The 143,208-nt window shown below is 42.8% G+C and overlaps 4 protein-coding genes across 5 annotated transcripts; 2 read left to right on the forward strand and 2 right to left on the reverse strand.

Annotated features, from left to right (window-relative positions):
- Positions 1 to 445: 445 nt before the first annotated feature.
- LOC131201175 (pulmonary surfactant-associated protein A-like) lies at positions 446 to 12,780 on the forward strand. The gene is made up of 4 exons (XM_058188860.1): positions 446 to 665; positions 3,347 to 3,466; positions 6,638 to 6,715; positions 11,303 to 12,780. The coding sequence occupies exons 1-4, from the start codon at positions 491 to 493 to the stop codon at positions 11,677 to 11,679; spliced, it is 750 nt and encodes a 249-aa protein (XP_058044843.1). The 5' UTR covers positions 446 to 490; the 3' UTR covers positions 11,680 to 12,780.
- A 9,761-nt stretch (positions 12,781 to 22,541) lies between these two features.
- On the forward strand, positions 22,542 to 52,419 carry LOC131201176 (pulmonary surfactant-associated protein A-like). 2 transcript variants are annotated; one of them, XM_058188861.1, is made up of 6 exons: positions 22,542 to 22,625; positions 25,452 to 25,547; positions 27,148 to 27,237; positions 35,894 to 35,983; positions 49,358 to 49,435; positions 51,964 to 52,419. In XM_058188861.1, exons 2-6 carry the CDS (start codon positions 25,466 to 25,468, stop codon positions 52,338 to 52,340), a joined length of 717 nt encoding a protein of 238 aa, XP_058044844.1. In that variant the 5' UTR covers positions 22,542 to 22,625; positions 25,452 to 25,465; the 3' UTR covers positions 52,341 to 52,419. The 2 variants fall into 2 exon arrangements, with proteins under 2 accessions (XP_058044844.1, XP_058044845.1); XM_058188862.1 differs by lacking the exon at positions 22,542 to 22,625 and adding an exon at positions 24,368 to 24,388.
- A 25,567-nt stretch (positions 52,420 to 77,986) lies between these two features.
- Positions 77,987 to 108,310, reverse strand: MAT1A (methionine adenosyltransferase 1A). The gene is made up of 9 exons (XM_058188852.1): positions 107,763 to 108,310; positions 96,786 to 96,863; positions 94,658 to 94,780; positions 92,964 to 93,076; positions 90,755 to 90,898; positions 87,590 to 87,808; positions 84,107 to 84,289; positions 82,623 to 82,756; positions 77,987 to 80,994 (listed from the first exon to the last, which is right to left on the reverse strand). The coding sequence occupies exons 1-9, from the start codon at positions 107,857 to 107,859 to the stop codon at positions 80,892 to 80,894; spliced, it is 1,194 nt and encodes a 397-aa protein (XP_058044835.1). The 5' UTR covers positions 107,860 to 108,310; the 3' UTR covers positions 77,987 to 80,891.
- A 19,222-nt stretch (positions 108,311 to 127,532) lies between these two features.
- Positions 127,533 to 134,546, reverse strand: LOC131201180 (DPY30 domain-containing protein 1-like). The gene is made up of 5 exons (XM_058188866.1): positions 134,400 to 134,546; positions 133,296 to 133,418; positions 129,081 to 129,176; positions 128,175 to 128,291; positions 127,533 to 127,701 (listed from the first exon to the last, which is right to left on the reverse strand). Exons 1-5 carry the CDS (start codon positions 134,544 to 134,546, stop codon positions 127,660 to 127,662), a joined length of 525 nt encoding a protein of 174 aa, XP_058044849.1. The 3' UTR covers positions 127,533 to 127,659.
- Positions 134,547 to 143,208: the final 8,662 nt, after the last annotated feature.

Below are 143,208 nucleotides of genomic sequence, written 5' to 3' on the forward strand. Positions count from 1 at the left end.
CACTTCCAGGAATCAACTAACGTTGAGTACCAAGGTGCCCCTATATAGTGGAGAATAATCCACTTGGAGAAGAAATTTGATCTGCACTTTCACAATATGTTATTTTATCCCCATCATGGGGTTTTCACCCTATTTCAGGTATTTGACAAGTAAACCAACTTCACCCACGCCTCGCCTCTATTGTATTTTACGAGCACATACCACGTGTCCACTTAAGTTTGCTGTTTCCCAATCGTAAATACTACTATAAATCGGATGCTTTCAAAACTGTTCCTTCATTATGACTGGGGCAAAGAATGGTAAGTTGACCTGGGAAATCATAGAGGTTTCAATTAGCACGTAGCTGCCAGTTTTAAGGGCTAACCTTGTTCTTTTTGGTTTGGGAGGTAACCTGTTACATTTTGCATGGCAATATTTATTTTACTTTGTTCTGCTGAATTCTGCGGTGTGTTTTCCCTCCCTATTTTTCTTTGTCTCCAGCTAAGCAGACATGACGTCACTGACGTTGCTTTCTGTGACATCAGTCCTGGCTATTTTTTCCCTACCGTGTCACGGGCAGGAGGGCAAATGTTCAGGGGCTCCAGGAATCCCAGGGACCCCAGGAGCTAATGGGCTACCTGGAAGAGATGGACGGGATGGCATGAAAGGGGATCAAGGACCACCAGGTACGGTATATCTGCTCTGCTCTTAAGAATAGAGAACAGGTCTGCAACTGATTCACATTACTCAAATTGTGGAGAACAGCAGCGGAGGGTGCTAGTGAAGCTTCCTTGAGTGATGTGGTTGGCTCAGTTGGCTATGACTGTAGAAATCTTGAGTGCCATCATTTTGCTAAAAATGGCAGTAAAATCAGGGTATGCGCAATGGGATTCTCTCTACAGTCTGAGCATGGATGAATACATTATGGCAAGTAAAGGAGAGATGTTTCTCTCTGGTGGAATCCCACAACTGCGCATATTTATATTATGAAGTAATAAAGAAAGAAGGTATCCTGTGTGAGCAGAGGGTTGGACTAGATGAGGGGTCTCCAACCTTGGTCCCTTTAAGACTTGCGGACTTCAACTCCCAGAGTCCCTCAGCCAGCAAAGCAGGGATCTCCAACCTTGGTCCCTTTAAGACTTGTGGACGTCAACTCCAAAGCTGGCTGAGGAACTCTGGGAGTTATTTATTTATTTTATTTTATTTTATTTTATTAGATTTTTATACCGCCCTTCTCCCGAAGGACTCAGGGCGGTGTACAGCCAAATAATAAAACCCCACAATATACACATTAAAACAGAAACTTAAAACCAAGCATATTACATAAATGGCCAAAATTTAAAACTATCAATTTAAAACCCTAAAATTCATAAATAACCCCAATTAAAATTTAATAAAACTTTTAAGCCAGTCCTGCTTGAATAAATAAATGCGTTTTCAGCTCACGGCGAAAGGTTCGAAGATCAGGCAGTTGGCGTAAACCAGGGGGAAGTTCGTTCCAAAGAGTAGGAGCTCCCACAGAGAAGGCCCTACCCCTGGGGGCCGCCAGCCGACATTGTTTGGCAGACGGCACCCTGAGAAGACCCTCTCTGTGTCAGTGTACGGGTCGGTGGGAGGCATAAGGTAACAGCAGGCTGTCCCGTAAGTACCCGGGCCCTAAGCCATGGAGCGCTTTAAAGGTGGTAACCAAAACCTTAAAGCGCACCCGAAAGACCACAGGAAGCCAGTGCAAGCTGCGCAGGAGTGGTGTTACATGGGAGCAACGTGTGGCTCCCACTATTACCCGCGCAGCTGCATTCTGAACTAGCTGAAGCCTCCGGGTGCACTTCAAGGGCAGCCCCATGTAGAGAGCATTGCAATAATCCAAACGAGAAGTGACAAGAGCATGAGTGACCGTGCATAAGGCATCCCGGTCAAGGAAGGGGCGCAACTGGCGGACCAAGCGTACTTGGTGAAAGGCCCTCCTGGAGACGGCCACCAAATGATCTTCAAATGACAGCCGCCCATCCAGGAGGACACCCAAGTTGCGCACCCTTTCCATTGGGGCCAATAACTCGCCCCCAACAGTCAGCTGCGGTTGCAGCTGACTGTACCGGGGTGCCAGCATCCACAGCCACTCCGTCTTGGAGGGATTGAGCTTGAGTCTGTTTCTCCCCATCCAGACCCATACGGCTTCCAGGCACCGGGACAGCACTTCGACAGCTTCGTTGGGGTGGCCCGGGGTGGAAAAGTACAGCTGCATGTCATCAGCGTACAGATGGTAACTCACCCCAAAGCCACTGATGACCTCACCCAGCGGCTTCATATAGATGTTGAACAGGAGAGGCGAGAGAATCGACCCCTGAGGCACCCCACAAGTAAGGTGCCTCGCGGTCGATCTCTGCCCCCCTGTCAACACCGTCTGCGACCGGTCGGAGAGATAGATAAACGGTGCCTCCCACTCCCAAACTCTCCAACCGGTGCAGCAAGATACCATGGTCGATGGTATCAAAAGCCACTGAGAGATCTAATAGGACCAGGGCAGAGGAACAACCCCTATCCCTGGTCCTCCAGAGGTTATCCACCAACGCGACCAAAGCTGTCTCCGTACTATGTCCGGGCCGGAAGCCGGACTGGAACGGGTCTAGATAGACAGCTTCATCCAGGTACTGGGGAAGTCCACAAGTCTTAAAGGGACCAAGGTTGGAGACCCTTGGACTAGATGGTCTCCAAGGTCCCTTCCAACTCTTTTACTGTTATATCTAGAATATCTGAACCAATCCTTCCAAGATCATTCTCTCTCTCTCTCTCTCTCTCTCCCCCCCCCATCGATAAGATAGATAGATAGATAGATAGATAGATAGATAGATAGATAGATAGATAGATGGATGGATGGATGGATGGATGGATGGATGGATGGATGGATGGATGGATGGATGGATAGATAGATAGATAGATAGATAGATAGATAGATAGAAAGAAAGAGAGATAGATGATAGATGGATGGATGGATGGATGGATGGATAGATAGATAGATAGATAGATAGATAGATAGATAGATAGATGATAGGTGATAGATAGAGGATAGATAGATAGATAGATAGATAGATAGGATAGATATAGATAGATAAGATAGATAGATAGCTGGCTGGCTGGCTGGCTGGCTGATAGATACAGAGAGAGGTAGGGGAGAGTCTCCATTCAGTTCTGAAGTGTTTGTTTCTTGAAAGTGATTCCCAGACTTGAATTTATTCTTTATTTTAATTGCTGTCAAATCATCTTCTTTATTTAGTTAAAATAATGTCTTACTTTGTTTCTTTACAATAATAAAAAAAATGAATGCGCTCTACTTTCAGCTTGCAATTCCTTGGTTCTTGTTTCTTCCCAGGCCCCATGGGACCCCCCAATGGTTTGCCAGGTGCTCCTGGCCGAGATGGGCTTCCAGGACCAAGAGGGCTGAAAGGTGAAAGAGGAGAGAAAGGAGACCATGGACCCCCTGGGCCAGAAGGTAGTCGGAGAATTATTGCTTTGGTTGTTATTTCAAGGCCCCACCAATCAATTGATCCCCCCCCCCCACTAATATTATGCCACCAATATCATATTACCTGGGAGTATATCATTATGGGAACCTTGGTGTTCCCTGAACTTGGCTGTTTGCTTGCAAACATTTACAATGTAATCAGATAATGAAACTTTTGCAAGCTGAAGTAAGCACAGAGAGCACTGAGGACCTCACAGTTGTCCCCCCCTCCTCCTCTTCCTCCTCCTCTTCCTCCTCTCCTTCCTCCAGTCCAAAACCCACCTATTGCCAGATAACTGATGATGTTATCTAGGTGGGTAATGAAATCTGCAAGAAATCAACCAAGCTCAGACCATATCAAGGTCTCCACAGTTTTTTTTTAAAATTTGCATTTATATCCCACCCTTCTCCGAAGACTCAGGGCGGCTTACACTATGTCAAGCAATAGTCTTCATCCATTTGTATATTTATATACAAAGTCAACTTATTGCCCCCCCAACAATCTGGGTCCTCATTTTACCTACCTTATAAAGGATGGAACGCTGAGTCAACTTTGGGCCTGGTGGGACTTGAACCTGTAGTAATTGCAAGCAGCTGCTGTTAATAACAGACTGCATTAGCCTGTTGAGCCACCAGAGGCCCTGTTGAACTGTTGTAGTTCAACCGTGGGTTTCAAATTTTTTTACTACTGGTTCTGTGGGCGTGGCCTGGTGGGCGTGGCCTGGATCGGTAGGCGTGGCTTAGTGGGTGTGGCAGGGTAAGGATACTGTAAAAATCCATTCCCTCCCCACTCCAGGGGAAGATTACTGCAACATCCTCATTTCCTCCCGATCAGCTGGGACTTGGGAGGCAGAGAATAGAACTACTCAAAACTTCCACTACCGGTTCTTCAGAACTGGTCGGAACCTGCTGAAACCCACCTCTGAACTACAGTGATTCTCTTCTATTGAGTGTGTTACTAAAGCTGTACTTTGATGCTGCGGTTTTGAATAAGTGAAAAACAATTTAGAAAAGTGATTGGGACTTCATGCAGGCACAGCATCTCTTTGATGCTCACTAAAGCAGCCCAGCTTTTGAGAAGGGAAAAAAGAGGAGATGGCTGCTTTAAGGAGACCACTGGTAAAAATTGTTCCGATGGTCATAGTTGCGGCAACGCATTTTCAAGCTGATGCAGAAATTTGAGGGAAAGTCAAATGCTTTAATGGGTAGGAGAAGAGGGCTAAGCTTTTGCAGGGATAAAAGCTTTCTTAATAAGAATACCCAAGTCTCAAAATGATTTTTCAGTAATTGAGAAATGCAGGGCCAAAGAAAAACACCCTCAACTCAAGCAGGCACAGAACTGAAGATAAAGGGAATTCTGCACTACAACTATGCTTCCTATGTTGACCTGATATTTCTCCTAAAACTCTGAATTCTGTTTGTTGAAAAAACTAGTTCCCTAAAAAAAAACGTTAGGTAGTGGAAAACACCTTGTGTGAAACTAAGCCTATATAATAATTAAGCATCCAATGCTAACCATGAATGTGACCTCTCAAGTCAGGATCAACTCTTGATGGCATGAAAAACGTATCTATTGTATGTAGTTTTCTGTGACAATTTGCTGCTGCCTTCTTCGAATATGTGTGTTTTAGTTTTGCTTTCTTCCCCAGGAAAGTTATCAGGTAGCTCCTATCCAAGAATTAACCAGGTCTGACTCAGCTTCTCAGCTCAAATAAGGCACCTCCTGGGCTACTAAAAATATAATAGAGTTGGAAGGGACTTGTTCTGTCCTCCCTCGCCTCCGTCCGAATGATGGCTTAATTAGCCGGCACTATCAGCTCTGGCAGCAGAATAGCCAGCATCTGCCAAGAGCCTTCGTTATCTTCCATGACGCTGGTGAGTCACCCAGAAACAAACTTCAGCTCTTAATCAGTGGATTTGCCTGTTACAAAGAGACACAGAGGCTCTAGCTGCCTTTTATATCCTGTGAGGTGTGGCTCCATGACTCAGCACTTCCTAGGCCTGCCCCACCCCTGCTTCTGTTGTTCCCTCCTCCTCCTACGAAACCTAGGGTCCAGCCAGGCCTGATTGCCATCAGCTGGGTCTGCAGGCGTGGCCTGGGGGGGGGAAGAGTCAGGGGACGGAGGCCTCGTTATCTCTTCCACCTGGCCTGTTTCTGGCTCCTGGAGCTGAGCCAGGGAAGCCGGTGCTCCCGAGTAAGTCCTGACAGCCCTTCCCCCTCACTGTCCAAGTCACTTTCTGGCAGGAGGGCCGGCTCGGGGGGCACAGACACAACAGGACTCTTGTCCAACCTCCTGCTCAAGCAGGAGACCCTATGCTATTTGGGACTATTCTGGCTAGTCTACTTAAAAACCTCCAGTAATGGAGCACTCACAACTTCTGCAGGCAAGTCGTTCCACTGATTAATTGTCCTCACTGGCAGGAAATTTCTCCTTAGTTCTAGGTTGCTTCTCTACACGATAAGCTCAGAGGTGGGTTTCAGCAGGTTCTGATCAGTTCTGGAAAACCGGTAGCAGAAATTTTGAGTAGTTCGGAGAACCGGTAAATACCACCTCTGACTGGCCCTGCCCCCATCTATTCTCTGCTTCCCAAGTTCCAGCTGATCGGGAGGAAAAGGGGATTTTGCAGTATCCTTCCCCTGCAGTGGGGAGGGAATGGAGATTTTACAGTATCCTTCCCTGCCACGCCCACCAAGCCATGCCACGCCCACAAACCACGCCCACAAACCACGCCCACAGAGCCGGTAGTAAAAAAAATTGAATCCCGCCACTAGATAAGCTTCCATTCATTTCTTCATATCCTGCCTTCAGGGACTTTGGAGAGTAGGTCGACTCCCTCTTCTTTGTGACAGTCCCTCTCATGTTGGAAGACTGCTGTCATGTCACTCCTATTCCTTCATTAAACTTGACATAGCCAGTTCCTGCAACGGTTTGCCATATATTTTAGCCTCCAGCCCTTTAATCATCTTTGTTGCTCTTTTTCTAGAGTCTCAACATCTTTTTTGTAGTCTGGTGATCATAACCGGATGTAGTATTCCATGCGGAATACTTATCAGGCCAGAAGGAAATTCAGTATTCTCCAGAGACAAAATTCAGAGCAAAGAAATGGGCTTGCTCTGCTCCTCGAAGCTAAAGGGATTGCTTTTCTATTTATTTCCAGGCCGCGCAGCTTTTCTCGATCCAGACGTGCAGAAAGTGCTTAGAAGTCTGGGAGACAGGATCCTAAGACTTGAAGGAGGTAGGCTGCCTTCTTTTCCTATTCCTAGAATTCCAGGGACCTAAACTGTAAAACAAACACCTGCTCCCAGGAGTAGCTTTCATGAGAGGCAAAACATATTTTTTGAAAAGGGATGGTGAGATAGGCTTCATTTCCTCTAAAATCTTGCATTGATTTGGTCTCTCCATTGCTTTTTAAGAAGGAACCTTTGCACGTACATTTTCAAACGTAAAAGTAAGAGTAATATGGCTTAAATTGGGATTTTAATGTTTAAATTTATTAATTTTAAACGGGGTTTTTTAATATGGGAAATTTTAATCATTGGGCTAATTTAAAATAAGTTTTTTAAATCGTATTTTAAATTTGTATATTGTATTGTCGGTTTTATTATGCCTGTACACCGCCCTGAGTCCTTCGGGAGAAGGGCGGTATAAAAATCAAATAAAATAAAATAAAAATAAAATAAAATAAAAATATTCATTTTCCTATTTGGAAATCAGAGGTGTAACCATTTTCAGAAAATGTTGGATAACCATCTGACTGAGATGGTGTAGGGTTTCCTGCCTGGGCAGGGGGTTGGACTAGAAGGCCTCCAAGGTCCCTTCCAACTCTGATGTTATGTTATGTTATGTTATGTTAAATAATTAAAGTTCTAGCATATTCAAAAATATTTGAATAAATGTTTCGCGATTGAGTGCCCTGGGAAGCTTTTTGATTGGACTGTCCTGTTTTTTGTTTTAATCCATGTTCATTTTGATAATTTTGATAAACTTCCAAAACACCAGTATGGTGGCCTAGAGGTGGAGCTCTCCCCTCACAATCAGGAAGCTATGAGCTCAATCCTAGGTAGCGGCAGATATTTTTCTCTCTGGGCGCAAGGAGAAAATATCTGCTGCGAACTCCGCATAGGTGTCAGGAAGGGGATTTGGCCAGTAAATACTCAGCTCCATTCAGTCACTTCAACTCCATCCTAATGCAAGGGATTACAGCATCATTAAAAGAAAAAAAAAGTAAACTTCCAAAAATCAGTTGGGCATGTAAAACTCTCCTGTAAATGATACGTACATGTAACTGTCAACAATTGTTGTGGGAAAGCATATTTAGGAGGAACTGGGGGAGGGGGAATAAGGATGCTATCCAAAATGTTTGGAGGTTTTGATGTTCCACTGCTTTTCCAATCTAACTGGAAGTGTTCCAGAAGTCTTAGTTCTACAGCAGGTGGTCAATTGTGAGATTCAATCAATCGGTATAGCAATAGTAAGGTAAAGGTTCCCCTCGCACATATGCCCCTCGTTGCCGACTCTAGGGTGCGATGTTCATCTCCGTTTCAAAGCCGAAGAGCCAGCGCTGTCCGAAGACGTCTCCGTGGTCATGTGGCCGGCATGACTCAATGCCAAAGACGCACAGAACGCTGTTACCTTCCCACCAAAGGTGGTCCCTATTTTTTCTACTTGCATTTTTACATGCTTTTGAAACTGCCAGGTTGGCAGAAGCTGGGACAAGTAACGGGAGCTCACCCCGTTACACGGCAGCACTAGGGATTCGAACCGCCGAGCTGCCGACCTTTCGATCGACAAGCTCAACATCCTAGCCCTTAGACTTATATATCACTTTAAACTGCCTTTACACTGCCTTAAGCTGTTTATAGAGTCATACTATTGCCCCCAACAATCTGGGTCCTCATTTTACCCAGAAGGATGGAAGGCTGAGTTAACCTTGAGCCTGGTGAGATTTGAATTGTCAAATTGCAGGCAGCCGGTAGTCAGCAGAAGTAGCCTGCAGTACTGCACTCTAACCACTTTACCACTATGGTATAGAGCCGGAAGGGACCTTTGAGGTCTTCTAGTCCAACCCCCAGTCAAGCAGGAGCCTATACCTGTGGTGGCAAACCTATGGCACGCAGCGCCCATGCATGCACACCGTTGCCCCAGCCCAGCGCCATCGCGTTTCTCACCATCGTTTGCAGGGAAACAAGTTTGTTTGGGACTAAAAAAAAAAAATCACTCAATCAATTCCAACTTCTCACAAAAGAAAAAGATCTCGCCAAGTTAGAATTGATTGAGTGAACTTTTTCACTCGCACGGTTCACAATGGGGGAGATGGGGTCCCCTCCTCCTGAAGCGATTATGATGCAGAGCCAGAATGCGACCCTGCGTCATCTCGGCTCGTTCTGGCCTCCCAGATGTCACTTGCTTTTCCTGCAGAGCTGCCTGTGTCCGGATGCCCCAACTCCCCGCCAGCCAGCTGAGCTTCGGTGCACTGCTCCTGGCTCATCAGCCTACGGATGTCAGATTCCCACCACCCAGCACCAGTTCAGGGGTTTCTTCCCCTGCAGGGAGGAGGGGGGGAGAGGGGGGGAAAGGGAGGGAAAAGACAGAGAAAAAGAAAGAGAGAGGGAGGGAGGGAGGGAAAAAGAGAGAGTGAGGGGGGAAAGAGAGAGGGGAAAGAGAGAGAGAGAAAGAGAGAGAGAGAAAGAGGAGGGAATAGAGAGAGACATAGAGAGAGAGAGAGAAAGAGAGAGAGAGGAAGAGGGGGGAATAGAGAGAGACATAGAGAGAGAGAGAAAGAGAGAGGAGGAGGAAAGAGAGGGAGGAAGAGAGAGAGAGAGAGGGAGGAAAGAGAGAGGAGGAAAGAGAGAGAGAGAAAGAGAGAGAGAGAAAGAGGAGGGAATAGAGAGAGACATAGAGAGAGAGAGAGAAAGAGAGAGAGAGGAAGAGGGGGGAATAGAGAGAGACATAGAGAGAGAGAAAAAAGAGAGCGGGAGGGAGGGAAAGAGAGAGGGGAGGAAAGAGAGAGAGAAAGAGAGAGAAAACCAGAGAGAGAGGAGGGAAAAGAGAGAGAGGGAGGGAAGGAGAAACGATATTACAAAAGTTTTTCTTTTTTTATTGTTGCTAAACTTAACATTTCAAACGCAGAAAATAAATTAAGGGGCACAATTGTCACGTTTTTCTTAGAACAATTAGCTGAACTCTGCCTTGTTTATCATTATTTTAGGTAGTAAAACTTCAGTATAAATGGCCATCTTGGCATTTTGCAATAAATAAGTGGGGTTTTGGGTTGCAGTCTGGGTGTTCAGTCTTTAAAACAGGGGTCTCCAACCTTGGTCCCTTTAAGACTTGTGGACTTCAACTCCCAGAGTTCCTCAGCCAGCAAAGCTCTGGGAGTTGAAGTCCACAAGTCTTAAAGGGACCAAGGTTGGAGCCCCCTGCTTTGCTGGCTGAGGGACTCTGGGAGTTGAAGTCCACAAGCCTTAAAGGGACCAAGGTTGGAGCCCCCTGCTTTGCTGGCTGAGGGAGTCTGGGAGTTGAAGTCCACAAGTCTTAAAGGGACCAAGGTTGGAGACCCCTGCTTTGCTGGCTGAGGGACTCTGGAAGTTGAAGTCCACAAGTCTTAAAGGGACCAAGGTTGGAGACTCCTGCTTTGCTGGCTGAGGGACTCTGGGAATTGAAGTCCACAAGTCTTAAAGGGACCAAGGTTGGAGACCCCTGCTTTGCTGGCTGAGGGACTCTAGGAGTTGAAGTCCACAAGTCTTAAAGGGACCAAGGTTGGAGACCCCTGCTTTGCTGGCTGAGGGACTCTGGGAATTGAAGTCCACAAGTCTTAAAGGGACCAAGGTTGGAGACCCCTGCTTTGCTGGCTGAGGGACTCTGGGAGTTGAAGTCCACAAGTCTTAAAGGGACCAAGGTTGGAGACCCCTGCTTTGCTGGCTGAGGGACTCTGGGAATTGAAGTCCACAAGTCTTAAAGGGACCAAGGTTGGAGACCCCTGCTTTGCTGGCTGAGGGACTCTGGGAATTGAAGTCCACAAGTCTTAAAGGGACCAAGGTTGGAGACCCCTGCTTTAAAAGGTTTGCCATCACTGCCCTCGATCATTTCAGACAAGTGGCTGTCCGATCTCTTCTTAAAAACCTTCAGTGATGGATCACCCTCAATTTCTGGAGGCAAACTCTTCCACTGGTCAATTGTTCACACTGCTAGGAAGTTTCTCCTTAGTTCCAGGTTGCTTCTCTCCTTGATTAGTTTCCATCCATCGTTTCTTCTCCTTCCCCCTGGTGCTTTGAAAAATACGTTAACTCTCTCCTCTTCATGACAGAATACTGCTGTCATTTCCCCCTTGATCCTTCTTTTCTCCAGTCTAGACAAACACAAATCCTGAAACTGTTTTTGATATGTTTTTGTCTCCAGGTCTTTAATCATCTTAGTTGCTCTTCTTGGCACTTTTTCCAAAGGGCAAACAGAAAGTTCAAACACCTCCCACATGGATGGATAAGTTGGGGGCTGGAACTCCGAGACTGACTCCGAAACATTTCAGTCTGAATTTTCATTTAGAGAGATATTTTTAGATTACTATGGAAATGGGACACATTTATAGAGGGACATCGGAGACAGTAGCAGGGATCGGACCTGGATTAATTCAAATGTATTTAGTTGCAAATGTTGCAAATGCAACTGTTGCAAAAACAAATAATAATAATAATAATTTAATTTTTATACCGCCCTTCTCCCGAAGGACTCAGGGCGGTTCACAGCCAAGTAAAATATTTTGCACTTAGGAATTGCCGGATGGTAGGACAAGATATATAATTGTGCTTTTTCTTCTCTTTCGCAGTTCTAGCCTTGAGGGGACTGATAAAGAAGGTGGAGGACAAAATATTTACTACTAATGGGAAGACAGTTGGCTTTGACGCAATAATCCAAGCATGTCAACTTTCAGGGGGTTCCATTGCAAAACCCATGAATAAAAAAGAGAACGATGCTATTTTGCAAATTGTGAAAGAACAAAACCAATATACCTACTTGGGAATTAAGGAGAGTTCCGTTCCAGGAGCCTTCGAGTATTTCGATGAAACTCCTGTGAATTATACCAACTGGCGTCGAAATGAACCAAACGGAAAAGGGTCAGAAAATTGCGTTGAGATGCAAACTGATGGAAATTGGAATGACAAAAAATGCAACCAGTATCGTCTCATTATCTGTGAATTTTAAAATTTCCCATTTTAACATCTAAACCAAAGGAATTGTTGTGGCTTCTGGGAGCTGTAGTCCTCTAAATGTATTTGTTGTAAAGTCTTCATCAGCCTCCAGTCTTCTACAATTCCCAATATTCTGAAGCATGAGAGTTAAATCAGTTAACAAATGTGAGGATAGGGTTTTAATGATAATGTGGTGGGTACAATCAAGCATTTCCAATTTCTGGATAATTAAAAGAAATTAAAATATTGATTTACAGATGATTAGGGTTTGATTGTTCTTTTGGGTTAGAAATAATTTATCTCAAGCATATCCATCCAAACATCAGAGCAGTTTTTATAAGTGCATATTCAGATATTGTCAAAATTATATGTGCCTTTCCAAATTCTCCAGGAATATTCTTGCGTCTTTCAAAAACTAATGTATATCTGGACAGGAATGTCATAATTCTATCTATCTATCTATCTATCTATCTATCTATCTATCTATCTATCTATCTATCTATCTATCTATCTATCTATCCTGTTTCCCCGAAAATAAGACATCCCCTGATAATAAGCCCAATTGGGCTTTTGAGCCCGTGCACTAAAATAAGCCTCCCCCCGAAAATAAGCCCTCCCCAAAAATATTTAAACAAAAAGCTGGAAATCAGGTAAGATGGCAAGAGGAGCCCCATCTTGCTCCATGTGCCCCAAAATAATAATACCTCCCCAAAAATAAGGCCTAGCGCTTATTTCAGGGTTCAAAAAAATAGAAGACAGGGTCTTATTTTCGGGAAAACATGGTATCTATCTATCATCTATCTATCATTCTCTCTCTCTCTCTGTCTACCTACCTATCTGTCTATCTGTCTGTCTGTCTCTAATCTATGTCTGTCTGTCTATCTATCTATCTATCTATCTATCTATCTATCTATCTATCTATCTATCTATCTATCTATCTATCATCTATCATCTATCTATTCAATTTGAAAACAATACTGAGACCATTGAAGAAGTTAGCCAAGAGGAAAGAATATCACGGGTCGATTTTACAATGGATGATATTAGAAAGAACAAATTATTTTATCATTTAACTTAAGCTGGATAATCAGCTCCAATAAAAGTATTCCAAATGTTTCTGACTACTACTGATTTTCTCGAAGACTCCTTCCTCCAGTTATTCAGCTTGCTTGCTCAGAATAGTGGGTGCCTCATCCCACTTGGGCATCTGTTATGTTTCCATTAATCCAATTAATAAGTAGCCCTTTGGGAGGCCTATGGACATTGGCTTCTTCATTAGCAATGAGATTTGTTTAGAAGACTCTCAGAACCAAATATTAATAGAATGAACATGGATCTAATGACAGTTGAAAAAGCTCTTCGCAAACTAAAACCATCCCTATTTATTGGACCTGATGGACTATGTGCATACTTCTTTAAAAAGCCCTGTTAAAGACCTTGGAGTTTTCATATCAAATGATCTAAGTGCCAAAGCCCACTGCAACTACATCGCAAAAAAAAAACACTTTAAGAGTTGTAAACCTAATCTTGCGTAGCTTCTTTTCCAAAAACACCACTCTACTAACCAGAGCATACAAAACATTTACTAGACCAATTCTTGAATACAGCTTGACTGTCTGGAACCCATACCACATTTCTGACATCAATACAATTGAATGTTTCCAGAAATATTTTACAAGAGTTCTCCACGCCTCTGAATACAACAAAATACCTTATGCACCAGACTTGAAATCCTGGGTTTAGAAAATTTAGAATTACGCCGTCTTCGACATGACCTGAGTTTAATGTCCTTCCTGTCAAAGTCTACTTCAGCTTCAATTGCAACAATATACAAGCACACAACAGATTTAAGCTTAATGTTAACCGCTCCAATCTTGATTGCAGAAAATATGACTTCAGTAACAGAGTTGTTAATGCCTGGAATACACTACCTGACTCTGTGGTCTCTTCCCAAAATCCCCAAATCTTCAACCAAAAACTCTCTACTATTGACCTCACCCCATTCCTAAGAGGTCTGTAAGGGGCGTGCATAAGAGCACAAGAGTGCCTACCATTCCTGTCCTAATGTTTCCTTTCGTTATATCCAATTAATTTAGTTATTACATACTCATACTTATATATATACTTATATATCGTATAGTTATTTCATGCTTATGCTTATATATATTGTGTGACAAAATAAATAAATAAAATAAATAGATGAGAGGGAAATTAGCAGACAGTACCCTGTGTTTATATAGCACTTCTGATTCTGATAAATGCGACCATCCTAGACCAAGTCAAGTCCAAAAACACCAGGGGGTTTCTAGAAGCACTCAGACAAATCAGCCATCAATAGACACATAGACATCAACAACAGCTATAGACGATGCAAAACAGACTATGACACAACCCAAAAGTATAGTGACCAGACGTCCCGCTTTTGGCGGGACAGTCCCGCTTTTTAATAATTTGTCCCGCGTCAATTGCCAAAAGTCCTGATTTTTCTTTTTTTGTTTCACTCCCATTCTGAAAATGGGAGGCGGCAACGCAAGAGGAGGAGGCAGAGAAGGGGGAGTGGCAGAGAAGGGGGCACGAGAGGGAGGAGAGACGCCACTTGACTTCACCCGAGAGGAAGAGAAGAGCCGAGAGGAGAGCCGAGCCTGCCTGGAAGAGTGGAGAAGCAGCAGCCGCTCCTCCTCCTTCAGGCAGATGGCAAGACTCAACATGCATGCGCAGCCCCCACCTCCCCCCTGGTCAATGGTGTCCGGCTTTGCCATCACTGAAATCTGGTCACTTTACCCAAAAGGGAACAAAAAGACCCCAGCATCTCTCCATCAGCAATCAGCACCCAGCTCAGCATAGATCAGGGGTCTGCAAACTTGGCTCTTTTAAGACTGGTGAACTTCAACTCCCAGAGTCCCTCAGCTGGCTGAGGAACTCTGGGAGCTGAAGTCCACAAGTCTTAAAAGAGCCAAGTTTGCAGACCCCTGGCATAGATTGACTCCAAGGTTATCAGACCAACAATCAAGTAAACAAAACCCAAGCAAGGAACTGCCAAAGAGCCAACAGCAAACAGCCCAACCAAAGAATCTCTTCCCCCACTAACACTGACAGTAGAATGTAAACTGACAGCGAACAGCATTCCTTACTGGCACTGATGATGTTACCTAGTTGGGTAATGAAACATCTGCAAGAAAACAAACAAGCTCAGAGCACCAAAGATACACCCCCTCCCCACATGCTTCTGGTCACATTCATTCATTTCTTAGGACACACCATAGTTCTAACAATTTCAGTATTTTGAAAGGAGAGCAGTTAACATTGGTTGCCTTCAAAAAGATGAATTCGTTTGATCCAGGTTAGAATCTGAGTGGAAAAACACCTGGAAACCCAGTTTATACTGGGAAGTTAAAAAAGAGAAAGAGACCATTTGGGGCAGTAGTTAAGATACTGGAGTAGAAATCAGAGTTCTAGTTTTCCCTTAGCCATGAAGTCAGCCAGGAGTGAAATCCAATAAGTTCTGACAGGTTCTGGAGAACCGGTAGCGGAAATTTTGACTAGTTCAGAGAAGCGGCAGCTTGGTGCATGTGGCTTGGTGGGCGTGGCAGGGGAAGGATACTGCAAAATCTCCATTCCCACCCCACTCTGGGGCCAGCCAGAGGTGGTATTTGCCGGTTCTCCAAACTACTCAAAATTTCCACTATCATTTCTCCAGAACCTGTCAGAACCTGCTGGATTTCACTCCTGCTCTGGCTGGCCCCAGAGTTGGGTGGGAATGGAGATTTTGCAGTATCCTTCCCCTGCCACACCTACAGAACCGGTAGTAAAAAAAATTGGATTTCACCTGAAGTCAGCTGGGTGATTTTGGGCCAGTCACTTCCTCTCATTTCAAGCCATTTCAAGGTTGATGATAGGAGATGAAAACATTAGGTATCGCCACCTAGAGTTGTATACCTAAAGGTGGAATATGTTGTACATTTGATAAAACAAAATGCTCACAATCATCAAGCCTTAGTCACCTCCTTAGCTTGACTACTGCAATATGCTCTACATGGGGCTGCCCTTGAAAAGTCTACAGAAGCTTCAAAATGGAGTGGCTCACATGACTTTGCTCAGGCCTAGGTATGCATATGTGTGTCACTTCTCCTCCTGTATTGGCTGCCAAGTTGCTTGCAGGTTCAATTCAAGGTGCTGGCTATCACCTTTAAAGTCCTATCTGGCTTGGGATCAGATTATAGGAAGGACTATCTTTTCCCACTCACATCTACCCAACCTACGAAGCAGAGAGGCAAGGAATGCTGTAGAACTCCTCTCCTAAGGAAATCCATCTGATGGCACCCAGAAGAAGCGTCTTCTCCATGGTGGCTCCCTCCCTCTGGAACATCATCCATCCAGATATATGTTTTCCACACACACACCCCACTTTGACACTCTTTGCAGGCCACCGAGGAATCTGGTTTTGCCAACTCTCCTACGGAACCCAGACTGACATAGATCCCATCAAGCCCATCAACAGATCATGCCAGACTAATCTTATTCTTTGACAAAGTGACAAAATTAGTGAACCAGAGGAATGCTTTCAATATAATTTACTTGGACTTCAGTAAAGCATTTGATAAAGAAGACCATAACCTACTACTAGATAAAGTAGAAAAATGTGGGTTAGACAGCACCACCACCAGATGGATTTGTAACTGGCTGACCAACTGCACTCAACGTGTAGTCCTCAATGGAACTACATCCACATGGAGGGAAGTATGCAGTGGAGTACCCCAAGGCTCTGTTTTAGGCCCACTACTCTTCAACATCTTCATCAATGACTTGGACAAGGGGATAGATGGGGAACCCATTAAATTTGCAGATGACACCATGCTGGCAGGAATAGCCAACACTCCAGAAGATAGGCTCAAGATACAGAAGGATCTTGACAGACTTGAACATTGAGCGCTATCTAGCAAAATGAAATTCAACAGTGAAAAAAGTAAGGTTCTACATTTAGGCCAAAACAACAAAATGCACAGGTACCGGATATGTGGCACCTTGCTCAATAGTAGTAACTGTGAGAGGGATCTCGGAGTCCTAGTGGATAACCATTTAGATATGAGCCAGCCATGTGCAGCAGCTGCCAAAAAAGCCAACACAGTTCTGGGCTGCATAAACAGAGGGATAGAATCAAGATCACGTGAAGTGTTAATACCACTTTATAATGCCTTGGTAAGGCCACACTTGGAATATTGCATTCAGTTTTGGTCACCACGATGTAAAAAGGATGTTGAAACTCTAGAAAGAGTGCAGAGAAGAGCAACAAAGATGATTAGGGGACTGGAGGCTAAAACATATGAAGAACGGTTGCAGGAACTCGGTATGCCTAGTTTAATGAAAAGAAGGACTAGGGGAGACATGATATCAGTGTTCCAATATCTCAGGGGTTGCCACAAAGAAGAAGGAGTCAAACTATTCTCCAAAGCACCTGAGGGTAGAACAAGAAGCAATGGGTGGAAACTAATCAAGGAAAGAAGCAACTTAGAACTAAGGAGAAATTTCCTGACAGTTAGAACAATCAATAAGTGGAACAACTTGCCTGCAGAAGTTGTAAATGCTCCAACACTGGAAATTTTTAAGAAAATGTTGGATAGCCATTTGTCTGAAATGGTGTAGGATTTCCTGCCTGGGCAGGGGGTTGGACTAGAAGACCTCCAAGGTCCCTTCCAATTCTGATATTATTATTATTATTATTATTAAGTGATTGATTTACTGCTTTTTGTCATCAAGGGTTGGGGGGTTATTGCTTTTTATTGTTTTTTATATGAGATTTTTTTAAATCTTTGTAAGCCACCCAGAGTCACTGAGGGTGAGTTGAGTGGCCATATACATTTCCTTTTTTAAAAAATCCAAACATTCTGGAAAAAGGCAATGAAAAACTATTTCAGTATTGCTGTCAGAAAAACTAGATCAATCTGACCAGATATTGAGGTCAACCTTAGTTCATCTCCTAGAGTTGAGATGCTACTAACTTGAATTCAATCACCAACAGTTGAGTTCAACTGGAAGGAAGATTTTACTTATGCTAAATAGTCTAAAATTCTGATAACCCTTTGTATGGAATGGATTTGGTGCAATTTAAACATTATCGGTCTTATCTCTTAATGGTAACTAGAACAGAAGAAAAGAAGAAAAAGTCCTTTTCAAACCAGGATCAAGAATGACTGAAAATGAGTCCCACAAAAAGAATATGAATAAATATATTTTTAAAAAATATATTTCTGATGACCCCTTCAATAGACCTTGATTAGTACACAAACAGGATAGGGACACACTCCTAAATACACAGCCTGAACACCTTACTGATTTCAGCAAAACTAACACTGTGTAAAGTTAATTACTGGTTGCTCCTGTAATATTTAAACAGTCACCCAATATTTGTTGAGAGAAATCATTTCCAGGGCAATGAGCATCAAGGAGGCGAAAGCATTTGAAGAGAGTTTGGGGAGCTGTCTAGCTATTGCGTTGCGTGAAAGAAAGAGATTATAAAATGTTATTTGTAAAAGGTTTAATTCCACTTCATGGAGTCCAAGCTTTTGTTTACAAAGCTGTTTGAAGGCGAAAAGGTCTAAGAGCAGGGAATTCACTTCTAATAAGTGGTTTTCCACTGACTGAAGTCCTTTAACTGATTGGACTTCAAATAGGATTCCAATGTTTCAACTCTTGTTTCAACTCTATGTTTCAACTATGTTAGAAGCCAAGTTGGGGCCACTTTGGGTGATGCTGGTGTAAATATCTTCTTTTTTAATAAGTGACAATGGAAAAAAAAATCCCAGAAATCTTTCAAGAATGTCTATGATTTCTCTGATCTTATCTAGCCATAGTTGCAACAGGCTTCCATTTCTTCTCCTGCCTTCATCCATGCCACAAAAGGCTTTTTCTTCTTCTTCTTCTTCTTCTTCTTCTTCTTCTTCTTCTTCTTCTTCTTCTTCTTCTTCTTCTTCTTCTTCTTCTTCATCATCATCTGCTCACATACAGAGACCAATTTTGTCTCTCCAAGATGGACATTTCACATTGTGCTCCTAGCTTCTGTGAAGGCTCCCTTGGGCATTCACAGCTGTCTTGCTTCAGCCGAAGAAGCTGCTGCGCCTAGGATCTCAGAAATTAGGATGGTGTGACATAAAGAGATTCCTGCAGAACCATACCCGGTCCATTTATCACATCCATGCGGACTTCCATTATCACCCATTTGCTGAATTATACCTGGGAATCATTTGTTTACCTATGACTTAATGTTACGGTCGCCATATTTACAGACCCCTCATATCCAGGACATAAACTGTTTCAACTCCTACCCTCAAAACAACACTATAAAGCACTGCACACCAGAACAACTAGACACAAGAACAGTTTTTTCCTGAAGGCCCTAACTCTGCTAAACAAATAATTCCCTCGACACTGTCAGACTATTTACTGAATCTGCACTAATATTAATCGTTTCATACTTCCCATCACCAATCTCTTTCCACTTACGACTGTATGACTGTAACTTTGTTGCTGGTAATCCTTATGATTTATATTGATATTGATTGTTCTTGATTGCTTATTTGTACCCTATGCTTATCATTAAGTGTTGTATCATTAAGTGTTAAATTGTACCCTATGACCATCATTTGTGTTGTTAATGTTGTACCTCGATGAAGGTATCTTTTCTTTTATGTACACTGAGAGCATCTGCACCAAGACAAATTCCTTGTGTGTCCAATCACACTTGGCCAATACAAAATTCTATTCTATTCTATTCTATTCTATTCTATTCTATTCTATTCTATTCTATTCTATTCTATTCTATTTCTTTTATGTACACTGAGAGCATATGCACCAAGACAAATTCCTTGTGTGTCCAATCACAATTGGCCAATAAAAATTCTATTCTATTCTATTGATATCTGGACTGCCAAAATGCAAGTCATCTAAAGATGGCAGCAATTTCCAATAACATATTTAGTGTACCATCATATACAATTAATCGGACCTGCCCAGTCACCACCCCCTTCCTTTAACTCTCTTCCCTTCTCTGTTATTGGATATGAATGTTAAAATAAAACTTTTTTTAAAAAAAAGAAAAAAAAAAGAAAATAAGATGGCAGCAATAAGATTAAGGATTCCAATTCTCTGCTGACATCTGGTGATCATCCAGTTTTTTTGTTTACAAAGCTGTTTGTAAACATGAGATACAATAGAAGCTAGAATGGCAATAAAGTCCATCTTACTGATTGGAATTAGAATATAATAGAGCTGGAAGGGACATTGAGTGGGGGGGTGTCTTCTAGTCCAGGGGTCTCCAACCTTGGCAACTTTAAGACTTGTGGACTTCAACTCCCAGAATTCCTCAGCCAGCTTTGCTGGAATTCTGGGAGTTGAAGTCCACAAGTCTTAAAGTTGCCAAGGTTGGAGACCCCTGTTCTAGTCCAACCCCCTGCTCTTCTTAAAAACCTCCAGTGGTGGAGCACACACAACGTCTGGAGGCAAGCTGTTCCACTGATTAATTGTCTTCACTGTTAGGAAGTTTCTCTTAATCCCAGGTTGCTTCTCTCCTTGGTTAGTTTCCATCCATTGCTTCTTGTCCTGCCTTCAGGTGCTTTGGAGAATAATTTAACCCCTTCTTTGTGGCAGCCCCTCAAATACTGGAACACTGGAACACTGCTATCAGATCCCCCTTAGTCCTTCTTTTCTCTAGACTAGTCAAGGCCAAATCCTACAACTGTTCTTCATATGTTTTAGTCTCCAGGCCTTTGATCATCTTAATTGCTTTTCTCTGCACTTTTGTCGTGTCCCACTCCTCCGCTGACGGCCGGGTCAGGGAAATCCGAATCAGGCGTGCCTCTGCAGCTCTACCAAAGTCCTAGCAAAGTTCTCAAGGCAGGCAGAAGAGACCAGAAAGTGACTTCAGCAAGATAAGGTAGACTTTGCCTGACTCAGAGAATGCCAGAAAGCAGATCCTTTATATAGGCCATGGGGTGTGGCTCCATGACTCAGCACTTATCCCGGCCTGCCCCTCCCTTCCTTCTGTTGACGCCACTTATCAATTCTCCTGAAGCGAGGGTCACTCCAGTCTGCAGCTGTTGGTAATTGACCTTCCTCAGGCTCACATGCTGTGGGGGAGGGGGAGGGGTCTAGTTGCTCCGTTTGCCTGGGCATGGAGCCAGGGCTGGGGGCTGGAGGCACTTCTTCTTCCTCAGCCTGTCTGGGCCTGGAGCCAGGGCTGGGGCCGGGAGGTATGCTAGGACATTCCTCAGCGTTCGGAAGCAGATAAGAAGGCCCCGGCTGCGGGGAAAGCGGACGAGGCACAACAACTTTGTGCAAAGTCTCAACGAGGAGAGGAGAAGGGAGGAGGAGGTGAGGAGAGAGGGGAGGGGGAGCAGAGAGGTGCAGAGAGGGGAGGGGGAAGGGGTGGAGAGAGGAGGGGAGAAGAGAAGAAAAGAAAAGAGAAAAGACAAAACTGAGGTTCTTTTCTTGTAAACCCCTATATTCAACCTTTAACTTCAGTTTTCATAGATCAGGAATTCTCATGAACATATTTGATATTAGGTTTGAGTTCACCTAATATTAAAGTGTGTTTTATTCCCAAAGGAAGTAATTCTCATCATCATGACAATACCCTATACCTTAAAAATTTGCTCCACTTCATTTAAGCAAAGTGATCTGATTTTGCTGACCTTTGCAAAATAATGTTATTTTTCAGGACATAAATTTATCTCCTAGGATAAAAGAGGTTTAAAACTATGTACTTGAAAAAAAGGAACCCTTTGGATAAAAAGCAATTTTGGTAAGGAAACCTGATGAGAAGTACCTATTCAAATGTAATTATGTGGAGCTTTTTCTTTAATAAACATGATTTTAGTATACAAATGGCATTGGATTTATACATGAAAATTGTCACTGAAAGAAATAGTTAATTTCTTCTAAATGGATGTTTATGAACAACTGCATTATGAATGTTATGTGATATTTCTTAAGTGGATTTCAAAAGAGGTTTCTGGTCCAGAAATTGATTGATCAGAGTTTACTTCTGAAGTCCATATCAGTTGTTACAATTTTCAGTAAAAATCAGAGGCGTGGAATAGATTCTGAGAACGTTAAGAAGTACGTTCAACAGGACTATAAACCCAGCAAAGAGAAGCTGAATATGTTATCTATGTTTAGTTAACCGAGAGGAGATATAATAGCATTTTTTATTACTTGCCTAATGACCGGTAGCCTACTTTCTATTCCAGAAAAAGGAATTGTGATTTTAAAACTGGAGTCTAACTAAGCAACTGTTTGGTGTGCTTTGTTTTGATACCCAGAGCAAAAGTTGTTATTTGTCACCTAAAAGGACCCTTCCAACTGTTGGATTCTAGGATTGCATAACTAATTTTGTGTAGTAATTCTTTCTTTTTGTGGCTTGTTTTTTTAAGTCTTCAATATGGAACAGGACATCCTCCTCAGGGTATATGTTCTAGGTCAACCATGTCAGATTTCTAATCGTGTTTTTGTTCCATCTGTCTTTGTACCTACTGTTACTTTGTGGACAGATAATCTACACAAAGAATGTGCGTTTTATTGTCAGATTTCTAGAGAAGAGTTTGTAGCTCTGTGTTTGGTTAGGCACCAAAAACTACGAGGCATATATCCTTATGAATGAATTAGATCGTCCCATGGAAACTTTATATGTGCAAACAATTTCCAACAGAAAGATTTTTATTCTCTCTATTGTATTGTCTAAGAACATGGATTTTTTAAAAAAATATACTGTGTATATCTTATTTCTGAAAGACAATCGGTATTGACAGGTGACTATTCTAGCTTTGCTAAATCTTTTTCCGTAACGGAACAGCTATGTAAATAAAACTGAAGGGACAGGTAGAGAATGAAGACAAGACAATTGTATACACATACACTATAAATTGAAAATTTTCACTGTTCCTCATTATTTTGTCCTGAAGTGAAAGGGTAAGTTGAAATCCTTCATTCAAAGCTACAACCGCTATCTAGTTTGTTGTGAAAGGGTCCTAATAGTTTAGCAGAACTATTTATACCTATACCTGTAGCATTCCATGGTATGTTTTAGAATTCCATAAAGATGCATGCCAATTTTAAAATTAACACATCGCGCAATGTAGTAATAATAGTAATTTTTAGCCTGTCATGCTGACTTAATTGGAACTGAAATTGAAAAGGGGGAGAAGGGCAATTTTAAAGTAATTTAACTACATAATTTTGGAATAAAGAAGGGTCGCACTGGGTGGTCATTTAGATATTTTCATCTTTTTAATTTATCAGTTTAAAGCAAATGCTGTTGATAATGTCGTAACTACCAGTAGAATAAAGAGATGCAAATAAAATGCCTAGTTTAAAGAGGGAGGAAGTATCAAATATTTTCTAAACAAAAGTCAAAATTATTTCCAAGGGTCTCCTTCACTGCTGCAGACCACAATTATTAAATTTTTGTCTATTGTTAAGTAAAATAGAACACAACGTGCAAGTTCTCAACCAAGAAGACATTTTTATGTTTGCTGGGATGGCCACACTGACTGCTTTCGTTAGAGATAATCTAAGTTTAATGATGATTGTCACCCCTTATAAATAATTTTTGCGGAAAACAGAAAAGAAAAATGAAGTCATGATATACATTCTTGAGGATTAGACTAAAAGTAATAGACCATAGGAAAAGCAAAATCTTTGTAGTAACCACAGAGTAAGAGATTAGCTGATATTTTTACTTATAGCTTCTATCAAAGAAAATTGGAAATTACTTCTTTATAATCCTTTTGTTTCTGTTCTTCAATTTTTTCCATTTTTGGTTTTGCTCTTTTCTTTTTCCCTGGTTTTCCCCCTCATTTCCCATTCCAATGACTAGTTCTGATTAGTTTTTATTCTGTATTCCCAATTCTAACAAAGTTTTTTTTTTTAAAAATGTTCACATATTGCTTGAATCAGCAGAAAGGACTAATGGTTTTGACCTGTTCCAATTATGGTAGGACACAAGTTCGAACTGGTGGAATTTAAGATATGAAAATAAGTTGAGTGGCTAATTTTGATATCCTAAAATGGACCAGATATGGCTACTGCTTGGATGCCTAGAAAAGTTTAATTATTATTATTTTTTTTAAAAAAGGCAAAGAGAATCCATTTCCACGATTTTGCCAAGAGACTAGATGAATGTGTTTTTGAAATCACTAGGAGTTGAGTTTCACCTGAAGAAGATCTGATCTTTTATTTTTATTTATTTTATTTTATTTTATTTATTTGTCAAACACAACAATGGCCCAGATATGGCTTGAGCCATATCTATAAGCATGAAACAACCATATGAATTAGATAGAACCAAAGAGAACATTAGGACAGGAACGGTAGGCACGCTGGTGCTCTTATGCACACCCCTTACAGACCTCTTAGGAATGGGGTGAGGTCAACAGTAGATAGTCTTTGGTTAAAGCTTTGGGGATTTTGGGAAGAGACCACAGAGTCAGGTAGTGCATTCCAGGCATTAACAACTCTGTTACTGAAGTCATATTTTCTACAATCAAGATTGGAGCAGTTTACATTAAGCTTAAATCTATTGTGTGCTCGTGTATTGTTGTGATTGAAGCTGAAGTAGTCTTCAACAGGAAGGACATTGCAATAGATGATTCTATGAGTTAAACTCAGGTCATGTCAAAGGAGGCGGAGTTCTAAATTTTCTAAACCCAGGATTTCAAGTCTGGTGGCATAAGGTATTTTGTTGTGATCAGAGGAGTGAAGAACTCTTCTTGTAAAATATTTCTGGACACGTTCAATTGTATTGATGTCTGAAATGAGGTATGGGTTCCAGACAGGCGAGCTGTATTCAAGAATTGGTCTAGCAAATATTTTATATGCTCTGGTTAGTAGTGTAGTGTTTCTGGAGAAGAAGTTACGCAAGATTAGGTTTACAACTTTTAAGGCCTTTTTTGCGATGTAGTTGCAGTGGGCTTTGGCACGTAGGTCATTTGATATGAAAACTCCAAAGTCTTTGATGGAGTGAGGGTCATCTACAAGGTCATGTCCATCCAGCTTGTATTTAGTGTTCTGATTCTTTTTTCCAATGTGTAAGACAGAGCATTTGTTGGTTGAGATTTAGAGTTGCCAAATTTTTGACCATTCCGACACAAAGTCAAGGTCTTTTTGAAGGGTTCAAGGTCTTGTGATACAACTTTTTGAGACATGGAGATGCTCCATAATGCAATGCTATGGATCTTCACCAGTCAAAATCAAGACTGTTTAGATGTTAATATGCACTTAATGCTTTCCATAAATACTCTTTACAGCAGGGGTCTCCAACCTTGGCAACTTTAAGACTTGTGGACTTCAACTCCCAGAATCCCTCAGCCAGCAAAGCTGGCTGAGGAATTCTGGGAGTTGAAGTCCACAAGTCTTAAAGTTGCCAAGGTTGGAGACCCCTGCTTTACAGCATCAAATTGTTCCCAGAAGTACAAGTAGCTGTTTCATCATAAAAGTGGAAAACTGAGGTATGGATTATGAAGGAAACCTTATTTGATGCATGGAGGGTGGAATGCTGCAACTCTGGCTGATATTTTTAAAAATTGCCTCCTTAGCCTATGTTTTACCTTTTACCTTTCACCACTCACCACACCGATATTATTGATAACCATGTCATTCCCTAATTTAAAAAACCTGCTCATTATGTGTAAATCCCTTCAACCTTTTTTTCCAATTTGTTGTGAGCCATTTTAGAAATAAAAGGTTATTTTGATGCAAGGTGAAAATATTTGTTGAAAACATTTTTTTTTCATTTAGTTGATTGAAAAAGGATGCTGTCCTCACAGCTGGTTCAGATCCTTGCTATAACAGCTGCTTTGCTGGTAGAAGCTCATGCAGAGATAAATTGTCCAGGTAAACTTGGAACTAACAAAAACTTCAACAGTAATGATTAAGTGATCAAAAATACAGTTGTAAATAATCAGAGATTATCCTGTTGCTAATGAACAGAAGGACATTCTGTGTGGTTTCTCATGTCTGGATTTTACTGATGAATTCTTCAGGGGAAATCTATAATCATAGATTCGAGTTTTAAAATGGGAAGATTATTATTATTATTACTATTAGCCAACACTCCAGAAGATAGGCTCAAGATGCAGAAAGATCTTGACAGACTAGAACATTGGGCGCTATCTAACAAAATGAAATTCAACAGTGAAAAAAGTAAGATTCTACATTTAGGCCAAAAAAACAAAATGCACAGGTACCGGATATGTGGTACCTTGCTCAATAGTAGTAATTGTGAGAGGGATCTCAGAGTCCTAGTGGACAACCATTTAGATATGAACCAGCCGTGTGCAGCAGCTGCCAAAAAAGCCAACACAGTTCTGGGCTGCATAAACAGAGGGATAGAATCAAGATCACATGAAGTGTTAATACCACTTTATAAGGCCTTGGTAAGGCCACACTTGGAATATTGCATTCAATTTTGGTTGCCACGATGTAAAAAAGATGCTGAGACTCTAAAAAGAGTGCAGAGAAGAGCAACAATGATGATTAGGGGACTGGAGGCTAAAACATATGAAGAACGGTTGCAGGAACTGGGTATGTCTAGTTTAATGAAAAGAAGGACTAGGGGAGACATGATAGCAGTGTTCCAATATCTCAGGGGTTGCCACAAAGAAGAGGGAGTCAAACTATTCTCCAAAGCACCTGAGGGTAGAACAAGAAGCAATGGGTGGAAACTGATCAAGGAGAGAAGCAACTTAGAACTAAGGAGAAATTTCCTGACAGTTAGAACAATTAATCAGTGGAACAACTTGCCTGCAGAAGTTGTGAATGCTCCAACACTGGAAATTTTTAAGAAAATGTTGGATAGCCATTTGTCTGAAATGGTGTAGGGTTTCCTGCCTGGGCAGGGGGTTGGACTAGAAGACCTCCAAGGTCCCTTCCAACTCTGATATTATTATTATTATTATTATTATTATTATTATTATTATTATTATTATTATTATTATTATTATTATTATTATTATTATTTCTTGATTTATCAAATATTTGCTGGCCAGAGTTGTTTCATTACTTGTTGGGCAGCAAATAGGCAGACAGACAGAAAGGGTTTCCCATTTTTAAACTGCAATAAGAGAAGTGCAATTTTTTTAAAAAATAAAATGCAATGGGGACAGTAGACTGGCATGAACTTTTATAGGTTTTTCCACGGAATATTACAGAAAATTTAAGCATTTGAAAGAAAAGAAAGAAAGAAAAGAAGGAAGGAAGGAAGGAAGGAAAGGGAAAGGGAAAGGGAAGGGAAGGGAAGGGAAGGGAAGGGAAGGAAAAGAAAGGAGCATCATATATATATATTGTCTACCCCAATTTGAGAGTTTGGGTTATTGAAGTTCAGGATATATTTATGTTTCTACAACAGAACAATGAAACGCCAATGCTCTTTTATATCTGAAATTTCAAATTGGTGCCCAAGGATGTTAAAAAGTATATATTTTCCTTTGAACAGAACCCCAAGGACCTCATGGAAGAACTGGACTTCCTGGCCCTCAAGGAGCAAAAGGCAGTCCCGGCATTCAAGGACCTCCTGGTCCATCAGGTGATGGAGTATCTTCCTTTTGGCTTTTCTTGGGCTCCCAGACCTGAGCAGATATGCTTGTCCCAACCTCTAGCTTTGCCCAATTCAAAATTCCAAGCAAAACACGCGAGAATCCTCCTCTTCCCTTTTAAAATATCTCTTTGATTACGATCAGTGGTGGGATTCAGCCAGTTCGCACCTATTCGGGAGAACCGGTTATTAACTTTCTAAGCAGTTTTGAGAACCAGCTGTTGGAAGAAATCTTATTTTGTTTTTTCCTACTTTACAGGGCTAATCCTGTAAGGAAGGAAACATTCTGGTGGTGTTTCTAGCCTAATCTTTATTGTCCTGCTTACAGAAAGTGCCTCTCTGCTTAACCCTTAGTACATTGTAACAGCTAAGGGGAAGCGCCCATCGACGTGAGTGACGTTGAATTGGCCACGCCCACACAGTCACATGACCACCGAGCCACGCCTACCCAGCTGGTCATTAGGGCAGAGAACCAGTTGTTAAATTATTTGAAACCCACCACTGATTACGATATTGCCTGATGACATGTTCTGAACAACCTCAAACGACTGCACGCTATTTTGCAAGACTGCTTCATCTTTATGAGATCACGCCCTCTGAAGGGATTTCGAAGTGCCCCTATTTTTGTAAACTGGTTTCTTCCAGACAATAATTAGTGCCCTCATTCACACAATCATCTTCTAGGTATTTTATTCAATGAAAAGGAGACCAAACTGTCTTTGTGTTTTGTTGTGCTGTCTAGACCAGGGGTCTGCAAACTTGGCTCTTTTAAGACTTGTGGACTTCAACTCCCAGAGCAAAGCTGGCTGAGGAACTCTGGGAGTTGAAGTCCACAAGTCTTAAAAGAGCCAAGTTTGCAGACCCCTGGCCTAGACAACTGGGCATTCATTTATCAATTTATTCAATTCATTTGCTGCCCATCTCATTGTCTGGGCAGCTTTCAATCTGATAAAATGATATTGTAAAAGATTAAAATAGTAAGACAACGAATGCATAAAAAATTAACAGAGAAATAGCTAAGATAGAGGGACGGGTACACAATAGGGATGGAAACTTCCAATCCAGTAATCATCTCCAGGATAACAGAGCTGTATCTACCTCCCTTCCCAGGGCCAATTGCTAGAGCCAGATATTAAGGCCTTTATGGAAGGTCCAAGGAGTGGCTCAGATCTCCTCTTGAGGATGATTGTCATGTCCCACTCCTCCTCTGACAGCTGGGTCTGGGAAGTCTGTATCAAGCGTGGCCACGAAGCCTCTGCAGCTTTGCCAAATTCCTGTCAGAGTTCTCAGGGCAGGCAGGAATCCAAAGTGTGACTTCAGCAACCAGATGAGACTTTGCCTAAAGGAATGCCAAAAAGCAGATCCTTTATATAGGCCATGGGGTATGGCTCCATGACTCAGCACTTATCCAGGCCTGCCCCTCCCTTCCTTTTGCTGACGTTGCCTCTCCATTCTCCGGAAGCGGGGATCCGTCCACTGTGTCTTATCGTCCTCAGCTGCTGGCAATTCTAGCTCGTGGCTGGCTTCCTGCTCACACGCTGTAGGAGGGAGGTTTGTTTGCTCAGTCTGTCTGGGCATGGTGCCAGGGCTGGGGGCTGGAGGCATGCCAGGCCATTCTTCTTTACTATCAGTCTCTGGCTCAGATAGCAGGAGATGGGAGGGGCCCGGCTGAGGAGAGGAGGGCGGGAGAGGCACAATAGTGATGATGTTCCAGAGAGTGAGCACCATGGCAGAGAAGGCTCTTTTCCTCGATCCTGCCAGCCAAAATCCCTTGGCCAATGGGTTCTGTAGCATCTCCCTTCTGTCAATGCGAGTGGGGCATCCCTGACATTTTAATTTGGTAATCAAGACCTCCAACCAGTGGTGGGATTCAAATAATTTAACAACAGGTTCTGTGGGCGTGGCTAGGTGGTCGCATGGCCGGGTGGTCATGTGACTGGGTGGGCATGGCTTGGTGGTCATGTGACTGGGTGGGCATGGCCAATTCAACATCACTCACATCAAGGGGTGCCTCGCCTGATCCCTCCCCTCCCAGCCATTCCTTGTCACACCCAGTCTCAGCATATTTATTTATTTATTTATTTATTAAATTTGTATACCGCCCTTCTCCCGAAGGACTAAGGGCGGTTCACAGCCAATAAAACCACAATACATATAATACAAATTAAAAAAACAGTATAAAAAACTAATTTAATATACGGCCTAAAAAGTTTTAAATACAATTAAAAAACCCAATTAAAAGCCCCAATTTAAAACCCCAATTTAAAACTACATTTAAGCTAGTCCTGCACGTCGAAACAGCAACATCTTCAGCTCGCAGTGGAAGGTCCGGAGGTCGGGGAGTTGACGGAGCCCCGGAGGCAACTCATTCCAGATATAGTTCCATATATAGTTCTTTAAAAACCTTGTTCACCTTTGTTCAACTTTATTATCCACATACTATCGATGCACTTTCATGGACCACTGAAAGGAGGAAATGGCTCACATGCTTTGCCCAAGAGTGTGATAGGCAACAGGCTTTTAAGGGGCTGCCAGAAAGAAGTTGGGGGGAGGGAAATGTATTTTCCAAAGCACCAGAAGGCAAAACAAGAAGCAATGGATGGAAACTGAACAACGAGAGAAGCAACCTAAAACTAAGGAGAAACTTCCTGACAGTGAAACTGCTTGTCTCCAGAGGTTCTGGGTACTCGATCACTGGAAGTTTTTTAAAAAAGACTGGACGGCCATTTCTCTGAAATGGCCTAGGTGTCAGGCCTGGAAGCTATTTTGGGAATTGGATGTTTAGGCCTGCCACATTTAGTGCTGTGGGAAACTGGGAGGCGGAATTGTATGGAGCAGGGGTGATATATAGTCATAATAACATTCCTTTCTCAGAGAGTCAAAGCCACTCTGCCCTGCACCTGGAGGGGCGTGACTGGGAGGCGCATTGATTGGACCAATTGGGATGGAGCACTGATTGGACCATTTGATGGACATGTGGGTGCAGGGGAAGGGACTTGGACTTTCTTTTGGGTGGGGAAAACATGGAAGCTTTCAGATTTGGGTTTTCCCAGATGCGCCAAGATGACATCTCTAATAAAATGGAACTTTGAGGAACTTCTAGCCTCGCAGTCTTCTCTCGTTGGGGGTGTTACTTGGAATCCTGACAATAGGATTCCCCCTCAAGGATCCTTCTAAGTGTTATTCTGTAATTCTGACCCCTTTCCCAGGCCCCCTACTCAGATTTTGGCATCCTCAGTTTTTTCTGCCTGAGCAGAGGGTTTGACTAGAAGACCTCCAAAGTCCACTTCAACTCTGTTATTCTGTTATTCCTGAGCTAAATAGTTAAGAACCTCATTGGGATCCTATCTCTTTTGCTCCCTCTGGACCAGGGGTAGTCAACCTTTTTATACCTACCGCCCCCTTTTGTATTTCTGTTAATAGTAAAGTTTTCTAACCGCCCACCGGTTTCACAGTAATGGTGATTTATAAAGTGTATCATCATCTGCGCATGCCTCTCGCGCATCGTGGATTGGGTATGGAGGACGCGGGCACCGGCTACCAGCTCTGCTTGTCTGTTACAGCTGGGTGGTATGGGGGGAGATGTGCGAGCTATTCTGGGGTGAGGCTCTTTTGTTTGCGGTCGCACTATAGCGCCATTTAGTTTCACTTAGGTAACGTGAACTAAACTTATGCATGGGCGATATAAATAGTATATTTTCAGCAATTTAAATTGTCACGGGGAATTTTATGAAAACCTAATGAAAATATTTTTAAATAATGCTATGAAATTTTTTTAAAAAGTCAATTAAATTAAAAAAAAAAGGAAAGTGCTTCAGTATCGGACAAAACCTCTAGCGCCCACCATGAAAGCTGGAACGCCCACTAGTGGGCGGTAGGGACCAGGTTGACTACCACTGCTCTGGACTAATGAGTTAAAAAGCTGCCTCTAGACATTCATTTTAATAAGATTTTTAGAAACCTGCAGTTGAAAGTTCTTTATGTCTCCTTACCCTGAAGACCCAATTTCATCTAATCCCAAACAGATTGTCCTTTTGGCATTTCTCTTGATACTTCTCCAAAATGCACCCCCAAGAAGCCACGTCTCTTTCTCCCTCCCTCCCTCCCTCCCTCCCTCTCTCTCACACACACTCGATTTAAGCAAATTCCCTTGTCTGGGAGGCTTTGCAATCATAGGCTAGAAGAAGGTACCTTGGAGGCCTTATAGTTCAACCTTCTGCTCAAGGCAGAAGACCTCATATATACTTGTGGGTTTGCAGACATCGTGGCCTTGGCTGAAAGAATTGCAGGCAGCAAAGGCCACACATTTCTTTGTCCCGTCGCCCAGGGGTGAAATGCTCCCGGTTTGGACCGGATTGCTCAATCCGGTAGCGATGGTGGCAGTTGGTTCGGAGAACTGGTAGCAAAAATCCCTACCCCCACCCATGCCCAGCTGAGCTGCACGATCATCTGAAGTTTTTTTTTTTTTCTTTTAAAAGCATTTTTCTTTGGCCAAAAAAATGCTTTTAAAAGTAAAAAAAAAAACCTCGGATGATCGTGCGGCTCAGCTGGGATCATCAGAGGCTTTTAAAAGCATATTTTTACAACCTCTTCAGCTGAAAATGCTTTTAAAAGCCTCTGATGATCAGGCAACTCAGCTGAGATTGCCAGAGGAGCCTTTTAAAAGCACTTTTTCTTCGACCAAAGAGGTTGTAGAAAAAATGCTTTTAAAAGTAAAAAAGAAAAGGTTGGCCACGCCCACCCAGTCACATTAATCCCCCCAAGCCATGCCCACAGAACCGATAGTAACAAATTTTACATTTCACCCCTGCCGCTGCCCCATGCGAAGCAGGAGGCCGAAGAGAAACCACCTGGTCTGGTCATACAGCCCTTCATGACGGAGCTCTTCCCGGGGAGCAAAACATGGCTTGGACAAACAGATCCATCCTGAAGATGAGCTCCAGAGCAGAGGTGGTGGCGGCAGAAGGAAGAAAGCAAACTCCAGAGGGGCAGCAGTGGCAAATGGCGAGCTCCAGAGTCGTGGCAGCGGCGGCACTTAAGGAGGGTGGGTGGATGTCCTGGGGCTGCACATGTGCACTGCAGTGGAGCAGCAGTCTCAGCCCCAGTGCAGCATCTCCCCTGAGGGCCGCATGCCCACTTGCTGGCCGGCCCGGAAGCAGCGCATCCCCTGTCATGGGCTGGATGCGGGACCCAAGGTGGAGGGGAAGGCAAGCGGGAAGCAGTTGCCCAGAGGCCCCATGGAAGCCAGGCGCTCCAGGCCCAAAAGGCAAGCAAGCCTCGCTGTGTCCCTCCGAGGCAGCTCTTCGCCCGAGCACAGTGGGTCTCCCTTCCCTGTTGCCAGCATCAGCCTTATCTTCTCGATCTTCCACACGCCTCCACTGGCTTGAATATCATGCCCTTCCAATCTCAATGGGGCAAGCACGTGTCGTGTCCCACTCCTCCGCTGACGGCCGGGTCGGGGAAGTCCGTATCAAACATGCCTCTGCAGCTCTGCCAAAGTCCTATTAGAGTTCTCAAGGCAGGCAGGAGACCAGGAAGTGACTTCAGCAATCCAAGGTAGACTTTGCCTGACTCAGAGAATGCCAGAAAGCAGATCCTTTATATAGGCCATGGGGTGTGGCTCCATGACTCAGCACTTATCCAGGCCTGCCCCTCCCTTCTTTTTGCTGACGTCGCCTCTCAGTTCCCCGGAAGCGAGGATCTCTCCAGCCTCCAGCTGTTGGCAATCCTAGCTCATGACTGGCCTCACATTCTTCAGGCTCACATGCTGTGGGGGAAGAGTTTAGTTGCTCCGTTTGCCTGGGCATGGTGCCAGGATTAGGGGCTGAAGGCACGTCAGGCCCTTCGTCTTGCTCGGCCTGTCCGGGCATGGTGCTAGGGCTGGGGGCTGGGGGCATGCCAGGACATTCTTCCGAACTATCAGCGTCCGGCAGGAGATAAGAGGGGTCCGGCAGGGGGAGCGAGTGAGACACAACAGCACGCAGCTGCCTGTGAAGGTAAAGCTGACAGTGGGCAGCCCTCGGGGAGACGCCACCCTGGAGCGGAGACTACTGCTCCCCTGCAGTGTGCATGTTCAGCCCCGGGACATCTGCCTGCCCTCCCGGAGCACTGCCGCCTGTGGGCACTGGCTCCATTGGGATCTCAAGGGCAGGGCACTGGGGCTTGCAGAGGCACATGGAAAGTCTGAAGCTCCTCAAGGCCTTCGGGACAGATCAGATTGTCCAAGGTTTTGCTCCCATGGAAGGGGTCCGTCATGGAGGGTTGTTCTCCCTCAGCCTCCTACCGCTTCTCAAGACCTGAGAAGTGGTAGGAGGCTGAGGGAGAGAAACTGATTGAGGTGGAGAGAAATGGATTGAAGCTGAGAGAAACAGGAGGCTTTGGAGATGAGCACCCTTCCCAGCCCCATTTCCCTGAGGGACCGCCTGGCCGCGCTTACCTCTGCCTCGAGGCTTCGGCTGCTGGAGCGGGTGGGAGCAGGCCAAGGCAGCTGGGTGAGCCTAGTCTATAGTGACCAGACGTCCCGCTTTTGGTGGGACAGTCCCACTTTTTAATAATTTGTCCCACGTCCCACAGCAATTCCAAAAAGTCCCGATTTTTTTTTTGGCAGCAACGCAAGAGGAGGAGGCGGAGAAGGGGGAGTGGTGGAGAAGGGGGCGCGAGAGGGAGGAGAGATGCCACTTGACTTCATCCGAGAGGAAGAGAAGAGCCGAGAGGAGAGCTGAGGGGAGCCGAGCCTGCCTGGAAGAGCGGAGAAGCAGCAGCCGCTCCTCCTCCTTCAGGCAGGTGGCAAGACTCAGCACGCATGCACAGCCCCCCCCAACCCCCGCCATCCTGTCAATGGTGTCCCGCTTTGCCATCGCTGAAATCTGGTCACTTTAGCCTAGTCTAGGTGAGCAAGGAGAAGTGGAGATCGGCGAAGGAAGGCAGAGACAGCGTGGCTGCCACATGATAGTCTGTGGTGGAAGGCAGGCAGGCTGGCTGGGCCACATGGGAGACAACTAGGCTGGGATTTGGGCCTTGCTTGCAGGCTCACCCAGGTAGATAAGGGCCGCTCAGCTGGGCCACAGGGAGAGCGCTGCGTGGGATGCAGCCATGGCAGAAGGTAGACAAGCTAGCTGACCCACAGAGACCATGTGGTTGAGGCAAGTGAGGGAGCCAGATAGAGAGCAGCAGCAGCTATGCTGGGTTAGTGGGCAAGATGAGGAGTGACTTGGGCGAGGTGGGGCCAGCACAGAATTTTAACAACCGGTTCACCTGAACCGGCCCGAACCACCTGAATCCCACCACTGCCTCCATCACTTGGAAGCAGGAGGGGTGAAAATCATTTGGAACAGAATAAAGGTGGGTGAGACAAATGCTTCGAAATGATCCACCCCTTTGAACTAAAGACGCGGTGGCTCAGGGGCTAGGACGTTGAGCTTGTCGATCGAAAGGTCGGCAGCTCAGCGGTTCGAATCCCTAGTGCTGCCGTGTAACGGGGTGAGCTCCTGTTACTTGTCCCAGCTTCTGCCAACCTAGCAGTTTCGAAAGCACGTAAAAATGCAAGTAGAAAAAATAGGGACCACCTTTGGTGGGAAGGGAACAGCGTTCCGTGCGCCTTTGGCGTTGAGTCATGCCGGCCACATGACCACGGAGACGTCTTTGGACAGCGCTGGCTCTTCGGCTTTGAAACGGAGATGAGCAGCGCCCCCTAGAGTCGGCAACGACTAGCATGTATGTGCGAGGGGAACCTTTACCTTTATGCGAGTTAGTGTACAGATGCAAATCTTGACTGCATGGAGATGTTGGCCTTCTGCAATCCCAAGATGGCCATTGGTTTTGCTCCATAATCTGCCTTTACCTTCCTAACGTGCTCCTGTGGACTTTAAGTTCCATAATTACTGGGGAGGACGTAGCTATTTTTGGATTGGGAGCTGTTCAGAGTTGGTTAAAAGATGGACAGATGTGTCAGCCTCCGGCTAGCTGCTTTTATTGTTTTATTGCTCACAGCTAATTGCTTTATTGCTGTCTTTAGTGCTGGGGTAATGTATTTTTAAATATGGGTTAGCTGCTTTGGCTGCCATAGGTTGGGGGAGGAGGGGGCTAATGCAGAAATGAAACTTATGAAGTCAAAGTCTGTCTGTTATTAACAGCAGCTGCTTGTAATTACTGCAAGTTTAAGTCCCACCAGGCCCAAGGTTGACTCAGCTTTCCATCCTTTATAAGGTAGGTAAAATGAGGACCCAGATTGTTGGGGGCAATAAAAGTTGACTTTGTATATAATATACAAATGGATGAAGACTTGCTTAACACAGTGTAACCCGCCCTGAGTCTTCGGAGAAGGGCGGGGTATAAATTCAAATTAAGAAAAAAAAAGAGAAATAAAACCATCTGAAGATGACCTCACGTGACACCTGAGGGAGACGTGGATTGGACACAACTGCCTGACCTTTGGAGGGAGGAGGGATTTATTTATTTACATCAATAAATAAAAGAAAAGAAGGTTCATAGATATCGTGTACCCCAGGTTTTGAGTTATTAAAGATACATTTATGTTTCTACAGCATAATGAACCGATCAGCCAAAAATCCAGAGTTCTCTATATCCAAAATGTGAAACATGTGCCCAAGAATGTTACACAATTACATCTCTGTTTTCCTTTGAATAGGTCCCCGAGGACCTCCTGGATCAAATGGACCTCGTGGCCCTCAAGGACCAAAGGGCAACCAAGGTGTCAGAGGACCTGCTGGTCCACCAGGTGATAGAGGGCCATCCTTTGTGTGAACCTTTTGAGGGCTCCCAGAGCTAAGCAGATATGCTTTGCCCAATCCAGAATCCCAAACAAAAACTATGAAAGTCCTCCTTTTCCCTTTTAGAGGACGTGGCCATTGAAGGGGTTTAGAAATGCCCCTTATTTTTGAAAACTGCTTTCATCCAGACCAGAGATCTCCAACCTTGGTCCCTTTAAGACTTGTGGACTTCAACTCCCAGAGTCCCTCAGCCAGCAAAGCTGGCTGAGGGACTCTGGGAGTTGAAGTCCACAAGTCTTAAAGGACCTAGGTTGAGACCTCTGCTCTAGAAGTTGTAGTGCTCCATCACTGGAGGCTTTTAAGTAGAGACTGAACAGTCACTTGTTTGAAATGGAATAGGGTCGTCTCCTTGAGCAGAGGATTGGACTGGAAGACCACCAAAGTCCCTTCTAACTGTTATTCTGTTACTCTCTCTGTCTCGCCTCTCTCTCTCTCTCCTCCTCCCTCCTTCTAATACAGTGGTCCCCAACTGGTGGTCCGTGGACCACTGATGGTCCGCGAGAAAATTTTGGTGGTCTGCAGAAAAATTATTTTGGTTGGAGACCCCTGTTCTAGATTGTGTCTCAATTTCTCAGTTTGGCCTAAAGCCCTGGACTTCCTTGGTGGTGTTCTACCGGTCAAATATTAATAACGTCTCATCCAGCTTTGCTTTTCCAGGTTAAGCTTGGTGAAAGGCCATAGCTAGTCAATTAGATAGAGTCTCAACCTTGGTCCTTTAAGACTTGTGGATTTCAACTTCCAGAGTCCCTCAGCCAGCAAAGCTGGCTGAGGGACTCTGGGAGTTGAAGTCCACAAGTCTTAAAGGGACCTAGGTTGGAGACCTCTGCTCTAGAAGTTGTAGTGCTCCATCACTGGAGGCTTTTAAGTAGAGACTGAACAGTCACTTGTTTGAAATGGAATAGGGTCGTCTCCTTGAGCAGAGGATTGGACTGGAAGACCACCAAAGTCCCTTCTAACTGTTATTCTGTTACTCTCTCTCTGTCTCGCTCTCTCTCTCTTTCTCTCTCCCTCCCTCCCTCCCTCCTTCTAATACAGTGGTCCCCAACTGGTGGTCCGTGGACCACTGATGGTCCGCGAGAAAATTTTGGTGGTCTGCAGAAAAATTATTTTGGTTGGAGACCCCTGTTCTAGATTGTGTCTCAATTTCTCAGTTTGGCCTAAAGCCCTGGACTTCCTTGGTGGTGTTCTACCGGTCAAATATTAATAACGTCTCATCCAGCTTTGCTTTTCCAGGTTAAGCTTGGTGAAAGGCCACATAGCTAGTCAATTAGGACAGGAGTCTCCAACCTTGGTCCCTTTAAGACTTGTGGACTTCAACTCCCAGAGTTCCTCAGCCAGCATTGCTGGCTGAAGGACTCTGGGAATTGAAGTCCACAAGTCTTAAAGGGACCAAGGTTGGAGACATCTGATCCAGACGATAATCAGTGCCACTCACTCAATTATCTTCTAGGTATTTTCTTAAATGAAAAGAAGATCAAACTTTCCTTATGTGTTGTTGTGTTGCCTAGGCAGCTGGACGCGACATATTAATTTGGCAATCAAGCTCTTGGAAGCAGAAGGGGAGAGAATCAATAGGAATCCCTTTTACAAAATAAATATGGATGAGACAAACTCCCCGAAATGATTCCTTGAAGCAGAGGCTCAATTATGAGAGTCATTCTACAATAGCCCTCATAATTGGAAATTAGTTTATGTAAGCACTTGACTTCAGGGAGATGTTTGCGAAAGATAGTTCTTGGTTCTGCTTCACAATCCTATCGTCACCTTCTCAACCTGGTGCTTTTAGGTTCAAGTCCCATAATTGCAAAGAGGCATAACTTTTTAAAAATCTAGTATAGCCTTTATTGTCATTGTACATCATGTATACAATGAAATTGGTTAAATTCAGAAAGCAGGATGGAAAATTCCTAGGCTGGTGTAAATACAAGCCAGGGTAGATATCTGAAGTGTTTAGCAAGTGGAATGAGATTGTTAAGGCAAATTCCATTCCATGTAGAATCATATTAGCTTGATTTTCTCCCCCCACCCCACAAAAGTTCCTTAGTTGTAGAAATTTTCCTTCAGAAAGCAATCGGCAATTGAAGTTTGTTAGTCTAAGCATTCTAGAATAGACTAGACCAGACCAGACCAGACCAGACCAGACCAGACCAGACCAGAACAGAACAGAACAGAACAGAACAGAACAGAATAAAAAACAGAATGGGATGGAATGGAGTGGGATTCTTTATTGGCCAAGTGTGACTGGACACACATGGAATTTGTCTTTGGTGCATAAGCTCTCATTGTACACAAAAGCTAAACGTAATAAATAATGATCATAGTCATCATAAAAATATATTCATCATAAATCATAAGGTTTTAACAGATTTAACAGATTAACAGAGTTGGAAGGGACCTTATAGATCATCTAGTACAACCCCCCGCTCAAGCGGGAGACCCTACACCATTTCTGACAAATGGCAGTCCAATCTTTTCTTGAAAGTCTCAAGTGATGAAGCTCCTACAACCTCCAAAGGGAACTTCTGTTCCATTGGTTGATTGTTCTCACTGTCAGAAAGTTCCTCCTCATTTCTTTATTTTATTTATTATTATTTTATTTATTTTCTTTATTTATTTTGTCACAACAGTATATATAAGCATAAGCATGAAGTAACTATATAATATATAAGCATATATATAAGTATGAAATAACTATATAAATTGGATATAATGAAAGGAAACAGTAGGACAGGAACGGTAGGCATGTTTGTGCTCTTATGCACGCCCCTTAAAGACCTCTTAGGAATGGGATGAGGTCAACAGTAGACAGTTTTTGGTTAAAGTTTTGGGGATTTTGAGAAGAGACCACAGAATCTGCTGGTGTGTTCCAAGCATTAATAACTCTGTTACTGAAGTCATATTTTCTGCAATCAAGATTGGAGCGGTTAACATTAAGTTTAAATCTATTTTTTGCTCTTGTATTGTTGTGATTGAAGCTGAAGTAATCCTCAACAGGAAGGACATTGCAATAGATGATTCTATGAGTTAAACATAGATCCTATCGAAGGCGGCGGAGTTCTAAGTTTTCTAAACCCAAGATTTCAAGTCTGGTGGTATAAGATATTTTGTTATATTCAGAGGAGTGGAGAACTCTTCTTGTAAAATATTTCTGGACACGTTCAATTGTATTGATGTCTGAAATGTGGCATGGGTTCCAGACAGTCGAGCTGTATTCAAGTATTGGTCTAGCAAATGTTTTATATGCTCTGGTTAGTAGTGTAGTGTTTTTGGAGAAGAAGCTACGCAAGATTAGGTTAACAACTCTTAATGCCTTTTTTGTGATGTAGTTGTAGTGGGCTTTGGCACTTAGATCATTGGATATGAAAACTCCAAGGTCTTTGACTGGGTGGGGGTCATCTGTAAGGTAATGTCCATCGAGTTTGTATTTAATGTTTGGATTCTTTTTTCCAATGTGTAAGACAGAGCATTTGCTGGTTGAGATTTGGAGTTGCCAGGTTTTAGACCATTCTGACACAAAGTCAAGGTCTTTTTGAAGAGTAGCTGTATTGTTGGTGGTGTTAAATAGTTTGACATCATCAGCGAAAAGAATACAATTACTTTTAATATGGTCACAGAGATCATTAATGTATAATATGAAGAGTGTTGGTCCAAGAACACTGCCTTGGGGAACGCCGCTATTGACAGGAACAGGATTTGATAGGGCACTGCCTATTTTGACCACTTGTTGTCTGTTTGACAGGAAAGTTGTTATCCAATTGTGGAGGGGTCCGGAGATGCCGTAGAATTTTAGTTTTAGGAGAAGTTTGTCATGTACCACTGAGTCAAAAGCTTTACAGAAGTCTATTTATATTGCACCTATTGTTTTGCCTTGATCAAGATTTGTAGTCCATATGTTTTTGCAGTGAAGAAGTTGTAAGTTACATGATAATTTTTTTCTGAAACCAAATAGAATAGAATAGAATAGAATAGAATTTTTATTGGCCAAGTGTGATTGGACACACAAGGAATTTGTTTTGGTGCATATGCTCTCAGTGTACATAAAAGAAAAGATACGCTCATCAAGGTACAACATTTACAACACAATTGATGGTCAATATATCAATATAAATCATAAGGATTGCCAGCAACAAGTTATAGTCATACAGTCATAAGTGGAAAGAGATTGGTGATGGGAACGATGAGAAGATTAATAGTAGTGCAGATTCAGTAAATAGTCTGACAGTGTTGAGGGAATTATTTGTTTAGCAGAGTGATGGCCTTCAGGAAAAAACTCTTCTTGTGTCTAGTTGTTGTGGTGTGCAGTGCTCTATAGCGTCATTTTGAGGGTAGGGGTTGAAACAATTTATGTCCAGGATGCGAGGGATCTGCAAATATTTTTACGGCCCTCTTCTTGATTCGTGCAGTATACAGGTCCTCAATGAAAGGCAGGTTGGTAGCAATTATTTTTTCTGCAGTTCTAATTATCCTCTGAAGTCTGTGTTTTTCTTGTTGGGTTGCAGAACCGAACCAGACAGTTATAGAGGTGCAAATGACAGACTCAATAATTCCTCTGTAGAATTGGATCAGCAGCTCCTTGGGCAGTTTGAGCTTACTGAGTTGGCGCAGAAAGAACATTCTTTGTTGTCCTTTTTTAATGATGTTTTTGATGTTAGCTGTCCATTTGAGATCTTGCGATATGATAGAACCCAGAAATTTGAAGGTTTCTACTGTTGATACTGTGTTGTCAAGTATTGTGAGAGGTGGAAGTATGGAAGGGTTTTTCCTAAAGTCTACCACCATTTCTACGGTTTTGAGTGTGTTCAGTTCCAGATTGTTTTGGTTGCACCACAAGGCTAGTAGTTTGATCTCTCGTCTATATGCGGATTCGTCATTGTCTCGAATGAGACCGATCACTGTTGTGTCATCTGCAAACTTCAGTAGCTTAACAGATGGATCATTGGAGATGCAGTCATTGGTATACAGAGAGAAGAGAAGTGGGGAGAGCACACAGCCTTGGGGGGCCCTTGTGCTAATTGTACAGGTATTTGATGTGATCTTGCTTAGCTTCACCTGCTGCTTCCTGTTTGTTAGGAAGCTTGTGATCCACTTACAAGTCTGTTCCTGTACCTGTAGTTGGTTTAGCTTAGTTAGAAGAATGTCTGGAATGATGGTATTGAATGCTGAACTAAAGTCTACAAAAAGGACCCTTGCATAGGTCTTTGGAGACTTAAGATGTTGTAGGATGTAGTGCAGAGCCATATTAGCAGCATCATCTGTTGATCTATTTGCTCGGTATGCAAATTGCAAGGGTCTAACAGCGGATCCGTGATGGTTTTCAGGTAGGAAAGCACTAGCCTTTCAAAGGTTTTCATGACTACAGATGTTAAAGCAACTGGTCTGTAGTCATTCAGTTCCTTGATGGTGGGCTTCTTCGGCACTGGGATGATGGTAGAGCGTTTGAAGCAAGAAGGAACATAACACATCTCTAGTGATTTATTGAAAATATGGGTGAAGATGGAGGCCAATTGGTCAGCACAGACTTTTAAGCAAGAAGGAGTTATCTTGTCTGGGCCTGGAGCTTTTCCTGGCTTTTGTCTGTGAAATAGGTCCTGCACTTCCTTTTCTGTGATCACTAGGGGTTGTGAACCCAATGAAATGGGGTCAGTTGTAGGAGGCTTGGCTGTTGTTGGTGTGTCTGAGATGGGGGTTGTGGAGATAGGTGGCTGTAGTTTCCTTTCAAACCTGCAGTAAAACTCATTCAGGTCATCTGCCAGTTGTTGATTACCTTCAGCCTGGGAAGGAGGTTTGCCATAGCAGGTGATATTTTTAAGAGCTTTCCACATGTTTGCTGGTTCATTTGCTGAAAATTGATTCTTTAGCTTTTCAGAGTAGCTTCTTTTTGCTGCTCTTATCTCCCTTGTTAGTGCATTTCTGGCCTGATTGTACAGCATTTTATCACCTTTTCTGTAGGCTTCCTCTTTGGAATGTCGTAGCTGCTTAAGTTTAGGTGTAAACCAAGGTTTGTTATTACTGTGTATTCGCAAGTTCCTTGTAGGTACACATAGATCTTCACAGAAGCTGACATATGATGTTACAGTATCTGTGAGTTCATCCAGGTCTGCAGAGGTATCTTTAAAAATATTCCAATCAGTGCAGTCAAAACATGCCTGTAGCTTTAATTCTGATTCCTCCGTCCAGGTTTTCACTGATTTAATTATTGGTTTTGTGGCTTTAAGCAGGTACAAGGTGAATCATGCAATGATCAGAGTGTCCTACAGCTGCAATTGTTTATTAGAGAGTAGATTGTTTGTTTTTAGGTGGAGGGTAATGGATTGGTTGATGATAGATTCCATAACTTTACAGGTGACACAGCATAGAGAGATTGGTCTGTAATTTTCAACTAGGCTGGGATCTCCTTTTTTGAAGATAGGAATGACCGTGGCTAGAGACCAAAGTTTGGGAAGGGAACCGGTCGTAAAGGCTTTTTCAGAGATTATGCTTAGGGGTTCTGCTATATTAGTGGAAAGCTTTTTTAAGAAGTATGCACATAGTCCATAGAGAGGGATGGTTTCAGTTTGCGAAGAGCTTTTTCAACATTTTCTTCAGTGAAATCTATATGTGTTAGGTAGAATCTCTCCTTTGTCAGTTTCCATCCATTATTCCTTGTCTGACCTTCAGGAGCTTTGGAAAACAGCTTGATCCCTTCCTGTCTGTGGCAGCCCCTCAAGTATTGGAAGACAGCTATCATGTCTCCCCTGGTCCTTCTCTTCACTAGACTAGCCATGCCCAGTTCCTGCAACCGTTCATCGTATGTCTTAGCCTTCTGTCCCCTAATCATCCTGGTTGCTCTCCTCTGCACTTTTTCTAGAGTCTCAACCTCTTTTTTGGAGTGTGGTGACCAAAACTGGATGTAGTATGCTAGGTGTGGTCTTACTAAGGCTTTATAGAGCGGTATTAACACCTCACTTGATCTTGATTGTATCCCTCTGTTAATGCAATTTAGGATTGCATTGGCTTTTTTGGCTGCCACTGCACACTGCTGGCTCATATTTAGCTGATTGTCCGCTAAGACTCCGAGATCCCTCTCACAGTCATTGTTATTAAGCCTGGTTTCCACCAATTTATATGTGCACTTTTGGCTTTTCTTACCTAAGTGTAGGACTTCATTTTTCTCTACATTGAATTTCATTTTGTTAGCTAGGGGCCCAGTGTTCAAGTCTGTCAAGATCCATCTGCATCTTGAGCCTATCTTCTAGGGTATCGGCTATTCCTGCCATCTTAGTATCATCTGCAAATTTGCTGAGTTCCTCTTCTATTCCCTCATCCGAGTCATTTAAGATACAACACTTAGTGATAGAATCAACATAAATTGTACCAGGAAACTAAATAAAGCAATATAAAGATACAAGCAACAAAGTTATAGTCATATCTAGAAAAGGAGATAGGTAATAGGAAAGATGAGAAGAATAATATTAATACAGTCTTACTAAATAGTTTGACAGTGTTTTGGGAATTAGTTCTTTAGCAGTTCTTTTAACAAGCAGAAACCTACTTGTCAGTTAATTTAAACCATGAATGTATTGGGTTTAAATCTTAATTTTGTCTTTAATTGAATTGTTCATTTTAGTTTTCTTACTTCTTGCATTTATTGTCTCTTCTTTCTTCCCTGTAGACATCTACATTAAATCATTATGTAGAAACAGCAAAACTACAGGCTTTTTTTCCTCATTGAAATACATGACACTTGCTATATGAGTGTAACATATGCTCACTGGTATATAGCCCAGAGAATTCCCAAAAGAGAAAAGAGAAAATTGCCAGCATGAACCATAATGAAACCACTTCGAACTCTGAAATTTTGTCCATCTGCAATGCAAATCTTTCCCAGATCTCAGGCTGAGCGAGGCCATAAATTCTAAACCACAGGCGTGCTGTGAAATGCAAAATCATGACTCGGATTTCAACTGTAGAATATTAATTATTTGATGTATTGCCCCCTGAGGAAATGCTGATGAATAGGAAGGCTAATTCTTACTCAATTGGTTAATCTTGCATAAAGTAAATGTTTGCAATATCCTAAATTCACCAGCCTTTCCTATGTAAAGTCGGCCGCTAGAGGGAACCATTAACCTTCAAACTAAAATACACCTGCTCTCAACTCTGTTTAAGTAAGAGTTGAAAAAAACAATATATATATATTTGTTTTCTGAGGTTTTCGCAGGTGTTTGTATGTAGGTCTTTGATTATTCGGGTTTTCTCCCACGTAAATAGTCCTTACTATTCGCCTCGTGAATTTTCCTCATTTCTTCTAATTGCTGTTTATGTCCCACCACAAGCCTGTGTAAACGAGGCATTACGAACTCTAGCTGACCAAATCATGGAGGCTGAAGCCAAACACCCTGATTCACTGGCCATTGTTTTGGGAGATCTAAACAAGGCAAACTTAAGGAAAGAACTACCAAAATACTTTCAGCATGTCAATTGTCCCACCAGAGGCAAGAATACTCTAGACCACTGCTACACAACACTAAAAGATGCCTATCAGTCTTTACCACGTGCAGCTGTAGGACACTCTGATCATTGCATGATTCACCTTGTACCTGCTTACAGGCAAAGACTTAAAGCCATAAAACCAATAATTAAATCAGTGAAAACCTGGACGGAGGAATCAGAATTAAAGCTACAGGCATGTTTTGACTGCACTGATTGGAATAGTTTTAAAGATACCTCTGCAGACCTGGATGAACTCACAGATACTGTAACATCATATGTCAGCTTCTGTGAAGACCTATGTGTACCTACAAGGAACTTGCGAATACACAGTAATAACAAACCTTGGTTTACACCTAAACTTAAGCAGCTACGACATTCCAAAGAGGAAGCCTACAGAAAAGGTGATAAAATGCTGTACAATCAGGCCAGAAATGCACTAACAAGGGAGATAAGAGCAGCAAAAAGAAGCTACTCTGAAAAGCTAAAGAATCAATTTTCAGCAAATGAACCAGCAAACATGTGGAAAACTCTTAAAAATATCACCGGCTATGGCAAACCTCCTTCCCAGGCTGAAGGTAATCAACAACTGGCAGATGACCTGAATGAGTTTTACTGCAGGTTTGAAAGGAAACTACAGCCACCTATCTCCACAACCCCCATCTCAGACACACCAACAACAGCCAAGCCTCCTACAACTGACCCCATTTCATTGGGTTCACAACCCCTAGTGATCACAGAAAAGGAAGTGCAGGACCTATTTCACAGACAAAAGCCAGGAAAAGCTCCAGGCCCAGACAAGATAACTCCTTCTTGCTTAAAAGTCTGTGCTGACCAATTGGCCCCCATCTTCACCCATATTTTCAATAAATCACTAGAGATGTGCTATGTTCCTTCTTGCTTCAAACGCTCTACCATCATCCCAGTGCCGAAGAAGCCCACCATCAAGGAACTGAATGACTACAGACCAGTTGCTTTAACATCTGTAGTCATGAAAACCTTTGAAAGGCTAGTGCTTTCCTACCTGAAAACCATCACGAATCCGCTCTGCAACCCCTTGCAATTTGCATACCGAGTAAATAGATCAACAGATGATGCTGTTAATATGGCTCTGCACTACATCCTACAACATCTTGAGTCTCCAAAGACCTATGCAAGGGTCCTTTTTGTAGACTTTAGTTCAGCATTCAATACCATCATTCCAGACATTCTTCTAACTAAGCTAAACCAGCTACAGGTACCGGAACAGACTTGTAAGTGGATCACAAGCTTCCTAACAAACAGGAAGCAGCAGGTGAAGCTAAGCAAGATCACATCAAATACCTGTACAATTAGCACAGGGGCCCCCCAAGGCTGTGTGCTCTCCCCACTTCTCTTCTCTCTGTATACCAATGACTGCATCTCCAATGATCCATTTGTTAAGCTACTGAAGTTCGCAGATGACACAACAGTGATTGGTCTCATTCGAGACAATGACGAATCCGCATATAGACGAGAGGTCGAACGACTAGCCTTGTGGTGCAACCAAAACAATCTGGAACTGAACACACTCAAAACCGTAGAAATGGTGGTAGAGTTTAGGAAAACACCTTCCATCCTTCCACCTCTCACAATACTTCACAACACAGTATCAACAGTAGAAACCTTCAAATTTCTGGGTTCTATCATATCGCAAGATCTCAAATGGACAGCTAACATCAAAAACATCATTAAAAAAGGACAACAAAGAATGTTCTTTCTGCGCCAACTCAGTAAGCTCAAACTGCCCAAGGAGCTGCTGATCCAATTCTACAGAGGAATTATTGTCTGTCATTTGCACCTCTATAACTGTCTGGTTCGGTTCTGCAACCCAACAAGAAAAACACAGACTTCAGAGGATAATTAGAACTGCAGAAAAAATAATTGCTACCAACTTGCCTTCCATTGAGGACCTGTATACTGCACGAATCAAGAAGAGGGCCGTGAAAATATTTGCAGATCCCTCGCATCCTGGACATAAACTGTTTCAACTCCTACCCTCAAAACGACGCTATAGAGCACTGCACACCAGAACAACTAGACACAAGAACAGTTTTTTCCCGAAGGCCATCACTCTGCTAAACAAATAATTCCCTCAACACTGTCAGACTATTACTGAATCTGCACTACTATTAATCTTCTCATCGTTCCCATCACCAATCTCTTTCCACTTATGACTGTATGACTATAACTTGTTGCTGGCAATCCTTATGATTTATATTGATATATTGACCATCAATTGTGTTGTAAATGTTGTACCTTGATGAACGTATCTTTTCTTTTATGTACACTGAGAGCGTATGCACCAAGACAAATTCCTTGTGTGTCCAATCACACTTGGCCAATAAAATTCTATTCTATTCTATTCTATTCTAAAATTGGAAGTGTCTTGGCGACGTTTCGACGAAGCCTCACTCGTCATCTTCAGCTGAAGTCTGAAGATGACGAGTGAGACTTTGTCGAAACGTCGCCAAGACACTTCCAATTTTACGTGGGAGAAAACCCGAATAACCAAAGACCTACACACACACACACACACACACACACACACACACACACACATACAGCATTTATATAACTGTGAGAAATTTCTCACATTCTCACAGGGCAGATGCAACTTAAAACAAAACATACTGCAGTCTTACAGGTTGTTCTAGTATTTACATCAGATCGCCTAAATTATTTCAGTGTAATCCACTCCATGGTACGGCCACACTTGGAATACTGTATCCAGTTTTGGTCGCCATAATGTGAAAAAGATGTTGAGATTCTAGAAAGAGTGCAGAGAAGAGCAACCAAGATGATTAGAGGACTGGAGGCTAAAACATATAAAGAACGGTTGTAGGAACTGGGTATGTCTAGTTTAATGAAAAGAAGGACTAGGGGAGACATGATAGCAGTGTTCCAATATCTCAGGGGCTGCCACAAAGAAGAGGGAGTCGGGCTGTTCTCCAAAGCACCTGAAGGCAGGACAAGAAGCAATGGGTGGAAACTAATCAAGGAAAGAAGCAACTTAAAACTAAGGAGAAATTTCCTGACAGTGAGAGCAATTAATCAGTGGAATAACTTGCCTCCAGAAGTTGTGATTGCTCCAACGCTGGAAGTTTTTAAGAAGAGATTGGATAACCATTTTTCTGAAGTGGTGTAGGTTTTCCTGCCTAAGCAGGGGGTTGGACTAGAAGGCCTCCAAGGTCCCTTCCAGCTCTGTTATTCTATTGTATTGTATTGTATTGTATTGTATTGTATTGTATTGTATTGTATTGTATTGTATTGTATTGTATTCTATTCTATTCTATTCTATTCTATTCTATTCTATTCTATTCTATTCTATTCTATTCTATTCTATTCTATTCATGATTGGCATTAACAATATCTAGAGTCTGAGAGGAGGTAAGTGTTATTTTCCCCAAATGTTTTTTTTTTCTATACTGTTGCAAAGAGTCAGTCTGGTGTAGTAGTTAAGGCATCAGGCTAAAAACCAGGTGTCTCTGAATTCTAGCTCTGCTTCAGGCAAAAAACCAGCTGGGTGATCTTGGGGTTAATCTCTTTCACTCAGCCCTTGGAATGAAGAAAGGGCAAACCCTTTCCCAAAACCTTGCCATGAAATGTGTATTTATTATGGATGGAGGTGTCAACAATAACTTGAGGACACACACATGTTGCTAACCCTGGCTTTTCAATATTAAAGGACTTAGAGCCTCTTATTAATATTCTGGTGGATGACCAAAGTCTGTCATTTCAAAAAGTTGAATAATAAATGTAACATTGGATTCATGCAAGCTTTCAAAGAAAGAAAGACACAAAAAATGTGTTTACGACACAAAACAAAATCCATTTGTTTCAGTTGAAAGACTGAAGAAATACTCTAGGCCAGCGGTGGGATTCAAATAATTTAACAACTGGTTCTCTGCCCTCATGATTTCTTCCAACAACCAGTTCACCAAACTGCTCAGAAAGTTAACAACCGGTTCTCCCAAAGTGGTGCGAACTGGCTGAATCCCACCACTGCTCTAGGCCTACAAATCAATCAATTAATCTACAGAGGAATTATTGAGTCTGTCATTTGCACCTCTATAATTGTCTGGTTCGGTTCTGCAACCCAACAAGAAAGACACAGACTTCAGAGGATCATTAGAACTGCAGAAAAAATAATTGCTACCAACCTGCCTTCCATTGAGGACCTGTATACTGCACAAATCAAGAAGAGGGCCGTGAAAATATTTACAGACCCCTCGCAACCTGGACATAAACTGTTTCAACTCCTACCCTCAAAACGACACTACAGAGCACTGCACACCGGAACAACTAGACACAAGAACAGTTTTTTCCCGAAGGCCATCACTCTGCTAAACAAATAATTCCCTCAACACTGTCAAACTATTCACTAAACCTGCACTACTATTAATCTTCTCATCGTTCCCATCACCAATCTCTTTCCACTTATGACTGTATGACTGTAACTTTGTTGCTGGCAATCCTTATGATTTATATTGATATATTGACCATCATTTGTGTTGTAAATGTTGTACCTTGATGAACGTATCTTTTCTTTTATGTACACTGAGAGCATATGCACCAAGACAAATTCCTTGTGTGTCCAATCACACTTGGCCAATAAAAAATTCTATTCTATTCTATTCTATTCTATTCTATTCTATTCTATTCTATTCTATTCTATTCTATTCATTCTGTTTTTTAATTTATCAGACTATTGCCGGTTTGTTTAAAAAAAGCGACGTCCCAATTAATTTCACAGGATCAGATAGTCATGTAACAGTAACAATAACTTCAATTGAACCATCTGACAATGAATTTCTATTATTTTTCATTCGCAGGTGTGCCTGCCAGCCAGGATCCTAAGCTACAAAACGACATCAAAGAACTTCAACACAGACTCGCCAGAATGGAAAGAGGTATTTTTTTAATGGCTTCCCTTTCTCTTTTGCAGATTAAAAGTGGGTGAGTAGTTTTTAATTCTTATTCCATTTGTGTCACCAAGAAACCTGAATGAGAACAAACTGGTATTCAAAAGACTATGCAATATTATGACTGTGAATAGTTATACTTATCTGGGTATTATTGAAAATGATGATCCAGGGAAATCGCATTCCTGGAATGGGGATTCTTTGAATTTCACCAACTGATAAAGAATAGGATACCCTAAAGCTAGATTATCCCTCTATTTTTAATAGTCTGCGCTATCTATGTTATCTGTCAGAGGTCAAGAGACTTTCTAACATTCACTGTTTTTTCTTCTGAATTACCAAGCTGTTATTTTTATATTGAATACATGGGAGGGTCCTAATGCTCAGGAGAGATTCAACTTAGAATCATAGGGATTCCAGAATCCATAGGGCTGGAAGGGATCTTATTGGTCATCTAGTCCAACCCTCCATCCAAGCAGGAGACCCTCCACCATTTCTGACAGTTGGCAGTCCAGTCTCTTCTTGAAAGCTTCCAGCGATGAAGCTCCCACAACTTCCAAAGGCAACTTCTGTTCCATGGGTTGATTGTTCTCACTGTCAGAAAATTTCTCCTTTTTCTCAGTTGAATCTCTCCTTGTTCAGTTTCCATCCATTATTCCTTGTCTGGCCTTCGGGTGCCTTGGAAAACAGCTTGAGCCCCTCCTCTCTGGGGCAGCCCCTCAAATATTGGAAGGCTGCTATCCTGTCTCCCCTAGTCCTTCTCTTCACTAGACTAGTCAGGCCCAGTTCCTGCAACCTTTCAAGGTATGTTTTAGCCTCCAGTCCCCTCATCATCTTGGTTGCTCTTCTCTGCACTCTTTCCAGAATCTCAACATCTTTTTTATAGTGTGGTGACCAAAACTGGATGCGGTACTCTAGGTGTGGTCTTATTAAGGGTTGGAGGTTTTCTAACCGAACCATCCCACCTCTTCCTTGAAGCAATAAATACTGCTTTTTAATGGATGGGATAATAGCTTTCATCAGCATATTGCCATCAGTCCAGATCCTGCTTTGTTTTCTGGTTTTAGACAAATGGCTGTCAAATATCTTCTTAAAAACTTCCAGTTTTGGAGCACCCATAACTTCCAAACAATCTTTCTTTCTTTCTTTCTTTCTTTCTTTCTTTCTTTCTTTCTTTCTTTCTTTCTTTCTTTCTTTCTTTCTTTCTTTCCTTCCTTCCTTCCTTCCTTCCTTCCTTCCTTCCTTCCTTCCTTCTCTCTCCCTCCCTCCCTCCCTCCCTAGTCTGTTAATATTTGTTAGTTGGAGAAAAATCTACTTTTCTTCCTGTATAAGCTCTCAAATGGCAGTATATGATCCAGTGTCTGATGAGGAACACCACCATCAGGAGCGGGGTGGGATACTCTTCCCCGACAGATGGCATGCAAAGTGTGGACCCTGTTCAGAGTTTTCCAGCACTGGTGGGAATTATGTGCTAAATTTTGTGTCGGGTCGCATATATTTTTTCTGGAATCTGAATCTAGCCTGCTCTCCTTTCATAACCTGAGGTCCAGAGAGCTTCAGAAGGTCAGTGTGGGGCATATGGGAAGGAGACCCAAGACTGCAAGGCTTCTGGTGGTGTTGTGCCTCGCCTGCCCTCCTCTCTGTGGCCGGGCCCCTCCCATCTCCTGCTATCTGAGCCAGAGACTGATAGTGAAGAAGAATGGCCTGGCATGCCTCTAGCCCTGAGCAAACAAACCTCCCTCCTATAGCATGTGAGCAGGAAGCCAGCCACGAGCTAGAATTGCCGGCAGCTGAGGAGGAGGCGAAAAGTGGAAAGATCCCCGCTTCCGGAGAATGGAGAGGCGACGTCAGCAAAAGGAAGTGAGGGGCAGGCCTGGATAAGTGCTGAGTCATGGAGCCACACCCCATGGCCTATATAAAGGATCTGCTTTTTGGCATTCCTTGAGTCAGGCAAAGTCTCATCTGGTTGCTGAAGTCACACCTTGGATTCCTGCCTGCCTTGAGAACTCTGACAGGAATTTGGCAAAGCTGCAGAGGCTTCGTGGCCACGCTTGATACAGACTTCCCAGACCCGGCTGTCAGAGGAGGAGTGGGACACGACAGGTGGGGTGAGATGAGGGGGGAGAGCAGGAGGGCTCTGCAGGAACCCTGTGGTGGGTTGGTAATTTTGCTGCAGCCATTGGTAATTTTGAAATGGGGTCATAAGTAGCTTTTTGAGAGTAGATCATAATTCTGAATGTTCATTAAATGGTCTGTTGTACTTTAAGAATTACTGTATATGGAATTGGAATCTATGCAGTTCAGGGTGAAACGGAGGGGTCCTTGATGGTCTCCGAACTTGGTCATTGGCTTGTAGATGCTCGCGATGGTTAGATAATGAAAAATCTGCAAGTCAACCACCAAACTCAGGAAGCATCAAGGACTCCATCGGCCTTCAATTTAATTTTTTTTACAAAAGTCTGGCAGGATTGAGGCCATCTGGATGATCTAAGCGAGGCTTCCAAATTTCTTGACAGCTTTGACCTTGGATGGAAAGATGGCAATTGCTGGAGATAAGCTGTTCGCCTCTACTGGGAAGACAGCTGTGTTTGGGAAAACAGAAGTGACTTGCCAAGAAGCCCACAGCTCCACTGCAGCACCGAAGAACCTGAATGAGAACAATGCTATTCAGAAGATTGTGCAATATTATAACAGTTATGCCTATCTGGGTATTATTGAGAGCGATGAGCCAGGGACATTCCATTTCCGGAATGGGGATCCTTTGAATTTTACCAACTGGTACAAGAATGAACCTTCAGGTCAAGGATCTGAAAAATGTGTGGAAATGTACAGCGATGGCACTTGGAACGACAAAACGTGCGACAATTACCGCCTTGTGGTCTGTGAATTTTAAGCCCAACCCAAGGCAACCGTTGAATGTTCCTTAAAAGATAACTCAGTGTGATTCTTCTGTCCAAAAAAAACAAAAAAAATATCAATAAAAATCTTTGGCATTTATTTTGCTTTCTTTTCATCTGCTGGGCTCAAAAGGCAAGTCTATTCTGAAAGAATCTGCATGTTCAGAAACAGAAAAGGAATCTCTAGGATAGTGGTTCTCAACCTTTATAGTGCTGCGATCCCTTTAATACAATTCCCCACGATGTGGCGACCCCAACCGTAAAATTATTTTCGTTTTGAATTCATCACGCCTGAAGCCGTATCGGCTAGCGATCTGAACTGCTTGCGATTGCCTTGAGGACGGAGGCATTAAAGCGGAGACTCCTCCCCTATTAAGTTTATGGCGCCTGAAGCCAGATTAGGCTAGTGATTGGGAGTGATTGCAGCTGGCTTGAGAGGAAGACATCAGAGCAAAGATTTCTCTCTTTTTTAATTGATCGTACCTGAAGCCGAATTCGGCTAGCGATTTGAGAGCCTGCAGCTGGCTTGTGGAGTCAACCATTGGAGCGCGATTCTTTGACTCACAAGTATACTTCCCATATTTCCGATGATCTTAGGCGACCCCTGGCAAATCGTCATTCGACCCCCAACGGGGTCGCGACCCACAGGTTGAGAACCGCTGCTCTAGGATGTGGGTTAAACATCATGAAGACCATAAAACTAAATTAAAGAAGAAATAGAAATGTCATCCCCAAGAGGAAAATAATATCAGTTACCGTAGGATAGAGATGCGGGGTTATACAGATAGTTCTTCACTTACAACACTTCCTTTAGTGACTGTTTGAAATTACAACGGCGCTGAAAAAAAGTGACTTATGAATGTTTTTCACACTTACGACTGTTGCGGTATCCCAATGGTCATGTGATCAAAATTCAGAAGCTCAGCAGATGACTCACATTTATGACGGCTGCCGATGTCCTAGGGTCATCTGATTTCTTTTTGTGACCTTCTGACAAGCAACGTCAACAAAGAAGTCACCTAACAACTGTGTTACTAAACACCTGCAGTGATTCACTTAACGGTCTGCGGCTAGACAGATCACAAAATGGGACAAGATCCACTTAACGAATGTCTCACTCAGCAACAGAAATGTTGGGCTCAATTGTAGTCGTAAGTCGAGGCGGCGGGTGAGAAAGTCAGGATTCATTTTAAAAAGGGAGACCAGGGAAGGGTGAGAGAGTTTATAGTTGAAGATTGAGCAAAATCCCAAAACGTGGTATGAAACACAAGAGTCCAGACATTTATCCAGATTACCGCATTATTCATTCAGGATTTAATTGGAGCTAATTCTCTCTCTTCCAGCCAATATCCAAAGATACCAATTGCTAGGTATCAATTCCACGCTTCTCAGCCTCTCACTCCGGTGCTTTGGTGTAGATCTGGGGTCTCCAACCTTGGCAACTTTAAGCCTGGAGGATTTCAACTCCCAGAATTCCCCCAGCCAGCTTTGCTGGCTGGGGGAATTCTGGGAGTTGAAGTCCTCCAGGCTTAAAGTTGCCAAGGTTGGAGACCCCTGGTGTAGATGCTTAACAGCTTGGGAATCAGGATAAAATCAGTACCAATAGGTCAGTCCAAGAATTATTCTTCGCTACGATTAAAAAAAAAAAGATGACATTATCAAAACCAAGAACTGATGCAAACTCCCTGCTGTCACAAACACCTGGAAAAGCACAAGGAAGGACAGGACTTCTGCTGTCTTAAGGTATTTTTATTTTTATTTATTTTATTAGATTTTTATATCTCCCTTCTCCGGAAGGATTCAGGGCGGTGTACAGCCAAATAATAAAAACCCCACAATATACACATTAAAACAAAAACTTAAAACCAAGCATATTACATAAATGGCCGAAATTTGAAACAATTTAAAACCCTAAAATTCATAAATAACCCCAATTAAAATTTAATAAAACTTTTAAGCCAGTCCCGCTTGAATAAATAAATGCGTTTTCAGCTCACGGCGAAAGGTCCGAAGATCAGGCAATTGGCGTAAACCAGGGGGAAGTTCGTTCCAAAGAGTAGGAGCTCCGACAGAGAAGGCCCTTCCCCTGGGGGCCGCCAGCCGACATTGTTTGGCGGACGGCACCCTGAGAAGACCCTCTCTGTGTGAGCATACGGGTCGGTGGGAGGCATAAGGTAACAGCAGGCGCTTAAATATAGCTATTTCCTTAGAAAGTAGGGTACTTACTAGAAGTGTTTGGCTTTACCAGTCCTGGGAAAAGTCAAGAGAGCTGTAAGCTGGGAGGGGGACCATGGGATGTACCATTTCCCCCCTCTATATTAACGGACATGGAATAACAGAAACTCACAGGGTGACTTTAATCGGCATAGCAATTATTTTTACAACATTCAAACCATTTGCATGACCAATAAGTTTTAGCAGTAGTGGGTTGCAAACCCGTTGCTACCGGTTTGCTCCTGCGCGCGCAGTTGTGTGCTTGTGCAATGCTTCGACGTATGTGCAGAAGAGTTCGGTGCGGGTGGGCGGAGCCTCCTGCTGCCGCTACCAGTTCGCCAATCCTGGTAGAACTGGTAGCAAGCCACCACTGGGCTTTAGGGTCCTTGAGTGGCGCAGACTGCTAAGACAGTCTGTTATTAACAGCAGCTGCTTGCAATTACTGCAGGTTCAAGTCCCACCAGGCCCAAGGTTGATTCAGCCTTCCATCCTTTATAAGGTAGGTAAAATGAGGTCCCAGATTGTTGGGGGCAATAAAAGTTGACTTTGTATATAAATATACAAATAGAATGAAGACTATTGCTTCACATAGTGTAAGTCTTCTCCAAAGCCCTGAGTCTTCGGAGAAGGGCGGGATATAAATGCAAATTAAAAAAAAAATGCTTCATTTGTCCCTCTTGTGATGGAGCAACTAATAATAATATAATAATAATATTTTAATTTGTATACCGCCCTTCTCCCGAAGGACTCAGGGTGGTGAACAGCCAGAATAAAATACAAAATGAACAATACATACAACAGTAAGAACAACTCTTAAAAAACTTATTCAAATGGCCAAATTTAAAATACAATAACACCCTATAAAATTGACAAAAAATTAAAAACCCATAAAATCAGATTAAAAATTTAAAAATCAAGCCAGTCCAGCAAGGCGGAATAAATAGGTTTTAAGTTCGCGGCGAAAGGTCCTAAGGTCAGATAGTTGTCGAAGTCCAGGGGGAAGTTTGTTCCACAGGGTAGGAGCCCCCATAGAGAAGGCCGTCCCCCTGGGGGCCGCCAGTTGACATTACTTGGCTGACGGCACCCTAAGGAGTCCCTCTCTGTGAGAACGCACCGGTCATTGGGAGATAGAGGACGGCAGTAGACGGTCCCGTAGGTATCCCAGTCCTAAGCCATGGAGCGCTTTAAAGGTAGTAACCAATACCTTGAAGCGCACCCGGAAGACAACAGGTAGCCAGTGCAGTCTGCGCAGGATAGGTGTTACATGGGAGCTCTGAACTGCTCCCTCAAAACTACTGGTTTGGGGTATTGTCTTAACTACCTTGTTGAACCTTTGAGGAGGAACGAGGGTGGAACCAGCCTGAAATATTCATGATAAAGTCTGGGGAGGAAAAAAAAAAAGGACTGTGTCACTTTAAGAAGCAGGTGGGAGGTGGCACAGTATAAGCAGTCGAGTTACCTGTTAGTATGGTTATGACTGCTATTTCCCAATTGTTGGTCTCTGAGTGACCATAAGACCCGCTTGGATTTGTATGGCTTTATTATGCAGATGGAGCATAACGTCCTTCGAAGTTGGGGAAAGTTTTGTTCTTGTTTAGCAGCCTGAATGGAAACAGACAAAAGACCTTTGGAGTGGTTACAGACACCTTTCTTCTATCTAAAAGGTGAATCAGGTGGACAGAAGGTAAGTAGCTGCTTCCTCTAATCTTACTTGTGGGTTAGACCAGCTGTTTAAGCATGAATATGGGAACCAAGCATCCCCTTTTCCATGTGTCCCATTTAGAGGAAATACGTGGTCCTTCCTCAGAATGAAAATACCTCTGTCTTTCCTAAGGCTGCTGAAGAGAAATATTTAGTACGTCAGATTTTTGGGTGAGGTGAGGGAAAATCTCTTTCCACCCTCAAATTTCTTATTAAGCTATGGCTGTTAAAAGAAAGAGAATGTGAAAAGTTTATTTTATTTGTTAAAAGGTTATTTATATGATCTGAAGAAGGAGCAGGAAGATAGAAGAAAGGGAGAAGAGAGGAAGGAGAGAGAGGAATAGAAGAAAGGGAAGAGGAGAGGAAGAAAGGGAGGGGAAATAAGAGTAGGAGAGAAGGTTAGATAGGGAGGAAGAAAGGAGGAGGGGAGAAAGGAAGGGGAAGTAGAGAAGGAGTAGGAGAGGAGGAAAGAAGAAAATAGGAAGGATAAAAGAAGGGAGGGAGAGGAAAAAGAGGAGAGAGAGAAGAAAGATTGCTGTAAAACAAAAACGATGAAACGGAAGAAAGGCAGCCCTGAACACATTTAAATCTATCAGGATAAAGAATGAATCACTATGAAAGTTAAAAGAGAATATATATGATTAAAAAAGGAGAAATTAGAATTTGCGGGTGAGAGAAGATGTTGTTTATATCAATAAGCATAGAAATATTAAGACATGATTAAAAAATATGGAAAAAGAATAAGTAAAAGTAAAATGTATTTGGATAAGACAAGTTGTATAAGATATGATATGGCCAATACTCTGTTCATAAAATATGTGGGGGTGTGTGAAGAAAAGAAAATCAATAAAATTTGATTCAAAAAAAACAACAACGCAGGGATTTTTCCAGAGAATCAAAAGGAAGGAAAATAATGTAGTGCTACTCAATTATCTACACAAATGAACTTGGAATTATTTGGAACTATTTAATAAAAATAATTATTCCCACCCCCAAAAAGAAAATAAATATTTTCTGCCCCGCATCTGTTTACCCTAATTATACTTTCTTTTTAAAGTGTGCCATCAATGGCCAGACCACCAAACTTATCTTGCCATTTGCCACTTTTTTACTAGAACAGGCGAAATGTGTATTTATCTGTTCCACAATAGCGCAGACATTCTAATGCAGCATTGCAAAAATTTTAACTCAGATGCTATTCCTGGAGCAACCTGGGGCTTAAGGGGATGAGACGGCAGCTAGCTATTCATCTCATAGGGAGAAACGCGGATGATTGAGGGAGCACCACGTTGCTCCCGGGTAACACCACTCCTGCGCAGTCTGCACTGGCTACCTGTGGTCTTCCGGGTGCGCTTCAAGGTTTTGGTTACCACCTTCAAAGCGCTCCATGGCTTAGGGCCCGGGTACTTACGGGACCGCCTGCTGTTTCCACATGCCTCCCACCGACCCGTACGCTCTCACAGAGAGGGTCTTCTCAGGGTGCTGTCTGCCAAGCAGTGTCGGCTGGCGGCCCCCAGGGGAAGGTCCTTCTCTGTGGGAGCACCTACTCTCTGGAACGAACTTCCCCCCGGTTTACGCCAATTGCCTGACCTTCAGACCTTCCGCCGGGAACTGAAAACTTATTTATTTATACAAGCGGGACTGGCCTGATTTTTAAATTTTAAATTTAAATTTTAAACTTTTAATGGTAATTTTTTTGGGTATTTTTATGGTCAATCGACGGTTTTAATTTGGCCTTTTATTGAATAAGTTTTTTAATTGTTATTTTAATATGTATATTAATTGTTTTAAATGAAGGCTGTACACCGCCCTGAGTCCTTCGGGAGAAGGGCGGTATAGAAGTTTGATAAATAAATAAATAAATAAATAAATAAATAAATAAATAAATAAATAAATAAATAAAAGTATGTAATAACTATATTAATTGGATATAATGAAAGGGAACATTAAGACAGGAACGGTAGGCACGCTGGTGCTCTTATGCATGCCCCTTACAGACCTCTTAGGAATGGGGTGAGGTCAATAGTAGACAGTTTTTGGTTGAAGCTTTGGGGATTTTGGGAAGAGACCACAGAGTCTGGTAATGCATTCCAAGCATTAACAACTCTGTTACTGAAGTCTTATTTTCTGCAATCAAGATTGGAGCGGTTCACATTAAGCTTAAATCTATTGTGCGCTCGTGTATTGTTGCAATTGAAGCTGAAGTAGTCTTCGACAGGAAGGACTCTTCTTCTTGCTTGGGTCTCTGCTCCACCAGCCACACCCTGGCATAAATGTACTTTTGTACAGAGTGGTTAAAAGATTGGAAGTGTTTTGTACACTTTAAATGTGTCATTATTATAAAGCCAGTCAGTTTTGCTTGTATGGAGGAGTTAGTAAAAGCAAAATACTTAGAACTGTACAGCCCAGGGAAGAATAGTGCGATAATCTCACATTTTTTCACACTGACACACATTAAAAAAGTGAGATTCTGATGTCCATTCAAAAGAATATATATGCTGCATATATATACATTACATACACATACACACATATACATAATACACATACATGATCATCATTCTAGCCTTTATCTATCCACTGTAGGATGAAGGCCTCTTCTGCATATTCCCCACCAATACAGTCCTGAGCTTTCTTTTTGCCAGCTGGGCCCACCATACTTGCTGATGTCGTCCATCCATCCATCTTGTTTTAGGTCTCTTTTATGGATGCTTTTGATCAAGTGGGATCCATTCTACAACTGCCTTGGTCCACCTGCCATCGGTCCTTCTTGCTCGGTGACCAGCTCATTTCCATTTCGGTTCTTTTGCTCTCTTGATGGCATCGTATACTTTCTTTTGCTCTCTGATCCACATGCAGGTCTTTCTGTCTTGTTATATCGACTGTGGTCTCTTTCCGTGGTTCTTTGTGCCACTCACAGCTTTTGTGTCGATTGTTGTCAGTGTCCAACTTAGAGCAGGTACCACACGCTGATCAAAAACTTTTCTCTTCAGGCATAGTGGGAGGTTGTTCTTGAAAATTGCCGAATGCCTGCCAACCATACTTAACATGATGTTCAATTTTCTTTATTGTATCATCTTCTGTTGAGGTCCATTCACCAAGGAAAATGTAGAACTACATCTAGTTCTTCTCCAGATATAATTTTTTGTCTTTCTTTAGTGAATTTACATCTACATTTACATCTAAATTAATCACAGAGCATTTAGAATAGGTAGCGGAAAAGAGAGCCTTGTGAGTTAACAAGGTTGATGCTATATGGAACAAAGTTATTACAGAATCTAGTTGTTCTGCTTCAGATAACACAAAGCCTCCTCCCAGAAGATAAGAAACAAAACCATTCATGGAGAGTGTTGTGGTCCACCAGCAGCCTGTGGAGCTGGCAACGGAGTTGGACAGCGATGAGGCTGAGGAAGAACAGGGGCCAGTCCTGGAGGCTGGGGAAGGCCCGGATGAGGGCTTTGCATTGGAGGCAGAGGTGGGGCCAAGGCCATCGAGGAGTGAGGTGCGGATTCCAGAGCCTCCAGAGGCTGACAGTAGTGAGGCAGAGGAACAGGAGGAGCCTGTTCCTAATGCACGCATGAGAAGAGCTGCCAGAAGGCAAGAGCAGCTCAAGCAAAGAGGACGACTCAGGAGTAGGGCCAAGAGATGATTGGCCCCTCCCATAAGTCCTTCGGGAGAAGGGCGGTATACAAATTTAAATAATAATAATAATAATAAAAATAAGGCTGAAAAGACCAGCAATGGCATTTGGGCTCTTTGCCGGAAAACAATGTTGATAGCTTTGTCTTGTTGCATTTGTGTTGTATCGGTGTCTTCTGAACTTTTGCCAAGAAAGGCCTTTGGAAGTTTGTCTAATTGGACCAAGATTGGTGATAGGACTGAGGAATTGTGTTGGGAGGAATTTGCTTTAATTTAGTTGGACTGCGCTGTGAATGAATTAATTTTTAGCCACTCTAATAAAGTTTGTTTGTTTTTACACTGACTGAGTTTCCTACTACCTACTTGGGCCTGGGTCACAACAGAGAGGTCCCTGACAATACTGCAGATCCTGGTTATATGCCATGTCCTGTATAGAAGAAAGTGAACTTCCAATAATCTTTCTTGCTGCACTCACCACTCACTACAAAACACTTCCGAACCACAAAGTAAAGCAATATGACAGGATGCTTTCAATCAATAGCAGGATAATAATTTCTTTGTTTCTGAAGCTCACTACCAATAGATGCCACCATATTGTTCACTACACTGTCAGGGTTCCAAGTAATAGACCCATAACAAGCAAAACTCCGAGGCATGTAGATTCCTCAAAGAATAGCTTTATTGGATATATCATATTGGCACAGATCTGGTGAAAACCGACTCTGAAGGTTCCCATGGTTTTCATCAAATTAAAAATAAAAGTTTTTCACTTTCTCAAAACAATCAGTCACATGGTCCAAACACAGCTCCATCTGGTTGCCTGGTGACATCACTCCTTCTTCCTCTGACCAGCTGTGAGAATGTCCTTGATTCCCAAGAGAAAGTATTTTGTTTTAGCTAAGTCCCAACTATCTCAAATCCCACCCCACACATCCCTCAGCTCCAGTGTGGCAGCAATGAAGCTCCAAGATGGCTTCGATCAGGTCAGTTTCAAAGTTCAAGGTTGACATACACTTCCTAAAGTGGTAGTGAACCATACAAAATCTGATCTGAACCCTTTATTGGGTTCAGCATTGCAACCTTATTCAATTCAGGGTTCACTTCAATTCACTTAATCTTCGATTCAGTCTTCCAGTTCCTTTTGGGGTGAAAAAAATTGTCTGAGACTGACTGAGACTAAGTTGATAAGTTGAAGTTGACTTTGTAAATATATACAAATAGAATGAGACTATTGCCCTATACATTGTAAGCCGCCCTGAGTCTTCGGAGAAGGGCGGGGTATAAATGTAAAAAAACAAAAAACAAAACTGGCTATCATCCAAATTACGTAATCAATCTGAAGCATTGGATCTGATTACATGGTTCAAATCTACCTGCCAATTTGATCTACACCTTTTTACACTTGTGTAATTGAAAAAATCAATCTTGTGCCAAGAGCCCTTATTGAATATTTATTTTTATTTATTAAATTTCTGTGCCTCCAATCTCCCCTGGAAGGTGACTTTACCCTTATGAGTCATTTTCACTTCTTTACAACCTTTGATCATTGTCTTCTTACTTCCTTGATTATTTAAATTCCCCTACCAAAAAAAAAAAAAAGCAATGATCGCCATTAATTGGTGTGTGTTTGGAATTAAGAACTTCCTAAATACATGTCAACTTCATAGAACGAAGAAGGCGGGTTAGAAGATACTATAGATCAGGGGTCTCCAACCTTGGTCCCTTTAAGACTTGTGGACTTCAACTCCCAGAGTTCCTCAGCCAGCTTTGCTGGCTGAGGGACTCTGGGAGTTGAAGTCCACAAGTCTTAAAGGGACCAAGGTTGGAGACCCCTGCTATAGATCACAAACAAACAGAATCACAAACAAACAGAAGTTATATTGGATAACAGAAACCTCCCATCGCCCATTTCTATCAGCTGTCAACCTTCTGTGGTACCTGAACACAGAATCTGGATTTCCCTTTTTCTTCTACAACCATCTGCAAAATAAATAAATAGAGAGCGAAAGGGAAAACAGATGATGAAAAGCTCAAATGTGAAATATCAGCTTGCACACAAAAGTACTTTTATTGTAAGCACAGCTGGTTACACACACCCATTCCCCACCTGTTTGTTTTGCTGGGTAAGATATAGCTCACTCAGTCGCTCTGTGTGTTTGCAGTACTCTTGCTTTTTTTCTTCTGATTGGAATTGCAAATTCATCCTCCAGAAGAGGAAGCAGAAGAGGGTGAACAATGCTTTATGTAATTCAAGTACAGGGTGAAGAAACCGAGACCTCTAAAAGTTGGTAGAACTTCCAAGTTCTATCAGCATAGAACTTTTAGGAGTTCAAGTGGCTGAGAACGACCATTTTTTTAAATTTGAATTTAAAAAATTGAATTTCATGCCATCTGGAGGGTCCCTGTTACAGTAGGTGACCACTGGAACTCAATGATTTATTTTTTGATTCATTTGTGGGACCCAAGCTCTATCTTGCATTTTCTCCAGGATCTCAAGATAGCATTTTTGAAAACCTTCGTTTTGTTCCCACAACATTTGTGTGAGGGAGGATTGCCTGAAGTAATCAGAGAACTTCCAAAGAGGACATCTTACAGATACAGATTAACAGAGTCGGAAGGGACCTTGTAGGTCATCTAGTCCAACCCCCTGCCCAAGCATGCCCTACACCTGTGATGGTGAACCATATCGGTTGGCATGTGAATGTGGCCCTAGCTCAGCTCCAGTGCGCATGCGCATGCCGGCCACCTAATTTTCGCCCCTTCCGGTCCCACCGGAAGTCGGGAAACAGGCTGTTTCTGGCCTCCAGAGGGCCTCGGGGGTGGGGAGGTCCATTTTTTACTCTCCTCAGGCTCCAGAGGCATGAAAACAGTCTTCCCCACCCCCCAAAGTCCCTCCAGAGGCCAGAAACTGCTCATTTCCTGACTTCCAGTGGGACTGGAAGGCCCATTTTTCACCCTCCCCAGGCTCCAGAGGCTTTCTAGGAGCCTGGGGAGGGTAAAAACAGCCTTCCCCACCCTCCGGAGGCCCTCCGGAGGCCAAGAAAGCCTCTGTGGCCTGCGGAGGATGAAAAATGGGCCTACCAGCCCCCCCGTGCCATCGCGTGCCAAAAGCGGGGGGAGCACGTGCGTTTGCGCAGGAGGGCAGGGCGCATTCAATTATGGGTGTGGGCATGCGTGCGCGTGACCCCCCCTCACTTTCCTCCCACTTTTGGCACATGACAGCAAAAAAGTTAGCCATCACTGCCCTACACCATTTCCAGTGATGAAGCTCCCACAACTTCTGAAGGCAACTCCTGTTTCATTGGTTGATTGCTCTGTCAGAAGATGTCTCCTTATTTCCAGGTTGAATCTCTCTTTGGTCAGTTTCCATCCATTATTCCTTGTCTGTCCTTTGGGTGCTTTGGAAAACAGCTTGACCCTCTCCTCTCTGTTGGCAGCCTATCAACTATTGGAAGATGCTCTCATGTCTCCCCTGGTCCTTCTCTTCACTAGACTAGCCATGCCCAGTTCCTGCAACCGTTCATCGTATGTTTTAGCTTCCAGTCCCCTCATCATCCTGGTTGCTCTTCTCTGCACTCTTTCCAGAGTCTCAACCTCTCTTTTATAGTGTGGTGACCAAAACTGGATGCAGTATTCTAGTTGTGGCCTTAATAGGTCTTAGAGTTCTGGGCCTAAGGCCTTGTGGCACCCCACTGCTTACTTCTCTCCATGTAGACTTAGACCCATTAAGGACTATTTGTTGAGTACAGTTTGTCAGCCAGTTGCGAATCCATCTGGTAGTGAAGCTATCTATCCCACTTCTTTCTAAGTAGGTTGTAGTCTATTTTGTCAAATGCCTTGCTGAAGTCTAAGTATATCATGCCCATAGTATTTATTTATTTATTTATTTATTTATTTATTTATTTTTCAAATTTTTATACTGCCCTTCTCCGAAGACTCAAGGCAGTGTACAGCACAAATAAAACATAAATATCAAAAAAATTAAAATACAATATAAGTTAAAAATCTGATTCAAATATGCTAAACGAATTAAAATAGAAATATAAAACTCTAAAAATTTAAAAAACCCCACTAAAAACCCTCAATAAAATCATTAGGCCAACCCTGCTTGGTGAAACAAAAAAGTTTTGAGTTCGCGTTTAAAGGTCCGAAGATCAGGGAGAAGACGTAGCCCCACAGGTAGTGTATTCCAGAGAGCCGGAGCCCCCACAGAGAACGCTCTTTCCCTGGGGGCCGCCAGCCAACATTGTTTGGCCGACGGCACCCCAAGGAGGCCCTCCCTATGAGAGCGCACCGGACGATGGGAGGCTGTTGGTGGCAGCAGGCGGTCCCGTAAATATCCCGGTCCAATGCCATGGAGCGCTTTAAAGGTGATAACCAGGACCTTGAATCGCACCCGGAAGACCACCGGTAGCCAATGCAGCCTGCGCAGGAGAGGTAGTTACATGGGAGCTACGCGACACTCCCTCTATCCCCCGCGCAGGCGCATTCTGCACCAGCTGGAGCCTCCTGGTGCTCTTCAAGGGGAGCCCCATGTAGAGAGCATTGCAGTAATCCATTTCACTGGTCTACTAATTTAGTCACTGTGTTGAAGAATGAGATAAGATTGGTTTGGCATGATCTGTTTTCAACAAACCCCTGCTGGCTGCCAATTATTACTTTACTCGTTTCTAGGTGTTGGCAGATCTGTTTTTTTTAATTACCTTTTCCAGTATCTTCCTGATGTTAGGCTGATTGGTCTGTGGTTTCCTGGATCTGTTTTTTCCCCCTTTTTTGAAGACGGAAACCACATCAGCTCTTTTCCAGTCCTCTAGTAGTTCCCCAGTGGTCCAGGATTTTTGAAAGATGTGGTGCAAATGGTTTTGAGATGACATCTGCCAGCTCCTTTAGAACTTTGGGATGTAACCCATCAGATCCTGGTGATTTGTATTCATCAAGATCAGACAGGTGTTCTCTTACTATTTTTTTTTGCTTGTTTTAACTTTTATTTCCAGTCTGTTTTTTACAGTTATGTTTCTGGTAGGTTGGGCTATAGTTTCTTTTTGCGTGAAGACGGATGCAAAGAATGAGTTAAACTGAAGCAGCTCTGCTTTCTCTCTGTTGCCTGTTATTTCCTTGCCGTCTTCTCTCTTTAGTGGACCGACTGTTTCCTTGATTTTTTTCTTGTTATTTATATGTTGGAAGAAACCTTTTTTGGTTATCTTTGACTTTTGTTGCAAGTCTTTGTTTATTCTGAGCCTTTGCTTTCCTGACTTCGTCTTTGCAGTTAGTAGATATTACCCTCTTATTCTGTTTTTCTTTTTTTTTAAAAACTCTTCTTTAGAGCAAAGGCAGGACTGGTGCCCCACAGGAAATGTTTGTTAAGACCTGCTGAAGTGTCATTCAAGTAACGTCAGAGGTAGACAAAATAATATCATTTTCCATCGATTTTATGCAAAGCTTGGCCAACCGCTTTGTCTCATTTTTATAATATTCAGTTTACAGGGAAAATCTGTGCGCTGTTTTTCTCCACTTATTTATTCAAAACAAGATCTGACACACACAAAATGCCTGACAACCGAAATAATTGATGATAAACCACAATCTGCTAAGCACTTTGCAAGGCAAACTAGCATCCATTATCTTTCATAAGATTTGCCTGACAGCTTTGTTTGCTAAAATACCTCATTTGGTTTCAAAGGTATATTTCCTAAACTCTGTGTTTGAATGTAAATCAGATGTGCTGATAGAAGGGGGGGGGGGAAGAAAGGTCCTAAGCAAACCAGTTTTTAAAAGGCAAAAAAACCCAAAAACACACACACACACACACAAAAACACACTTATCTCTCTGAGGAATTAACCTGTTCATTTCCCAACTTTTGCAATGCATATTTACACAAACCTGGAATACTTCTGGTATCCCTTTCAAAATTTTGCAAGTTTCCAGCTTAATGTGAAGATGGATCTTAACAGATCCATCTGTTAAGCTACTGAAGTTTGCAGATGACACAACAGTGATTGGTCTCATTCGAGACAATGACGAATCCGCATTCAGACGGGAGGTCGAACAACTAGCCTTGTGGTGCAACCAAAACAATCTGGAACTGAACACACTCAAAACCGTAGAAATGGTGGTAGACTTTAGGAGAAACCCTTCCATACTTCCACCTCTCACAATACTTGACAACACAGTATCAACAGTAGAAACCTTCAAATTTCTAGGTTCTATCATATCGCAAGATCTCAAATGGACAGCTAACATCAAAAACATCATTAAAAAAGGACAACAAAGAATGTTCTTTCTGCGCCAACTCAGTAAGCTCAAACTGCCCAAGGAGCTGCTGATCCAATTCTACAGAGGAATTATTGAGTCTGTCATTTGCACCTCTATAACTGTCTGGTTCGGTTCTGCAACCCAACAAGAAAAACACAGACTTCAGAGGATAATTAGAACTGCAGAAAAAATAATTGCTAGCAACCTGCCTTCCATTGAGGACCTGTATACTGCACGAATCAAGAAGAGGGCGGTGAAAATATTTGCAGATCCCTCACATCCAGGACATAAAGTGTTTCAACTCCTACCCTCAAAACGACGCTATAGAGCACTGCACACCAGAACAACTAGACACAAGAACAGTTTTTCCCCCGAAGGCCATCACTCTGCTAAACAAATAATTCCCTCAACACTGTCAGACTATTTACTGAATCTGCACTACTATTAATCGTTTCATAGTTCCCATCACCAATCTCTTTCCACTTATGACTGTATGACTGTAACTTGTTGCTGGCAATCCTTATGATTTATATTGATATATTGACCATCAATTGTGTTGTAAATGTTGTACCTTGATGAACGTATCTTTTCTTTTATGTACACTGAGAGCATATGCACCAAGACAAATTCCTTGTGTGTCCAATCACACTTGGCCAATAAAAATTCTATTCTATTCTATTCTATTCTAAAGAATGCCAGCAACCTTGAAAATTCCAGTTGGCTCAGGACTGTTTTTTCCGTCTAATTACGGATTTCCCTTGAATATCCTGGGCCAGCCATTAACAAAATTCTGTTCATCCTTCACTCCTCAAAAATAAAATAAAATAAAAATAAAATAATCTGGATAATCTATGCGTTTATAATCTATGTGCTTGTTACCATTTGGCACATTGTTTGCAAACAACACACACACACAGAACTGATCCTTTCTTAGCAAGGACACATGGAGAGAAAAATAAATTGCAAAGGTAAACAAATGGCTCCCGGATTCTGTGGTGCCACAGATATTACGATAAACCCGCATGTCAGAGAAGCCCTTCTCATGGTGGCATGTTGACAGGGCAATAAATTATTCTGAAGTTTTTTCAAGTGGCTTCAGAGTTGAAGATGTTATGCTAAGGTTTTGTATAACAAAGGTCCTTCTCAAGGCTTTGGGGAATGGGAGTAGAATGAAGAGCAATGGATTGTAAAAAAAAATTCAGAAACACCTGCACTTTTAAATTACATTACCTTACAGATGACCCACACCCAGTCAAAGACCTTGGAGTCTTCATATCCAATGATCTAAGTGCCAAAGCCCATTGCAACTACATCGCAAAAAAGACATTAAGAGTTGTTAACCTAATCTTATGTAGCTTCTTCTCCAGAAACACTACACTACTAACCAGAGCATACAAAACATTTGCTAGACCCATTCTTGAAACTAGCTCACCTGTCTGGAATCCACACCTCATTTCTGACATCAATACAATTGAGCATGTCCAGAAATATTTTACAAGAAGAGTTCTCCACTCCTCTGATTACAACAAAATACCTTATGCCACCAGACTTGAAATCTTGGGTTTAGAAAACTTAGAACTCCGCTGCCTTCGACAGGACCTGTGTTTAACTCATAGAATCATCTGTTGCAAAGTCCTTCCTGTTGAGGATTACTTCAGCTTCAATCACAACAATACAAGAGCAATAGATTTAAACTTAATGTTAACTGCTTCAAACTTGATTGCAGAAAATATGACTTCTGTAACAGAGTTGTTAATGCTTGGAACACACTACCTGACTCTGTGGTCTCTTCTCAACATCCCCAAAGCTTTAACCAAAAACTGTCTACTATTAACCTCACCCCATTCCTAAGAGGACTATAAGGGGCGTGCATAAGAGCACAAAAGTGCCTACCGTTCCTGTCCTATTGTTCTCTTCATTATATCAAATTAATATAGTTGATGCATATTTTTTTACATATATATATATATATATATATATATATATATATATATATATATATATATATATATATATATATATATATATATATATATATATATATACTTTCTTCAAGTTATGTTGTTTTATCTTTGATAATTGTTTGTGTATATTGTTGTGACAAAAAGAAATAAAAAAAAATGCGTTAAAGCCCAGCTGTTCAGCTCCAGCGACGGTGACTTCCTGGAAATTCTTCTCCTTGTAGCACTGAGCTCCTTAACTTTTATTTTGAAATCCAGCACTCTTGGGCTGGGCAGCTGGAGAAACAGCGCTGGATTTAAAAAGGCAAGCAAGCAGCTCAGTGCTACAAGAAGATTGCTGGCGTGGCTGGGAGGGGCAGGGGGCATGGATGTGCAGCGCTACGGGTTCGGGAGAACCGGACAGGAGCAGCTGAATCCTACCATTTGGGTCAAGAACTGGATTAGAATCCTTCAGTTAGATGGTTGTATCCCTTCTCCTTGAATACTTCCAATCAAGGGGAGATCAGTAGATCTCTGGGTCACTGCTTAGAACAGGGGTCTCCAACCTGGGCAACTTTAAGCCTGGAGGACTTCAACTCCCAGAATTCCCCAGCCAGCAAAGCTGGCTGGGGAATTCTGGGAGTTGAAGTCCTCCAGGCTTAAAGTTGCCCAGGTTGAAGACCCCTGGCTTAGAAGGCTTCACACCTGCCATCCCAACAATGTTAGAATCTGCCTTCCTGTAGCTACCCCAAGCATCTGTATCTTGCATTCTTGGAATTATGGAGGACAGGTCTAAATAGCTTCTTTTCAGTTGTAGACAGTCTTTGACTTACAACTATTTATTCAAAGCAGCCGTTTGAAGTTACAATGGCACGATGAAAAAATGACTTATGACCGTTGCCGTGTCCTCATGGTCACATGATCAGATTTTGGACATTTGGCCATTGGCTTGTATTGATGTGGTGGCAACATCCTGGAGTTGTGGCATGTGATCACTTTTTTTTTTTAATGAAAAAGTTTTATTTTTACATTCATGTCCAATAACATATTTAATGTACAGTCATATACAATTAGTTGGGTCTGCCCGGTCACCACCCCCTTCCTTTGACTCTCTTCCCTTCTCTACCTTCTTCTATTTTCCACAACCTTCCTCATCTTCTCTTATCTACATCCTCTCCTCCCTCCCCCCTACTCCTTTCTTCTCCCTCTTCTATCCCTCTTTCTTCCTTTCCTCCTCTTCTCTTTCCTACCTCCTTCTCTTTTCTCCTTTCTCCCTTCCCACCATTCTGAAATGGTAGCCAGGCAGCCCCGACCTTACATTAATTATACATCTTTAATCATCCCTGTGCATTAACCATCAATCCATTTTCTACCCTCGTCCCCCCCTTTGTTACCTTCCTCCTTACCCCTTTCCCCCCCGAGACTTCCCAGAACAAAATGCGGGGTATCAAAACTAACAATCATAATCAAAAATAAATCTTAAATTATAATCTCTAGTCACTCCACCCATCATCACACTCTCAATTCCACTCCTTTAAATATATCTAATACAAAACAATTCCTAAATTTACTCATATGCTATTTGATATTTTTTTGTCTGATACTTATTTTGAATATAATCAATCCCCATTTTCCATTCTAAAATATATTTTTCTTGTGTATAGTCTTTCAAATAAGCAGAAATTTTTGCCATTTCTGCCAAATTTGATACTTTAAGTATCCATTCTTCAATTGTAGGTAATTCTTCTTTCTTCCAATATTGAGCAATCAGAAGTCTTGCGGCTGTTATTAAGTTCAAAATTAATTTAGTCTCTATAGCTGTACAGTCCATAATAATTCCTAATACGAAAAACTGCGGAGTAAATCTTCTTTTTCAGAATATTCTGCGTAATCCACCATACTTTAATCCAAAATGTTTTAACTTTTTTACAAGTCCACCATATATGATAATAAGTGGCATCTTCACAATCACATCTCCAACATTTAGCCTGAACGTTAGGATATATACATAGCACATGAGCACTTTTTGTAACCTCCTGATCAGCAACGTCAATGAGAAAGCCAGGTTCATTTAATAGTTGTGTTACTTATTTAACAACTGCGGTGTTGTGGCAAGAAATGGGGTAAAACTCACTTAACAACTGTCTCACTTAGGAACGGAAATATATATTTTTTGTTTTTTTAAAATTTGCATTTATATCTCGCCCTTCTCCGAAGACTCAAGGCGGCTTACACTATGTCAAGCAATAGTCTTCATCCATTCGTATATTATATACAAAGTCAACTTTATTGCCCCCAACAATCTGGGTCCTCATTTTACCTACCTTATAAAGGATGGAAGGCTGAGTCAACCTTGGGCCTGGTGGGACTAGAACCTGCAGTAATTGCAGGCAGCTGTGTTAATAACAGACTGTCTTACCAGTCTGAGCCACAGAGCCACATGTTGGACTCAGTCGGGTGGTAAATCAAGGATTACCTGTTTTGGAATGTGTAATCATATCCCCAGTTAGCTTGTGGAGGCTAATCTCAGTCCCACCAATTTCTCTTCACAGGACTCAGATTCTAGTCTAATTTCCTGGCCATGAAGGTTATGGGATTTGCAGTCCGGCATGTAATCTCTGTGGAGAAGGCACCCTTGATGATTCAACCAAGAAGAAAACATTCTGACAATTCCCCGGTCAGGTATGAGTGATGACGGCATTGGACTTTTTCTGAAGCTTTCCTCCTTCTTACAGATTCTGGAACCCAGAGAGCGGAAGCCATGGTGGAAACCATCCTAGAAACTTGGACAATTGTCTTGGTGATCCTTGCTGCAGTGCTAATCATGACCCTCCTGATGTTTCTCCTTCCTGGTGTGGTATTGCTCTTGAGGATGAGGTCTTTGTCACAGATCTCTTTAGATGGGACTGTCTAACCCGCCTCTTTACGCAGTGCTGGATGATTTTAGATGCTTTGGGCTGCTTAGGAATCGAGATCAGGAAGAGGAAGCAATCTCCACAACTGTGATGTCTCCCTTGGACAACTCTTCTGACTCTTCCTCGGAGCCCAGCTTGAGGGAGGATGAGCTAATTCTTGGCACATCAGGAACTGGGTTAATTAATGACTCTGAACAGCCAGCGGAAAGAGATTTACGAAGGGCTTTGGCTGGGGATAGTGTTGTGACTCCAGCCCCCGAACCTGGCCCCATGCCCGAAAGTGACTCCGAGAGTGAGGGGGAAGGGCCGGTAAGGCTTACCTCAGGAGCACCGATTCCTTTGGCCCGGCTCCAGGAGCCAGAACCAGACCAGTCGGAGGACGTAATGAGGCCGTCATCCCCTGATTCCTCCCTTCCTCAGGCTACACCTTCAGACCCAGCTGACAATAATAATAATCAAGCTTGGATTGACCCACGCTTCAGAAGATTAGAGAGGTGGCATCATCAAAGGGAAGTGGGGCTCCTGCCCCACCCCACAGGATATATAAGGAGCTTTGGGACTGCTCTCACTCCACGGGAAGCAAAAGTTTAGCTGAACCGTTTCAAAAAGAGCTGAAAGTCTTGCTACGTGAGTCATTTGTTTGAACTTTGGCAGGCAGCTGCGATTTCTCTGCCACGATAAGAGCCGTGAATCCACTGGCTGAAGGCCAGCTCGTTAATCCGAAGTGAGGAAGGAGACAGAACAGATAGTTTGCAGGTCAGTAAAGAGGAGGAGGAGCTGCCTTCCATGGTGAATCCGAGAGCACACAGGTGTTGTGTCTCGTCCAATCTCACCTCAGCCGAGGCCTGCTTATCTGCTTCCGAACACGGAAGAAGAAATACCTCCAGCCCCCAGCCCTGGCTCCATGCCCAGACAGGCTGAAGAAGAAGAAATACCTCCAGCCCCCAGCCCTGGCTCCATGCCCAGGCAAACGGAGCAACTAGACCCCTCCCCCTCCTCCACAGCATGTGAGCCTGAGGAAGGTTTATTACCAACAGCTGCCGACTGGAGTGACCCTCGCGTCAGAAGACTTGATAGGCGGAGGCAACAGAAGGAAGGGAGGGGCAGGCCTGGATAAGTGCTGAGTCATGGAGCCACACCCCATGGCCTATATAAAGGATCTGCTTTCTGGCATTCTCTGAGTCAGGCAAAGTCTAAACATATCTTGCTGAAGTCACTTTCTGGTCTCCTGCCTGCCTTGAGGACTTTGCTAGGACTTTGGCAGAGCTGCAGAGGCACACCTGATTCGGATTTCCCTGACCCGGCCGTCAGCGGAGGAGTGGGACACAACAACAGGGCAGAGAAAAGACAATGGAAATGGAGATCTGCCAGATTACTCAGGAGAAGGCCCCACCCATCTTGATGGGCTGCACCGGAAAGCTGTTTATCACAGCAGGCAAAGGGAGGCATTGCTGGGAATGCAGCACGTCTCCCTGGGTTTGGTTTATGGCTGCGTGTGTGTTTGTTCCTGGTGCTTCCTACCGTGGAAACTTTGAACTTCTCTTGCCAAGTGAACTCTCATGGGTGTATTTCAGTTTGGCCTGGTGGATTTAAGTTTGTCTGATGGACTTATTTGTTGCAGCAACTTTCCATTTGTTTTATGGACTAATGGCCATTGCCTTGTCCAGACTAATCTTGGCCTGCTTGTGGCTAGCTTTATTTGGGACAGTTCTGAGGCCAGGTGAAGGGAACTGCTGGTGTGTGTATGTGCGTGAGAGAGTGGGAGTGAGTGGAGCAGCACAGTCTGCCATTAAAACAAAAAACAGAAACATAACTTGATACCCTGGACTTACCATACTTATTCTTTGCATTGAGCTCATTTAATGAGAGTCTATCAAAGGGGTCTTGTTAGTTAAATATAATTTCCTGGTAAGCAGCACATCCTAAGACAAATAAATGCAAAAACTACCAGCTAGATCTCTCAAACATATACCAATAACTTATTAACAGAGAGACATGAAAGGGCAGTTAGACCAATTTGTGATGCAATTCAGCCTCTGCTATTTGAGATTCCTTAAGTAGATAATTGCATTTTCTCAGCTATTTGTTTTGTGCCTGTCAACCTACCGTTCTTATTTTTGTAACATTGAACTTCTGTTCTTATCCCATAGCAAGTAAACGCGACGTTGGGTTCGCCTTCATTTAAAATTAAGTCAGATATTATCAGCCTGTTAAACTGAATGACCTGCAGGTCATGTTATTTGACTTCATTTATAGCTGAAAATTAACACTTTTTTTTCATCTTCCAGGATTTGTTAATACCCAAGCCGACTCTCTCTTTTAGAAAAGAGGACACAATTATTTATTTGTTAGATTTGCAACCTACTTTTTTTAGGGGAGTTAAAATGGTTGCCTCCCTTAGTTTTACCAACCATCATCTCCCACACTAAAGGTATTTATTAGCAAAGAGTCAACATTTGAGAAGTTCACCAAATTTTCAAATGCCCTTTTTTGATTTGTGTCGGTCTTCACATGCTGCCTTGATAGAAAATGGCTGGGGGGGGGAATCAAATCCTTCCTAACAGAAGCTATCAATATTGTGTTTGTGTCTGTGCATATATATTATGGATAATGTGGATTTAATGTAGGAGAAACCATGTCTCCCCCACTCAAAAATTCAATGTAAATATGAAACTTTTGCAATTGGGAAAAAAAAAAACAGAAGAAAGAGAAGAAATTGCAATGAACTTTGATGGCTTCAGATCTTCACTCTGTCTTCCTATCACATAATGCGTGATCAGATTGTGGTTGGAAGCAATTACAAAAAAGAAAAGAGGAAATTCTTGATCAGATTTGGGTGAACTTCTGCTCAGAAAGGGTTTCCATTGTCCAGACACCTGACAACAATTTGATGTTTGCATGACAACAATACAGAAGTGGATTTTTATTTTTATTTTTTTACATTTATATCCCGCCCTTCTCCGAAGACTCAGGGCGGCTTACAGTGTGTAAGGCAATAGTCTCATTCTATTTGTATATTTATATACAAAGTCAACTTATTGCCCCCCCCCCAACAATCTGGGTCCTCATTTTACCTACCTTATAAAGGATGGAAGGCTGAGTCAACCTTGGACCTGGTGGGACTTGAACCTGCAGGCAGCTGTGTTTTAATAACAGGCTTCTTACAGCCTGAGCCACACCCCGGCCCTTATTTTTCCCTTATTTCTATTAAGGGCTATTAAAATTTCCTCCGGTTTTATCATTTCAGCATTGTTATCTTTAGGATTACAGGATTACAGATTTTTAGGATTACCAGAAATATTCACCCAGGTGGATAACTAAAAACTAATCAAAGATCACGATATTCCCAAACTGACGAGTTTACATGGACATAACTGTTCATTTTACTTGACGATACTGAAATGAATTGTGACTGAGGTTTTCTGAGAATTTTTTTTCTAACACTAGTCCATCTATTCTGCAGTCCTAGTTTGGTCTGCTGATCTCATATTCATGTACTAACAGAACCAAACGTATTCCCTCTGGCCCTGAATAGGTCTTTAAGCCTTTAGTCTCACATTGGCAGCAGGCAGCTTCATGGGCATCTTCACATAGTCATCACTCTGTGGCTCAGACTGCTAATGCAGTTTGTTATTAACAGCAGCTGCCTGCAATTACCGCAGGTTCTAGTCCCACCAGGCCCAAGGTTGACTCAGCCTTCCATCCTTTATAAGGTAGGTAAAATGAGGACCCAGATTGTTGGGGGCAATAAGTTGACTTTGTATATAAATATACAAATAGAATGAAGACTATTGCTAACATAGTGTAAGCCGCCCTGAGTCTTTGAAGAAGGGCGGGATATAAATGTAAATAAAAATAAAAAATAAAATAAAAATAAATCATGAGCAATAAAAAAATTGAAGTGGTCTTCAACTGCCTTGTTCTAAGATGTTTCTTCAACAGCTGGCAGATCAGAGGTAAGGATCAGGCATGCAGGAATTGGTGGCTTACATATTAACATTTGCCACTAATTTACTCCTAGTGGGATTTTAGCCTGTAATTTGGTTTTCTTCGTCAAGCCCTTCCTGTAATATTTCTCATGTGTCAACCAAAGGTATAAAGATTTGTGCTGTAAAGCATTCTTTGACCTATGTTCAACTTGTGCTGACTTTATAAATAAATGTAATAAATAAATAGAGAGGCCTGCATACTTTAATTAGGGTAGGTCTACTCTTGCTTCTTCCTTGGGCATGTTTACTTTTTACTTCTCAGTTCAACCTACAGCCTGGGATCTCCAACTGTTACCTCAAGTAGATCTGACCCTGCTTAGCTTTTTCCAAAGCCAACAGAATAGATTCACAGAGTTGGAAGCTCTGGAGCTCTTCTAGTCCAGCCCACTTGCTCAAGTAGGAGACCCTAGACCACTCTGGAGAAAAGGCTGTCTAATCTCTTCTTAAAAACCTCCAGTGATCGAGCACCCACAACTTCTGGAGGCAAGAATTGTGCGTTTCAGTCTAGCCATCACCATCCATTAGGAAGGTCAAGGGACAAAAACATGCAACCACAATGCAAACTTTGTGACTCAAGATATTTGCATCCAAGGTTGGAGCACAAATACAAAAGGGAAGACTTTGCATTCTGACAACCACAATGTCCATTTTGTAACATTTTCACCATCACAGTTAGCAGCTGATGTCTTTACGGGGATCCCCAGCTACCTTTCACTCAGGTATACAACAGGCTTAACCCCCTCTGAAATCAGACAAGGTGTTCTGTCCCCCCTCGCCTCAGTCCGAGCGATGACTTAATTAGCCGGCACTATCAGCTCTGGCAGCAAACTAGCGAGCATCTGCCAAGTGTCTCTGTTATCTCCCTTGATGCCAATGAGTTAACAAACAGTACTTCAGCTCTAGTGAAGCAGTTGATTTGCTTGCTACGATGAGGCATAGCAGCCCTTGCTGCTTTTATATCTTGTGGGGTGTGGCTCCATGACTCAGCACTTCCTAGGCCTGCCCCACCCCTGCTTCTGTTGTTCCCACCTCTACTGCCTACGAAACCTAGGATCCAGCCAGGCCTGATTGCCATCAGCTGGGTCTGGAGGCGTGGCCTGGGGGGGAAGAGTCAGGGGACGGAGGCCTCGTTATTTCTTCCACCTGGCCTGTTTCTGGCTCCTGGAGTTGAGCCAGGGAAGCCGGTGCTCCCGAGGTAAGTCCTGACGGCCCTTCCCCCTCACTTTCCAAGTCACTTTCTGGCAGGGGGCCTGGCTGGGGGGGGGGGTGCAGACATAACACAAGGTCTGCTTAGATGCTTTTTAAAAAGAACACGTTTAGTTTGATCCAATCCTACTGAAAAGCAACTGTCCTTCCTAGAATTGTTCAAGCAGTTTTGCAGATTGTAGTCTAAACTTCCTGTGTTATTTTAAAACTTTTTTGGGTTGTCATCAGTCAGGAAGAGCAAACCAAGCAGGATCTCTCCTGATTGATTAAGGGTTGGACTAGAAGATGTCCAAAGGTTCCTTCCAACTCTGTTGTCTTATTCTGTTAATAATTTAACCAGGTAAACACTAAACCAAGCTGGGCCTCTGCTGCCGTCTAATGGCCAAACATCATGAGTGTAGCTGGTTTTGCAATAAATTTTATTAAAAGTCATCCATCCGCTTTGGAGCAGAGACGCATTTCGATTCATCAGAAGGACAGATGAAAGGAGAAGGAGCTCACAAACCTTGGTGCCTTTTTACTAGCTAGCAGGAAAGAGTTTTCTTGCTAGCAGGAAAGAGTTAGAATAACCCAACTCTCCTTCTGCAGTGGCTGGATTCAAGAGGGCAACTGATCTCCCGTCTCCTTAAATTGAAACTTTATTGAAATGTAATTAAAATTATGCACTTTAAATACATCGTAAAAGTGTACTTTGCATCCTTTTTTTCCATTCTCTGTTTGAAAATCTCCCCCTGCCAGACAGCTTTGACGGTGACGATGTAAGAAGTGACCTAAACATCAGAAACAGAAAACCATCAACGCCAAGAGAGATTTGTAAGCCACACACAAGAGAAGGGGAAAAAAGTGAGACATGTAGGAAGGAGCGGGGGGGGGGGGAGCCTACCCCAAATTTTAAAAACAAAAGATCTGCCAAGGCACTGATAGGATTTTTCCAGGGCTTGGAACAAAACATGCTTGTAATCCTGAGACAGAATTGTGATTATTATTGACACCAGCCTGTCATTTCTTAATAATAGCAATTGATATAGCACCATGGAGCATATGCGATGCTTTACACAGTAAAGTAAAATACTGAATCTGAAATCTGATGAGACGACGCGCAGAAACGTCACAGATCCTCGCCCAGAGGGCTTCCTTCCCTCCTGGCTCCAAGCAAGGGAGGCTACACACCTGTATTCTCATTCCAGTTGAACTAAGAAGCACCAAATGGGATCTGAAACCAGTTTGTTTCTGCAGAACCGTTTCTCTAGCTCAGGGGTCTGCAAACTTGGCTCTTTTAAGACTTGTGGACTTCAACTCCCAGAGTTCCTCAGCCAGCTTTGCTGGCTGAGGAACTCCTGGAGTTGAGCCAGGGAAGCCGGTGCTCCCGAGGTAAGTCCTGACGGCCCTTCCCCCTCACTTTCCAAGTCACTTTCTGGCAGGGGGCCTGGCTCAGGGGGGGGGGTGCAGACACAACACAAGGTCTGCTTAGATGCTTTTTAAAAAGAACATGTTTAGTTTGATCCAATCCTACTGAAAAGCAACTGTCCTTCCTAGAATTGTTCAAGCAGTTTTGCAGGTTGTAGTCTAAACTTCCTGTGTTATTTTAAAACGTTTTTGGGTTGTCATCAGTCAGGAAGAGCAAACCAAGCAGGATCTCTCCTGATTGATTAAGGGTTGGACTAGAAGATGTCCAAAGGTTCCTTCCAACTCTGTTGTCTTATTCTGTTAATAATTTAACCAGGTAAACACTAAAGCAAGCTGGGCCTCTGCTGCCGTCTAATGGCCAAACATCATGAGTGTAGCTGGTTTTGCAATAAATTTTATTAAAAGTCATCCATCCGCTTTGGAGCAGAGACGCATTTCGATTCATCAGAAGGACAGATGAAAGGAGAAGGAGCTCACAAACCTTGGTGCCTTTTTACACTTGCTAGCAGGAAAGAGTTAAAATAACCCAACTCTCCTTCTGCAGTGGCTGGAATTCAAGAGGGCAACTGATCTCCCGTCTCCTTAAATTGAAACTTTATTGAAATGTAATTAAAATTATGCACTTTAAATACATCGTAAAAGTGTACTTTGCATCCTTTTTTTCCATTCTCTGTTTGAAAATCTCCCCCTGCCAGACAGCTTTGACCGTGACGATGTAAGAAGTGATCTAAACATCAGAAACAGAAAACCATCAACGCCAAGAGAGATTTGCAAGCCACACACAAGAGAAGGGGAAAAAAGTGAGACATGTAGGAAGGAGCGGGGGGGGGGGGGGGGAGGGGAGCCTACCCCAAATTTTAAAAACAAAAGATCTGCCAAGGCACTGATAGGATTTTTCCAGGGCTTGGAACAAAACATGCTTGTAATCCTGAGACAGAATTGTGATTATTATTGACCCCAGCCTGTCATTTCTTAATAATAGCAATTGATATAGCACCATTGAGCATATGCGATGCTTTACACAGTAAAGTAAAATACTGAATCTGAAATCTGATGAGATGACGTACAGAAACGTTACAGATCCGCGCCCCGAGGGCTTCCTTCCCTCCTGGCTCCAAGCAAGGGAAGCTACACACCTGTATTCTCATTCCAGTTGAACTAAGAAGCACCAAATGGGATCTGAAACCAGTTTGTTTCTGCAGAACCGTTTCTCTAGCTCAGGGGTCTGCAAACTTGGCTCTTTTAAGACTTGTGGACTTCAACTCCCAGAGTTCCTCAGCCAGCTTTGCTGGCTGAGGAACTCCTGGGAGTTGAAGTCCACAAGTCTTAAAAGAGCCAAGTTTGCAGACCCCTGCTCTAGCTCATGGGAGACGTTCCTCTTTCTGCCTTCTTCTTCTTTTTAAAAATATTTTTATCCCAACTTTACTATTTTTAGAAATAACTCAAGGTGGGGAACAGGTGTAATATTCCTTCTTATTTTCCTATCTTCCCCACAACAACAACCCTGTGAGGCGAATTTGGCTGAGAGAGAGAGGAACTGGCCAAACTCATCCAGCTGCCTTTCACGCCTAAGGTGGGACCAGAACTTCTGGTCTCCTGTTGACTGGTTCAAAGTCACCCAGCTCATTTTTATGCCTAAGGCAGGACTACAACTCACAGCCTCCTGGTTTTTAGCCTAATGCCTTCACCACTAGACCAGACTGGCTCTCTCTTTTATTACTGGCCCAAGATATTATTCCAACTGAAGCAAATATCTATCCTGACTTTTTGGGTCAGTACACAGTGGTGGTATTTTAAATTAAAATACTGAGGAAATGGTTCTTGTTTTCCCACTTTTCTGAGTCTGGTCTCCATGGTGTCATTCCTGACATTCATTGCTTGTCCAACAGCTCTCAAGAGTCATTCGTTCTCTATTTCCTTGCTTGTAGCTGGGGTCTCCAACCTTGGTCACTTTAAGACTTGTGGACTTCAACTTCCAGAATTCCTCAGCCACTGGGAGTTGAAGTCCACAAGTCTTAAAGTGGCCAAAGGTGGAGACCTCTGCTTTATAGGTTGCTGCTATGTCTATCTCCTCCATCGTATGTCCTCCTTCACGTCTTGCTACTCTTGACAATTTCTCTCCAACTCACCTGAATGTCTTGAGCTTACCATTCAATCACGCCAACTCAAGCATTGGCCGAAACGTGCGGCTTCTACACCACTATTCTGGCAATCTTTTTTTTTAACACCCTTTTTGTATCTAAAAACCATCTAGAACAGGCTCCAGAAATGTCAGCAACATTTATGCGTATCGATAAAAGGCACCAAGCACAAAAGCAACCAAATGTTTGCTTTTACAGGTAGTCCTTGACATACAACCGATCGCTTCGTGACCCATTGAAGTCACGACTCATTCGAAAAAGGGGACTCAAAACCAGATTCGAAATTTTGAGTGTTGGACCCAGCTTGCGGTCATCAGGGGTTGGCAACATCTCGCCATATTTACAGTGATTTGTAGCATCCCTCAGTTGAAAAGGTTTTGCTAAAAACAGGTATTTCCATTTTGGGGGCAAAAATTTCCCCCAAGGGAACCATGTGTTCACTTAATGACAGTGGCCTCTGCTTAACAACTGCCACATTCGCTATATGACTACAGCTTTCATGACTGTTATGACATGTGACCATAACGGGCAGATTCCTTTATGGTCATCCGAGAAGGACTATCTGTAAGGCAGTTAAGAAAGAGAGGAAGGAGCAAGAAAGAATTAAACGTGGATTGGACAGTTGGAACAGAATTAGTAAAACGTGGCAGAACTCCTCTTGAAAAAGATGGGTCTCCAACCTAGGGGAAATGTTCTGTTTTACTCCAAGAGTAGCTACTCCTTGTAGCACATGGAAGCAGGATGCCAGAACCTCGAACAGCCCTGTTGCAAAACGTCGAGAAATCATACCAAATCTGAGAAAAAGGTTTCTTCCTATTAGTAGTTTAGAAAGATGTAGTAGATCTGCTGGATTGGAAAAAAAAACAAAGTCCATTGTTTCATTGTAGGTTTAAGTCCCTTCTTGTCTTCTCCAATGGAATTTCCTCCCCTACGCCAAAATAGCAGCATGAGACAAAATTAAAATGGCATTCGTCTGCCCCGAATTTATCCTCTGAAAGTCTGCATGGGCTGATACATAGAGAAAACAAAGAGGGAATATTTCTCCATTATTATTTTTCTTCAGCACTGACAATGGTCAACGGAAGCACTCCGGGTAGTAAAATACTGTTCCTTTGAAATGGAGAGAAGTTGGCCCAGGAAAGTTAGAAGGCAAGCTTTTTCGGGACTTCCCAAGAAAATTCACTTCTTCCAAAATGACCGTAACAAGCCGTCTTCTGATAAATGGGCTTCTTTAAATCCAGATCCCTAAGTGTAAACCAAAAAAAAAAGAAAGTTATTAAAGTTGCGTCCCTTCCTCCTTGGGTGCAGGCTACACTGGTATTCCTTGACTTACAAGAGTATCATTAAGTGTTAAATTTGTACCCTGTGACTATCATTAAGTGTTGTAAGTGTTGTACCTTGATGAAGGTATCTTTTCTTTTATGTACTCTGAGAGCATTTGCACCAAGACACACTTGGCCAATAAAGAATCCTATCCTATCCTATCCTATCCTATCCTATCCTATCCTATCCTATCCTATCCTATCCTATCCTATCCTATCCTATCCTATCCTATCCTATCCTATTCCTGATTGCTTATTTTTACCCTATGACTATCATTGTACCTTATGATTCTTGATGAAGGTATCTTTTCTTTTATGTACACTGAGAGCCTATGCACCAAGACAAATTCCTTGTGTGTCCAATAAAATTTGGCCAATAAAAAATTCTATTCTATTCTATTCTATTCTATTCTATTCTATTCTATTCTATTCTATTCTATTCTATTCTATTCTATTCTATTCTATTTCTTTTATGTACACTGAGAGCATATGCACCAAGACAAATTCCTTGTGTGTCCAATAAAATTTGGCCAATAAAAAGAAAATTCTCTAATGGCCATTTGAAGTTACCACAGTACTGAAAAAAGTGACTTAGGATCATTTACCACACATACAACCTTTGTGATCACAGGATTGAAATTCAGACACTTGGCAAATGACTCACGTTTGTGACGGTTGAAGTATCCCGGGGTCATGTGATCCCCTTTTGTGACCTTCTTGACAAGCAAAGTTTGAAGTCCACAAGTCTTAAAAGCTTTGAACAATTCCAGACCAGAACACTGACCTCAATAGACCTCTTGGTTGATCCAGCAACGTACTTGTTATGAAAGGAGATAGCCCGAGCCAGAGCCACAGCCAACTGCTTTAAAAGGTCCAGGTGTATGTGGAATGAGCTACTAGTCAACGTTACATTTTTTTAAAAAGCAGCAACCATGATCATTTTGATAAGGGAATTTATATACATCCATTTCAATGTGGGTGAGAAGAAAACATGAACTTTTTTGAAGGCCAGTTTTTCCTTGTGACGTTTACTGCAAATCTCTGGAACATTTTGTCCTACAGATGAGTCAATCTTCTCACTCAAAAAACTCCAGGCTCTCGTTTGGATAATTAGCCCTTTACTGACAGAACTGCTGGCTCCCCTATAAATCTGCCCCTTGTCAGAGGTCAGGTTTTAAGCCCTGGAACTGTCTAACATTTGAAACCAAGACTCTTTTCACACTTGGCCAAACTCTAGCAAGGACTATTTGAAGAGGGACTCCATGCTGAGTATGAAGCTGGAACCCTCCCAGAGTGAGATATTTGAAATGGTTTCTCTCTCTCTCTCTCTCTCTCTCTCACACACACACACACACGCACACACACACACACACCAGGGCTATCATCCTCCCAAGGATGGGAGAGCACACCATAAATACTTCCCAGTCAGAGCCTGATTCTTTTGGGAAAACTTGGAATGGAAGGAAGTTCAGATTTTCATTCAGTTCCCAGGACTAGAAAAGCAAGTGTCCACCATTTGCTTCTAACTCTGCCCCAAAGTGAAATACTCACTTGACAATGGCTCCGGGTCGAAGGTCAAAATTTTGGTGGACAATGTTGAGGAGCTCTTGCTCAGTGTAGGCAGAGGTACCGTAGGTGAACAAGGAGATGGACAACGGCTCAGCCACTCCAATAGCATAGGCAACCTAGGTGGCAAGAAGGAGACACTTTGAGGCTGGCTTCGTGCATGTCATCCATAGATTCATTTGGTGACCACTCCTTTTGTCAGTGAAAAGATTCCAGGTCCATGATTGCCCAAAGATTCAAGTACAGAACGGCATTAATCAGAAAGGACCAATTTAAAATTTAAAGTTGAGGAGATACACATAAGTGATTATGACTTAATTTTTCAAATTGTATTCTCTTTCTGTGTTACAGTATTGATGTCAGGCCTGGAAGCCACCTTGGGCATTGGATCTTCAGGCTTGTCACATTTAGTGCTGTGGGAAACTGGGAGGGGGGATTGTATGGGGCAGGAGTGATATATAGTCATAATAACATTCCTTTCTCAGAGAGTCAAGGACATCTTGCCCTGCACCTGGAGGGGTGTGACTGGAAGGCATCTCCAGTTGATGCGGTGCTTTGATTGGACCACATGATGGACGTGTGGGTGCTGGGCAGGGACTTGGTCTTTTCTTTGTGTGGGGAAAACCTGGAAGCTTTTAGATTCGGGTTTTCCCAGATGTGCCAATATAACGTCTCTAATAAAATGGAACTCTGAGGAACTTCTAGCCTCGGAGTCTTCTTTCTTTTGGGGGGTGCTACTTGGAACCCTGACAATTGAAGGAAGAATGGATGGATGATGGACAGGTGTGTGTGTGTATGTGTGTGAAAGAGAGAGAGAGGGAGACAGACAGAGAGATAATAGAAAGATTCTTTGAATATTACTGAAATAGATACAAGAATGGAAAAACATTATACATAAAGATTTTGATACTAAACAATCAATCTAGTTTTTCAAACTGTATTTTGTATACTGGATTACAGAAATGAAGGTGCGAGAGAGAGAGGGAGAGAGAGAGAGAGAGAATGGAGAGAATGGATGGATATCAGATACAAGATAGAGAGATAGATATGATATACAGACAGACAGATGATAGACAGACAGATAGACGATAGATGGATGGATGGATGGATGGATGGATGGATGGATGGATGGATGGATATCTAAATAGAGATGATAGAGATAGATGATAGACTGGGAGAGAGAGGGAGAAAGAGAGAGAGGGAGAGAGAGAGAGATGGAGAGAATGGATGGATATCAGATACAAGATAGAGAGATAGATATGATATACAGACAGACAGTTGATAGACAGACAGATAGACGATGGATGATGGATGGATATCTAGATAGAGATGATAGAGATAGATGATAGATGATAGACAGGGAGAGGGAGGGAGAAAGAGGGAGAGGGAGAGAGAGAGAGAGGTAACAGTTCTATCAGTAGATATCTGGTTTTACGGCTGTAATAAACTGGTCATAAAATGTCACTTACCTGAACCAGAACCCGACGACACAGCCCTGCTTTCACCAAAGACTTGGCCACCCACCGGGCTGCGTAGGCTGCTGATCGGTCCACTTTTGTGTAGTCCTTGCCCGAGAAAGCTCCGCCTCCATGGGCTCCCCATCCACCGTAAGTATCCACAATGATTTTCCGGCCGGTAACTCCTGCATCACCCTGCAGTATTGCAAGACCAAATGTCTGATCTCGGTTTTTACCAAGCGTTTTGGGAAATGTTTCACGATAGCCTCCTCCCACCTGCCCCACAAAAAAAAAGACCAAAGAAAGCCTTCAAAGATGAAAGAAGATGTCTTTTGTTTAGCTAATGATACTTGCCTCCAGACCGTAAATTGAAATCCTGTCAAAATTTGGCTGAGGAAATTTTGAGGAACCCTCAAAACAAATTCAACTATGCATGTGTCTCTTAGTGCAGGATCAAAATTACAATGCTTTTGGTCAAAACAATCAAGGGAAGACAATTCTTCTGTAGAAAAAGTGCAGAGAAGAGCAACCAAGATGATGAGGGGACTGGAGGCTAAAACATATGAAGAACGGTTGCTGGAACTGGGCCTGGCTAGTCTAGTGAAGAGAAGGACCAGGGGAGGCAGGATAGCATCTTCCAATATTTGAGGGGCTACCACAGAGAGGAGGAAGGGGGTCAAGCTATTCTCCAAAGCATCAGAAGGCAGGACAAAGCATCAGAAGGCAAGACAAAGAATCAATCACAACAATACAAGAGCAAACAATAGATTTAAGCTTAATGTCAACTGCTCCAATCTTGATTGCAGAAAATATGACTTCAATAACAGAGTTGTTAATGCTTGAACACACTACCTGACTCTATGGTCTCTTCTCAAAATCCCCAAAGCTGGCTGGACTGGCCTGATTTTAAATTCTAAATTTTAAATTTTAATTGTGGGATTCTGTAATTTTTATGGGGTGTAATGTTATTTTAAATTTTCTGGCAAATTTGAATCAGTTTTTTAAGGGTTGTTTTAATTATGGTGTATGTTTCTGTTTGTATTTTATTTGCCTGTTCACCGCCCTGAGTCCTTCGGAAGAAGGGCGGTATACAAATTAAAACATTATTATTATTATTATTATTATTTAACCAAAAACTGTCTTGTATTGACCTCACCCCATTCCTAAGAGGTCCGTAAGGGGCGTGCATAAGAGCACAAACGTGCCTACCGTTCCTGTCCTATTGTTTTCTTTCGTTATATCCAATTAATATAGTTATTGCATGCTTATGCTTATATATATATGCTTATATATTATATAGTTACTTTCGTGCTTATGCTTATATATACTGTTGTGACAAAATAAATAAAAAAATAAAAAAATAAATAATGGATGGAAACTGATTCAACTTGGAAATAAGGAGACATTTTCAGATTGTGAGAACAATTAACGAATGGAACAGAAGTTGCCTTCGGAAGTTGTGGGAGCTTCGTCAGTGGAAGCTTTCAAGAAGAGATTGGACTGCCATTTGTCAGAAATGGTGGAGGGTCTCCTGCTTGGGCGGGGGGTTGGAGTAGATGACCTACAAGGTCCCTTCCAACTCTGTTAGTCTAATCCAAACTTGAACTCTCCTGAATAACAGATTTTACTGTCAAGACTGTTCTTACTATTAGAAAAAGTTTCCTAACTTTCATAAAGAATCCACTTGTCTCTCATTTAACTCTGTTATTTTCTCTCCAGTACCAAGGTGATAGAGAATAGGATCCGGCCTTCTTCTGGATGACATCTTCTCAGGTATCTTCAGAAGCCTATCACATCCTCCTCAATCGTCTCCTTCTTCTAAGACCTTCCCAGTTTCCTCAAAACTCTCTATTTAGGGTGCAGTTTCTAGTTGTCTACCATCTTGGCCACCGTTCTTTTGAACCTGTTCAGGTTTCTCCAGATCCTCATAAAAACCTGGTTTCCCCAAATCGGACACAATACTGACTCATAACTCTTATCATTATACGTTGCTTTGTTCAAGGAAATTTGGTAAATAATGAAACATTTGACAGAACATGGGAGAATTCGATGGATCAGAAAAGAGCTATTTCTAGACACCCACCTCCCACATTGCTACAACAGGTGGCTCTACATGTCATCCTCGACTTACAACGGTTCACTTAGTGACCGTCCAAAGTTATAACGGCACTGAAAAAGGGACTGATGACCATTTTTCACACGAGCACTGCCGCATCCCCATGGTCACATGATCAAAATTCACATGCCTGGCTACTGACTCATATTTATGACGGTTGCAGCGTCCCGAGGGGATCCACTTTTGTGACCTTCTGCCAAGCTAAGTCAATGGGGAAGCCAGATTCCCTTAACAAGTGTGTTATTAATTTAACATGGTGGCGCAGTGGTCAGAGTGCAGTATTGCAGGCTACTTCTGCTGACTTCCGGCTGCCTGCAGTTTGGCAATTCGAATCTAATCAGGCTCAAGGTTGACTCAGCCTTCCATCCTTCCAAGGTGGGTAAAATGAGGACCCAGATTATTGGGGGCAAGAGACTGACTCTGTCAACCACTTAGAGAGGGTTGTAAAGTACTAAGGGCTAAGGACTATCGCTATTAGCAACTGCAGTGATTCACTTAACCCAGCGGTTCTCAGCCTGTGGGTCGCAATCTCGTTGGGGGTCGAATGACGATTTGCCAGGGGTGTCGCCTAAGACCATCGGAAATATGGGAAGTATACTTGCGAGTCGAAGAATTGCGCTCCAATGGTTGACTCCACAAGCAATCACTCCCAATCGCTAGCCTAATCTGGCTTCAGGCACAATAAACTTAATAGGGGAGGAGTCTCCGCTTTAATGCCTCCGTCCTCAAGGCAATCTCAAGCAGTTCAGATCGCTAGCCAATACGACTTCAGGCACGATAAATTCAAAAAAACAGTTTGCCGCTTTTTCCCCCCTTCTGCGGCTGCTGAGGCGCGCTAAGATCGCTGCGAAAATAATCTGGGCCTCTGGTGGCTCAGACTGCTAAGACAGTCTGTTATTAACAGCAGCTGCTTGCAATTACTGCAGGTTCAAGTCCCACCAGGCCCAAGGTTGACTCAGCCTTCCATCCTTTATAAGGTAGGTAAAATGAGGACCCAGATTGTTGGGGGCAATAAAAGTTGACTTTGTATATAATATACAAATAGGATGAAGACTATTGCTTAACATAATGTAAGCTGCCCTGAGTCTTCGGAGAAGGGCGGGATATAAATGTAAATTTTAAAAAAATTACGGTTAGGGTCGCCACATCGTGGGGAATTGTATTAAAGGGGTCGCAGCACTATAAAGGTTGAGAACCACTGACTTAACCGCTGTGGCAAGAAACGTGGTAAAATGGGGCAAAATTTACTTAACAAATGTTTCACTTAGCAGCAGAAATTTTGGTCTCAACTGAGGTTGTACGTCGAGGACTGCCTGTCTTGGGTCCAATACAAAAAGGTGACTTTGGCAGTTCAGGATGGCGTGAGGCGAAAGGCGCACCTGTGGCCCTCCAATGACAAAACGGCCGCTGGGTTGAAGGTGGTAAACGGTATTGTCATCCAAGTAGTGAGCTGGCACCACGGCTCTGATCACGTGCTCCCGCAAGGCCTTGCGCATGGAGTCCAAGGAGATGCCTTCATCGTGCTGCACGGAGATGACAATGGTATGAACCCGCACGGGGATGACTGCTCCATCTTCCTGGACGTACTGAACTGTGATCTGAAAACAAATGATGAAAAGGAGATTTAGACTGGGCCGAAAAGAGGAAGGAATGTAAGAAACATTTGGCTGTTTGCAAGATGTTTCAAAAGATGGAGGATCGCCGCTCTTCAGATTCAAATAAACATTTCTCTCTGATCTATGGAGATTTTCTGTCAGCCAGGTCATAGTTAGAATAGAATAGAATAGAATAGAATAGAATAGAATAGAATAGAATAGAATAGAATTTTGTATTGGCCAAGTGTGATTGGACACAGAAAAAATCTGTCTTGGTGCATATGCTCTCAGTGTGCATAAAAGAAAAGATACGTTCATCGAGGTACAACATTTACAACACAAATGATGGTCATAGGGTACAATTTAACAATGATACAACACTTAATGATAATTATAGGGTACAAATAAGCAATCAGGAACAATCAATATCAATATAAATCATAAGGATTATCAGCAACAAAATTACAGTCACAGTCATAAGTTGAAAGAGATTGGTGATGGGAACGATGAGAAGATTAATAGTAGTGCAGATTTAGTAAATAGTTTGACAGTGTTGAGGGAATTATTTGTTTAGCAGAGTGATGGCCTTTGGGAAAAAACTGTTCTTGTGTCTAGTTGTTCTGGTGTGCAGTGCTTTATAGTGTTGTTTTGAGGGTAGGAGTTGAAAGAGTTTATGTCCTGGATGCGAGGGGTCTGCAAATATTTTCACGGCCCTCTTCTTGATTCGTGCAGTATACAGGTCCTCAATGGAAGGCAGGTTGGTAGCAATTATTTTTTCTGCAGTTCTAATTATCCTCTGAAGTCTGTGTCTTTCTTGTTGGGTTGCAGAACCGAACCAGACAGTTATAGAGGTGCAAATGACAGACTCAATAATTCCTCTGTAGAACTGGATCAGTAGCTCCTTGGGCAGTTTGAGCTTTCTGAGTTGGCGCAGAAAGAACATTCTTTGTTGTCCTTTTTTGATGATGTTTTTGATGTTAGCTGTCCATTTGAGATCTTGCGATATGATAGAACCTAGAAATTTGAAGGTTTCTACTGTTGATACTGTGTTGTCAAGTATTGTGAGAGGTGGAAGTATGGAAGGGTTGTTGTCCCTTCCATAGTTGTCCCAAATAGTTGTCCCAAAAGTGCAAGCCGCCCTGAGTCTTCGGAGAAGGGCGGGATATAAATGCAAATTTTTTAAAAAAGTGCTTTTTTTCAAGAGGCGCCTGGGACTTTCTGGCTTTTCTTCGAAAACGTTTCACTTCTCATCCAAGAAGCTTCTTCAGCTCTGATTCTTTGGAGTTGTTTCGCTTCTTCATGAAACGTCTTCAAAGAAAAAAGCCAGAAAGTCCAGTTGCTTCTTGAAAAAGCACCTTTGGGATTTCTCTGTGGTGACCCAATTCTTGTTCGGGTTACAGTATGTCCCACTGCTACAATCGTATGCTGTGTTGGCTCTTCTCAATGTTTTCTGCCTGTCTAAACAAGTCCTTATAGGTGGAGTGGGATAGATCAGGGGTCTCCAACCTTGGTCCCTTTAAGACTTGTGGACTTCAACTCCCAGAGTCTGGGAGTTGAAGTCCACAAGTCTTAAAGGGACCAAGGTTGGAGACCCCTGGGATAGATGATTGTCTAATAAATAGTGGAAAGTAATCTCCTTCTCCATTCATATATACTGGGAACTCCTGCTACTCTAAAAAGGTGTGCACAAAGAAGAAGAAAACAAGAGAAGTGGCTGGTGTTGATATCAATATTGTTTCCAAATACCTGATATCCCAGTGAGTGAGAGTTGTGTACAACCTTGACTCACACGGATGGAAGGCACCGAGGTGGCTAATTGTCACCAGATGAGCTTACATTGCAATGTAACAAGGAATATGGGTGCAATCCCAGAAGCAGGAAGAGAATTATCCACAAATTATGAACATCCATTCAAAAATCTATTCAGTTAGTAGAGAGAGAGATTTTAATTTTAACCTGTAGATATACACCTTGTCAGATGGCTGCTATACAGTTGAGTCAACACAGAGAAAAGTAAACACAGAGAAAAACCAAACATATAGGTACAGATTAGGTGAAACTTGGCTCGGAGTCTTAGTAGACAATCACGTAAAAATGAGCCAGGAGTGTGCTGCAGAAGCCAAAAAAACCAACACAGTTCTAGGCTGCATAAACAGAGGGATAGAATCAAGATCATGTGAAGTGTTAATACCACTTTATAATGCCTTGGTAAGGCCACACTTGGAATATTGCATTCAGTTTTGGTCGCCATGATGTAAAAAAGATGTTGAGACGCTAGAAAGAGTGCAGAGAAGAGCAACGATGATGATTAGGGGACTGGAGACTAAAACACATGAAGAACGGTTGCAGGAACTGGGTATGTCTAGTTTAATGAAAAGAAGGACTAGGGGAGACATGATAGCAGTGTTCCAATATCTCAGGGGTTGCCACAAAGAAGAGGGAGTCAAACTATTTTCCAAAGCACCTGAGGGTAGAACAAGAAGCAATGGGTGGAAACTCATCAAGGAGAGAAGCAACTTAGAATTAAGGAGAAATTTCCTGACAGTTAGAACAATTAATAAGTGGAATGACTTGCCTGCAGAAGTTGTAAATGCTCCAACACTGGAAATTTTAAAGAAAATGTTGGATAACCATCTGTCTGAGATGGTGTAGGGTTTCCTGCCTGGGCAGGAGGTTGGACTAGAAGGCCTCCAAGGTCCCTTCCAACTCTGTTATTCTGTAATAGACAAAAGCTCAGCCCAGCCCTCTTACCTGTCTCTCACCTGTCTTTGAGGAATGAACTCGTAGCTCTTCCAAGAGCATCTCTTCGATCCAATCCAACTCCAGTATCCTTGGTCTTCTTTTCTGTTTTCCTCAAGCTTATCACATATGATCCTAACCTCTAGTTTTGCCACACAGGTTGGCTCTAAGCCTCTAGAGAATGAGGCATTGGGGTTGATCCGAACCTACCTGGGTTTTGGAGTCTGGTCGAAGCCAAGGGAGGACTCCACTGCGTCTCAGCTCGGCCATTTTGGCATTCAGCTTGTGAGCAAGGATAATGGTTAGAGGCATGCATTCATCTGTTTCATCGGTTGCGTAGCCAAACATTAGGCCCTGCATGGAAGGAAGAGGGGCATATTATTTAGTACTTTGCTAGTTTATTAAAGGAAAAGGAAAAGAAAACAAATTGCAACTCATGGTTCATAAGATACTTTTTTGGTCATCTATAGCAGGGGTCTCCAACCTTGGCAACTTTAAGACTTGTGGACTTCAACTCCCAGAATGCCTCATCCAGCAAAGATGGCTGAGGAATTCTGGGAGTAGAAGTCCACAAGTCTTAAAGTTGTCAAGGTTGGAGACCCTTGAACTATAGTATCATAGATTTTTCCCGTTCATTAATCTCTTGCAGTTCCTGGCTATTCTTTCTTTCTTTCTTTCTTTCTTTCTTTCTTTCTTTCTTTCTTTCTTTCTTTCTTTCTTTCTTTCTTCCTTCCTTCCTTCCTTCCTTCCTTCCTTCCTTCCTTCCTTCCTTCCTTTCCTTCCTTCCCCAAAATGGTACTTTGCATTTAAGGAAAAGAAATCTTCTGAGCAGCTTTTGATACAGTCACTTTCTCTCAAGATGGCCTGAAATCGTCAGAGCCTTGAATGGATGATCCATGACATAGAAGCACTTTCCTGTGTGATCTCACTGATCATGGGGTATGTCTAATGAAAAAGAAGGACTAGGGGTGACATGATAGCAGCCTTCCAATATTTGAGGGGCTTCCACAAAGGGGGATCAACCTATTTTCCAAAGTACCTGAGGGCAGGAAAAGAAGCAATGGGTGGAAACTAATCAAGGAGAGAAGCAACCTAGAACTAAGGAGAAGTTTCCTAATGATGAGAACAATCTACCAGTGGAAGCCTTCAGTAGTTGTAGGTGCTCCATCACTGGAGATTTTTAACAACAGACTAGACCAGGGGTCTCCAACCTTGGTCCCTTTAAGACTTAATAATAATAATAATATTTTAATTTGTATACTGCCCTTCTCCCGAAGGACTCAGGGAGGTGAACACCCATATAAAAACAACAATCAAAACGTACAATACAAATAAAACAATAGTTAAAAAACTTATTAAATTTGGCCCAAATTTAAAATACATTTAAAAACCCGAAAAACTAATTAAGAATTAAAACCCATAAAACATCTTAAAATTCTATGCCAGTCCCGCGCGGACAAATAAATAGGTCTTAAGCTCGCAGCGAAAGGTTCGAAGGTCAGGAGGTTGTCGAAGTCCAGGGGGAAGTTCATTCCATAGGGTAGGAGCCCCCACAGAGAAGGCCCTTCCCCTGGGGGCCGCCAGCCGACATTGCTTGGCTGACGGCACCCTGAGGAGTCCCTCTCTGTGAGAGCGCACGGGTCGGTGGGAGGCAAACGGCAGCAGTAGGCGGTCCCGTAAGTAACCCAGTCCTAAGCCATGGAGCGCTTTAAAGGTGGTAACCAACACCTTGCAAAGCTGGCTGAGGAACTCTGGGAGTTGAAGTCCACAAGTCTTAAAGGGACCAAGGTTGGAGACCCCTGAACTAGACAGCCCCTTGGACTAGAAGATCTCCAAGGTCCCTTCCAACTCTGTTATTCTATTCTATTGATGTTGGCCTTGGAAAAGTTAAGCACAGTTAGATCTATTTGGGGGTAATACTTGGAAATCCCAGGCTGTTGATTGAACCGGGAAGTAAAGAGTAAACATGCCTAAGGAAAAGGCAAGAATAGATCTATCCTACCCCAAGTTAAGTATGCAGACCTCTCTACTTATTTATTACATTTATTTATAAAGTCAGCACATCAAAGAATGCTTTATCTCTACAGAAAGACACCTTTGGTTGACAGATGAGAAGTATTACAGGAAGGGCTTGAGGAAGAAAAGCAAATTACAGACTAAAATCCCACTACTCAGAGTAAATTAATGGCAAAAGTTAATATGTAAGCCACCAATTCCTGCATGCCTGACCCTTTCCTTTGACTTGCCAACTGGGGGGAGAAGGAAGAGGTGACCCATGGAATAATTGCATTTTACATTCATGAGGTATACCTTCTGAAGCTATACTATGAATTCCAATCCCAAGATGCTTATTTGCTCTCCGAATCCACAACCAAGAAAGGATCTACTTTATGTCTTCAGGTGATAGCAAAGGTCTTACCTGGTCTCCAGCGCCAACGTCTTCTTCATTCCTGTGTAGATGAACCCCCTGGGCGATATCAGGCGACTGTTGCTCTAAAGCCACGAGAACGTTACAGGTCTTGTAGTCAAAGCCTACAAGATAGAATTCCATTACTTGTACAGAAACAACTTCAACAGCTTATGCAACGTAGAACTTTAAGGAGGATCCCAACATTCCTGTTGTGACTCCAGTCCCCGAACCTAGCCCCATGCCCTACAATGACTCCGAGAGTGAGGGGGAAGGGCCAGTAAGACTTACCTTGGGAGCACTGATTCCTTTGGCTCGGCTCTAGGAGCCAGAACCAGACCAGTCGGAGGACGTAATGAGGCCGTCATCCCCTGATTCCTCCCTTCCCCAGGCTACGCCTTCAGACCCAACTGATAATAATAATCAAGCTTGGTTTGACCCGCGCTTCAGACGATTAGAGAGGCGGTGTCATCAAAGGGAAGGGTGGGGCAGGAGCCCCACCCCACAGGATATATAAGGAGCTCTGGGACTGCTCTCACTCCACGGGAAGCAAAAGTTAAGCTGAACCATTTCAAAACGAGCTGAAAGTCTTGCTATGTGTGTCATTTGTTTGAACTTTGGCAGGCAGCTGCGATTTCTCTGCCAGGACTGATAAGAGCCGTGAATCCGCTGGCTGAAGGCCAGCTCATTGATCCGAAGTGGGGAAGGAGACAGAACTACCCAGGAAGTCTACATAAACAGCTTCAATAGACTACCCTGTTCCCCCAAAAATAAGACCTCTCCAAAAACAAGACCTACCAAGCTTTTAAGTGTGCGCTTAATATAAGCCCTACACCCAAAATAAGACTTATTTAAGAGCCTCTGCAACCCACCCATTCCTTCTGGTTGCTTGTGGTGCCACGGCCACGAGGTGAGGTGGAGCTGCCCCATACGTCCCATACCAGCTTACCTCAGGGCCCCCACAGCCATCCACACCCTGATACCCGCCTTGTTGCGGCAGCACTGGTGGCCACGTGAAGTAGGAACCCACTTGGCCGCCAGCAGACTTCTTGCTCGCAGCCCCAATGGAGCAGGAGGCTGAGTGGTACACTGGAGCTGCCACCATGAGGTGAGGCAGGTGTTGGGGCGTGGGTGGCTGCAGGATCCTCAGCTAAGCCAGTGCAGGGTGCATGGGGCAGCTCCATCCCCCTGCCTCACAGTGACAGCACCAATGGGCTCAGTGGCCTCCTGCCCTGCTGTGAGCAAGCAGAAGAAGTGGGCATGTACAAGAGGTACATGGGGGAAAAAAAACCCCATACCCTCCAAAAATAAGCCCCAGTGGCTATTTGGGGGCCCAAAAGAAAATAAGACCTGGTCTAATTTTCGGGAAAACACAGGTAGTTGCTAGAAATCCTGAGGCCAGTTGGTCAAGCCCAGCAGGCTTGAAAATGTCAAGTCAAGAATGCTGACGCAAAGACACTGATGAAGCGGTTTGTGTGTGAGGGGTGATCCAACTTTGAGATAACCTTCGACCGGCCCATAAATAGCTTTCAGCTCCCTATGCAAAGAGCTGGAGACCGCTTGCTAGTAAAACCCGAGCATTGCTCAACCAAAGTTGCATCAGTCTTTTCGGTATCCTAGCTAAGCAAACCAAGATAAGAGTCACATTTCCTTTTCTTCATCAAGAATGGGCTGCTAGAGCCGAGCTCTTTTAGTGTTCCACCAACCTTTAGCTGAATCGTCGTAGCCGATGTTCATAATTGTGTCTCGCACAATCTGCTGATAATCCACAACAGCCCTGGAGGTGATCTCGCCGCAGAGGAGGACCATTCCTGTTTTACACACTGTCTCTAAAGGTGAAAGAAAACAAGTTGGATACACCAGGAGGGTGTCTTAAATAGTCAGTAATAAACTACAAGACCGAGTCTATGGAGCTCCTTCATCATCCAGGTCATGATTCGCCCAAAGGTGCTTTTCCAAAAGGCAACTGGACCTTTTTGGTTTTTTTCTCTGAAAACGTTTCAGAACTGAACTGCGAAAGCTTCTTGGATGAAGAGCGAAAGCTTTGGTACAAAGCTGCGGATGTCTTGAATGCAAAGGTGAGAACTACCACCTGTTTATCAATGCAATTATGTTGCCACATGTTCTAAGACTCCTTTGTGTAACTCAGATAAGGCAGAGGTGGGTTTCAGCAGGTTCTGACCAGTTCTGGAGAACCGGTAGCGGAAATGTTGAGTAGTTCAGAAAACCAGTAGTAAAAATTCTGACTGGCCCCGCCCCCATCTATTCTCTGCCTCCTGAGTCCCAGCTGATTGGGAGGAAATGGGGATTTTGCAGTATCCTTCCCCTGCCACGCCCACCAAGCCATGCCACGCCCACCAAGCCACACCCACAGAACAGGTAGTAAAAAAAATTTGAAACCCACCACTGAAATAAGTGTTATATTCATTTCCAATAGGCCATCATCCTGATCTTATTCACACACATTTTGTTATAACCCGATCAAATTGTTTGCTCTGCTGATACAATAACTCCCTTTTTACAATCCCTTAATTCGGGGTAGAGTCAGGGTGGCTGAGCATTTACTGGCCAGATGCCCCTCCTGACACCTACATGTTCACAGCAGATTTTTTTAAATTAAATTAAATTTATTTATTTTGTCACAACAATATAGGTAGGTATCATATAAAAAGATTATATAGTATATAAACACATATATGAGTAAATATAAGGAGGTATAAGCATATATATATATATATATATTTGTATATGTATATGTATATATGTTTTCTGAGGTTTTCGCGGGTGTTTGTATGTAGGTCTTTGGTTATTCGGGTTTTCTCCTGCGTAAAATTAGAAGTGTCTTGGCGACGTTTCGATGAAGTCTCATTCGTCATCTTCAGGCTTCAGCTTCGTGCTTCTTGCACGAAGCCTGAAGATGACAAATGAGACTTCGTCAAACGTCGCCAAGACACTTCCAATTTTACGCGGGAGTATATATATATATATATATATATATATATATATATATATATATATATGAGAAGAAAAAAAGAAAAACAATAGGACAGGAACGGTAGGCACGTTTGTGCGCTTATGCACGCCCCTTAGATGTTTTAGGAGAAACATCTGCCGCTACTAGGATTGAACTCTCAGCCTTCCAAGTGTCTTCACCACTAGGCCAGCATGCCATTCTGCTCTGCTGATACCCACCCCACTTGTCCCACCCACTTTTCTTTTGTGTCTGCCTCTAATACAGGGGTCTCCAACCTTGGTCCCTTTAAGACTTGTGGACTTCAACTCCCAGAGTCCCTTAGCCAGCAAAGCTGGCTGAGGAACTCTGGGAGTTGAAGTCCACAAGTCTTAAAGGGACCAAGGTTGGAGAGCCCTGCTCTAATACTAAAATTAGGTTGTGTTACAGTGAGAGATTATGTAGGCCAACCTTAAACATTCTCCAACTGGGTGAAATCTTGGAAATGATTTGGAAATAGAAACTCCACACTTGCCCCTGCTGCTAAGGGTTTGTTGTTGTTGTTAGTTGCGAAGTCGTGTCCGACCCATCGCGACCCCATGGACAACGTTCCTCCAGGCCTTCCTGTCCTCTACCAACCTCTGGAGTCCATTTAAGCTCATGCCTACTGCTTCAGTGACTCCATCCAGCCACCTCGTTCTCTGTGGTCCCCTTCTTCTTTTGCCCTCAATCTTTCCCAGCATTAGGCTCTTCTCCAGTGAGTCCTTCCTTCTCATTAGGTGTTTGCTTAGGGTACCCCCAACCTATGGTACTACCTTCAGATGTTCTGATGGCCATTAAATGTGGAATGTTTGTCTTGCTAAGGAGGAGAAGCCACCTCTTACCACAAGCAACTTTGGCATCTGGGTCTTGCTTCAAATGGGCATCAAGGACAGCATCACTGATCTGATCACATATTTTGTCTGAAAAGAGAACAGGGTTGGATATTTGAAGTGAAAATATCTGTCACAGAAAATTGGCATCTCTTTTTGTCCCAGTAACCTGCAAAAAGAGTCACCCATTCATTCATTCTGTATCACTTAGCAGCTGTTTTTAAAAAAATAGTCAACTGGGGAATCAGTATCTGAACTTTTATTTTATTTATTTATTTATTTGTCAAACACAACAGTATATATAACTATAAGCATGAAATAACCATACAAATTGGATACAATCAAAGGGAATATTAGGACAGGAACGGTAGGCACGCTGGTGCTCTTATGCACGCCCCTTACAGACCTCTTAGGAATGGGGTGAGGTCAACAGTAGATAGTCTTTGGTGAAAGCTTTGGGGATTTTGGGAAGAGACCACAGAGTCAAGTAGTGCATTCCAGGCATTAACAACTCTGTTACAGAAGTCATATTTTCTACAATCAAGATTGGAGCGGTTCACATTAAGCTTAAATCTATTGTGTTGCTCGTGTATTGTTGCGATTGAAGCTGAAGTAGTCTTCGACAGGAAGGACATTGTAGCAGATGATTCTATGAGCTAAACTCAGGTCATGTCGAAGGTGGCGGAGTTCTAAATTTTCTAAACCCAGGATTTCAAGTCTGGTGGCATAAGGTATTTTGTTGTGATCAGAGGAGTGGAGAACTCTTCTTGTAAAATATTTCTGGACACGTTCAATTGTATTGATGTCTGAAATGTGGTATGGGTTCCAGACAGGCGAGCTGTAATCGAGAATTGGTCTAGCAAATGTTTTGTATGCTCTGGTTAGTAGTGTAATCTTTCTGGAGAAACTTAATTCTGCCAGTCAGAAAGCAACGGTGGAATCTAACGTCAACGTAGTCCAGTCACACCTGGTGTTAGGATCAAAGAAAAAACACCTCTGCATCAAAACGATCCCTTGACATAGTTTTCAAATATACCAATTTTGAACCTGCTGCTCTCCACAGGGTGGTTCAGATGAGCGATTTGTCCGTCTTCTGGTGCAGAAACAAAGCAGAAACGAAGTTTATTTGACGCCATGCCAAAACTTGACTGTTGCTAAGGGTGTTTGATTTTGTGTACTGGTGTTGACTCCTGCCACCTCTCTTGTTTGTTTGTTTACATTTATACCCCGCCCTTCTCCGAAGACTCAGGGCGGCTTACAGTGTTAACACTTGTTAACAAGTGACCCACAGCATTCAGGCATTGATCTAAGACAACAGATGGAGGTAATGGGGTTTGGCCAAGGCTTGGAGCATAGATTGCATATGCTGTTTTCTATGTGGCTACTAAAGCTAGGTATCTTTTTACTTGATGAAGACTTTTTTTTTTTTGCATTTATATCCCGCCCTTCTCCGAAGACTCAGGGCGGCTTACACTATGTTAAGCAATAGTCTTCATCCATTTGTATATTATATACAAAGTCAACTTATTGCCCCCAACAATCTGGGTCCTCATTTTACCTACCTTATAAAGGATGGAAGGCTGAGTCAACCTTGGGCCTGGTGGGACTTGAACTTGCAGTAATTGCAAGCAGCTGCTGTTAATAACATTGTCTTAGTCTGTTGAGCCACCAGAGGCCCTCAACATCAAAATTTGTTTAGCTGGTGGCTAAACAAATTTTGATGAGGAAAAAGAAAAGAGAGGGGAGGGAGAGGAGGGGAGGAGATGAAAGGAGAGGGAGGGAGGGAGGGAGGGAGGGAGGGAGGGAGGAAGGAAGGAAGGAAGGAAGGAAGGAAGGAAGGAAGGAAGGAAGGAAGGAAGGAAGGAATCAATCTCAGTTCACCATCTTTCAGTTCAATTGGACTCAAATTCCATAATCCCTAGACAACAGGGCTGATGACAAAAGGAAAGGAAAGGAAAGGAAAGGAAAGGAAAGGAAAGGAAAGGTAAGGAAAGGAAAGGAAAGGAAATCATGTATCTACAAAAAGAAAAGGAATGAGTAATTTAATCGAAGTTGATCTGCTGGAAATTTATCATCATCATCTCCATGATTTCTTTGACTAGAGCCATAACCAGCTGTATGCGGATGACACCCAGCTGTACTTTTCTACACCGGACCACCCCAACGAAGCTATCGAAGTGCTGTCCCGGTGTCTGGAGGCCGTACGGGTCTGGATGGGGAGAAACAGGCTCAAGCTCAATCCCGCCAAGACAGAGTGGCTGTGGATGCCGGCATCCCGGTACAGTCAGCTTAATCCGCGGCTGACCATCGGTGGCGAGTCACTGGCCCCGATGGAGAGGGTCCGCAACTTAGGCGTCCTCCTGGACGAACGGCTGTCTCTAGAAGACCATTTGACGGCCGTCTCCAGGAGAGCGTTCTACCAGGTTCACCTGGTACGCCAGTTGCGTCCCTTTCTGGACCGGGATGCCCTATGCACGGTCACTCACGCACTCGTGACGTCTCGCCTGGATTACTGCAATGCTCTCTACATGGGGCTCCCCTTGAAGGGCATCCGGAGGCTGCAGTTAGTCCAGAATGCAGCTGCGCGGGTGATAGATGGAGCCCCTCGTGGCTCCCGTATAACAACCATCCTGCGCAGACTGCACTGGCTACCTGTGGCCTTCCGGGTGCGCTTCAAGGTTCTGGTGACCACCTTTAAAGCGCTCCATGGCATTGGGCCGGGTTATTTACGGGACCGCCTACTGCTACCGAATACCTCTCACCGACCCGTGCGCTCTCACAGAGAGGGTCTCCTCAGGGTGCCGTCAGCGAGGCAATGTCGTTTGGCGACGCCCAGGGGAAGGGCCTTCTTTGTGGGGCTCCACCCTCTGGAACGAACTACTCCCGGACTCCGTCAGCTTCCGGACCTTCGGACCTTCCGCCGCGGGCTTAAAACATACTTATTTAATTGTGCAGGACTGAGCTAGATTTTAAATTTCTGGGTTTTAATTGGGTTTTATTTGTATATTTTAATTAACGGGCTTTAAAATAAGTTTTTTAATTGTTTTTATTCTGTATTTATATGTTTTTAAGCGCCTGTGAACCGCCCTGAGTCCTTCGGGAGATAGGGCGGTATATAAATATGATTAAATAAATAAATAATAATAAATAATCAGAGGTTAAGTAATAACCACAGCTCTACCTTCCTCTTTTCAACTTTGAAAAATGCTTGTCTATATACAATATCTCCTTAACTAGCACAGAATCACTATGAATATATACTTTGAGGATCTGGTCTGGACTTGGGGTCTGCAAACTTGGCTCTTTTAAGACTTGTGGACTTCAACTCCCAGAGTCCCTCAGCCAGCACTGGCTGAGGGACTCTGGGAGTTGAAGTCCACAAGTCTTAAAAGAGCCAAGTTTGCAGACTCCTGGTCTAGAGCCCTGTGAGCCCCTGCAATTGTTTGGTGTGTAAATGTTGATAATACAGAAGCTACATTATAAAGTAGGATGCAAACTGTTCAAAGATAAAAATTATAATAGTAGTCTTCCAATATTTAAGGGGCTGCCACAAAGAAGAGATGGATCAACGAAAGCGAAGCTCCTGAGGGTAGAACAAGAAGCAACGGGTGGAAACTAATCAAGGAGAGAAGCAACCTAGAACTAAGGAGGAATTTCCGAACAGTGAGAACCATTAATCACTCAAACAGCTTTCCTCCAGAAGTTGTAGGCAAAACCTCCATCACTGGAGGTTTTTAAGAAGAGATTTTAATTTTTGCTGTTAGTTTTATACCCTGTATTCGGTTCTGGGAAGTCCCGGGGGGTGGGGGGAGGAAGGGGAAGGGAGGGGGAGGGGGGAGGGGGGTAGAAAATGGATTGATGGTTAATGTACAGAGATGATTGAAGATGTATAATCAATGTAAGATCGGAGCTGCCTGGCTACCACTTCAGAAAGATGGGAAGGAAGGAAGTAGAAGAGAGAAGGAGGTAGGAAAGAAGAGGAGGAAGAGGAAAGGAAGGAAGAGGGATAGAAGAGGGAGAAGAAAAGAGTAGGGAGGAAGGAGGAGAGGATGTAGATAAGAGAGGGGGAGGATGGTTGTGGAAAGTAGAAGAAGGTAGAGAAGGGAAGAGAGTTAAAGGAAGGGGGTGGTGACCGGGCAGGTCCGATTAATTGTATATGATGGTACATTAAATATGTTATTGGATATGAATGTTAAAATAAAGAACACAACAGTTGAAGCTTTCATCATTGAGATAAAAGTTACCGGATTCTAATAATGCCAACGTAATGCCCTGGACACTGTTCTCGGAGCTCACCCATTGCAAAAAAAATTAAGTCTCCTTAAACTCAGCTGAGCTTCATGAAACATTCCCAATCTATTTTTCTTGGCAACTATATAGATCTATCTTGCCAATGCCTTTTTTCGGGCTGCTTCCTCAGCTTCCTAGTCCAACTGCTGACCTGAGATTCTCTGCTGGTCTCCATCCAAGCTCAATTCTGCTTGGTTTTGGGGGTGAGCAGCCCCTGACTGGAAGGTGGTGCTCCAGGGGTGGGTTTCTATTGGTTCGCCCCGGTTCGGATGAACCAGTAGTGGTGGCGGTGGGAGGCTCCACCCACCTGCCCGGACGTCATCATGGATGATCTGCGCATGTGAAGAAGCACTGTGCACACCCTCACAGTTTCAAACCGGTAGCGAAGTAACTGGAACCCACTACTGCGGTGCTCCCTATTCACTGATATACTGGCATTTCATAGTACCAGGAAAACAACCTTAAATGGGATTAGTTACTTAATGAATTAGGTTATCAGGATTATTACAATTTATGGGCATCACATTATCTTGCTCCTCCTGGAAGCCTTACAGAAGCATGGGCTTCAACTCCCAAAGCCAGGATAGACACTGGTAAGGATTCTCCAGGCTGGTTCATGCATCAACAGAGAAAACAAGAGCAAAAACATACTTGCATTAGTTTTTCTATATTGATAGCTCCCTAAAATTGTGTAGAAGGTTGTGTCATGGCCCTCACATGGAAGTGTGAGCCTTTAAGAGGAAGCTGGTTGCCCGGGACAATCCTGATTTTCAAAAGTCTGCTTTGTCCTGGAGTAGAGAAAAACAATTAGATGATGATGATGGTGATTAGTGATAGGAGAAGGAGAAGGATATCCATTCAATTGTGTCTGATTCTTGGAGATTCTATGGCCCAGGTCTCTCCACATCTTCTGTGGTTATTATTTCATTGGTACTATTCTGCTGTTATTATGTCCTCTCAAGTCATGGTCAACTCCTGATGACTTTATGGGCAAAACCACCAACACTGTCCTATCTCTGACCAGGTTACATAATCCTTATAGGTGCATTTCTGTGGCTTTCAGTACTCCATTTATCTACCTCATGGAATGTCAGTGTCTCCCCTCCTCCTTCCATCTCACATTATCATCTTCGCAGTCTTCTTGATGCTCTGTGAACTTGGTGGTTTTCTTGCAAACATTCCATTACCAAACTAGGTAACCAATGCACAGATGAGGTTATCTGTTTTGGCAATGGAACATCTGCAAGGAATCCATCAAATTCAGGGACTCCACAATTTAACCCTGAGCTACAAATATTCTCTTCTATTATTGTCTTTTTCATACACGTATCAGTACAATGTTCCTCGACGCCTGAAGGAGTAAAAGAGGAAGTAAATAAGAAGATTAGTACAATGGCTTTTGTTTCATAACACTCATTTCTAGTAATATTGGGCTTCATTTTTTTCTAGTATTGAATGGTTGGTTTTCTTTGGTCAAAGCACTGTAAACCATCCTCCAATACCGTATTTTTTTTAATTTGCATTTATATCCCGCTCTTCTCCGAAGACTCAGGGCGACTTACACTATGTCAAGCAATAGTCTTCATCCTATTTGTATATTATATACAAAGTCAACTTATTGCCCCCAACAATCTGGGTCCTCATTTTACCTAAAGGATGGAAGGCTGAGTCAACCTTGGGCCTGGTGGGACTTGAACCTGCAGTAATTGCAAGCAGCTGCTGTTAATAACAGACTGTCTTACCAGTCTGAGCCACAGAGGCCCATTTTGAAAAAAAGTTAACCTTCTTCCCTGTGTCTATGGAGATTCTTTGTCATCCAGGTCATGGTTTCCCCAAAGGTGATGTTTTCAAGAGGCAATTGGACTTTCTGGTTTTTCCTTGAAGATGTTTTGCTTCTCATCCAAGAAGCTTCTTCAGCTCTGACTAGATGGCGGGGAATGGAAGGATCTATACTCCTTGCAGACAGCTGGACATTTGCATTCTTCTTCCTTGTGTGGAATCCATTCCTCACATCTTGACATCTTAGCAAGGAAGATCATTCAACTGCCCGTTCTAACTATGGTCTAAATGTCTAATTTGTCTAGGCTCCAATAATCGTTTGTCCCGAGTTATTCTTCTCCAAATCTCTTTTATTCAGTATTACCAAAGTTTATTCTCTCAGTGGCTTCCTGCTTATTGTAGATATATTGTTTAATGAGAAATATCGTGGTCAGAAAATCAGAAAGAACGGTTTATCCATCTCATTTCTTACTTCTGCCAAAACACTAGTGCCAATGAAGCACATTCGGTTTGTTCCTCCAGGAAAGTCCAAATGAAATTCCCGCAATCAGATTACACAAGGGGAAACTATTGACATTTCTGTTGAAATTCACATGTGAAACCTTGGTGGAAGAGGTCGTGTTTAACCTGACTTTATGCCAGCAGATTTTAGAGTGTCCTTATTCGATTGTCCGCAAACCAAGTAGAATGATGTTAAAGACTCACTGAGGGAAAACAATTTGCCCTCATTGATGTGTTTGTCAAGCTCATTGTGTGCTCTTCTCTGACGTTAAACCCTCAAATATGTGGGTCAACCTATAACCAAAAGTTTAAAAAAAAAAAGGATACATGACAACAGCTTTGAAGACTGACACTGTGCCTCTTAGAATTCACTTGCCATAAATATAAACCTGAACAAAAAGAGCTTAGCTTTGCCAATCTAGTTTAAACAAGGTAAGCTGGATCACATCTGATCAGTACTCAGCTACAGCCTCATGGGAAGCTGAGCAAACCATGACAGAAACCAAATTTCTATCTTGGCCAAGAAGACCACATGGATATGTCCGTCAACTTAGGAGTTGAGCTTGGCTCAAAGGAGATGTCATCTTTTACACAAATGAAGAGACTCTGGTCATTATATGAACTATTAACCTCATTTTTTTTTCTAATGACTGAAACCTGGAAGAATTTTGAAGAGCATGGAACTGAACCTAATCAAGAGGCCTTCCTAAGCAATCCTATGCATGTCTACTCAGGAGTGAGCCCAGTGTGTATGAATTTTTTCCCCTGCAACACAACTAGAGGTGGACCCATTAGACAAAGTATGGTTGAGACCTTTGTTCGTAGCAGGTCTAGCAAGGTCAACAGATGATGGAACTTCAAAAGATGACGTTGGTGTTACAACATGTTCTATGTCCCACAGAACATACCTTAAGTCCCAGCTGACTTAAGAAAGGGCAGAAAATGCTATTCCATTCCACGTTCAAGCAAAATTCAACTGCCTTGTTGAGAGGTAGGTAGGTATACAACCTTATCCCTTATCTTGGGTAACACTGAAAGAGAACTGACACTGTACTCTTGCCCAACGTGATAGCCTCCAAGTGTTTGGCCTACTATCTGTATACCAAAGATTCATGACTATACATTATTTATACACTGATCATTAGGTCAGTGTTGAGATATTCCATTTCTTTAAAATCCCTTTCAAGCTGCTTTTAGCTGCTCAGTCTTCTAGTGAAAGCAGCAGATCCATCAAAGGGAAACCACCATATCTGAACAAGGATGGGTCTAACTAGAAGCCCCCAACATTAAAGAAAGTTATTTCAGAAGAGTCTTGGATTTGACTTGAATGCCTGTAAAAACAGAGGCGGCTCTTTCCTCCCAAAACTTATTCTGGGAATATGAAGCCACTCCCCAAAAGGTCTTGACTCTCACACTCCCCAGTGTCTTTTAAGTCTTTTTAAACTCAATGAGATGGCCAAAAGGGAGAAAAAATTGCTAACAATTGTCATAATTGCAAAATATCCTTCTTTGCGCTGTACCTGTCTGGCTGGTCTGAGCTGTGTTTATTCCTGCTTTGCCAGTTTTAGACTTTCAAGGTTGATGGATTTGGACAAGCCCATGGACAGCCTTTTGAAATCACACATCAAGAAGCAGTGGTTCACATTTCCCTTAAAATAGTTTTTTTGATACCTCTATCAGATTGCAATTAAGTCTTTTAAACACTTTCTCAATAGAACTTTAAACAGCTTTTGGATTGGGAAACTAGACGGTTCCAAGTAAGAAGTATGCACCTATATTCTTTCTTTCTTTCTTTCTTTCTTTCTTTCTTTCTTTCTTTCCTTCCTTCCTTCCTTCCTTCCTTTCCTTCTCTCTACCCCTCCCTCTATATTCTCTCATGATATTCTACTTTGGATTGTATCTACTTGGTTTTTGCCTTGGGCCTCAAAAAATAAAACCCCCACCAGATCCAACATCACCTGTCATATAAGAACCTCAGGGAGTCTATTCTGAGTTTTAAAATGATATTTTGTGAACTGTGCCACCCATTTCCATCAAGTCCGATGTGGTGGCCAGTTTTGGTCTGACTAATCCACAAAATAGTTCATCCCAGTTAAGGAAGTGAAATAACAACAACTGGTTGAATCTTTTCCTATAGTAGTTGCAAAACAAATGCTGGTGTTTGCCTTCCCAGCTTCAAGTCCTTCCAGAATTATGGATTGGGAAAAGCCACTCAAAATGTAGAATTTACTCTACTCCTCTTTCGCTGGAAATGAGCATTCTACCTCTTGGTGAACAGAATTGATTAAAAAAAAAATTATGCATAGCTCCTAGAATTGAGCATCTGACTTGGTCCATCATTAAAATCTGTCTGTTCAGGGGACCAATAGCAAGATTGATTTGAAAGAAGTCCCACCATTATAGAATTCGTGAGCTTTCCTCATTATTATTATTATTGTTGTTGCTTAAATGTCCTTCTTTAAATTGACATATTATGCACTACAATCTCTATTGCTGTTTTATGCTTCTTGTTTAAAGGGGTTTGCTCCTGGCTTTCGTTCAAAAGTGGACTTTGTCTTCAAAGGGCCTGAGAAGCCGTTTTGAAATCTAGAAATAAATAACTTTACATTAACCATGTGATGAGTTGTACCAATGAAAGGCCATTGTGTCTTGAACATACCCTGAAATGGTATATTTTTGAAATATGTGTACATGGATCCTGGAAGAAAACTAACCTTACGTCACAAGGCATCAAAGCAGAACAATGGAGGATGAGAATGAAAAGGCCCATTTTATCCAGTTCATTAGACCAGGGGTCTCCAACCTTGGTCCCTTTAAGACTTGTGGACTTCAACTCCCAGAGTTCCTCAGCCAGTTTTGCTGGCTGAGGGACTCTGGGAGTAATAATAACAACAGAGTTGGAAGGGACCTTGGATGCCTTCTAGTCCAAAACTGTTAGATGACGTTAATTTAAAAAAAGAAGAAGAACGGGTATTCACGTACTAGAAAGGAAATCTCTGAATTATGTTGGGAGCTTGCAATCCTGAACCTGTATCTAAGTATAAGAGCTCTGATATAGCCTGCCCTTCTGCAGAAGAACGTTGAGCTATTTCCATCCGCTGGAAGCATGTACCTTCTCTCGGCCATGCCGCAGCAGAGAAAATAAACCCGGATTGCAGTATCAGGACATGGAGTTTGGCAACCTGCCTTCTGCGGCCTGCTCAAGGAATCTTCTCGTAGTACTACTAGTAGTAAGCAAACCCTCAGGTTGGCTTTGACAATTCAGGAGAAAAAAAATGAGGCGAGCCCCCCCCCACATCCCTTCGTTTCCTGTCTCACATCAACCGGTGATTAAAAGGACAGGCGGAATTGGGAGTAATATGTAGTGCGGCTGCTTTGGGCAATGGCTGTTTCATGGCAGACGTTCCACGTGGAGGAAATCCATGGGGCCAAGTTCAAGAGAAGAACCTTTCTCTTTCTTTTTCTTCCTGACTTTCCTTTAGCAGTGGAAAACTGTTCCAGGGATCCTTTACTAAAAACGCCAGGAGCCACAAGAAAAACCTCTTCAGATATGGTGAGGAAGTAGAAAGCTCAGGTTGTTCTCTTCCACGACCCACCCATCCAAAAATTTGAGAAAAATAGATTTATTTCATGTCTTTGCCCCCTCCTCTTAACTGGGCTCTAGGATAAACAGAGCCAACCCTTAGTAAGGTATTGACTTGGGCACATCTTCTGAGAATATGTGCCACTGAACTCAACCTAAGGACTGCGCAGGGCTGGAAGCTGAGTACAATTCTCTATGCCAGGGGTCTCCAACCTAGGCAACTTTAAGACTTGGGGACTTCAACTCCCAGAATACCTCAGCCAGCAAAGCTGGCTGAGGAATTCTGGGAGTTGGAGTCCCCAAGTCTTAAAGTTGCCAAGGTTGGAGACTCCTGCTCTATCCTGAACTTAGTCCCACTGTTTTCTCCCCAGGCTTGTTCTCTCAGATAAACCTGCCCTTTCAGGCAGGAGGTGTAACTGTTCTTGGCTCTTGTCCACCTTCTCCAGGTCTGGTGCTCTGAAGGCGCCCTACTGTAGTTCTACCAAGGCTTCAAGGCCCGTCGGCCAAAAACTAAGGGCAAGAAATAACTCCTATGGCTGGCAGAAGAGGATCATAAACGTGGAATAACAGGGTTGAAAGGAACCTTGAACGTCTTCCAATCCGACCCCCCTGCTCAAAAGCAGAAAACCCTGTAACATTTCAGACAAACGCTTGTCCGATCTCTTCTGGGCAAAAAAAACAACAACCCAACAACTCCTGGGTTGTTTAAAGCCTTCTTGAAAAAGCTCCCGAGAAGGAGTTCTACCTGCGGGAACGAGAAGCCCGCAGGATCTCTCTGCCATCCTCGGATCATACCAGGACCGCCTTCCAACGGGGCCCCTTGTCCAAAGCCTTACCTGGATGTCCTTCTCCCACCGATTCCGACGTGAACATAAACGCCCCTTGCTCTTCGTTCAGCGTATGGTCCTGCAGGCAATCTAAAGTCCCGTTCATGATGGCTTGGGACGAATTTCAATTCGGGGGGCAGGCGGAGCAGGGGGGAGAGGAGAGGCGGCCGGTGCTGGGAGAAAAGCGGCTCTCGGGGAGGTGGGCGATCTCCCCCCCTCTCAAGGCAAGGCAGAGCAGGCGAGCGGCGCGGGTCCCTTGGCCAGAGGCGCGGAAGAAGCTTGCCAGGTTCCAGCTGGCTGCGTAAAAGCGCACCGCGGCCACCTTCGCCTGCTTTTCGCCCTCTCGGGAGCTGTCACGCCGCCTGGCCTCTATATATGGAAAAGCGAAAGTGCCTCGCTCGTCATGTGAGGAGCACGGAAGAGCCCATTCCCTGGCAGGGTGAAGGAAACAGGCCACGCGTGGGGAGGAGAAGAGCAAAAACCAAGCCAGCCGCAGCCCGGCGCTCCCCTGGCACCAGCCTTGCGCCCAGCCTTGCGCTCCTGTCTCTGCCCCCCCCCGGGAGGAAATTGGTTTGGCAAAGGAGCAAGGATGCGGCCGAGAGCCCAACAGCCCCCCCCTCCCCTCCCCTTCCCTCCCCTCCTTGGAAGGACTCCTGCTCTCTCTCGCCACCCTCAGGTCCGCGAGGTTGTGTTGTGTTGTGCTTGCATAGGGATCCGGATTCAATGAAGCGGATGGCTTGGTTCTTTTTATTTTCATTTATTTATTTTGTCACAACAGTATATATAAGCATAAGCATGAAAGTAACTATATAACAAATAAGCATATATATAAGTATCAGTATGTAATAACTATATGAATTGGATATAATGAAAGGAAACAATAGGACAGGAACGGTAGGCACGTTTGTGCTCTTATGCACGCCCCTTACAGACCTCTTAGGAATGGGGTGAGGTCAACAGTAGACAGTTTTTGGTTGAAGCTTTGGGGATTTTGGGAAGAGACCACAGAGTCAGGTAGTGTATTCCAAGCATTAACAATATGACTTCTGTAACAGAATCATCAGTGCTTGGAACACTTTACCTGACTCTGTGGTCTCTTCCCATAATCCTAAAAGCTTTATCCAAAAACTTTCTACTATTGACCTCACCCCATTCCTAGGAGGACCATAAGGGGCCTGCATAAGAGCACAAACGTGCCTACCGTTCCTGTCCTATTGTTTTTCTTTTCTTTTCTTCTCCCTATATATATGCTTATACCTCCTTATATTTACTCATATATGTGTTTATATACTATATAATCTTTTGTATGATACCTACATATATTGTTGTGACAAAATAAAATAAATAAATAAAATAAATAAAATAAAATAAAAACAACTCTGTTACTGAAGTCATGTTTTCTGCAATCAAGATTGAAGCAGTTTTCGCTTAAGGCGCCCGGCTGATGCAACGGGGGGGCAACGCAGCTGCAAAGTCACCCGGACGGTCCCGAAGGGCGGGGCAGCGCAAAGTTCAAGGATCCGGGTGCGTAGGATGTCTGGGTTTTAGGGACGCAAGATGGGATGGCCCTGAAGTTAGGGAGTCGTGTATTTCTCTCTCTCTCACTTAGACAAAGAGTTTAGAACGCGAACATCACTGGTCTTTTTTTTTTTTTACATTTATATCCCGCCCTTCTCCGAAGACTCAGGGCGGCTTACAGTGTATAAGGCAATAGTCTCATTCTATTTGTATATTTACAAAGTCAACTTATTGCCCCCCCCAACAATCTGGGTCCTCATTTTACCTACCTTATAAAGGATGGAAGGCTGAGTCAACCTTGGGCCTGGTGGGATTCGAGCCTGCAGTAATTGCAGGCCGCTGTGTTTTAATAACAGGCTATCTTACAGCCTGAGCCACCACGGCCCTTCTTAACTCCAAGGAGCAGATGCAGTAAGAAGAGCGCGATTCGAATCTTCTCCGGATTAGTTTTCCTCCAAACATCCTTCTCGCGAACTGAAAACTCCTTTTTGGCAAGCGCAAAGGGAGGAAAACCCAAGCTACACACGAATGCATTCATAAATCTTAGGAAATTGGGAAATACAGGCCAAAGAGAATTCAGATGATTTTTAATGATTTATGCAACTCCACTCCCTTCTAGCATTGATGACATTACCTAGTTGGGCCACGAAATGACTGCAAGGAAACAATCAAGTTCAGAGAGCACCAAGGACCCCACAGTTCTCCTCCTCCTCCTCCTCTTCTTCCTCCATCATTACTGGAGGATTTTAAGAAGACACTGGACAGTCACTTGTCTGAAATGATATAGAACAGGGGTCTCCAACCTTGGTCCCTTTAAGACTTGTGGACTTCAGCTCTCAGAGTTCAGCTCCCAGTGGACTCTGGGAATTGAAGTCCACAAGTCTTAAAGGACCAAGGTTGAGACCCTGGTATAGAATCTCCTGCTTGAGCAGGGGACTGGACTAGAACAGGGGTCTCCAACCTTGGTCCCTTTAAGACTTGTGGACTTCAATTCCCAGAGTCCACTGGGAGCTGAACTCTGAGAGCTGAAGTCCACAAGTCTTAAAGGGACCAAGGTTGGAGACCCCTGGTATAGAATCTCCTGCTTGAGCAGGGGACTGGACTAGAACAGGGGTCTCCAACCTTGGTCCCTTTAAGACTTTTCGACTTCAATTCCCAGAGTCCACTGGGAGCTGAACTCTGAGAGCTGAAGTCCACAAGTCTTAAAGGGACCAAGGTTGGAGACCCCTGGACTAGAAGACCTCCAAGGTCACTTCCAGCTCTATTCTGATTCTTCTCCTCCTCTTCCTCCTTTCCCCTTCTCTTGTCTTCCTCCTTCCAATCCACAAACCCCGCTCCATTCTAGCACTGATGATGTTCCCTTGTTGTTGTTAGTTGCGAAGTTGTGTCCGACCCCTAGTTGAATAATAAAACATCTGCAAGAAAACCACCAAACTCAGACAGCAACAAGAACACCATAATTCAACCCTAAGCTACAAATATTCTCTTCTATTGACATTTAACTTTTATTCTGACTGCAACATCACTGAAAGCTCACCTAAGGGACAATGAATAGAATAGAATAGAATAGAATAGAATAGAATAGAATAGAATAGAATAGAATAGAATAGAATTCTTTATTGGGCAAGTGTGATTGGACACGCAAGGAATTTGTCTTGGTGCAGATGCTCTCAGTGTACATAAAAAGAAAAGATACCTTCATCAAGGTACAACATTTACAACACAATTGGATTGCTCAGGCTGGCTCAGGTGGGTGGCTCAGGCTGTAAGATAGCCTGTTATTAAAACACAGCTTATTAATTATTTATTTATTAATTAGATTTTTATACCGCCCTTCTCCCGAAGGACTCAGGGCGGTGTACAGCCAAAAAGATAAAAACTCAGAATATATACAATTAAAACAAAAAAATTTAAAACAGAGCATATTAGAAAAAGGCCGACATTAAAAATTAAAAAAATTAAAAAAATTAAAAAATTTAAAAAAATTAAAAAAATTAAAAAAATTAAAAAAATTAAAAAAATTAAAAAAATTAAAAAAATTAAAAATTTAAAAAAATTGATGGTCAATATATCAATATAAATCATAAGGATTGCCAGCAACAAAGTTACAGTCATACAGTCATAAGTGGAAAGAGGTGGGTGATGGGAACGATAAGAAGATTAATAGTAGTGCAGATTTAGTCAATAGTTTGACACTCTTGAGGGAATTATTTGTTTAGCAGAGTGATGGCCTTCGGGAAAAAACTGTCCTTGTGTCTAGTTGTTCTGGTGTGCAGTGCTCTGTAGCGTCGTTTTGAGGGTAGGAGTTGAAACAGTTTATATCCTGGATGCGAGGGATCTGTAACTATTTTCACGGCCCTCTTCTTGATTTGTGCAATATACAGGTCCTCAATATTGGATTGAGACTATTGCCTTACACAATGTAAGCCACCCTGAGTCTTCGGAGAAGGGCGGGATATAAATGTAAATTTAAAAAAAAATTGATGGTCAATATATCAATATAAATCATAAGGATTGCCAGCAACAAAGTTACAGTCATACAGTCATAAGTGGAAAGAGATTGGTGATGGGAACGATGAGAAGATTAATAGTAGTGCAGATTTAGTAAATAGTTTGACAGTGTTGATGGAATTATTTGTTTAGCAGAGTGATGGCCTTCGGGAAAAAACTGTTCTTGTGTCTAGTTGTTCTGGTGTGCAGTGCTCTATAGCGTCGTTTTGAGGGTAGGAGTTGAAACAGTTTATGTCCAGGATGCGAGGGATCTGCAAATATTTTCACGGCCCTCTTCTTGATTTGTGCAATATACAGGTCCTCAATGGAAGGCAGGTTGGTAGCAATTATTTTTTCTGCAGTTCTAATTATCCTCTGAAGTCTGTGTTTTTCTTGTTGGGTTGCAGAACTGAACCAGACAGTTATAGAGGTGCAAATGACAGACTCAATAATTCCTCTGTAGAACTGAATCAGCAGCTCCTTGGGCAGTTTGAGCTTACTGAGTTGGCAGAAAGAACATTCTTTGTTGTCCTTTTTAATGATGTTTTGATGTTAGCTGTCCATTTTAGATCTTGCGATATGATAGAACCTAGAAATTTGAAGGTTTCTACTGTTGATACTGTGTTGTCTAGTATTGTGAGAGGTGGAAGTATGGAAGGGTTTCTCCTAAAGTCTACCACCATTTCTACGGTTTTGAGTGTGTTCAGTTCCAGATTGTTTTGGTTGCACCACAAGGCTAGTCGTTCGACCTCTCGTCTATATGCGGATTCGTTATTGTCTCGAATGAGACCGATCACTGTTGTGTCATCTGCGAACTTCAGTAGCTTAACAGATGGATCATTGGAGATGCAGTCATTGGTATACAGAGAGAAGAGAAGTGGGGAGAGCACACAGCCTTGGGGGGGCCGCTGTGATAATTGTACAGGTATTTGATGTGATCTTGCTTAGCTTCACCTGCTGCTTCCTGTTTGTTAGGAAGCTTGTGATCCACTTACAAGTCTTTTCCGGTACCTGTAGCTGGTTTAGCTTAGTTAGAAGAATGTCTGGAATGATGGTATTGAATGATGGAAAGGAATAACAATGATGGAAAGGAATAACAATTTTTAACTAATGCCAGGTTTAGAATTTATTTGTAACCTTTGGGCAGCTTTCGGGCTGTCACTGAAATTCAACCGAATGGGGACGCCAACATTTCTAAGTGCTAAGGTGCCTACTTGCATTTAAGAAAGACAAATACAGGGATATTTAATTTAATTTACGCTCTGATCACAGCTTCTACTCCAGAGTGACCCAGGGTCCAGAGAAAAATGACAAACGACTAGCTTAAAGATTCAGTTTGACTGCATTCCGCAGAAATTCAACCCTACCTTGTAACATTTTCTCTGGCCAATCGAGGCCCTTGTAACTTTTCCCAGATATTTATCATGAAGAAAAGAATTAAATCACATCTAGTATCCCAGCCGCACAGGAGACGGGACAAGATGCGTCTAGAATGTGCCTCCCTTTCCAAAGAGAAGCGAAGCTGGAAAAACCTGAAATGGTTTCATGTTTATTCAGCATGTTATTTAATTCATGTTGAAAGGCTTGCAAGATATCTTTCACCCCCTCCAGTCCACAGAAAAACCTCTCTCCATGGAACCGGTCGCTGGTGCCCAAAAGATTGGGGGAAATTGCCCTAGTGCAGGGGTCCCCAATCTTGGCAACTTTAAGCCTGGTGGACTTCAACTTCCAGAATTCCCCAGCCAGCTTTGCTGGCTGGGGTATTCTGGGAGTTGAAGTCCTCCAGGCTTAAAGTTGCCAAGGTTGGGGACCCCTGTCCTAGTGGACAATCAATTAAGTATGAGCCAGCAATGTGCTGCAGCTGCTAAAAAAGCCAATGCAGTCCTAGGCTGCATTAACAGAAGGATATAATCAAGATCACAGAATGAAGTTCTAGTACCACTTTATACAAAGCCTTAATACTTGGACTACTGCATCCAGTTCTGGCCACAACAATACAAAAAAAGATGTTGAGACTTCGGGAAAAGGAGCAGAGAAGAGCAACTGAGGGGCGTGCATAAGAGCACCAGCGTGTCTACCGTTCCTGTCCAAATGTTCCCCTCGATTGTATCCAATTTGTATGGTTATTTCATGCTTATACGTATATATACCGTTGTATTTGACAAAATACATAAAATAAAAATAAAATAAAACTAGGATGATTCCCTCAACACTGTCAAACTATTTACTGAATCTGCACTACTATTAATCTTCTCATTGTTCCCATCACCAATCTCTTTCCACTTATGACTGTATGACTGTAACTTTGTTGTTGGCAATCCTTATGATTTATATTGATATATTGACCATCATTTGTGTTGTAAATGTTATACCTTGGTGAATGTATCTTTTCTTTTATGTACACTGAGAGCATATGCACCAAGACAAATTCCTTGTGTGTCCAATCACACTTGGCCAATAAAAATTCTATTCTATTCTATTCTATTCTATTCTACTCTACTCTACTCTACTCTACTCTACTCTACTCTACTCTACTCTACTCTACTCTACTCTATTCTATTCTATTCTATTCTATTCTATTCTATTCTATTCTATTCTATTCTATTCTATTCTAAAAGGCCTGGAGACTAAATCATATAAAAAAACAGTTGCAGGAATTGGGTATGTCTAGTCTAGAGAAAAGGGGGTGGGGGACGATGATATGATAGCAGTCTTCCAAAGTTTGAGGGGCTGCCACAAAGAAGAGGGGGTCAACCTATTTTCTAAAGCATCAGAAGGCAGGACAAGAACTAATGGATGGCAACTAATCAAGGAGAGACGCAACGTAGAACTAAGCAGAAATTTCCTGACAGTGAGAACAATTAACCAGTGGAATAGAAGTTCCTTCAGAAGTTGTTGGTGCTCCATCACTTTAAGAAGAGACCGGACAACCATTTGTCTGAAATGGTGTAGGGTCTCCTGGTTTAGTAAGGGTTTGGGCTAAAAGACCTCTGAGGACCCTTCCAACACTAATATTTTATGCTGGATCACCACTACCTTTGGGTAGTTTTGCAACTCTGTCCTATTTCAAAGAAAGATGGTTTTCAAGATCCTTCAGATCTTTTCCAGAAATGGGCTGTAAGGGTTGGGGGTAAATAAATAAAGGATCCCGAGAGCTGCCAGACCTCTGCAGGCAGAGCTACACAAATTAATACAACTAGCGCATTTCAAAGAAACTCTACAGAACAAGGGTCTCCATCCTTGGCAACTTTAAGCTTGGAGGACTTCAACTTCCAGAATTCCCCAGCCAGCTTTGCTGGGAGTTGAAGTCCTCCAGGCTTAAAGTTGCCAAGGTTGGAGACCCCTGCTAGAGAATGAACCACAGCATGAATGAAGGGCTTCACTCAGAAGTGGGGACCAAATAGCTGCTTGCGAGACTCTCCTGGATTATTTGTCCATGCATAGACATGATTGCAGTATTTGAGGGGCTGCCAGAGAGAGGAGGGGAACAACCTATTTTCCAAAGCACCCGAAGGCCAGACAAGGAATAATGGATGGAAACTGATCAAAGAGAGATTCAACCTGGAAATAAGGAGAATTCTTCTGACAAAACAATCAACCGATGGAATAGTTTGCATTTAGAAGTTGTGGGAGCTTCATCACTGGAGGCTTTCAAGAAGAGACTGGACTGCCATCCGTCAGAAATGGTGTAGGACAGCGGTTCTCAACCTGTGGGTCGCGACCCCATTGGGGGTTGAATGACGATTAGCCAGGGGTCGCCTAAGACTATCGGAAATATGGGAAGTATTCTTGTGAGTTGAAGAATCGCGAATTCGGCTTCAGGCGCGATGAATTAAAAAAGAGAGAAATCTTTGCTCTGATGTCTCCCTCTCAAGCCAGCTGCAATCACTCCCAATCGCTAGCCTAATCTGGCTTCAGGCGCCATAAACTTAACAGGGGAGGAGTCTCCGCTTTAATGCCTCCGTCCTCAAGGCAATCGCAAGCAGTTCAGATCGCTAGCCAATACGGCTTCAGGCGCGATAAATTCAAAAAAACAGTTTGTCGCTTCCCCCCTCCCCCGTTGAGGCGCACTGAGATCACTGCCTAAAAAAAAAATTACGGCTGGGGTCGCCACATCGTGGGGAATTGTATTAAAGGGGTCGCAGCACTATAAAGGTTGAGAACCACTGGTGTAGGATCTCCTGTTTGAGGGTTGGACTAGATGACCTACAAGATCCCTTCCAACTCTGTTAATCTGTTAAAATATCCGTTATAGCCATGCCTTCCTCCTCTCATGAACAAAACTCTCCAAAACTAATAATTAGAAGAAAGAACCCAGCAGCCATTCCTGACTTCATAAGCAATTGCGAATAATGCTGGTGTTGGCCCTTCACAAGGAAGACCAGACTAGGAAGCTAAAATTATGAACACTGATGCTATTTATTGTCTGTGGTGATTCTCAGTCATCCAAGGAGCTGCTGATCCAGTTCTACAGAGAACTTATTGAATCTGTCATTTACACCTCTATAACTGTCTGGTTCAGTTCTGCAACCCAACAAGAAAAACACAGACTTCAGAGGATAATTAGAACTGCAGAAAAAATAATGGCTACCAACCTGCCTTCCATTGAGGACCTGTATACTGCACGAGTCAAAAAGAGGGCTGTGAAAATATCTACAGACCCCTTGCATCCTGGACATAAACTGTTTCAACTCCTACACTCAAAACGTCACTACAGGGCACTGCACACCAGAACAACTAGACACAAGCACAGTTTCTTCCCAAACGCCATCACTCTGCTAAACAATTAATTCCCTCAACAATTCACTATTCACTAAACCTGCACTACTATTAATCTTCTCATCGTTCCTATCACCCATCTCCTCCCACTTATGGCTGTATGACTGTAACCTCATTGCTGGTATCCTTAAGATTTATATTGACTGTTTCCTAATATGATTTGATTGCTTATTTGTACCCTATGACTATTATGAAGTGTTGTACCTTATGATTCTTGATGAATGTATATTTTCTTTTATGTACACTGAGAGCATCTGCACCAAGACAAATTCCTTGTGTGTCCAATCACACTTGGCCAATAAAAATTCTATTCTATTCTATTCTATTCTATTCTATTCTATTCTATTCTATTCTATTCTATTCTATTCTATTCTATTCTATTCTATTTCTTTTATGTACACTGAGAGCATATGCACCAAGACAAATTCCTTGTGTGTCCAATCACACTTGGCCAATAAAAAATTCTATTCTATTCTATTCTATTCTATTCAGGTCATAGTTGTCTCAAAGGTGCTTTCCCCCCCCCCCAAGACGCAATTGGACTTCCTTGATTTTTCCCTTGAAGTCATTTCGCTTCTCATCCAAGACGCTTCTTCAGTTTTTCTCGGATGAGAAGCCAAATGTTTTCAAGGAAAAAGCAAGAAAGTTCAGCTGCCTCTTGAAAAAGCACCATTGGTAAAACCTGGATGACTGAGAGTCTCCATAGACACAGAGTCATCTCCTTCCTCTCCTGCCGAAGATCCTTCCTAAGTAAAATGCCACAGTGGTTCTGCATCTCCTTGGACCCTAAATGTCCAGTTGGAATGCAGAAACTTTGACCGATGGAGGAAGAAACAGCCGGGGTGAAAAGTGAAACGGGTTCGGCAGCAAAGCACCGAAATAAATCTGATGTCAAACAATTCTTGGAGTTGAAACCTCGCCTCCCAGGAATGTTTGGCAAGAAGCTGTCCAACCGTTTCTTTCCATTTCCTCCCACCTCCCAAGCAGGGTTTCTTCCCCGAGCAATTGGCTGGAGTGGAACACACCTCTTTTGTTCATGATTATCTCACTTCCACGTTGTTTTTGCCACCAACAGGAGCAAAGAGAGAGAGAGAGGGAGGAAAAAAGGCAGTGGGGTGGATTATTTATTCAGTTGAGAACTGCGAACTTCCACGTTTTGGGAGTGACCGTTTTGCAGAGGGATCATTGGCTAAGCACGTGGCAACGCTCGGGACATCTGCAGCCCAGTTGATTGGAGATATTGGAGTCACACCGAGGATATTCCTGGGTTGCTTAGATCAGCAAGAGAGCTGATCTGAGAAAATGGACAGCTTGCCAAAGCTTGGCTACTTAACCCTTCTCTGTGGGGTTCCCAATCTGGGGAATCCTCTCCTAAGAAGTGGCTTTTGGCTTCCACTAATCCGGGATTGGAGAAAATGGCAAAGATGCATCTCTACCACCAATCTTTTTAATTCGTAAACCACAGGCTTATAACAATTGGTTTAGTGTCCATTCGAAGTTGCAACGGCATTGAAAAAAAGGGACTTATGGCTGTTTTTCATACTTAATGACCGTTATGACATTCCCATGATCACGTGATCAAAATTCGGGCACTTGGCAACCGGCTCCTATTTATGACGGTTACAATGTCCGCCAGGGTCACGTGATCCCCTTTTGTGACCTTCTGACGAGCAAAGTCGACGTAGAAGCTGGATTCACTCCACGACTGGGTTACTCTCTTAACAACTGCAGGGCAAGAAAGGTTGTAAAATGGGGCCAAACTCGCTTAACAACCGTCTTAGTTAGCAACCAAAGCTCTGGGGTCAGTTGAGGTCATCAATCCAGGGCTACCTGTATTTTGAATCCGTGCTTTGCGAGCCAATAGCCCCATTCAGTTTGTTTAGAATAGGATAGAATTTTTTATTGGCCAAGTGTGATTGGACACACAAGGAATTTGTCTTTGGTTCATATGCTCTCAGTGTACATAAAAGAAATAGAATAGAATAGAATAGAATAGAATAGAATAGAATAGAATAGAATAGAATAGAATAGAATAGAATAGAATTTTTTATTGGCCAAGTGTGATTGGACACACAAGGAATTTGTCTTGGTGCAGATGCTCTCAGTGTACATAAAAGATATAGAATAGAATAGAATAGAATAGAATAGAATAGAATTCTTTATTGGCCAAGTGTGATTGGACACACAAGGAATTTGTCTTTGGTTCATATGCTCTCAGTGTACATAAAAGAAATAGAATAGAATAGAATAGAATAGAATAGAATTTTTTATTGGCCAAGTGTGATTGGACACACAAGGAATTTGTCTTGGTGCAGATGCTCTTGATTGGACACACAAGGAATTTGTCTTTGGTTCATATGCTCTCAGTGTACATAAAAGAAATAGAATAGAATAGAATAGAATAGAATAGAATAGAATAGAATAGAATAGAATTTTTTATTGGCCAAGTGTGATTGGACACACAAGGAATTTGTCTTGGTGCAGATGCTCTCAGTGTACATAAAAGAAAAGATACCTTCATCAAGGTACAACATTTACAACACAATTGATGGTCAATATATCAATATAAATCATAAGGATTATCAGCAACAATGTCACAGTCATAAGTGGAAAGAAATTGGTGATGGGAATGATGAGAAGATTAATAGTAGTGCAGATTCAGTAAATAGTCTGACAGTGTTGAGGGAATTATTTGTTTAGCAGAGTGATGGCCTTCGGGAAAAAACTGTTCTTGTGTCTAGTTGTTCTAGTGTGCAGTGCTCTATAGCGTCGTTTTGAGGGTAGGAGTTGAAACAGTTTATGTCCTAGATGCGAGGGATCTGCAAATATTTTCACGGCCCTCTTCTTGATTCGTGCAGTATACAGGTCCTCAATGGAAGGCAGGTTGGTAGCAATTATGTGGAAATATTTGCAAGTGGAGTAGTTATTTCAGAGACAAATACCAAACGGTGAATATTCTGACTTGGTCAATGGTTTAGGCCTTGGCCGTTAGATTATTTTCAGTTGCATTCCCTGACACTTTGAATTATCTCTGAATGTTCTACTAATCCTCCCAAATTTCTAGGCATTTTCTGACCCAGCCATGTAGAAGTAAGTAGAAGAAGAATCTCACTGCCATCCCGGAGGGATTAGAACCTTTTGTCCAGTGTCAGAACTGGGCTTAAATTCTCTGCATTGGAAATAAAATCCTATCATCATCAGAGGAAGAAGATCAGAGGAAGCAGAGGAAGAACATCAAACTGTAAGGCTCTGCTTACTGCATCGAAGCTCCTGTTGTATAGATATTTGGTAGCAAAATCAATCAATCAATCAGAATAATGCTGGATGGAACCTTGAGGCCTTCTAGTCCAGCCCCCTGCTCAATCAGGAGACCCTATTCCAGGTCTCTTGATTGTCTCCTGTTGAAGTCCACAAGTCTTAAAGGGACCAAGGTTGGAGACCCCTGCCCTATTCCATTTCAGACAAGTGGCTGTCTAGTCTTTCGGGTGCAATTCAAGGTGTTGGTTACCACCTTTAAAGCGCTCCATGGCTTAGGACTGGGCTATCTACTGGACCGCCTACTGCCACCAACAGCCTCCCATCGACCTGTGCGCTCCCACAGGGAGGGCCTCCTCGGGGTACCGTCAGTTAAACAATGTCGGCTGGCGACCTCCACGGGGAGGGCCTTCTCTGTGGGGGCTCCTGCCCTCTGGAATGAGCTGCCTCCGGGGCTTCGTCAACTCCCCGACCTCCGGACCTTCCGCCGCGAGCTGAAGACTCTTTTATTCCATCGAGCAGGGCTAGCCTAAAAATGTAGTTTTAATGGGGTTTTAGTTTTATTGTTATTGTTAGTTTTTAGTATTTCGGCCATAAATTATATTCATTTTATAATGTTTTTAACTTGTATAATATTGTGTTTTTTTAAACTGGCTGTTAACCGCCCTGAGTCCTTCGGGAGAAGGGCGGTATACAAATTCGATTATAAATAAAATAAATAAATAAATAAAATAGTCTCTTCTTAAAAAACCTCCAGTAATGAAGCACCGTCAACTTCTGGTGGCAGGCAGTTCCACTGGCCAATTGTCCTCACTGTCAGGGAGTTTCTCCTTAATTCCAGGTTGCTTCTCTCCTTGATCAGGTTCCCTCCCTTGTTTCTTGAATGAAGACTCATAGACAGGTAGTCCTTGACGTACGGCTACAGTTGTGCCCCGATTTTTTGTGGCTAAGCAGGACAGTTGTTAAATGAGTTTTGCCCTGCTTTATGACCTTCCTTGCCACTGTTGTTCAGTGAATCTGATTTCCCCGTTGACTTTGCTTGACAGGAGGCTGCAAAGGGGGATCACGTGACCCGGGGGATGCTACAACCGTCATAAATATGAATCAGTTGCTGAGCGTCCGAATTTTGGTCACGTGACCCCCAAGGATTCTGCAAGGGTCGTAAGCGTGAAAACTTGTCATGTGTCCCTTTTTTCAGTGCCAGTGAACAGTTCTAAGTCAAGGCCGACCTGTAGTCATATGTCGAGGACTGCTTGCATTTTATCCTCGTTTAGAATAGAATAGAATAGAATAGATTAGAATAGAATAGAATAGATTTTTTTATTGGCCAAGTGTGATTGGACACACAAGGAATTTGTCTTGGTGCATATGCTCTCAGTGTACATAAAAGAAATAGAATAGAATAGAATAGAATCGGAATTGAATTTTTTATTGGCCAAGTGTGATTGGACAAGGAATTTGTCTTGGTGCATAAGCTCTCAGTGTACATAAAAGAAAAGATACCTTCATCAAGGTACAACATTTACAACACAATTGATGGTCAGTATATCAATATAAATCATAAGGATTGCCAGCAACAAGTTATAGTCATACAGTCATAAGTGGAAAGAGATTGGTGATGGGAACTATGAAACGATTAATAGTAGTGCAGATTCAGTAATTAGTCTGACAGTGTTGAGGGAATTATTTGTTTAGCAGAGTGATGGCCTTCGGGAAAAAACTGTCCTTGTGTCTAGTTGTTCTGGTGTGCAGTGCTCTATAGCGTCGTTTTGAGGGTAGGAGTTGAAACAGTTTATGTCCAGGATGTGAGGGGTCTGTAAATATTTTCACAGTCCTCTTCTTGATTCGTGCACTATACAGGTCCTCAATGGAAGGCAGGTTGGTAGCCATTGTTTTTTCTTTCTTTCTTTTTTTTTTTGTGGGGAGTTTGTTTTTCTGAACCACGTTTCTCAGTTTACAGCTCCTTCTCTGTGTTTCCCATGTCAGTGTGATAGGCAGCTACGGATTGTGCATAAATGCCTCTTCCAAATTTATTGATTGATACATTTATTCATTTGACTTGATTGATAGGCCTGCCCAGCTCACAAATGCAATGGCTGACCAAGATGTTTTTTTAAAAAAATAGTGCATTTCATTCTCTTAAAAAGAATCCTCAAAGAAGATGCTTTTAGAAGTGAGGTCTTCAAAAAGAGTGCAGAGAAGAGCAACTAAGATGATTAGGGAGGCTAAAACATATGAAGAACGGTTGCAGCAATTGGGTATGTCTAGTTTAATGAAAAGAAGGACTAGGGGAGACAGGATAGCAGTCTTCCAATATCTCAGGGGCTGCCACAAAGAAGAGGGAGTCAAGCTATTCTCCAAAGGACAGGACAAGAAGTGATGGATGGAAACTAGTCAAGGAGAGAAGCAACTTAGAACTAAGGAGAAATTTCCTGACAGTTAGAACAATGAATCAGTGGAACGACTTGCCTCCAGAAGTTGTGAATGCTCCAACACTGGAGGCTTTTAAGAAGAAATTGGACAGCCATTTGTCAGAAATAGTATAGTTTTTCCTGCCTGAGCAGGGGGCTGGACTAGAAGACCTCCAAGATCCCTGCCAACTCTGTTAGTCCATTATTTGCTGCACTTTTAAGAGAGACACATTCGTGCTTTCTCAAAGCATGGCTTAGGCCAGGGGTCTCCAACCTTGGTCCCTTTAAGACTTTTGGACTTCAACTCCCAGCAAAACTGGCTGAGGAACTCTGGGAGTTGAAGTCCACAAGTCTTAAAGGGACCAAGGTTGGAGACCCCTGGCTTAGGCTACTTTTAACCACTCTGTGAAACTGTTTGCACCCACCCAATCATTCCAAGTGGGAAAACAGTGGAAAGTTAAAATGTTTAAAATCTGTCAAGCTGGAAATCTCACTGGTATCCCGGAAGGGCCCTTCCTGTGAATGCCAAAGAACATTGTTTATTAAAGGTTTTTTTTCCCCCTCTCCCTTGAAGGACACAAACATCATTGTCCTCTTTTGACCTGAATGAACCTGGAGCCAGTGGGGACAATCAGCACACGCCCAAGAGCTGAACATCTCTGCCATTGGTTGACCGACATCCCCTGGTAAAGAGACTCCCACCCATCTGGATGGCTCTCAGCCAATTGGAGAGCCTCCATAGCAATCCATAAGCAAAGTCCGGCTCTCCAAACTCAAACGGAGAACCAGATCTGGTTTGATCCGGTCTAAGCCATCAGATCAAAGGAGCGAGTCATCCATCATAGGTAGTCCTCAATTTATGACACAACTGAGCCTAAATTTCCGTTGCTTAGAGAAATGGTTGTTAAGTGGGTTTCCCCCCCCTCCTTTTACATCCTTTCTTGCCACAGTTGTTAAGTGAATCACTGCGATTGTTAAGTTAGGACCATAGTTGTTTGGTGAATCCAGCTTCCCCATGGACTTTGCTTGTCCAGAAGGTCATAAATATGAACCACTTGCCAAGCGTTGAATTTTGTTCATGTTTTTTTTAAAATTTGCATTTCTATCCCGCCCTTCTCCGAAGACTCAGGGCGGCTTACACTATGTCAAGCAATAGTCTTCATCCTATTTGTATATTATATACAAAGTCAACTTATTGCCCCCAACAATCTGGGTCCTCATTTTACCTACCTTATAAAGGATGGAAGGCTGAGTCCACCTTGGGCCTGGTGGGACTTGAACCTGCAGTAATTGCAAGCAGCTGTGTTAATAACAGACTGTCTTAGCAGTCTGAGCCACCAGAGGCCCTCACAGAGGGCCGAAACGGTTGTGTGAAAAACAGTCATAAGTCACTATTTTCAGGGCTATTGTAACTTCAAACGGTCACTAAACAAACTGTTGTTAGTTGAGAACTACCCATCTCAAAAATGTCTTTCCCCCCCCCCCCCAAAAAAAAAGACAACTGGACGTTGCATCTCATTTCGCTTCTCATCCAAGAAGCTTCTTCGGTTCTGACTTCAGAACTGAAGCAGCTTCTTGGATGAGAAGCGAAACTTCAAGGAAAAGAACAAGGTCCAGTTGCCTTTTTTGGGGGGACGGGGGAAGCACCTTTGGGACAACCATGACCTAGATCAGGGGTCTCCAACCTTGGCAACTTTAAGACTTGTGGACTTCAACTCCCAGATTTCCTCAGCCACCTTTGCTGGTTGGAGACCCCTGCTATAGATGACCAAAAAAGTAGTCCTGTTCCAGAAGAGTGATCTAAGGTCTAAGTCAGGGGTCTCCAACCTTGGTCCCTTTAAGACTTGTGGACTTCAACTCCCAGAGTCCCTCAGCCAGCAAAGCTGGCTGAGGAACTCTGGGAGTTGAAGTCCACAAGTCTTAAAGGGACCAAGGTTGGAGACCCCTGACCTGGATGACTGAGAATCTCCATGGATTTTGAGGACTCCCTCAATTCTCTGTGGCGTCAGTAAGGTTGATCTTATCATGCCTTGGTTACCTATTTCTTTAGGCAATTAAAAAAAATGAGCAGCTGATGATCTGGAAAATCTGTGCTGTGGGTGGTTTTCTGCCTTTTTTTAAAAAAAAAAAATCCTGAAGAATAAATCTTTTACTTTTAGATGTGGACTCAGGGGCATAATCGGAGATCTTTGGGTCCCAAGGCAAAGTTTTCATCCTGCCCCACCACACACCCCATCTAACCACACCTGCTGGTGAAATTACTCAAGCGTGGAGCTCCCCCTGGGCTGTAAGAATTGAGAAGGGGCTGCAAGAACTTAAGAAGGAAGTCAGATAGTGGCTTCTCGTTTTCCTCCAGCAGTGGAGGATCCTTCACAGGACTCTCTCTCTCCTTACCTTCTCTGTCACTCCCTTTAAGATCAGGCGGACCTCTTCTCTTCCTTACTATTTCTGGACTGAAATATTTCAGGTGTCCACTAGATGGCATCAAAGCACTAGAGAGTGCTGAAGCACTTTGCTGCTGTCTAATGGTCATTTGGCAGCGTTGCAGCCCAACTATAAGAGAATAACAGAATAACAGAACTGGAAGACACCTTGAAGGTGGTTTTTTTAAGAGGCAACTGGACTTTCTGGTTTTTCTTTGAAGACGCTTCGCTTCTCATCCAAGAAACTCTTCTGAAGGGAACTGAAGAAGCTTCTTGGATGAGAAGTAAAACGCCTTCAAAAGAAAAACCAGAAAATCCAGTTGCCTCTTGAAAAAACACCTCTGAGACAACCATGACCTGGATGACTGAGAATCTCCATAGGTGACAAGGGACCTTGAAGTCTACTTCTCCCTGCTCGAGCAGGAGACCCTATACCATTCTGCATAAACAGCTGTCTAATTTCTTCTTAAAACTTTCCAGTGATGGAGCACTCACAACTTCTGAAGGCAAGCCATTCCACTGATTAATGGTTCTCACTGTTAGGAAATTTCTCCTTAGTTCTAGGTTGCTTCTCTCCTTGATCAGTTTCCATCCGTTGTTTCTTGTTCTGCCTTCAGGTGTTTTGGAAAACAGGTTAACCCCCTCCTCTTTGTGGCAGCCCCTCAAATACTGGAAGACTGCTATAATGGCACCCGTAGCCTTTCTCTTGTCATTAGACAAGATATACTCCATTTCTGCGACTATTCTTCATATATTTTCCCCTCTAGCCCCCTAATCGTCTTTGTTGCTCGTCTCTGTACTCTTTCTGGAGTCTCAACATCTTTTTTGTATCGCGGTGACCAAAACTGGATGCAGTACTCTAGGTGTGGTCTTACTAGGGCTTTATAGAATGGTATTAACATTTCGTGTGGATCTTGATACTATCCTTCTGTTGATGCAGCCTAGGACTGTGTTGGCTTTTGGGGCAGCTGCTGCACACGGCTGGCTCCTACTTAGGATAGCTTTGTGATAGTTCTGATAACTGTGATCATTATTATTTATTTATTTTATTTATTTATTGTTTCAATTTCTATACCGCCCTTCTCCCAAAGGACTCAGGGCGGTTTACAGCCAAAGTAAAGACAGTTAGTACAATTTTTAGGACCAGTTTAAAAGGAAATTTTAGAGTTAAAACCAATAAAACTCCTTATTAAAACCCCACTAGGCCAGTCCTGCACGGTGAAACAAAAACGTTTTCAGCTCGCGTCGAAAGGTCCGAAGATCAGGGAGTTGACAGATACCTGGTGGTAACTTGTTCTAGAGGGTTGGTGCCCCCACAGAGAAGGCCCTCCCCCTGGGCGCCGCCAGCCGACACTGACTGGCCGACGGCACCCTGAGGAAAACCTCCCTATGGGAGCACACCGGTCGATGGGAGGTCGCCGGTAGCAGCAGGCGGTCCCGTAAGTAACCCGGTCCTATGCCATGGAGCGCTTTGAAGGTGGTAACTAACACCTTGAATTGCACCCGAAAGACCACCGGAAGCCAGTGCAGCCTGCGCAGGAGAGGTGTTATATGGGAGCAACGAGTCGCTCCCTCTATCACCCTAATAATTCATCTATTATGAATGATAACTAAGATAGCTTTACTGCATGTGATCGTGATTGTTGAAGACTTGAGGCTGGCATGAGGAGCAAGGGAAAGACCTTATATTTGGAGACCCCCAGGCAGCTGCCTCTACTGCCTCTGTTTTATTTATAGCACTGCATGGATTCCGATTCGTGATATCAGTCTGGCTGGTTAAACATCTTCATTGAATTCAGCTTTATTCTGGGCTCCCTATCAGTTTTCACCCTGCTCAGATCTGGTCGGATGGCAACAGCTGTGAGAGACATATAACTATCAATGCATTCTTTACAGTGGTCGTGCAAGACGTCTCAGGTTTAGCTAAAGGAACCTGCTGGAATTAGTTGGAGGGAAGGAAGGAGAACCAACCGGTCCATATCTTTGCATTTTGGTACCAGCGCCCAAAAACTCCTCCTAATTGTACCTGGATGATGTTTTCTCCAAAACACACGATCCAGGTGCATGGATATCAAAACAGTGGTAGCAAATTCATCCATGTTGTTTTTCTCCAACAGCTGTCATTTTGCCACTCCCTGCTTTGAAGATTCTGTTTCATTGCTTAGGAATAAAGAAGTCCTAAAAGTGGAAACTTTGAGGTTACAGGAAGGTGGATCCGGAATAAATGAGGGGGGGGGAGGGGACTTCCCAAGAGCAGGGCCATTTTGACAGAAGAACCAGTTCTTCAGACAGCTGTTCATAAACTGTGTCTGCGAGTTCAAGTCTAGCACTGATGATGTTACCTAGTTGCGTAATAAAACATCTGCAAGAAAACGATCAAGCTCAGAGAGAACTAGGGACTCCACAGCCCCCCTCCCCTTCCTCCCCCCTCCTCCTCTCTCTCCCTTCTAGCATGGATGCTGTTACCTACTTGGGTAATGAAATGTTTGCAAGAAAACAATCAAGCACAAAGAGCACCAGGGACCCCATAGCCGCCCTCCTCCTCCTCCTCTCCTTCATTTTCTCCTCCGTTCCACAAACCCTTTCCCTTCTAGCACTGATGGTGTTACCTACTTGTGATCTGCTGTTCATAAACTCTGTCTGGGAGTTCAAATCTAGCACTGATGATGTTACCTAGTTGGGTCATGAAACGTCTGCAAGAAAACAACCAAGCTCAGAGACCATTCGTGGACCCCACAATTACATGAGCATAGCATATTAATTCACCTCTTAAAGTTGAAGACGACTCTAAGAAACTCCGCTTAGAGTTGAGATCGACTCGTAAGAAGACTTTATAATTATCTCACCGTCACATCATTATATCTTCCAGTAAGAAAAAATAAAACATGAAGCATGCTAGGCTGCATTTTATTTATTTCTTTCTAAATTTTCAATTCACTTAACTGTATTAACTTTATTCTAAGTCTCCTGGATGTGTTTCATCTGTGTTTGCAGAAAATCATGATCTTTCTGGAATCGACAGGAACAGGTTTATTGTTCTTCCTCCGAGTCAACTACAGTAGTGAAGGCATGCTAAAAAAAAAAAAGAAATAGAAAAAAGGAGAAAGCGAGAAAGGGGAGAAAGACTGAGGCAATTTTGTAGGATCGTTAGAACTTGTAAAGCCCAGCAAAGTCACCCTGTTTATTTATTTCTCTAACGTCTTTTGATGCCACCACAATAAAAAGGAGAGAAAAATTTGCAGCTTGCATTGAAAATGTACACATTGAAACATCCGCAAGAAAAAATAAAAAATGACCATTAAGAGAATGCAACAGTGGGGAAAAAATGTACAGTTTTAGAGAGGTATAAGAGATCATTGCAGAGAGTAATAACGGCTGCAAGTAGCTTTATTCATGCTTTGGTTCTTAAAAGTTTTAATGAAATACAAGCAGGCCTTGACTTACAACAGTCCATTTAGTGACCGTTCAAAATTACAACAGCACTGAAAAAAACCACGATTTATGACTATCCAGGGATGGAGAAATGGACAGAGTAATTTACTTACTTCAGATTGCTCCATCTCATCTATTTCTTCAACCCGACTGAGATGAGGAGCTCCATATTTGTCACTTAGCTCAGCCAAAGTCTTTGAAACTGCCTCCTTTTCAGCGGCAATCTTCGCCTGGGGAAAAAAAAATTCATTCGATAATGTCCAGAGGTTGGGGATGGTGCGGAATGCAATCCAACTAAAATGGACAAAAATTCTCATCTGCAATGACATCCTTGGGCTGAGATATCAACCCTTTTTCCATCTTTCTCTTTGAAGCAGTGGTTCTCAACCTTTATAGTGCTGCGACCACTTTAATACAATTCCCCACGATGTGGCGACCCCAACCGTAAAATTATTTTCGTTTTGAATTCATCGTGCCTGAAGCCGTATTGGCTAGCGATCTGAACTGCTTGCGATTGCCTTGAGGACGGAGGCATTAAAGCGGAGACTCCTCCCCTATTAAGTTCATCGCGCCTGAAGCCAGATTAGGCTAGCGATTGGGAGTGATTGCAGCTGGTTTGAGAGGGAGACATCAGAGCAAAGATTTCTCTCTTTTTTAATTCATCGCGCCTGAAGCTGAATTCAGCTAGCGATTTGAAGAGCCTGCAGCTGGCTTGTGGAGTCAACCATTGGAGCGCGATTCTTCGACTCGCAAGTATACTTCCCCTATTTTCGATGGTCTTAAGCGACCCCTGGCAAATTGTCATTCGACCCCCCAACAGGGTCGCGACCCACAGGTTGAGAACTGCTGCTTTAAAGGAAGAGTGAGAAGGTAATAAAATACGAGCCTCACACCGGAAACAAAACCATCAGGTCAAGGAGTGAGCATTTTTCTCTTTGGTGAACCAGCCTGGTTCCTCCTGCCTCACTGCGACTGTCTTTCCTGGGGGTTAACATGTGGGTGAGGGGCACTTCTCTTACCTCCATCTCTGCCTGCCGTTTCTGCTCCTGCAGGAGCTCCTCGGCTCTGTCTCGTTCCGTCCTCTCCCGTTCTTCCTGGTCTCGTTCCATCTGAGCCTGCAACCATTTCATGCAAGTTAGCAAAGATTCATTCTCTCTTGAGGCTCCTTTGGTTCAGATAAGAGTTTGCTTCAGAGGTATAGTCCCGCTGCGCACCATGGGGTGGGGGGAAATGGGTGGAAGGGGGACATACAGTGGTGGGATTTTATTTATTTTTTATTTTATTTATTTATTTGTCACAACAGTATACATAGGCATAAGCATGAAAGTAACTATATAATATATAAGCATATATCTAAGTATAAGTATGTAATAACTATATTAATTGGATATAATGAAAGGAAACAATAGGACAGGAACGGTAGGCATGTTTGTGCTCTTATGCACGCCCCTTACAGACCTCTTAGGAATGGGGTGAGGTCAACAGTAGATAGTCTTTGGTTAAAGCTTTGGGGATTTTGGGAAGAGACCACAGAGTCAGGTAGTGCATTCCAAGCATTAACAACTCTGTTACTGAAGCAGGGGTGAAATCCAGCAGGTTCTGACAGGTTCTGGAGAACCGGTAGCGGAAATTTTGAGCAGTTCGGAGAACCGGCAAATGCCACCTCTGGCTGGCCCCAGAGTGGGGTGGGAATGGAGATTTTACAATATCCTTCCTCCAGGAGTGGGGTGGGAATGGGGATTTTGCAGTATCCTTCCCCTGCCACAGCCACCAAGCCACACCATGCCCACCAAGCCACGCCCACAGAACCGGTAGTAAAAAAATTTAGATTTCACCACTGTACTGAAGTCATATTTTTTGCAATCAAGATTGGAGCTGTTCGCTTTAAGCTTAAATCTATTGTGTGCTCGTGTATTGTTGTGATTGAAGCTGAAGTAGTCTTCAACAAGAAGGACATTGTAACAGATGATTCTATGAGTTAAACTGAGGTCATGTCGAAGGCGGCGGAGTTCTAAATTTTCTAAAGCCAGGATTTCAAGTCTGGTGGCATAAGGTATTTTGTTGTAATCAGAGGAGTGGAGAACTCTTCTTGTAAAATATTTCTGGACACGCTCAATTGTATTAATGTCCGAAATGAGGTATGGGTTCCAGACAGGTGAGCTGTATGCAAGAATTGGTCTAGCAAATGTTTTGTATGCTCTGGTTAGTAGTGTAGTGTTTCTGGAGAAGAAGCTACAGAAGATTAGGTTTACAACTCTTAAAGCCTTTTTTGCGATGTAGTTGCAGTGGGCTTAGATCGCTTGATATGAAAACTCCAAGGTCTTTAACAGGGTGGGGGTCATCTACAAGGTCATGTCCATCAAGCTTGTATTTAGTGTTCAGATTCTTTTTTCCAATGTGTAAGACAGAGCATTTACTGGTTGAGATTGAACCAATTCACACCATTTTGGCCAAACCGGTTGTTAAATAGCTGGCTGGCCCCGCCCCTCCCTTTCCAGAAGTCCCCATGGCCTAGTTTTGGCTCCCAGGTAAGTGCAGGGAAGCTTACTAGGCTCAAAACGGGGCAAGGGGAGTGTGTCTGTTTTTGCTCCCAGGGGGGTACAGGAGGCCGGGTGCTGCCTGTCACTCCCCCTGGCCATGCCCAACCACCCATTAGGGCAGAGAACTGGTTGTTAAATTATTTGAATCCCACTACTGGAGAAATAGACATGCAAAGAGAGATGGGAGCTCCAGAATTAAATTCTGAGCGTAACGGAAGAGAGACTTAGTGCTCATGGCATGGAGGAGGCTTTCCTAAGTGTTTATGAAGGACACATCCTCATGATGTTGCCTTCACCTTATTTCTATTCCAATACAGAAGTGGCTTTGGGTGATCTTTCACCGTTCCAATGTTAAAATTGTGCTTTCCTCATTTTTCTTGACAATCACACTGCCATATATCCATGTTCTGTCTTGTGTCACTAATGATGAGGTCCAAAGGCTAAGATCTGCCCAGCTACATTGGGCTAGTTATAGATATGCTCCTTTTTTTCCAGCTGCTTGGCGTTGTCCATCAAAGCTGTTTGGACTTGGTCTTTAGTAGAGACCAGATTTGGTGGTGAGAGCACCTGAGAAGTTCTTTCTGGCTGGAAAAATAGGACCAACTCTGGTTTGATAAGAGCACGAGTCCTTGGATGTAGGTCTGTGCATATATGGAGGAAAGGGAAGGGATGATCCGAGTGCCTCTCCTGCTCTCATTCCCATCCCAAAAATTCATCCAGGATGTAAGTAAGGAAAGAGATCCTTCCCCCAACAACCACAACCACAAAGCTCTTGACTAGAGAACGAGGGATGAAACGGATCAAGTTTGAAAATTAGCAAAAAGATGGCCAGGAGTCTCTCTGGTTGAGATCCATCAATCCGGTCTCAACACAATGTTGTCTCTTAGCTATCAGATGTGCACCTGTCACTTCTTCTCTCTGACCCTCAGTCACTTGAATGCATGGCAGGCAAACAAAATTGAGAAGATATGTGGACGCCAACCCTGGATTCCCCAAAAGTTTGATACCTAGTCAGGCAATGAAACACTTGCAAGGAAACAACCATGCAACCAGAGAGCTCCAAGGACTCCGGAGTTTGTTCTAAGCCAGAACTGGGGTTAGAGAAGAACCTTGGGAAGAAGAGACTGCCTGTTTTGTGGGAGTTTAGTCCTATTCCAGAAGAGTGATGGTCTCAAACAACATTCGGTCTAAGTCAGGGGTCTCCAACCTTGGTCCCTTTAAGACTTGTGGACTTCAACTCCCAGAGTCCCTCAGCCAGCTTTGCTCTGGGAGTTGAAGTCCACAAGTCTTAAAGGGACAAAGGTTGGAGACCCCTGGTCTAAGTAATGTCAAGACCGACCATCAGTTGAACACACCCATGCAGAATATTTGTCCAAGATGAGAGCAAGTTTTTTTTTAACCAATGCCTTTAGTTTAGTCATCTGTTAAAACGCGCCTTCTAATATCCAGTTCCATGATAAGGAAAACTTTGGTGGATATTGTTCCAACTCCCATAGATGTTGGTTGTTAAAGTAAATAAAGCCAGGATATCCACCAATCACTTTCCTAAATGTCCCTTAATCTGTCTCAGAATTTTTTGCTTTACTACTAAAAAATAAATTAAAAAATTGTTTGCTTTTCTGCCCCCTCAAAAAATTGAAGGAGGAAAGTATTTGGCCAGGAACAATAAACCTCTGTTTTAAACTATCACTAATTTGTAAGAAAAAAGTTTTAAAACACAATGCCTGGATGTTCTTTGAGCCATAATACAAGTTTTGATTTTGGACTTTTTTCCCCAAGGTGATTGGTTGGGTTTAGCTTACATAATTACATTTATTGAAAGCAGAAATAATTTAATGCTGCCTCTTTATTTTTCCGCCTTTCTAATTGCCTAATTTTAGACAGTAGCTTCACATTTAACAAAATTCATCAAACCCCAACATATGGGAGTGAACAGTGAGTGAATGAATGAGTGAATAAAATGAATGGTAAATGAACAGTACATAATAATAGATTAAAATGCTTAGTTCTTTGTAATGTGTGTGACTTTAAACCACAAGATGTAGAGTCAGATAGGCAGCATAATTTTAGAGTAAAACAGGTATATGTAATTGCTCTGCTAAATTAATACAGGTATACCTGAACTTAATAACCATATTTATATTTTACATCTACAAACCAGCATTGGGAGGCTAATTTGCCTTGAGATATGAAATATGGAATTGATTCACTTTAAGAAGATGGTTATAATTTCTATATAAATTGAAAATAAATAATAATTAGATGGAAAGTTGAGAGGTTGAAAGATGGTATTACTACGTATGTTCAAGAAGACCATTGACATTAGAATGGAACATTGAAATATTGAATAACTACTTTAAAATAATCAAGTACATTAATATTAGGATTACATGTTTGTTTAATGTAGTAATCAACTGTTGTTATTTGTATTAATATGAACCATACCCAGAGGCCACACTGTTTATGTATTGATGTTGATACATGTTTTAAAATAAGAACTCAATAAGCCTTAAAAAAACCAAGAAAAAGATGGTTCAGTGAACGTTGCAAAGCCAACATTGCAAAATAAAATATTTTAAATCAGGGAACACACATTTACCCACAGTCTAAAACATACACTTGGAAGGCTTAAACAGCCAATTATAACACAAATATGTACTTTTAAAAAAAACAACAACAAGAAACGTGTCTTACCTGTCTCTCTACTTCCAGCTTTTGCTGAATCAAAAGTTCTTCTTCTTTCATTTTTTCCAGCATTTCCACTTCCTTTTGAGCCTCTTCACGCTCTCGCTCCAGTTCTTCCCTGTCCAATTTTCTCTAAGAGTGCAATAAAACAAACATTTGACAGCTCCCACAACTGCAGTGCCTTTTAGAAAATTGGGTTTTTGTGGGTGGAAGTAGAGAGAACTCAAGGCTAGTCCTGCATACCAAGAGAGTGAAGAACAATGGAAGAAGAGGAGCAAACTTCCACTTTAGTTTCCAAGTGCCACTGGTTTTCTAAAAACTGACCACATATATGGCAAAAGGAGGGATCCCATCAGTCCTTCAAAAGGAGTTTGAAGGCAGTCCCCAATCCCCTTGGACTATTTTCGCTATTTCTGCCACCTTCAAAACACTGAAAATAAGAAGCAAAGAACATTATTTAAATGTTGGCTGTGCCTGGAGCCTGAGTAGCCAAACTGCCTTTTCTTCACTTCATGTGAGACTGAAATAAAATGTGTTATGTCCCCTCATCTCATCTAAAATGTATTTAAGGTATGGGAAGGGAGGGAGGGAGGGAGGGAAGGAAGTAGAAAGAAGAGGGAAGGGAAATAAAGGAAGAATGAAAGAAGAAAGAAAAAGATGAAGAGAAAGTAAGAGAAAGGGGAAATAAAGAAAGAATGAAAGGAGGAAGGAAAAGATGTAGGGAAGGGAAAGATGAAATAAAGATGAAAGGAGGAAGGAAAAGATGAAGGAAAGGGAAGGGAAAGGAAGGGAAGGGAAAGGAAAGGAAAGGGAAGATGGAAGGAAAGAGAAGGGGACAAAGTTCTATGACGGAGAGCTGAAATGCTATCACACTATCTTTCCCCTTGAAAGATCTCAAGCCCAGGAGCTTGCAGGCCTCGTGAAGCAGGAGCTTCTGCTAATGGGAAAGCTGACTGTCCATGTTAAAGAACAAAAACTACGTTCAGTGCTGGAAAGAACAAGAAATACAGAGCCAGCTCTCAAAAACTGCCCACCCTCTGAAATTGCAGAAATCCTGAGGTGCCTTCAAAATTGTGCAGAACCCAAACAGGAGATTAGAAGCCGAAACCCCACCTGCAGTTCTTCAATCATGTTCTTCTTGTATTTGTAAATCCAGTGGGCCAGGTACAAGATAGGATCTGATGGGCGATGTTCCGCAATTTCAGCCAGGCCTTCTGCTAAACAAGTCCCGAGGCTTTTTCTGAGGTAGGCACTCTCCATTGTGGGTCCCCAAATACCTCTAGATTAGAGAGATCTACTAAAAAAAACCACAAACTGATTAATAAATTAATGTGTACATGATTTTGTGTTTCCATTAACAATTATTATAAGTTGTTCTGTTGAGCCTCTGATCAAAACACCATGAAGGAACAGAAGGAAGAGGAAGAGGATGAAGAAGAAGAAGGAGAAGGAGAAGGAGAAGGAGAAGGAGAAGGAGAAGGAGGAGGAGGAGCCAGAAGAAGGAGGAGGAGGAGGAGGAGGAGGAGAAGAAGAAGAAGAAGAAGAAGAAGAAGGAGGAGGAGGAGGAGGAGGAGGAGGAGGAGGAGGAGAAGAAAAAGTTATTATAATAAAAAAGATGGTTTTGAAATGAAGCCAAGATAGTTTTACCCTTTCAGAAATCAGTATTGGAGAACTGGCCTACAGTTGGGAATCACTAATAGAATCTGGAATCCTGTTCAAACGGAAAACAAGCTAACTGCTACTTGAGCTCTGCTTAAGAGCATAGATAGGATACACCTCCAAAACCCCATCCACATTAGGTTGAAAAAGGAGCTTTATCGATTTGAAACAAATCACAGAACATGTTCTTCTTGCTACTCTCTTCCATGTCTTGGGAGAAGCTTTATGGATAGCTAAGGATGAAGATGTTTCTCTCGTATCTTAGCAACTCAGCAATACTGCATCTCCCTGGACTCATTATATCTGATTTTGACCAGATTTTATGCCTCGTGCCAGCAAGGGAGATGATATGTATGTATGTGTTAATATTGCATTTATGCTATATTAATTTCAAAAAGAGATGCTGTGGCTCAGTGGCTAAGACACTGAGCTTGTCGATCGAAAGGTCAGCTGTTCAGCGGTTCAAATCCCTACTGCCGCATAATGGGTTGAGCTCCCGTTACTTGTCCCAGCTTCTGCCAACCTAGCAGTTCAAAAGCACGTAAAAAATGCAAGTAAAAAAATAGGGACCACTTTTGGTAGGAAGGTAACAGCGTTCCGTGCGCCTTTGGTGTTTAGTCATGCCGGCCACATGACCACGGAGACATCTTCAGACAGCGCTGGCTCTTTGGCTTTGAAACGGAGATGAGCACCGCCCCCTAGAGTCGGCAACGACTAGCGCATATGTACGAGGGGAACCTTTACTTTATATTAATCTCAAATCAGATCTTTGTACAGATTGAGGGGAGGGCTATGGATGCTCAAAGCTGGATTCATTACACTATGGATTATAAATTATTTCCTCTGTAAATTAATCCAGTATTGTTTTTAAAGGCTACTTGCGATGAAAAGAAAAATTGCCGGCTTCTTTTATGGATAATGATGATATTAGCTTAGCAATATTCTTTGTCTGTGCATGTTTTTACCTACATGATGTGGCGAGAAATTCATCCAAAATAAAGATGTAAACATTCACTCTTAATAACTATTGTTGTACCCCAAATGGATCCTAGCCTGGCATCAAAACCAATAAAGACACAAGGAATGGCATTTTCAGCTTCTTTTATTGGAGTAACTCCAGGAAAAGGGTTTCAGCAGCTAAAGAAGCCAAGACACCGAACAATGCACAAATATAAATTTTATACAGCTATGATTAAGGAAGTTTTTTGGTTTTTTTAATTCAAAAAGTTTTACAAAAATTTTTTTCCCCTTTCCCCCCTCTCCCCTCCCCCTCCCTTCACAACCCCCCCTCGCCCCCCCCCAACTTCCCAGAACAAGCACAAGGTATAGTTAAAAATAAAACAAACATATGGCATAGGGCCGGGTTATCTACGGGACCGTCTGCTGCCACCGATTGCCTCCCACCGACCCGTGCGCTCTCACAGGGAGGGACTCCTTAGGGTGCCGTCAGCCAGGCAGTGCCGACTGGCGACGCCCAGAGGGAGAGCCTTTTCTGTGGGGGTTCCCACCCTCTGGAACGAACTTCCCCCAGGTCTTCGTCAACTTTCTGACCTTCGAACCTTTCGCCACGAGCTTAAGACACATCTATTTATTTGCGCAGGACTGGATTAGTATTTTTAAATTTTAACTTTGGTTTTAACGGGGTTTTATTATTTTTTATTGCAATTTTTAATATTCGGCCTTATTTAATAAGTTTTTTAAATTGGTGTTTTATTTTGTATTTATATGTATGTTTTTATTAGGCTGTAAACCGCCCTGAGTCCCTCGGGAGATAGGGCGGTATAAAAATATGATTAAATAAATAAATAAATAAATATGCTAAAAAAAATTCGTCCCATGATTAAGGAAGTTAACACCCTAAGACATTGGTTCCTTGACACGTTTCTTTCGATTGGATTCTTCTACGTTACCGTCCTCCTTCATACATCACGTTTATTATTAATAAGCTTTCTTATCAAAATGTGTATTTTAATATAACAAACTAGAGGTTACCAAAGTGTATACATCTATATGCCTTAGTTCAGGGGTCTCCAACCTTGGTCCCTTGAAGACTTGTGGACTTCAACTCCCAGAGTCCCTCAGCCAGCAAAGCTGGGAGTTGAAGTCCACAAGTCTTCAAGGGACCAAGGTTGGAGACCCCTGCCTTAGTTAGCATACTTCTAGCTTGTCCTTCTAAATATCTTTGCTGTCTTTGTTACAAGCCCAGGAGAGTTAGACAATGGAAGACCTGCCTTCCATTGTCTATCAGATCTTTCCACAACACCTACTCCTTTCCCTGAGATCTCTGCAGGGCATGCCCTGATGGTCCGAGAGTTGTTTGGTGGGCAGAAGGTAAAAGATCTGGACGCCCCAGTGGAACAGCCCAGATGGGTATTTTTCCTGGCATCAGAAGATTTTTTTAATTTATTTATTTATTTAATTTGTCGAACATGTACTTGATAACAGGTGTAAGTATAAACATGGACATGAACAAGGAATGAGTACAACTAAACGGGGACAGTAGGACAGGGACGGTAGGCACGATGGTGCGCTTATGCACGCTCCCTAATTAGATCTCCTAATTAATTAATTAGATCTCCTAATTCACCAGGCATTGGTAGGAGTGCCTTTCAGAGAGAGAGCGCTCTTGAAAAACGGGTGGGCTCGCCTCTATGCATAGTAGCCTTGTCTGAGTTCCCAGGAAAAAGTGGATTTTTTTTTAAAAAAAATGCAATTTAACTCTACCTCTCCTACACCAATCACTACCGGTCTCAAATCTAAATTGATAAATGCAAGAAGCATTGTCAACAAATTACCTGAATTTATCCTCTTGTTAAACAATGGCACATTTGATATCATTTTTGTTTGTGAAACATGGCTGAACTCATCCCTCCCTGACTCCATTATTTCAAACAAAGAGTATCAAGTTTTTCGATCAGATCGTGAAAACCGCAGAGGAGGTGGAGTAGCTATCTTTTACAAAAAATCACTGAACTTAAAAAATATTCAAGTTGCACATAAACTTTCTCTTCCTGAAACTATTGTATGCGACCTGTCCATTAACACCACACTTCGATTCTTACTATGCTACAGAGCCCCAGACTACGACATCACTCATGCAAATATGTTAACCTCACTGCTAACATGGGTGTTGTGTCTTGCCCGCCCTCAGAGCAGCCGGGGCCTTCTTACCTGCTCCCCAACACTGAGGAATGTATGCCTTCCGGCCCAAGTCCTGGCTCCATGCCCCCACAAACTGCAGAAGAAGGAGCATCTCCCTGCCCCAGCCCTGACTCCATGCCCAGGCAAACGGAGCAGCTAGACCCCTCCCCCTCCTCCACAGCAGGTGAGCCTGAGGAGGGTTTACTCCCAAGAACAGTTGATTGGAGTGACCCTCGCATCAGAAGATTGGAGAGGCGGAGGCAACAGAGGGAAGGGAGGGGCAGGCCTTAATGAGTGCTGAGTCATGGAGCCACACCCCATGGCCTATATAAAGGATCTGCTTTCTGGCAGTCTCTGAGTCAGGCAAAAGTCGAACTTATCTTGCTGAAGTCACTTACTGGTCTCCTGCCTGCTCTGAGGACTTTGCTAGGACTTTGGGCAGAGCTGCAGAGGCAAGCCTGATTCGGATTTCCCGGACCCAGCCGTCAGCGGAGGAGTGGGACACGACAATGGGCTACCTCTTGTCCATATCCTCTCATCTTCCTGGGTGATCTAAATATACCTTCTATTAACTGGATAACAAATGAATACAACTGAACCAATCCATACTACATTATACAACGCCGTTACTAACCTAGGTCTTGAACAACTAGTAAATAACAATACAAGACTCAGCAACTGCCTCGACCACATCTTTTGAAATAACACGAACTCAATTTATGGACTACAAATAAAAGAACCTTTTTCCAACAGTGACCACTGCATGATAGACTTTTGTCTCAATATACGCCCTCACATAAATCGTCATAATAATAGTACTCCAAACTACAATTTAGAAAAAGCCAACTATGACCTTATAAACAATGACCTCTCATTTCTTTTTTTTTCTTTTTTTTTTGCATTTATATCCCGCCCTTCTCCGAAGACTCAGGGCGGCTTACACTATGTTAGCAATAGTCTTCATCCTATTTGTATATTATACAAAGTCAACTTTATTGCCCCCAACAATCTGGGTCCTCATTTTACCTACCTTATAAAGGATGGAAGGCTGAGTCAACCTTGGGCCTGGTGGGACTTGAACCTGCAATATTGCAAGCAGTTGCTGTTAATAATAGGCTGCATTAGCCTGTTGCGCCACCAGAGGCACTTGACTGGCATTTCTTGACTGGCACAATCTATTCTCAACCTGTATCACTGCCGAAGATCACTATAAAGTATTCCTATTTGAAATCAATAGAATCATCAAACTATACATACCACAAATCACCACCAAAATAAAAAAAAAAACACAAATTACCAATATCAATAAAAAAGCTTCAACCAAAAAAAAAATCCCTCTGGAGAAGAAACAAAAAGGGCCACGTAGCAAACTTCAAAAACCGCTACAGAAATATTTGCAACCAAATAAAAATTGAATGCACCAAGCAAGAAGACCCTCTACACACAAATTCCAATCGTGCTTTTTATAATTTTTTGAACAATAAACTTAAAGAAACAAAATCCATCCCACCACTAAAAGAATCTAACGGCAAAGAATGTACTGATGAAACAGTTAAAGCAAACCTCTTTAACACATTCTTTGGCTCAGTCTTTGTTAACAGTGATGGCTCATATCCGACATTCCCCAATTGTACTAACAATGAGTAATAATAATAATAATAATAATAATAATAATAATAATAATAATAATAATAATAATAATAATAATAATAATAATTTAATAATAATAATTTAATAATAATAATTTAATTTGTATACCGCCCTTCTCCCGAAGGACTCAGGGTGGTGAACAGGCAGAATAAAAATAACAATCAAATACACACAGTAAAGTAAAACACTAGTTAAAAAACGTATTTAAATTAGCCCAAATTTAAAAATACATTTAAAATCCCAAAAAGCTAATTAAAAATTAAAAACCCTAAAAACAATTAAAAGTTCTATGCCAGTCCCGCATGGATAAATAAATAGGTCTTAAGCTCATGGCGAAAGGTCTGAAGGTCCGGAAGTTGACGAAGTCCAGGGGAAAGCTCATTCCACAGGGTAGGAGCCCCCACAGAGAAGGCCCTTCCGCCTCTTTCAAGGCGGTGGGGAAAATGCCCCCCAACAAAGAAGCGTTGGTAACTCCCAGGAGCCAGCCTCGTGTCACCTCCCGTGTGGCCAGTACCAACCAGGAGGGACACGGGTCCAATAAACATGTGGTGGGATTCAGCCTTCCCCTCAACCTGTCCATGTCATCAGGAGTCACAGGATCAAACTCAGCCCAGGTAATATCCACAAGACTCGTCCCCGTCATCTCGCCCGAATCTATCCAATCAGCGTCCAGTCCATCCCGGATCCGAGCGATTTTATCGGACAGATACTGTACAAAATCCTCTGTCAGCATGTCCCTGCAAGGGGTCCTCCCGAGCTTCCTGCAAAAGCAGGGAGCGGGTCACCCTCAACAGGGTAGCTGGGCGATTATCTGCCGATGCGATAAGAGCGGAGAAATAATTATGTTTCGCCGTTCTTATCGCCACTAGATAGGTCTGAATATGTGACCTAACTAGTGTTCGGTCGGATTCGGTGCGGCTGGACCTCCAGACACTCTCTAGGCGTCTTTTCCGGCACTTCATCTCTCTCAGCTCCTCGTTATACCAAGGAGCTGGTCGAGTTCGGCGCTGGGTCAGAGGCCGCAAAGGCACGACGAGGTCCAAAGCCCCGGCGGTCGCCTCCTCCCAGGCGGCCACCAGTTCTTCGGCCGAACCGTGGGCTAATTCCCCAGGAAACGGCCCAAGCTCCATCAGAAACCTCTCTGGGTCCATCGGGCGCCTGGGACAGAACCAACGAATCGGCTCCGTCTCCCTGCGGTGGGGTGCAGCGGTTCGAAAGTCTAGCTGAAGGAGTAAATGATCTGACCATGACAAGGGTTTAACAGTTAATTCCCCTAAATCCAGATCATTAAGCCACTGTCCCGAGACAAAAATCAGGTCCAGAGTGTTACCCCCAGTGTGGGTGGGACCATTAACTACCTGGGTCAGGTCCAAGGCCGCCATGGAAGCCATGAACTCCCGAACTGCCGTTGATGATTCGCCCACCGACGGTAGGTTCAAATCCCCCATAACCATGAGTCTGGGGGTCTCAACCGCCGTCCCGGCTATCATCTCCAACAGCTCGGGCAGGGCTGCTGCCACGCAGCAAGGAGCCAGGTACGTAACCAGCATGCCCACCTGTACCCCACGGCCCCATTTTACCAAAAGGGTTTAACAACCGGCTATCTGCGGGACAGTGACCTCCCTCGGTTCTAGGCCCTCGTGTATAAGAACCGCTACCCCCCCGCCCCTACCCTGGGCCCTCCGCTGATGGAATGCCCGGAAACCTGGTGGGCACATCTCGGTAAGGGGAACCCCCCCTTCTGCACCCAACCAGGTCTCTAATATGCCCATCAGGTCCGCACCCCCCTCTTGGATAAGATCGGCTATGAGGGGGGCTTTATTCACGATGGACCTGGCGTTGCACAACATCAGCCGAAGGTCCTAAGTACAAGCTTGATGGACATTACCTCACAGATGACCCCCACCCTGTTAAAGATCTTGGAGTTTTCATGTCAAATGATCTAAGTGCCAAAGCCCACTGCAACTACATAGCAAAAAAGGCTCTAAAAGTTGTTAACCTAATCTTACGTAGCTTCTTTTCCAAAAACACTACACTACTAACCAGAGCATATAAAACATTTGCTAGACCAATTCTTGATTACAGCTCGCCTGTCTGGAACCCATACCACATTTCTGACATCAATACAATTGAATGTGTCCAGAAATATTTTACAAGAAGAGTTCTCCACTCCTCTGAAAACAACAAAATATCTTATGCCACCAGACTTGAAATCCTGGGTTTAGAAAACTTAGAACTCCGCCGCCTTCGACAGGACCTGTGTTTAACACACAGAATCATCTATTGCAAAGTCCTTCCTGTTAAAGACAACTTCAGCTTCAATCGCAACAATACAAGAGCACACAATAGATTTAAACTTAATGTTAACCGCTTCAATCTTGATTGCAGAAAATATGACTTCAGTAACAGAGTTGTTAACGCCTGGAACGCACTACCTGACTCTGTGGTCTCTTCTCATAATCCCAAAAACTTCAACCAAAAACTGTCTACTATTGACCTCACCCCATTCCTAAGAGGACTGTAAGGGGCGTGCATAAGAGCACAAAAGTGCCTACCGTTCCTATCCTATTGTTCCCTTTCATTAGAATAGAATAGAATTTTATTGGCCAAGTGTGATTGGACACACAAGGAATTTGTCTTGGTGCATATGCTCTCAGTGTACATAAAAGAAAAGATACCTTCATCAAGGTACAACATTTACAACACAATTGATGGTCAATATATCAATATAAATCATAAGGATTGCCAGCAACAAGTTATAGTCATACAGTCATAAGTGGAAAGAGATTGATGATGGGAGCTATGAAACGATTAATAGTAGTGCAGATTCAGTAAATAGTCTGACAGTGTTGAGGGAATTATTTGTTATATATTATTAATTATATATTATATCAAATAATATAGTTGTTGCATACTTTTGCTTATACATATGTTTATATGATATGCTGTTGTTTTATGTTGATGCTTGTGTATACTGTTGTGACAAAAAAAAAAAAAGGTTGCGATATTCAGCAGGAAACAAACATTACACCGCGGAAAACAACGAAGCGCATTTAAGCTTCTTGTTTGGAAACTATTTTTTCTCCGTTCTTTGTAGCGCTTTTTATGCCGGAGTTTTTAAGGCACGACTTTTGTTTTCCTTTGGAAGTTTCGTAAGCAAAACCATCTCGCTTTTCCTCAATGGGACTCGGCAGCCAATGAAAATTTCCCTCCACCCCGGATTGACGCATCAGAAGACTCCGCAGCGTCACGGGTCGGATCCCGACAAGGTGTTCGGTTGCCAGGCGACGAAGGAACGCCAGGATCGCGCGCAAGGAGCAAAAAAAAACACAACCCCCTCCAGGTTTGAAGATTGCAATACGGTGAAAGGTATCAACGAGGGTTTGCAAGGAAGGTAGGTTTCATTCCCAGCCTGATCTTTTTCAGCCGTTGCAGAAAGCGAGCAAAGAGTTGAACCGAGTTTTTTTCTGCC

This window comes from Ahaetulla prasina, chromosome 6 (assembly GCF_028640845.1).
Source record: "Ahaetulla prasina isolate Xishuangbanna chromosome 6, ASM2864084v1, whole genome shotgun sequence".
NCBI classification, from domain to species: Eukaryota; Metazoa; Chordata; class Lepidosauria; order Squamata; family Colubridae; genus Ahaetulla; species Ahaetulla prasina.

What these genes read in the sequence shown, in the direction of transcription:
- LOC131201175 (XM_058188860.1), top strand. Translation starts at nt 491, where the DNA reads ATGACGTCACTGACGTTGCTTTCTGTGACATCAGTCCTGGCTATTTTT. An exon ending in AGGGGATCAAGGACCACCAG is followed by an intron (nt 666 to 3,346) that starts GTACGGTATATC and finishes GTTTCTTCCCAG; the next exon opens with GCCCCATGGGACCCCCCAAT. An exon ending in TGGACCCCCTGGGCCAGAAG is followed by an intron (nt 3,467 to 6,637) that starts GTAGTCGGAGAA and finishes ATTTATTTCCAG; the next exon opens with GCCGCGCAGCTTTTCTCGAT.
- LOC131201176 (XM_058188861.1), top strand. Translation starts at nt 25,466, where the DNA reads ATGCTGTCCTCACAGCTGGTTCAGATCCTTGCTATAACAGCTGCTTTG. An exon ending in AGGACCTCCTGGTCCATCAG is followed by an intron (nt 27,238 to 35,893) that starts GTGATGGAGTAT and finishes TCCTTTGAATAG; the next exon opens with GTCCCCGAGGACCTCCTGGA. An exon ending in AGGACCTGCTGGTCCACCAG is followed by an intron (nt 35,984 to 49,357) that starts GTGATAGAGGGC and finishes TTTCATTCGCAG; the next exon opens with GTGTGCCTGCCAGCCAGGAT.
- MAT1A (XM_058188852.1), bottom strand. Translation starts at nt 107,859, where the DNA reads ATGAACGGGACTTTAGATTGCCTGCAGGACCATACGCTGAACGAAGAG. An exon ending in GGTGGGAGAAGGACATCCAG is followed by an intron (nt 96,864 to 107,762) that starts GTAAGGCTTTGG and finishes TTCTCTTTTCAG; the next exon opens with ACAAAATATGTGATCAGATC. An exon ending in AGATGCCAAAGTTGCTTGTG is followed by an intron (nt 94,781 to 96,785) that starts GTAAGAGGTGGC and finishes TTTCACCTTTAG; the next exon opens with AGACAGTGTGTAAAACAGGA.
- LOC131201180 (XM_058188866.1), bottom strand. Translation starts at nt 134,546, where the DNA reads ATGGAGAGTGCCTACCTCAGAAAAAGCCTCGGGACTTGTTTAGCAGAA. An exon ending in AACGGCAGGCAGAGATGGAG is followed by an intron (nt 128,292 to 129,080) that starts GTAAGAGAAGTG and finishes TTTTTTCCCCAG; the next exon opens with GCGAAGATTGCCGCTGAAAA. An exon ending in ATGAGATGGAGCAATCTGAA is followed by an intron (nt 127,702 to 128,174) that starts GTAAGTAAATTA and finishes TTTTTTTTTTAG; the next exon opens with CATGCCTTCACTACTGTAGT.